This window comes from Ruditapes philippinarum, unplaced genomic scaffold (assembly GCF_026571515.1).
Source record: "Ruditapes philippinarum isolate M1 unplaced genomic scaffold, ASM2657151v2 ctg1558_1_1_1_1, whole genome shotgun sequence".
NCBI lineage: Eukaryota > Metazoa > Mollusca > Bivalvia > Venerida > Veneridae > Ruditapes > Ruditapes philippinarum.
In genome coordinates, this window is record NW_026866998.1 from 119,495 (window position 1) to 247,689 (window position 128,195).

At 33.0% G+C, this 128,195-nt stretch overlaps 1 protein-coding gene and 1 long non-coding RNA gene across 5 annotated transcripts; one reads left to right on the plus strand and one right to left on the minus strand.

The window, feature by feature from the left end:
* The first annotated feature begins 56,938 nt into the window (after positions 1-56,938).
* LOC132734432 (zinc finger protein 608-like) lies at positions 56,939-99,550 on the plus strand. Of its 4 annotated transcripts, none has more exons than XM_060721170.1 (6): positions 56,939-57,097; positions 57,493-58,141; positions 68,812-68,995; positions 70,142-70,229; positions 80,137-83,609; positions 98,050-99,550. In XM_060721170.1, exons 2-6 carry the CDS (start codon positions 57,662-57,664, stop codon positions 98,097-98,099), a joined length of 4,275 nt encoding a protein of 1,424 aa, XP_060577153.1. In that variant the 5' UTR covers positions 56,939-57,097; positions 57,493-57,661; the 3' UTR covers positions 98,100-99,550. The 4 variants fall into 4 exon arrangements, with proteins under 4 accessions (XP_060577153.1, XP_060577155.1, XP_060577154.1 ...); XM_060721172.1 differs by having other exon boundaries at positions 57,871-58,141; XM_060721171.1 differs by having other exon boundaries at positions 56,941-57,192.
* A 188-nt stretch (positions 99,551-99,738) lies between these two features.
* On the minus strand, positions 99,739-100,465 carry LOC132734433 (uncharacterized). The gene is made up of 2 exons (XR_009626316.1): positions 100,324-100,465; positions 99,739-99,970 (listed from the first exon to the last, which is right to left on the minus strand). It is a non-coding gene; the product is annotated as an uncharacterized LOC132734433 (long non-coding RNA).
* Positions 100,466-128,195: the final 27,730 nt, after the last annotated feature.

Here is a 128,195-nt window from a genome sequence, read left to right on the forward strand (position 1 = left end):
GTACTGGCGTCACTTTTTTTATTATTTATTCACATTTGAAGTGCTTGTCATTGCTAAATATTTACCAAGTCTCCCAAGCATGGCTTCGCCATTACACTCTTGGGCGATCACTATATTTTACTATGCTCTTTGATTGCGATAAAACAGAATTATGTATTGCTAAATTTATGTTCACCCTATTATAAAAAGATAAAATCAGAAAGTACATTGGTTTGCTACTCATGATGTGAATAGGACTGACATAAGCCAACATCAAGCTCAGATGGTATGCTATAGATTGCCACGTTAATGTCATATTGTGATGTCATACAAACGTTGTAAAATGTATTGTTTACAATTGGTTAGGGAAGGGGAAACAATTGGAAAACATGGCAGTGTGGTGTTTGAAATATTTGATATTTGCACAGGTAATAGAACTGACACACGATAGGATATTGCAGACACAATAAAAACATATGCACTGTAAAAATACACGTTCAAATGCAGCTGCAACTTTGTTACAATATTCAGTATATACAGTTGCAACGAGAAATTGATAATAATTTTCAAGAAATGGTAGATGGCAACAAAAACAATTTTTCACAAAAGAACAGTGGACTAATAAGTACCTGTCGTGGAACGTGCAAGACTTATCCTTAACCCCATGATCAATGTTATTTACAAATCTCTTTGAATGAAGACAAAATCATTTATTTTTAGGAACATTTCAAAATATACAGACATTGAATAGACGTTATGGCTTTTATGTGGTCTACACTAGTCGCATGAAAAGAATGAGTAGAACTAGATGTTACTAGCAGACTTACACTTAAATAGTTCTTGATTTCATTTTTAGTGATGACCTCCGAAACCGTTGCATAAACCTTTACAGGTGCATAGAGTCGTCCTTGTTCAGTGTTACTGGAATACAACAGATAGAAATTACGATATCAAGCCTAGTTAAAGTAATCTCATTCATTTTGTCTGTTACACTTAATACCTTATTTATTTGCTTTTTTATATACCAATACATTGCTGATATTAATGAATTATTGTTTTGCAAATTTATCCTTGTAAATGGAATTTTGATATAATATAAAAGGAACATCTCTCTTTAAGGCTTAAGTATGCTATTCATCATATGTTTTGTAAATTCCTCTTTCGCTGGATAGAATGAAAAAAAATATCGTTTTCAAATTTGACAATCACATTTGTTATACGACGGACTCATATTGTTGCATAATCTAAACATTTAAAGGTTTCATCGTATAAGTAAACAAGTATTTCTTTAAAAAAACATACGCCGAGCACGGATTTCAAACTTAACTCGAGATTGTTAATTACAAATCTCTTGTTGTGCTAACTGAGCAGGCTTTAATGAAAAGCTGCTTTGCAACTTAAAGGATATATCACGTCAGTTAGAACGATTTCAATTTCGTCGAATAACTTAAATATTTATGACAGAACATATGGATGATGCGAATCCTTCAAGATAAATGTCTTGTTTGTAGTATTATAATGCTTCGCTTTGACAGGTTATATGCCTATGTATAATATGTAACGTGATATTTTTAAGTTAACAACCATTTCCACGTCAGAATAATAAAAAATATATTACGGGCAAAGTATTCAGACATGGGGGTTTAAACTGTCTATTCTTAAACATAAAATAAAGCACAAAAGATATATTACACCCCGAAGAATTGAACTTGAACTATGCACTGATTAACTTTATATCAATTATTCTGATGTATGTTGAAAGTATGACATTTGACCACTTTTTAGATATTAATTATCTCGATTCAATAACTGTTATATTAATATCAATTCAGAAATAGTATTATGAAATATTTTCAGTTTTCAAAAGGGTAAAATTACCTTTTGAAAACGCTCATTTGATTTGTTCACAACTACCTTGTGTCCTTTGTAGATATGGAGGGTTATTAAAACTTTTCATCTTTCAACACCTGCTGTTTCATTAAAGTAATTGAATGCTGCATGTCAGCAATTAGAAGATTATTTACTGTTCAGTAGAGTTACTTGATACAAACAAATTGAAGGTACAATACCGAGCACAACTGTGTGAAGCATGCAAATGTATGTTAGACTTTGATGATAACATTTGTCAAATAATGAAGCTATTTAGGAGACACTTTAATTGCTCCGCCTAGTTTACGTATGCACACGATCAATCTATTTCTATGGCAATCATTCTGCAATTCCTAAATTTTACTTGCATAACCATCTTCCTTACTTTATAAATTATTCCCTTCTTCTTTAAATATCTTCAAACTTTATATCTAAAACATTAGAAAGCAACACTGTTTATTCTTATCAATATCGGTGTTTCCGTTACTGGAAAATACAGGAAATCAAAGCTGAATCTTATTTCAAAAACATTTGACATAACTATATCATTTTTTTGCTTTATCCTGGTTTTAATTTCGTTATTCTATAATTACCACTTTTTCCTCCAACTTAAAATTACAGTTAAATAGCTATAAAATGTGGAAAGAGTTTATGGTTTTTGGATTGATACACATCTGCGATATATCTTTACCGATGATTTTGCCGGAAAAGAATAAAAATGTTTGGGAAGTACCGATAGAATAAAATTATCACATAACTGTTTAAAATATTTAAAAAACGGTCACTCTTCCTCGAAAAGACTCTATTTGCATTTATTTGAAACGTTGTTGGCATACATCAATGGCAAGTTCACTTATCAAGGAATCCTATTTTGTTTGAGAAATTGTCATGTTTATTGAATATGTTACCGTTTATATGAGTAAACAAGTAAAGTTACCTTGTCAATAACGTGTTTGCGCTTCAGGAAGTATAAGTTTATTCAATGTTGATATGATATAGAGATAGATGGATTTTGTCCAGTGTTGTTTTTTGTAAAGTCGTTTTTTCTGTATATTTTGTTGTTGGTTTTTTTTCTGGTGTTTACGGTTTATTTTGGCATTCCGTTTATTCGGGCTCTCCTCATTTGAATATCAATGAAAGCATAGTATTAAATGAATTCAATCAGCAATTATTACAGGCTGTGCTTTCAAAGGAATTGAAAACAGTGACATATGCGAGGAGCGAATGGCGCGTATTAACTGCTTTTAAACAAATGCAATTGCCTTTATCATGGCTCATTAAAATATCACAATAAGCATCACATCATCATTTCACCAAACAAGATTCCTATTATGTAAATGAAACTGTAATCGTGTTCGTTCGATTTGACCAATCAGTTGATTGCTATGTTCAATACAAACATTGAAGAGTGTTCTGAGACTTAAACATTACAAACTTATACATATTGTTATGTCTTTTATTTATCAATTTAGCATGTGACCACTTGAAAAACAGTTGCATGTCAAAATACAATGTTATTTAAGTGAACTTATATCTCGTGTTCACTGTAAAATTGGTCTTGATGGAATAGCTGAAATACATATTTGATTAAATCATGCAATATTGAAAAAACAGACAAACAGACAAATGCACATTTTATTTCACTATTGTAAATTGTAGAACATGATATGTTTTGTGCAACATCAATTTATTATTAAACCGTAGGAGGAGAATTAATGTATTGTTTTCTTAAAGAAACATTTTATCAAATTCATCGAATAACATTGATATTGGATAATAAAGGGAATAAGAAATATTCTTTAAAACATACTTCTTTGAGACAAGTTATTTCTAACTCTTCAACTAGATCAACAATTTTTAAGAACTATTGCAAACTTGCATTGATTTTGATGACTGCACACCCTCTTAGCAAAACGTTCAGAAAATAATTTTCTTAATTGTAAGAAAGTAGTGAGCACATAATCAGAAATTTGTTAATTTTTTATATTTATTTCAATATCACAACATTATTTCTGCTGGACATTTCCTAGGCACAATGCGGACAAAAGTAAAATGCAAAATCGCGCAATAGTAAAACAATGTAGTCTGTTTTAATGCTATAGTTTTCTTTCAGTGTCAATCTTTTCTGCCAATCTATTCGGTTGACTGTGGTTTCATTTTCCCTCAGTTTATGCCGTAACATGTTTTCCAATAATTTGTACTGTGAATAATTCATGAATAACAGTATTCAGGAAATAAGTTAATGTGATTTCTTTACTGAAAACATATCTATATCATGCATTAAATGCATCTATATCATTCATAATTGTAAGAAAAAGCTTTCACGCAATTGTCTCGTGTTTATTTATTAGATAAAAGGTATACAATTTATGTTTTAAATTCAATATTTTAATAGCAACTGAATACCCAAAAGAGATAATGATATCGTTTTACAAAGCGACACATTCATTTCATACTTGGTTCATTAAATAAAGAGGAATTATTATGTTAGACTTATCGATATATATTTTATTAATTTCATTTTCCAATGCGAAGTATGAAGTATATGTGTTGGCATAAAATTATGCATAAGCATATACTAAGTTGCAGCAAAACATTACAAGTCCTGAAGAAAATTAATATACAAGTTACAAATAAGAAAGATCGTCTGCAATTTCAATCTTTTACTAATAAAGCAGAACACTTTATACAATCAATTATTCACTTATCACATCTTATATTACATAAAATTGATTTTCAATAATCTTTTAATTGAATATGATAGCCATATTCTGATATTACAAATGGAAGCAACCCGTATATATGTCGAATCAACGCATGCACTGGCAAAACAATAAAAATAATTGTCCGACTCATATTATTTGACAAACGAATTTCTAACCTTTTCTTGGCACTAAGATAAACTTTAAGCTGCATTTTATGTTATATTTTATTTATCCAATATAAGAATTGTTCTCGTTTGTTCTTCATCTTCAAGCATTAATATCTACTGTTTACAAAATAAGTTTCTAAGCATAAGACCGAATTCGGTATCTGTTTTGTGTATTCTTACTATTGTGTTTGATCCGAAGTTTGACGGAAAGGTCCGAGAAGATGCTGGTCAGATTTTATGGCATGGCTCTATATTTGTGGCAAAGGCTTATCACTTGCAGTTTCAGCAGATTATACGCTGATAGTAAATGAGCCAGTAGACTCATACTTGACGCAACATGAACAAGTGCGTATCTATGAAAAACAGCTGCATGAATTATAAATTGGTATTGATAAAGTGCCGTTTATTTGTTATTTATTAGAAACATAGATGGTTTTATATTGTGCATTTATTTGATTAACGACAAATATGATGTAATCAATGTAATGACAAAAGGTAGACAGCATCCGATGTATTCTTATTACGAGAATAGTTTTGAAGTGAAGTTAATTGGGCATAATTGATAAGCAATTGGTTTGCTATAATTCATCATTTAAACTCAAAGCTTTTAACTTTCAACTTATCTACTTTGAATACAACAGAACTTTTAGATAGATGTAAAATCAAAAATAAGATTGTCAGAACGTAGAAAAAACAATCTAGAATTAATTGTTTTGTATGTAAGCTGTTTCATCAACGTTCGCCGTTTAATTCTCATTAATGTTTGTCACTTTACAAATGTATGATGATGTCACATACATATCGATATCTACAGTCTAGTAAGGAATGCAATGTTGCAAGATTTGTCTTAGCCCAGAAATGAGTACAAATCTCATGTCTAAGTTCATTGTTTGCTAATTTCAAATTGAAAACGTTTTTTCCTCACTTTTAGTGCATGCATTCATTCAGTTCTGTGTTTGGTCTATCAATTCTCGTTCCATCATTTGTTCCGTCCTCACAAGAATTTATTTGCCATACATTTAGCTGGCACTAATATAACACGCAATCTCAAACAAATTGCAATCTGCATACGCTGCAATCTATCAATCTCATTTATTCAGTTACCATGGTAACTGAAGATGCTCTTTATTTAACAAATTATTCTTTACGTTTTGTTTAGATATTGAAATTGGTTGTTATTCCAGGGAGACAAGTTAACAGATTGTTATGTAAAATATCAACATTGCTGGGATTTAGAAAACAACAAAAATTATGATAGGAAAGAAATTGCAAAGAAGCTTATTTAAGGGATACTTCTAAAAAAAAACATTATTTATATTATTTCTATGAATATTTTACTAAAATAGTGGTTATAACCATAAAATATGTTTTAAACATGAATATAAAAAGTACTACGCCTGCTGGGCTCCTTGCCGATGGTCCTGCGTTGCTGGGTCGTGTGGGTTGTGTTCATTGAACACCGCCCTTCCTTGATGACCTAACTCAAAAGAACGTTCAAGTATTTAATGGCTTTATGTTCATTATACGAATATAACAATGACAACGTATGCCAAAAGAGCCGACAGAGAATACAATAACATCAATAAGTTTAATAAAATTCTATTGCAGTTCCTTACGCTTCCTATACGACGAGTGCACACCAAGATCAATCGCCTGAACATGGCCTGCACAGTTTGCTATTCAGTTAGAACATAATTCGAAACTTTGTCTAAAAATGTTAAATGGTTTTAATCAGGCTGAAAGGTGAATAGGTTTATTTAAAATATTTAGCATGGTAGGCTTAGGAATTGAAACAGATAATCATGCATCGAACTCGTATCATTTCGTTTCTCACATCGTCCGATATCATATAAAAATATTAGATAACTAAACGTTTGGCATTGTCATCCATATTACGACACGATCTTGGTCAAATATGTTTACTGCTCCCAGTTCATTTCCTAATTTACTTTTGGGAAATAAACAACGAGACAGTTTGATTTGAATATGATTTGCTTTGGTGTACATTTGTTTTATTTATTCACTTTGGAAATGCTAGTCATTGCTTAATATTTACCATAACTCCCAACAATGACTTCGTGATAACACTCCAGGGCGATCACATATGATTGCTCTACAATTAAATCGCCCATTTGAAATTCAGGCATTTACATAAAAATTATCAACTTGGATAAAATGTAATAATAATTCATACAGTTATAATGTAGAAATTGTAGTTCTTGTAATTCCTGAAAGGTCTCTCCATTGTTAATTGATAGGCAAATACCCGTAGGTATTCATTATGTTGCACCATCGGATCTTGACAAAGAAAGAAAAAAGTTTGTTCAAAAGTAAATTAAAACACAAAATTGAAATTTGTTCACCTTATTACATAAACTGTAGAAAAGAAATGCCAAAATCAGACATCAAACTCAAATCTATATTATAAATTGCCACGTTAATGATTTAAATAAATTAACAAACCACACTAGTCGTAAATGTTTGTTTTATTTTAAGACTCATGACGGGTTGTTACTAACTCCATTAATATTCATATTGCGATAACATTACATCGTTCAAATGTATTGTTCACAGTTGGTTTGGTGACGAGAATACTATTGGAAAACGTGGCGGTGGCGTTTGAAGTATTTGCACAGGTAACTGATTTTACACACAATAAAAATGTTAGATATTGCAAACACTTAAACCAGCATATGCACTGTAAAACAGGCGTATTTAATTCAGCTTAGCTGCAAATTTTGTTTCAACAAAAACATGTGTAATGGAAATTATTTTCAGATTTAAATACAACTTAAGGCTCATTCATATTTCTAAAAATAAAATGGTAGATGGTAACAGAAACATTTTTCTCACAACAGAACAAACATGTAATTATCCTTAATATCTAACCCTTGCCAAGAATAATATCGTAAATGGGATTCGTCATTTTTAATGTGAACAAAGCAATTTCAGGGAAATTTTCAAAATATATACTGGCTGAATAGCCGAATGTGATTTTAGTCTACACTGGTCGCATGTGTAGAATCCGATGACACCAGCAGTCTAACGGTTAAGTAGTTCTTGATTAAGTTCCCGTGATTTAGAAATCCTTTAGCCTTGGGAACTGTGGAACTAACATTTTCCGATTCTAGTAGGCATCGCTGGTCAGAGTTAATGGAATACAACAGACGAAAGTAATGGGGTCAACCTCATTAATGATAGTTATCCAATTCACTTTGTCTCTAACACTCAGACCTTTATATCCTCTTGATATAACAGTCCATTACTAATAATAAGTGAGTTATTGTTTTGTTTTGTGGCGTTTGTTTCGAAACTTAGTCTCGCACCTTTGCGTTACTTTTACTGATTAAAACATAACAAAACATTTATGGAAATGAGTACCGCTAAATCATCGCTATGCAGACTTTATTAATTGAGCAATTGGATTTTTGTTTTTGATTTTTTTTATATTAATAATCATCAGTAATAATCATTCCAATATAAACAGAGCCACTCTCTGCTAGAACTTTGTTGCGGAATGAAACATGACGATTTCTTAATTTTGAATATTTTGCTGTATATATGCAAATCTAACTGATTGAGAAACTAAAACGACTTTTTGGAAGCCAGAACGGAAAATGTCAATCATTTTTGTTCTAAAAATTAGTCAAAAACTGTTATCTATGTAGAGTGTGTTACACCACAGAACAGAACAGAATACTGTGTTGACAGTTACGGCAAAGGTATTTTCTCTTGACCGTATGCGTCCAGTACAATTTGTTTTTCAAAACAATATATCCGTAACAATGAAAAAACTTCATTAACACATCTAGGAATGTTTTTGTCACTTTTATGAGTGGAAATATTTGTGACATCATATTTGGGCTCTGATATTCACGACTTTTAAACTTTCAAACTATCAAATCAACACAATGGAAAAAAAAACACAATGAAATTTTCAAGAAAGCATAATGCATTTATTTTAACCTTAAACCAAAATGTCAATAGAAATATTCATGCAATTTGATAGATTATAACCTGGTTATATCCATTCAATTCACATCACCTGCATTACAGTGAGTTCCAAAAACGCAAGGGCATGACTTTGATTTTTTCATATAAGGAACTATCCAGTTGAGCCCGAATCTGCTCAAGTTCCCTTTTGTGCATGAAAATGACTCATGGATAGACACATGCCTATTGTGATTGCAAAGTCGCAAAGTGACCTTTACAGGGTCGATGTAACTTATAAAGCAATAAATGATAGAAACTTTTTAACATATAGAACTGGTTTAGTATCTAGTATCACAAGAGAAAACAAGGAAATCATGAAATACAGAGCATAGTTATAACTCCATTTGGAGACCTGTGTGAACTGAAATAAATGTTGTAATTTCCTTGGATGTTTTATACTGCAATGACTCTTAGCAAACATCTCATTCCGCCGGAAATTTATTTTTCGCCTTGGGAAATATTATTAAGAAGCGTATTCCTAAGAGACAACGATTGTACCATTTTTGCAAGTTTGCATCGTTTTAAATAAATGTTAAGCCTCAGAAATGAACACGATGTTGTTCCCCTGAAGGCAAACCTGTGTTTTATATTGTTTTTATAATGGATTTAGAGCATGTAAAATGGTAATCACGTATCGAAAGTAGCATTGAATGTGTAATATATCATGAAATAAAAGTAACAAAACGTAAAAGTAATGTAGCGCCTTGTCTTCCATACAAAATACTAAATCACTACAACTACTAATGGCCAGAAAGAAAAATGGTGGTCCAGCTAAATGTTTATGGTAAATGAGTACGGTTTCGGAATTTGTATCATAACACCAAAAAATAAAAAGCTTTTAAGAAATAAAATTCTTAATATTTATTGGCCGAATGGCTTTTAAATAATAGAACGATACGAATAATAAAATTGACACTTCGTAAAACATTAATGGTTTTTGCCGACTACCTCTTAGCAGAAATTACATTTTAGAATACGCTAAATACGTGTGTAAAGGTAATTCAACCTTCTACGAGCGGTATACAATGTCATTGAGTCTTGTATAATCATCACGACATTTGTTTTATTGAAATAAGTAACAACAAGAGATGTGTGTGCATAGTGTATTAGCAATTTACGAACATTGAATTAGTAGCTTTATTTAGAACACCGATGTGAGGGTAAAACAATACATCACAATAGGTGGCATAGCATATGAAAGAAATGAAAGCATTGTAAAATGAAATTGATTTAAAGTTGATTCTACTTGTCAATACTTTGACACAATCCATATAGGAAGATTAAATCAGTAAAACAAATAAAATATCCAATCATATTTCAACAATCCGCAAGGAAAATAAATTATGTCAACATAGCAATCGTTAATTATCCTGGTGGTTAAGATGTTACTTATTAATTAGAAGATTTGATATTCGAAATATTGACCAACATGAAATATTTTATCAAATAAATACCCTGAAGTTAGACATATATTGGAATGGTATACTCGTAATTTCAATTTGTCAAATAAAATGTTATCATTTCCTCAATTTTCAGTGACAATATGAACATTTATAATCAGTAGCCATTTAACATTCGAAACTCTTCTCCCCATGTAATCTTCGTCCTCAAGGATTTTTGGAGAATTTTGTTTTCGTCTAGGATGTCTCTAACTATTTTAGAACATTTACATGGTACCAGAGTACAATATCGCATGGCTCATAAACCAATATTCTCAATGATATAAATGATTTATCTCCTACTTTATTTCATTGTTGCTATTGTTTGTTTATATCACCTGTTATCAAACATGTGTTCTAAGCTATTTTGTTAAATGAAATAAACAGGCAAATAGGTGACATGTAAGAACAAGATGACACATATCATTATAAAAGTCTTTTGCGATGAAATAATTCTTTTCGAGTTTTGGTAGAAAGATAAGCAAAGTTAATCATAATTTCTGATGACTACTGTTAGGTAGTATCGAAATGCATAAAGGATTTAATTTGCTTATTCATACGTTTAGTAAACTAATACATTTAAACGAACGCAATAATTTTCTGGCAATAATTCATTCCATGTAGCGATAACTGCTTAACCAAAATGGGGTCAATACAATTTCATGTACGTAACATTCATACCATACTTTTATTCAAATAGGGTTTATATACATTTTTTTCCAGGAAAACGTTCTTGCTAAAGCTTAGAAATTTTGTTGTTTTGTAATCTTGACATTACTAAATGCCAAGCAATTTCAATAATTGAAATGAACGTAAGGCATATTCTATTAAATAAGGACAACATTCGGTTTCCGTGGCAACTGAGTAAATGGAATTAATATATTGTAGCGTATGCAAATTGCAATTTGTTTTAGACTATATGTTGCCGGTGATATGATCTCTATTTAAAGAGTAATATAATAATGTGTGTGTTAGAAAAATGATTTTGCTAAATTAGTATATAAATGTCACTCATCAAGTCTGAAACATAAGTGAACACGGCATAACCCGGCGGCATTGCATTGCATCGTCTTTTTTTCAAAACGTAAGCAAATCCGATTAGTTCAATGAAGAAAAAATATTAAGTTCTAAAGACATCGGGTTCATAGTTTGAAAAGCAAGCGATATACATTTTTCATCGGAGCGAACATAGTGCACACAATTTGTCCAGGACATTTCTTATTTCCATCACCAATCTATATAAAACTCTCTCAGACGTTTGAAGTAGCTTGCCGTTAAAAGCCAAGTGATGGCAAATAAATCCCGGAATATCTTCCCGTCGATAGATGCTGTTACAAACTGAACGGAAGAAAAGAAGTATATTTGTTCTTGGTCTTTGTAACCAATTTCAAATACCATAAACCCTAACAATGTCAAGAAGTAAGTGATTTAAGCACCCAAATGAAATGAACGTTAAAAATATCAAGACTTTATTAGATATTTAAATGGGAAAATATCATCAAAAAAAAAAAAATATGAAAAGCTCTTGTGAGCAATAAAAGCAAAAACAAATAATTGAAAATCACAGAAACCGTTTAAATGAGTTTTTTCATAATAGATCTGCCTAACTCTGTCAGATTGGTTTTCATTTAAAATAATACAACACAAGCATTGATGCAAAGCATCAAAGGGCGTCCAGGCAAGAAATGCAGCAAGTGAAGATGAACTAGTAGACATCTGATGACCGGATCTTCTTATAAACTTTTCTATGGTTAATTGGTTTTTACCAGAATTTTATAATATTTATGAATGGGCGGACGAAAGACATTGTTCATTATGAACTGGTAGGCATGCTAGTGATTAGAATATTATTTATTTTCCACAGGAACTTGAAATTCTATCAATATTAACGATAATATCCAAAACAATACAGGTCTATAATATCCAAAGTGCAATTAGTTGTTTGAAAATGTTTCATTTTTCATATTTCATTTCCTGCAAAATTCTCCAATTCGTTATTTATAACCATAGCTACACGAATGACCGTTTCGTTAAACTAAAACTACTTCTATAAATAGATTTTCGGATTTTCACAATGTTAAGGTCATCATTCTATTTATAGATACAGCAATACACAATAACCCACTATGTACACTACAAAATGATTAATAAAAAAAAAAACCAAAAAAGCGCGATTAATTGACGGATAAGATAATTTCATTTGAATATGCTTGCATTGCGAAATTCTTCAGTTCGCTAATCATTGTTCGCGAAATTACACTTTTGATAATCAAACCCACTCATACCAATCGGAATGATCGGCTATAATGACCGACGAAAAGGCCCGAGAAGTCGCTGTCGCCCTTGCACAAAATCTGATTTCATCCCATAAGGGGCGTCGCGCTTCGGCGCGGACGCCAAAAATCCGATTAGCGCATTGGAAAAATAGTAAGCTCTATAGACCTTCGGTTACATGAATTAGGCGCAATAAATTTTTTCATCAGAACGAACAAAGTGTACACAATTTGTCTAGGACATTTCTTATTTCCATCACCAATCTAAATAAATCACTCTGAGACGGTGTAAGTAGCTTGTGGTTAATAGTCAAGTGATGGCAAATAAATTCCCGGAATATCTCCCCGCCGATAGTAGCTGTTACAAAAGGAACGCAAGAAAAGACGTATATTTGTTATGTGTGTTTATTTCCATATTTCAAATTAAATGACTCCTTAGAGTGTCAACAAATAAGTGATTTAAGTACATAAATAAACGCTAAACTATCAAAACAGTATATGATGTTTAAGTGCAAAACTACCATCAAAGTGTACATAAACATAGAGAGCCATCGTGAGCGATAAAAGCAAGTCAAATAATGGAAAATCAAAGAAACCGTTTAAATGATACTTTTTATAACAGTTAAGGACATGCACACAATCTCTCCATCTGCTTAACCCCGTCAGGGAGCAGTATTTAATCAACGCAATATTGGTGTTTTAAATGGACAAATGAAGAGCATCTTTCAATGTTAAAAATATTTTTGTGTTATATAAATGTGTCTATTTTTCCTTTTTGTTAAGACAAATTTGCGTACAACTGGACTAGTTAACAGACAAGAATAAAGATCAACAAGGCAAGGCAACGTTCACAAGACGCAGCCCCCGACACACTAAAGAAGGGCACCCAGAAGGCACAAAACCAAAACCTGGAGTGGACATAAGGGCGGTGAAAGGAGAGCGACATGTAATGTGTGAAATAAAACAATATAAACTTGACTAAACTATTGTCCAAACATTGTTATATACATGTATATCTGTTTATTTCTTGACTAATCAATAATACTATGTTAAAAGGAAATACATTGATATTTAGTAACAATTTCTTTGTATCATATTCGTTTTTTTATTCAGAATGATTATTACATGTAAGTATTAAATACCTTATTTAACACCACGTGTATTGAAATGAATGCCTCATATTTTAAAAAGTGTTTTTGTTCCAACTAGCATGGCCTTTTGAAATTTATTAAAAATTCCGAAAGGGGAAATTAATCGAGAGCAATGCAAAACAGAAACTTATATCACAGACTCGACTTAAACAAATTGGCGTTTCTCAAAGGTTATCTCCCCGCCTGGAGCACAACGTTATTTTTAGAACTGCATAGTTTTTATAAGTTTCTTTTAATATGCATTGAATTAAATAAACTGACATGATTCGAAAAATAATCAAAGCACAGAAGGCGCTGAATTTGTTTGGGTCTCAGAATGTAAGAAAGGTGCAGGTTGTGAGATTATATGTTTATTGCCACCAATGCTTTCCAGCGTTTTAATTGTAGTAAATTGGCTATTAGACTAATTGCAACACTGATATTCAATCCAATATTTATTTGACTTTAACAATTTAAAAAAATGAGTAACCTTTACTGGGATTTGAACTCCAGACCTCTCGCTTCCTAAGCGAGCCCGAAAACCCTTCAGCCACGGTGAATTTATATGTGAACGGCCTGAAGAAAACCATATTATTCTAAATTAGGGCTTGTAACGAATTTAACTGTTGTTTAACACAGATGTAAATAATCCTGGAGCTTACTATAAGCATGTATATTTATAAAGAATCAAACGGCTGCAAGTTCTGTGGTATTTTCTGATCTTTGCAATCTAAATCGTACTGTATATCTGTATGCATTTCCCTGTATAAGTTTATTTTTATGTATTTACTATTATAATTCCTTTTGTAAGGCACCAGAGTTTGATACATACGGAATTCTGCATAACTAGAGTTGCATCAAAAAATCATTTATGTTCTTTTTTTACGACAGCCACACTTTATCTTTGTATATCATGGCTACTTCCTTAACAAAAACACTTAAAAAAAAGAATTTAACAAAAAAAAAAGTTTCCTCGTCTCGGATTCGAACTCGAGACCTCTCACTCACGAGGCGAGCGCGTTACCACTGTACCACGGAGAATTTATACACAGTGTGTCTGAATAATATCAAGTCATTCTAAATTTAGAACTTCCATTGCAGTTCGGGTTTGTAATCCTTATTAATTTCGTGGTATTTTGTTCAGGGTAAACCTGTTGTTTATAATTGAAGTGTAAATATATTATAGCAAAAGTCCTCTCGCCCAAACGGTCCGGCATGTAGAATCTATATATTCCACTACTCGGTTTGTGTAGTATTCGGTAATCAACATGGCTAAAAATAGTATTTTCATTGATAAAATCATATTCATCCGCGTAATTTGTGATTGTGCATTTATTGACAATTCTATAAGCCAACGCTATTGTTTAACTTTAAATGCGTTGTAATTTGTTGGATACTTGTAACAAAATAAAATATTTCTTTCTTTTAAATCGCTAGTTTTTAGCTGTTTTGAGAACTACTTGTTGTTAGGTTTGTAGTATACTTCTGTGTCAGATATTGAATGTCCGCTTTGTATTTAGTTATTTTCGATCAGAAAATACAATAAAACAATATTAGAAATCTTTGACCATTCGGGAATTACTTTGCTTGAAAATTGATGCGCCTGTCTTTAACCATCTTTACGCAGTGATCTCCCCTGAATTTTTCGGCTTTAGTGTACATACAAAAGGGAAGTAACCGCTCCAAAAAAGTGGACTACTTTCGGCATTTGCAATTAACAACATTAGACTCTGAAATTTCGCTACCATTATTTGTTTGGTCTGACGACCCAAACAAATAAAAACCAGTTTGAAGTTCCTATTGCTTTTATAATATACCACTGCAATGTAAAACATGTGTTGCATGTGTTGTTGTTTGAATTGGCAATTCTAATTGTTTTCGAAACATGTCACCGTAACATCATTTGTCAACAGACGTCTAGTTTACAACTGCATTAACGCAGCACACCGATGGCAAACAATACGTCTGACTGATATGGCATCTAGTTTCTGAATGCTTTTACGAAGTATATTAATGGCAACGATACGTGTGACGGGTATGACATTCTAGCAATGTGTGAAGTATTCATATTAGTAAAACAAAAGCATGCATGTATACTTATCGTAAATATTTAATGTTAATTGCAGTGTATAGCCTTATAGATAGCTGTGGTATTACTTTTATGGTTCTAGTAATGTAACGCATTAATAAATAGCCAAATATTGTAAAAGTGACTTACTTATCTTTGTTTTAAGACGGCACTTGCTTAAATCAATGCCAACCACAATCGGAAATGTCATCTGTGTCATCACTGCTCGCTTTTCAGTCAGTAGACTGATGTTTTCTTAACATTTCTATAAAGTTTATGAATGGTTTTCACCAGATTATGACAAGTTATAGGTTAATTACCAAATGAATAAGACATGACCACGACATTACAAATGTATTGTTTAACAGTAAGACAATGTTATCTTTCATTCCACCTCACAAAGCTGAACGAACTATTACGGGCTATTTGATTAACGTATTATTATATAAAGTACACCACTTCTGATCTTGACTTGACAATGACATTAAATCAGTTGCGTCCCTCGTCTAGACTGTCTAAGTAACAAAGATGGAATGCCATTTTTATTTAATGACACAGGCTTTTTCAATAATTCATGGCATTAAGGAAAATTGGATGATTACACATCACACATTACATACGTATTTTTTGTTGTTCTAACTACATAACATACGTAGATAAAATCGACAGAAATATATACTATACTCTTTCTCCTAACGATATCTTTTTCACATTGAGTATATTTTAATTGTTTATTAAGCGGATATGGATTCATTGTCACTGAAAAGTGAAATTTTATTATAACAGGATAAACTCCAGTCATTTTCACCAGGTGAAAAACAAATGCTAGTGACAGCTTGTAAATCGAAAATGCAAATCCATTTTTCTTGGCAACTGATTAATGATATTAAAAATTTGAAATTTGCAAGCAGGTCGTTATTTGTTTTCCCAGAGCGTGTTATTTTTTTGAAATCTATGGCTAGTAAAATATTGCTGGATTGATAGTTCAGTTGATTTTGTTACTTAGTTTGCTGTGGTAACATACTTTTCCCATGTAACTAGTGCAGACCAAGACCCATGCCGCCTGATCACAGTTTGCACTGCTAAGCTTTGTCAATACAGTAAATATTTTGAAATTGTCTCTTAAGTGATGAATAGCCTTAGGTGTTCAGATTGGCTGATGAATACCCGTTTGTGGCTGAAATAATTACATATGAGCGCCGGAGGTCTTCCTCCACAACAAAAGCAGGAAAGTTGTAGGTGTTTGAATATCATTCAGCAAAACTGGCTTTCTCTCTACCCATTTGCCTTCGGAGTTTATCTGCGCTATATGTGGTATAACAGAGCTATTTTCAGGAGACCATAGCCTGTAGAAACTTTTGAATAAAGATAAACCATAGCAAATCATTCCTGTAAGCAATGTCCAACGCACTTTGGGGTCAAAATCGAAAAATTTAACCCCAAAGTGCGTCAATATGTTACATATCAACGCACTTTGGGGTCAAAATCGAAAAATTTAACCCCAAAGTGCGTTACATATCAACGCACTTTGGGTTCCAAAGTTCTGGAGGTGTCAACCTAACCCATTGGAATAATACCAAAAATTTAACATCATTTTGCATTAAAGACGTAAAAGTGGCAAGCCTCCTGAGAGGTTAAATCGGAGTCGTTTCGCTCCTTTTTCAATTATCGTAATCAATATACAATACCTTCAAGCATAATTTCAATGTCAACACAACGATTGTGCTCGTAGGAAATGACACGTTGTTTTAGAACATGCATTCTTTGCCGATTATTTCATATTGCAAATACAATAAACTCGTTGCCAAAAGCAATTTTTGATTATTTGCAATTATTATAATATAACTACTACTTAAACATCACGCATTTTCAGTTAATGAACAAAACCTTAAATGAAATTTTGTACATGGAAACTGAATAAATCAGATAAATAGTTTGAATTGCAGATTGTATTTTATTGTTGTTGTTTTATTTCATTTGCGTGTGATATGTTTCATTAGCTCAAACGATATCTCATGTAAATTTATGTAAATTGCTACTTTATTGGAAAAAATGATTATTATAGAATACATACGGTTATGTCGGCAAATAACAGATGGAATTCTTATGGTCAGGCCGAAAAATGACAGATCAGAAATTAAATGGTCAGGTCGAAAAAAACAGATCCGAATAAATATGGTCTGGCTGAAAATGACACTTCAGAATACTGTACGGTCAGGCAAAAATAAGTAAACAGAAAGCATTCGTTTAGGCAGAAAATGACAAATCAATATATACAAACGGTCAAGCCGAACAATCGAAATTATGTACTAACTACTATGTATAAGTTACATGTAAAACATCAGCGCATGATTTATGGTATCAGCTATTAATTTGTTTTTAATTACTAAATTCAAATTCAAAAATCAAAATTGTTGAATTGTAGGAAAACAATGACTAGCGTATTTTGCCAAGTCATTTTCCTCCCGAAAAAATTTTGATTATGTTGATCGGGCCATGATCATGTTAGTATGGCAGATTATACCAACGTCATCGTGTTTACAATTTAATTATTCAAATGAAATATGCACAAACATAAATGGTTTTGCTGACTATTTCTTAACAGTTATTACACTTATTGTTATTCAATATGGAATATGTTAAAATAACTACCATGGCATAGTTTCTATAGAAAATCTATTTGATACGCTTGTTTCATATCGCATATAAAATGTTTGTTTCAATGTTTCTGGTTGTCGTCAGCAATTTTTAAAAATTACACGTACAAATACAAAATGATTTGGAGAAAACACAAGGGTAATTGCAATTTCACCATCTACAAACGGTAAACAATGCAATTGAGTCGTGTACAATCGCCTTAATATTTGTTTAATTGAAATAAGTAACAACAGGGCATGTGTGTGCATAGTGTATTTGCAATTAGCGAACATTCGAACATCGATGTGAGGGTAAAACAATACATGACAATAAGCGACATATGATGTGGAACAAATGAATGGATTGTAAAATGGAATCGATTCAAAACAGATTTGTGTCAATACTTTGACACAATCCATAGAGGAAGAATATATCAAATATAATAGAAAAACAAGAAGCGCCGCAATGCGACGAAAACCAGGTTTTCAACGACCAAGTTTTGATGTGACAGCAATCAATAGGTCAAAGTGCACTGAAGTTATTGAGTAGATACTGAATATTCTATTGTAAGCAAATTACCTTGACCTTGCTCCCAGATATCTAAGTGGCAATCCAAAGCTGCCACTCAGCAAGTTCGGTGACAAAAGGTCAAAGCAAACTCAAGTTATAACATGAAAACTAAATGCATTAACCTTGATCACAGACACCTGGGTAGCAATCCCAAGCTGCCTCTTGATATAAGCTACCATTCATCAAGTTTGGCGTCAATAGGCCAAAGCAAACTCAAGTTATTGAGCAGAAACTGAATTTCTATTTTTAGTAACAGTGACCTTGACCTAGATCACAGACACCTGGGTAGCAATCCCAAGCTGCCTCTTGATATAAGCTATCCATACACCAAGTTTGGAGTCAATAGGCCAAAGCAAACTCAAGTTATTGAGCAGAAACTGAATTTCTATTTTTAGTACCAGTGACCTTGACCTTGATCACAGACACCTAGGTAGCAATCCCAAGCTGCCTCTTGATATAAGCTATCCATACACCAAGTTTGGTGTGAATAGGCCAAAGCAAACTCAAGTTATTGAGCAGAAACTGAATTTCTATTTTTAGTAACAGTGACCTTGACCTTGATCACAGACACCTCGGTAGCAATCCCAAGCTGCCTCTTGATATTACCTATCGATACACCAAGTTTGGTGTCAATAGGCCAAAGCAAACTCAAGGTCTCAAACACCACCTTAAACCAAAACCAAAACAAACAAACAGTTTTGCGTTGACGAGGCGCATTTATTTAGGTAACATGGAAACAGATTTATGCAGTAATACAAAATCTTTTAATTTTATTTTTGTTTAACAAAATGCATTGATATTGCAATAAAACTAAATTCATTCGTAATGGTAATATATTATGTTATCTGCTACTTGTGAACTATACATGTATATATAAACTTGAATTAACTGTGGGAAAACATGTCCCATACAAGAGTAAAAGAGTAATGTCATATAGATATACATGTATCAGCTATTACCTTTTGAAATACACGTCACAATCAATAGTTATTGTAGCTTGTAAACATTCTAGATAACAGAATTAACGTAAATATCATCGACTGTATATTTGTCATCGGAATACTGGCCGCCCACGAAAAACCCCGTCGCCGTTTTTTTTTTTTTTTTTTTTTTTTTGGCGAGAGGAAACGTGTATCCGTAGCATGCACGAAATATACCGGTGATCGGCACATTTCTCAGACTATTCCTCGAAATATTGGACTTAACGGAATTCTGTCCAGACGTGCTATCTCTATTTTTTCAAAGAAAAAACTTAGAAATATAAACTTTCACAAAATATATAATTGAATTAGAATGTAAGATGTTACCCGTAAGAGAAACCTCGTAGAAGTGACCAATATATCACATAACTAGTTATTTATAGACCTAATAACGGACAAAACCGGTTTTGGTCTCGCTATGTTGAGACAATATTTCTCCGCTATACGATGTAACGCGGAGAACTATATGTCTCAAACACCACCTTAAACCAAAACCAAAACAAACAAACAGTTTTGCGTTGACGAGGCGCATTTATAGAAAATTACAAAGCATAGAAAAGAAACATTCTAATTCAATTTGCTAATAATATCGAAATATGGCTGTTCATTATTCATTAATAAATTGCAAGATGTATCATTTGAAAAACTGAGCTCTTTTTTTTTTTTTTTTTTTTTTTAAACAAAGATGCAAAAACCTTATAACCCTAAATGCTTTGAAATAAAAAGCCTTTCTTCAAGTGAATCTTGAACATAACCATCTTTTGCTTGGTCTGACTTCCAACGACCATGTCTCTTAATGCAACGCTCAGATACCTTGCCAAAATTAACTGCAGCGGAAGCACCGCTGGCTCTAAGAGAATGTGTACCGAGTTTCAAGCCCGGAGCTACTAATCTAAGTTTAGCAACAATACACTCTTTGGCTCTAGTATAGCTCAGCTGTTTGTTTACTTTAACCAATGAGTATGTACCTTTTGTTTTCAACAATGGTCTGAATAGATATTGTTCTGATTCAACAGTCAAATCTGCCTTAGACATATACTTTTGTAACATCTTGTATGGACAGGCAATAGTATCACCCTTAGCTACATTGTATTAGAACTTCGTTTCCCTTTCTGTAAATATCAGTTTTGCTAACCCTTATTTTTATAACAATATGATTCTCATTAAAAATGACATCATTACAGCAAAGAGAACTTAATTCATTAAATCTTAAAAAACCTGCATAACAAATTAGAATCATAGACAAGTCTTCGTAAATTCACAAGTGTCATATTGTGTTTTCAAACAAGGCACATAAAGATTTTAACATATTTGGAATCTACAATGTCTTTCTTTACAACCGGTTTTGATCGAAGTCTTTTAGAGGCTTCTAATAAATTCCTTACCACAGAATTGTCCGTAGGATCCGGGAAGTCATGAATAGAATGCATCCACTTAATGGCGTACACAGATGAACTCACGACGCTGTTTGATTTATTTTCGTCTAGAAGAGAAGTTAGAAATAATGCCACAGTCATGTAATTAGCTGGTCTTGCTGATAAACCTTTAGATTCACAAAACGCTTTAAAGAGCTTGAAATAACCATTGTATTTTTTAACTGTATTATCTGCCCTTGAATGCAAAATATATGTAGCCATGTGTTCCGCCAGATTTCCTTGATTATTGATTCCTGCCTCTGGCCAACTTGCTCTCCATTGCTGATTTTTAAGTCAACACCTATTAAACAGAAATATTCATATATTATATGTACAAAAAAAGCATGCTTTCTTATTTAAGTACGAAAACAAATCCTAAAAGCTATCATGTTGAAAGACAACGGATCCCTATCGAAAATACCATTATTTCCCCTGCCTATACATATGGTTCCCTGCCTCGGCAAAATTTTTAACATCTACTATGAAGCTTTTAAGTTTTAACTTGCTTTCAAAAAGCTTTGGCCAATATGCTGCAGACTGCCACATTTGGTACTACTAAAGTACATGTTGCTTTTTCGTTTTCTATTTTATTTAGCAATCCGTCACTAACCTAGGCGGTGGAACGATCCAGTTATTTTCACCGGCCCAAAACTGATCAAAAGCGTTTACAGCCTCAGTTCTAGGGACCCACCATTTGGAATTAAATCTTTCACAATGATTATTGTAAGAAGAAGAAAATCTATCTACTGTATGAGTACCCCATAAAATGTCTAAACGTTTAAATTGACTATCTGATATAGACCAATCGTCGCTATCTTTGCACCGACTTAAATAATCAGCCAAATGATTTTCAGAACGTGGAATCCATTCGGGACAAATCGTAATACTATTTTTCACACAAAAATCATTTATGCAAGTTGAAATACAATGCAGAGAAAAGTTTCTACTTCCGTTCAATAAAATAGATTTAACGTTTTTGTTGTCAGAATAAATTTTTACAGAAGTGTTTTTCAATATATAAGCATGACTCTTAATGACCCTATTTACTGCCTCAATCTCTCTCCAAGTAGAACTACGCCCGACTTCCTCGGGATCCCATGTACCGATAACGTGGCTAACGTCTTGAAATTTGTAACCATGATTAGAATTGCCCTCGCAACAAAAATCACTAGGATTCGACATCTAGCTATAATCTACATATGAAAAATCTGTCAAGCTATCTACTTCCGGAGATCGCTCCGCAAATTTACTGCTCACTTCCGGGAGCGCTGTTCGTTTCTTGCAAATGAAAACCTCGTCAAACGAGGAGCTCACTTCCGGGAGCATATAAAAAAACGGCTCCTGTACCGTTGGAATACCAAAATCCGGTGGCAATGTAATATGCGCTAAGTCCCCTGCCTCTCGGGGATAACAAACTGATATATATTTTTCAGTACATACCCCCCATAACCCTCACCACTTGCATCGCAGAACAGTGTATACTCGCAAGGGGGTGCCCTTTTTATTGACTTACCGTTAGTATTTTTAACTGTACTACGTTATTTTTCCAAAATAATAATTCTTCTATTGCCCTGCCTGTTACAACTACAGGAGAATTCCAACTAGCCCTAACCAGAATGCAATTGTACATTTCTCTGGTTTTAATCCTAACTTTATGCTCTAATACAGAATGTAAGGAAATAATCTGACCAACAATGGATGCCAAATTCCTAACTGGTAATAAATTGAATTTGTCAAGATAAATAGCTTTTAAGCGCAGATTCTATTGCATTTTAAAAAGCCTAGAAATTCTACCTTCCGTAATAAAAATACGATTGCTATTTAAAATCTAAAACTTGACCTAAACCAGGTTTCACTTTGTGAAGGTTTTCCATGAAAAATTTTTTTTCCCGCCCAAAGGGGAAAACCAAAACCTGCCCGTGATGATTTAAAGAAATGACCCAGATTTTTAAAAAATTCTGCTAAAACATGATGCCCGCCCAAATTCCCTCATCTAAAAAACTGATGACCTTATGACCCTTTTTCTCTAATATCGAGGGCTAAATACCCTAAGTACTTTTTTAAAAAAATGAAACCCCAGTGGGTATTCCAAACCCGGGAGAGAATTTCACATTAAAAAAGTAAAAAATATCAAATTTTTTACCCAAGGAAAAACCCCAAAAGGTTCTATTTTATCAGGAAAAAAATTAATTTTTGGTGATACCAAATCTTTAAAATCAAAAAATAAAAAACATAGGGTCCAGGGGTGAAAAAAAACCCTTTTTGCTACAAAAATGTCCTTCAAATTTGACTTTGAAACAAATGTAAATGTGGATTAATATGTCTACAATCTAGCACAAGTCTGGGTTTCCCTACCCGATTTGTATGCAACTGTCAATGGATTTACAAAAAAAAGAAGTGTTTTGAACCTCAGATATTACGCCTTTCTTTAAAAGACTTCTCAATTTCCGACATAACAAACATCGGATTGTCTCTCGCAGATTTTGTTGTTTTCAAAACAGTTTTAGAAGGCAAACTCTTCAAAGGAAGTCTATATCCTGACTTTATGACTTCTACAATATAAGACTCACCTGCGACTGACCGCCACTTCTCAAAGCTTTGTTTTAACCTTCCTACTGGTTGACAACACTAGACTAGAAGTGTTGCTTGGTTTAAAATTACCTTGAGTATATTGAAACTGCACGTGCTCCAGCATCACGTGCAGTGTCAACAGACTTTGATGCATTCAGTACAGTGATATCAATTTAACATTAAATTTTCATAAATACTCATCTTAATATTTGGTGCTTATTCCCGGGCACTCTTTCTTTCCAGTGACCAATTTTTTTCCACACTGGAAACTAAAGACCTGGTCGACCTGTTTTAGGCGTTACATGATCCGTTGTTGATGTGGACGTAGTAGCCACGGTCGTCTGTAGGGGCGCAGGACGTCCCGACTTAGACTTTCTTTGCTCGCTCGGCTTTTAACTTCCGGTTAGCCCGCTGCCTCGGCTTTATACATGCGTCGTTCGTCCTCAGAATCGTCTGCGAGTGGATTTGTCTCATACTCGTGCACCACGCGCCAGCTAATTCGCTCGAATCCGCAAGCTGAATTTAGCTTCTGTCTGTGTCCAATTATCTCTTTAGCTGAAAACGCATAACAGCACGAGATATGAGATTATATCAATTATATAAGTTGTTTACAAGTATGCTGAATAGCAACAATAAAAATATCACTCAGTTCAATAAAAAATATAATTATGTGCTTTAAAATTGTAAGAATAACATATATTGTTCATTATAAACCAATGAATACTAGTATCCGTTACATAAGCGAAATAACGAAAAGTGTGTATTTTTAACTTAGTGAACGACATGTTTATATAACGGCAGTACTTTTATATATGATTATCACCGTTATCATAAATGTTTATATTTCAGGTGCTTTCTGATATCATTAAAAATCATTAAAAATATCCGAATAAACGAAAATAAGATATCAATTAACTGTTGTACAGCGAAATTAGAAATAAATACCTTCAACGATTTTGGCTTTACACTGAACGGGGTCTGTGCTAACTAACTGCTCGGCTTCATTTAATTTCATGTTTACTTTTACGTTGTGCTTATACTGCTCTTCATTGCTTTTTCCTTTGAATTTTGGAAAGTCACATGCTATGATATTACTAATTTTTGCTTAACTGTGAATTATTAGTATTTTCACTTATCTTTTTCGAATAATGATCCAATCTCCTTGAGCATGTCGTTCTTATGCGTCTCCAGGGACTGTCGAATTTTTACTATCCACCATTCTTTCCAATTTCTGGCTATCTTCCCCGCCCGAATTCATGTCGGTGTCACTCATTTTAGAATGTAAGATGTTACCCGTAAGAGAAACCTCGTAGAAGTGACCAATATATCACATAACTAGTTATTTATAGACCTAATAACGGACAAAACCGGTTTTGGTCACGCTATGTTGAGACAATATTTCTCCGCTATACGATGTAACGCGGAGAACTATATTTATTGAGCGGAAACTGAATTTCTATTTTTAGTAACAGTGACCTTGACCTTGATCACAGACACCTGGGTAGCAATCCCAAGCTGCCCCTTGATGTAAGCTATCCATACACCAAGTTTGGTGTGAATAGGCCAAAGCAAACTCAAGTTATTTAGCGGAAACTGAATTTCTATTTTAAATAACAGTGACCTTGACCTTGATCACAGACACCTGGGTAGCAATCCCAAGCTGCCTCTTGATATTACCTATCCATATACCAAGTTTGGTGTCAATAGGCCAAAGCAAACTCAAGTTATTGAGCGGAAACTGGATTTCTATTTTTAGTAACAGTGACCTTGACCTTTATCACAGACACCTGGGTAGCAATCCCAAGCTGCCTCTTGATATAAGCTACCTACACACCAAGTTTGGTGTCAATAGGACAAAGCAAACTAAAGTTATTGAGCAGAAACCAAAAGTTGACGCCCGCCCGCCCGCCTGCCCGCCCGCCCGCCGACTTCGGCATTACAATAACCCGGTTTTCGTTGAAAACCTGGTTAATAAATGTTCGCTCATATTTTTAACAATCCGCACGGGAAATATATTATGTCAAGATCGAAATATATAAAATATAAAAGGAATCGCCTAATAGTTAAGATATGTTTGAAAGGTATACTCATAATTTGTCAAAAGAATATCGAGTTAAATTCTATGGCAAGTGCATAAATGGGAGATTTGCAATTTGTATTTACCATTGTTATATAATGTTGTAATTGTATTTGTATGTATTTCATGTAAGTATCAAATGCCTTATTACACACCACATATGTATTATGATTGTTTATCAGTGGTAATAAATACCAATGTATAATGCGTTTTTTATGTTATCAATTCCTCTATTTTTCAGTGAAAATATGAACCTTTATATTTAGTAGTAAGTTAACCGTCTTAACTACTCCCCCCCCCCCCCCACACACACACACACAGACACACAAGAACTTGTCTTCCCCCAATGGATTTATAAAGACTTTTACGTCTAGGATGTCGGTAACTATATAACAACATTAACAGCTTTATCAATGGTACCAGAGTACAATATTGCATGGCTCATAAACCAATATTTCCAATGATATAAATGATTCATCTCTTACTTTATTTCATTGTTGCTTTTGTTATGTTTATACCACACGGCATCAAACATATGTTCTAAGTAACATTATTCAAAGAAATAAACAGGCAAAAAGGTTATGAAATATGACATGTAAGACAAAGCTGACAAGTGTCATTATTGTCTTATGGCTTTGGCGATGGATATTTTTACTTTCGAGTAGATAGGGTAAAAAGCAGGCCAAGTTAGTTGTTATTTCTGATGACTCCTGTCAAATAATATCAAGCTGCAAAAAGGATTTAATTTGCTTATTAATACGTTTAGTAAACTAATACATTAAAACGATAATGTCTGTGAATGAATTCATTTCCTTGCAAAAAATTATTGTCTGTAGGGATTACTGTTTAACCAAAATGGCGTCAATACAATTTCATGCATATAATATTCATAAGATTTTTAAAGCAAATATGGTTTAGATAACTTTCACTTCAGGCAAAACATTTTTCTAAAGCTTAGAATTTATGTTGTTTCGTAATCTTAACATTACGAAATACCAAGCAATTTCATTAATTTACAAAACGTAAGACATGTTCTATTAAATAGGGACATAATTCGGTTTCTATGGCTACTTAGTAAATGAAATTTATAGATTGCAGCGTATGCAAATTGCAATTTGTTTTAGACTACATGTTATCGGTTCTTTCAGTGCCGGTGATATGATCTGTATTTCAAGAGTACCAAAATAATGTTTGTGTTAGAAAAATACTTTCGATAAATTGGTATATAAATGTCACTCATCAAATGAGGAACATTAGTGAACACGGCATGACCCGGCGGCATTGCATTTCATCGTCTTTTCCCAAGACGTGTGCAAATCGAATTAGTGCAATGAAAAAAAAATATAAAGCTCTATAGACATCAGATTCATAAGTTTGAATAATAAGCGCTATAAATCTTTCATCGGAGCTAATACATTGTACACAATTTGCTTATTTCCATCACCAATCTAAATAAATCACTCTGAGACGGTGGAAGTAGCTTGTCTATAATAGCCAAATGATGGCAAATAAATCCACAAAATATCTTCCCGCCGATAGTTGTTGTTACAAACTAAATCTAGACAAACGCAAGAAAAGAAAAATATTTGTTTTGTGTCTTTGGTACGTTTTTCCAATACCATAAACCCAATCAGTGTCAACATATAAGTGATTTAAGAACACAATTAGACGCTAAAAAATGTGTGATGTTTATATGCAAAACTGCCATCAAAGTATATACAAAAACGTGGACAGCTCTCATGAGCAAAATCAAACAAAAACAAATATTTGATAGATACAGAAACCCTATAATTGAGTCTTTTCATAACAGATCTGCCTAACTCTGTCAGGGAGCAGTATTCAATGAATACTGTATTGGTGCTTTAAATTGACAAATGAAGAGCATATTACAAAGTTCAAGAATTATTTGTGAAGAATAGTAGATAAGACAAACATACGTACATTGAACTAGGAGAAACTCCACAGAACCCTAATTCCATTAGAAGCGACGCATTCCTAATAGAAAATTAATAACTATATTTTTTCAAGCATTGTTATATTTTCGTTTATTTTGTACATTTGCTAATTAATCGACTAATCAATAATATTATGCAAAACGGAAATGCATTGATATTTACTACATTAAAAAAATGAAAACTTTGTTGGTTAATCTTTATATTCGTTGTTGTGTTTGTGTTACAGCTCAGAAATACCGCTTCAATAAGAGGTACTCCATTATGTCAATAAAATTTCAGTACAATTTTCTTTTGGCTTGGAAAGTGAAATGAAGAAAATGTATGTAGGGTAATAGATAGAATGTCTTTTTAACTTTTTTGCTCAATGTATGTTAGTATTACATGCCTTTTATTATACACCACGTGTAATGGAATGAATGTATCGCTCTAAAACAAAGTTACATCTATTCAACTTTTTGTAATTAATTTAAAACAGAAATATATATCCTGTAACGGGGAAATAAGTCAAGAGCAATGCAAAAAGCAGTTCGACTAAAATTCTTAAAAGTGCCAATTCTTAAACGTCGGCATATACAGAATCTGCAATGTTGTTTTTAATTCTGCCAATTGGTACCACATATCCAGTGTCTAGAGCACAACGTAAGTTTTCTTACTATATGGTTTCTTTTAATTTCCTTATTTGCATTGAATAAAAAAAAGCGCATAAGCTGTCATGATTCGAAAAATGTTCCTATTGCTTTTATAACATACCACTGCAATTTAAAACATGTGTTGCATGTGTTGATGTTTGAATTGGCAATTCTAATTGTTTTTCGAGACATGTCACCGTAACATCATTTGTATACAGAAGCCTAGTTTCCAACTGCATTAACGCAGCTCACCGATGGCAAACTTCTGACTGATATGGCATCTAGTTTCTGAATGCATTTACGAAGTATATTAATGGCAAACGATACGTGTGACGGGTATGACATCCTGGCAATGTGTGATGTATTCATCATAGTAAGACAAAAGCGTGCATGTATATTTATCGTGAATATTTAATGTTTATTGCAGTGTGTAGCCTTATAGATAACAGTGATGTTACTTTTATGTTTCTAGTAATGTAACACATTCGTAAAGAGCCAAATATTGTAAAAGTGAATTACTTATCCTTGTTTTTAATCTTAGCTTGCTGACAGAGCTTGCTTAAACCAAATGACGACCACAATCGCGAATGTCACCATTGCCATCACTGTTCAGTCAGTAGACTTGTGTTTTAAACATTTCTATAAAGTTTATGAATGGTTTTCACCAGATTATGACAAGTTATAGGTTAATTACCAAATGAATGAGACGTAACCACGACATTACAAATGTATTGTTTAACAGTAAGACAATGTTATCTTTCATTCCACCTCACAAAGCTGAACGAACTATTAGGGCTATTTGATTAACGTGTTATTATATAAAGTACACCACTTCTGATCTTGACTTGACAATGACATTAAATCAGTTGCGTCCCTCGTCTGGACTGTCTAGTAACAAAGATGGAATGCCATTTTTATTTAATGACACAGGCTTTTTCAGTAATTCATGGCATTAAGGAAAATTGGATGATTACACATTACATATGTACATTTTGTTGTTCTAACTACATAACATACGTAGATAAAATCGACAGAAATGTACACTATACTTTTTTACCTAACGATTTCTTTTTTACATTGAATATATTTTAATTGTGTATGTAGCGGATATGGATTCATTATCACTGAAAAGTGAAATTTTATTATAACAGGCTTAATACCAGTCATTTTCACCAGCTGAAAAACAAATGCTAGTGACAGCTGTAAATTAATAATGCAAATCCATCTTTTTGTTTTGCAACTGATTAATGATATTAAAAGTTTGAATTGCAAGCAGGTCGTTATTTGTTTTCGCAGAGCGTGTTATATTTTTGATATAAATGGCTGGTAAAATATTGCTGGATTGAAACATAAAGCTGAGAAGTTCAGTTGATTTTGTTACTTAGTCTGCTGTGGTTACATATTCTTCCCATGTAACTAATGCAGACCAAGACCCATGCCGCCTGATCACGGCTTACACTGCTAAGCTTTTGTCAATACAGTAAATATTTTGAAATTTCTCTTAAGTGATAAACGGAGGTGTTCAGATTGAATGATGCATACCCGTTTGTGGCTGAAATAGTTACAAATGAGCATCTGAGGTCTTCCTCCACAACAAAAGCAGGAAAGTTGCAATATGACCTATACTGTTTTGGTGCGATCCAACCAAAAAAAACACAAGAAATGAAGATGAACAAGTTCATTAAAGATATACGCAGTGGTTGGTGTTTGAATATCATTCAGCAAAACTTGCTTTCTCTCTACCCCTTTTGCCTTCGGAGTTTTTCTGCGCTGTATGTGGTATAACAGAGCTATTTTCAGCAGGCCATAGCCTGCAATGTGCGACACACTAAAGAAGTCAACCATCGAAAAATTTAACCTGTAAGCAATGTGCGACGCACTAAGAAGTCAATATCGAAAAATTTAACCCCAAAGTGCGTCAATATGTTACATATCAACACACTTCGGGTTCCAGTGTTCTAGAGGTGTCAACCTAATCCATTGGAATAATACCAAAAATTTAAGTGGCAAGCCTCCTGAGAGGTTAAATCGTTTCGCTCCTTTTTCAATTATCGTAATCAAAATACAATACCTTCAAGCATAATTTCAATGTCAACACAACGATTGTGCTCGTATGAAATGACACGTTGTTTTAGAACATGCATTCTTTGCTGATTATTTCATATTGCAATTACAATAAACTCGTTGTCAAAAGAAATGTTTGATTCTTTGCAATTATTATATCATTACTACTTAACATCACGCATGTTCAGTAAATGAACAAAACTAAAGTGAAATTTTGTAAATTAAAAAGCAAACTCAGAATCCATGGCAACTGAATAAATGAGATAAATAGTTTGAATTGCAGATTGTATTCTTTGTTGTTTTTTTGTTTGTTTTTTTGTTTTTGTTTTGTTTTTTTCATTTATGTCAGGTCGAGAAAAAACAGATCCGAATAAATATGGTCAGGCCGGAAATGACACTTCAGAATACTGTGCGGTCAGGCAAAAAAAGTAAAACAGAAAGCATTCGGTTAGGCAGAAAATGACAAATCACTGTATACAAACGGTCAAGCCGAACAATGTTCAAAAATCAATATTGTATCTGATATAAGATATTACCAATGTGAATTACTGATATTTGTTGAATTGTAGGAAATCAATGACTAGCGTATTTTGCTAAGTGATTTTACTCCCGATAAAATTTGATTATGTTGATCGGGCCATGGACATGTTAGTATGGCAGATTATACCAACGTCATCGTGTTAACAATTAAATTATTCAAATGAAATATGCTCTACATACGATAAATCATTCAATAATCCAGTGCATTTATTTCGGCGCTATTAATTATGCTTTGAATGAATGAAAACGCCGTACATTTTGTTTGACTAATTTCAATGAATACAACCTGAGTTTGATCATGTAAAGTGGCAGAAAGTATGACAATTAAAGGAAAAAACATTACCATTGTATCAGTGCTAGTAGTTTTATTGTTCATATAATTTGATAACCTAAAATGTTCAACAAAAGATAATTTCATAAAAAAATTTTTTAAAATAAAGTAAAATGATTTTGACACCTTGCAAAATATCGATGGTTTTGCTGACTATTTCTCAACAGTAATTACACTTGGAATACGTTTAGATAACTACCATGTCATAGTTTCTATAGAAGATCAATTTTATACTCTTGTTTCATATCGTATATAAAATTGCTGTTTCAATGTTTCTGGTTGTCGTTAGCATTTTGTAAATTTCAGATACAAAATGTTTTGGAGAAAACATATGCGTAATTCTACAAACGGTAAACAATGTCATTGAGTCATGTACAATCACCGCTATATTTGTTTAATTAAAATAAGTAACAACAAGGCATGTGTTTGCATAGTGTATGAACATTTGTAGATTCATTTAGAACATCGATGTGAGGGTAAAACAATACATCACAATAAACGACATGTTATGTGGAACAAATGAATGCATTGTAAAATGGAATCGATTCAAAACAGATTCGTGTCAATACTTTGACATAGAGGAAGCCATAAAATATAAAAATAATATGTAATAATAATTATTAATGATTTAATAAATTAATAATTATATAAAATCTTAAATGAAATATGTTTTAGATAGCTTGCCTTCATGCGAAAACTTAGCAATTAGTCTGCTTTTGTAATCATGATATCCTAACTTGACATTATTAAATACCAAGCAATTTCAATAATTGAACAAAACGTAAGACATTTTCTATTAAATAATGGCAGCAATCGGTTTTTATGGCAACTGAGTAAATGAAATTTATAGATTGCATCGTATGCAAATTACAATTTGTTTTAGAGCACATTTTATCTGTTCTTTCAATGTCGGTGAATTATGATCTCTATTTAAAGACTAACAGAATAATGTATGTGTTAGAAATGACTTTGCTAGATTGGTATATAAATGTCACTAACCAAATGCGACACATTAGTGAACACGGCTTGACCCAGCGGCATTGCATTTCATCAAGATTCGAGTAAATCCGATTAGTGCTATGGAGAAAAATATTAAGCTCTGTAGACATCGGGTTCATGAAGTTGAATAGCAGGCGTTATAATTTTTTCACGACGGGAACATATTGCACAAAATTTGTCTAGGACATTTCTTATTTCCATCACCAATCTAAATAAATCACTCTGAGACGGTGGAAGTAGCTTGTGGTTAATAGCCAAGTGATGGCAAATAAATCCACAAACTATCTTCCCGTCGATAGTTGTTGTTACGAACTGAATCTAGACAAACGCAAAAAAGAAATATATTTGTTGTGTGTTTGTTACCAAGATCAAATGAAATAAATGAATGATGACAATGTCAAGAAATAAGTGATTTAAGTACAAAAATGAACGCTAAAAATATTACAATATATGATGTTTAAGTGCAAAAATACCATCAAAATTTACAAAGAAATGGAGAGCCATCGTGAAAAATAAAAGCAAAATCAAATAATTGAAAACCACCGAAACCGTTGACATAAGTCTTTTCATAACAGATAATGTAATGTGCATCATTTTGTATTTCTTCTTGTGCACCACTACGGCATAGAGGTATTTCATAAGTCAATACATGAATTTTCAGTACAATTATGTTTTGTCTTGGAAAATGTAATGACGAAATGCATGTAGGATAATATAGAGAATTTTTGTTTAACGTATTTATCTTTTATTGCTTCTAAGTTTACAATCCTTTTATTATACATCACGTGTAATGAAATGAATGCTCTTTAAAAAGTGATTTTGTTTCAACTAGCTTGACCTTTTTGAAATTAATTTAAAACATAAATATAATGTACATTCTGAAAGGGGAAATCATTCAAGTGTAATGCAAAACCACAGCTTATATCACAGACTCGACTAAAACAGTTTAAAATGCTGTTCTTTTTTCAAAGAGACCGCCCCCTGCCCAGCACCGACATATGTATAATCTGCAATGTTGTTTTCATTTCAGCTTTTTGTAACCACAGCAAATATCCAGTGCCTGGAGCACAACGTAAGTTTTCGAAATGCATGGTTTCTTTTTAAGTTTCTTTTAATATGCGTTGAATTAAAATAATAAGCGTATAAGCTGTCATGATTCAAAAAGAAAACCCGGATTGAAGTTCCTATGGCTTTTATAACATAACAATTTAAAACATGTGTTGCATATGTTCCTTATTGTATTGGCAAGTGTAACTGTTATTTGAAACATGTCACCGTTAAAATCATTTGCATACAGACGCCTAGTTTACAACTGCACCGATGGTAAATAATACGTCTGATTAGTATAATATCATGGCAATGTATGATGTATTCAAGTTAGTAAAACAAAAGCGTGCGTGTGAATTTATCATGAATATTTAATGATCATTGCAGTACAGTGATGTTACTTTTATGTTTCTAGTTATGTCACACATTCCTAAAAAGCCAAATATTGTAAAAGTGACTGCCTAATGATTGTTTTAGCTTCCTGAAGGCACTTGATTAAACCTATGCAGACCACGATCGGCAGTGTTATCTGATCTTTGTCAAACCTTCTCGCTTTTCAGTACGTACGATACGGATTTACAACATTTCTATAAAATCATTAATAGTTTAGTAGTTATTGGTTAATAACCAAATGATAACCACGTGACCATGACATTACAAATGCATTGTTTAACAGTATAGCAATAATATCTTTCTGTCCACCTTACAAAGCTTATATTGAATATTATATTCATTTAATTAGATAGAGTACAATACTTTTCTTGTCTTGGCAATGGGATTATGTTAGTATCTCGTCGTCTTGTCTAGTAGCAAATATGGGACGCCGTTTTAATACAATCACACAAGCTTTTTTAATAGTTTATCATGACATTATGCAACATGATGATTGCACATTACATACGTACATTTTGTTGATCGAACTATATAACGTATATAAAATCAACTGAAATGTATGTTACTCTTCTTCCTAACGATATGTAACTCATATTGAATATTTATTTTTAATGTGTATTTAGCTGATATGGATTAATTGTCACTGAAAAGTGACAGTTTGTTAAAACAGGCTTAATACCAACCATTTCCAGCAAATGAAAGACAAATGCTTGTGACATCTTGTAAATAAAAAATGCAAATCTATTTTTCGTGGCAACTAATTTAATGATATTCAAAGTTTAAATTGCAAGCAGGTCGTTATTTGTTTTCCGAGAGCTTATTACATTTTCGATATCTATGGCGAGTAAAATATTGTTGGATTGAAACAGAAAGCTGAGTGGTTTAGTTTATTTTGTATCTTAGCCTGCTATGGTAATATATGCTATCCATGTAACTAGTGCAGACCAAGACCCACGCCGACAGTTCTCGGTCTGTACTGATAAGTGAATTATGTAAATCTTTTGAAACGTTCTCTTACAATGATGAATGGAATTGTCCTGATTGAAAGGTGAACAAGTCCATTAAGATATGAGGAGTGGTAGGTGTTTGAATATCAGTCAGCAAATCTGCTTTTCCGTCTTTTGTGTTCATAACTAACTGTAAGACGTTTAATGTGCTGTATTTTCGCAATAATTTTTGTTTTGAATATGGAATAGTTCGCTCCAAGTACAAGGAATTCCAATATCAAATTACAGCTTGCGTCATTCTGATTGCAAACGCTTATCAATGCTGTTGTACATATTGTTGTTGGTACTTGTGTTGGTGATGGTTGTGGGTCACTTATCTAATTTACATGATATTTGAAGTGTTATTAAAATCAAAGAAAAAAGTTACTGTGGTTAATATGTAAAAGGTAAAGGTAAAGGTCTTGTTTTATTATAGTGTCACCCCTACTGAAAGGGCCAGCCATTTTGACTTATGAGACACCTTTTGCTTGCATACCATGTACCTCCCAATTCCTATCACTATGTCAGGCGCCAGGCGGATAGAAATCGGTAACCATTCATTTTAACTACCTCGCGGCTCACGAAGCGGCCATTTCGGAACGAGTCCCACGAGAAACATTCATCCTTCAATTAACGCTCCCCGTGGGGCTCGAACCTTCGACCTCCCGATCCGAAGGCGGACGCCTTAACCACTAGGCCAACGGTACCGGTTTGTATATAACATATAGCAATTCATAAAATGCATAAAAGTGTCTAAAATGTTAGTTTACTGATCTTAACAAAAATACTTTGTGATTTTGGTCTAGCATACAATTAGTCAATATCAATCATTATTAATTACAATAGATAGAATTATTTTTGCAAACTATGTCTGTAAAATTTTCTGTTCCTTTGGGACAGGAAAATATAATGGTAGTGAAACGTGTTATTATGACAAATGCAATTAGCTAATTGAAATTATGTTACCAGAGCCTTAAGAGGTAGAGTGCAGTGCTCTTTAGATTTGGCATAATTATCTATCTATTTTATGATGTTTTGTTTAGTTTTGACGATTTAACGTTTACATTTAATGTTGTAAAAACTATTAGCTAAAGTCATTTTAAGTATTTCTCATCAACGAAAAAAGCCTAAAACGACATTTTTTGATTTAGTCAAGTCAGTTTAAAAGTGAAGCATCGTATCCCATATAAATTGTCTTCTCGATATCTTTCTTAACCTAACCCATTGGTATAATAGCTTAAGTATGATATCATTGGCATTAATGACGTAATTAAAGTGGCAAGCCTCCTGAGAAGTTAAATCGAAGTCGTTTTCTCATTTTTTTTTTCAATTATCGCTATCAAAATGCAATGTCTTAAAGCATAATTATAAGGTTAAATTATGCGATTTCAGTCAATTCGGTTTGTTCGTATGGAAGGCACATTATTTTGAAACTATATTGCTATGCTTCCTTTGCAGTTTCATTCATAATGCAATTACAACAAACTCGTTGCCAAAAGCAATCTTTGCTTATTTACAATTATTACATCATACCTTATTTTATATCAAGCATTGTCAGTAAAGTGTACATTAAAGTGAAATTTTGTAAATCGAAAAGCAAACCCAGATTACATGGTAACTGAATACATGATATAAATATGTTTTGCAGATTGCATTTTCTTTTTGTTGTTTTTTTAATTGTTTGTGATATGTTTTATCAGCACAAATGATATATCGGGTAAGTTAATGTAAATTGCTACTTTATATGAGCCAATAATGATAAAAATGCATATCATATCTGACCGTATGGTCAAACCGAAAAAAGACCGATTAGAATACATACGGTTATGATGACAACGGATAGAAATACATACGGTCATGCCGGAAAATGAAAGACCAGAAATAATATAGTTGGGCCGAACATAAACTAGATCAGAAATCAAACGGTTATGCCGAAAATAGCAAATCAGAATATACATACGTTCAGGCCATAATGACACATCAGAATACATATGGTCAGGGCTAAAAAAATTGCAAATCAGAATATACTTACGATCAGGCCATAATGAAACATCAGAAAACATCGGAGCGAAAATTGCAAATCAGAAAAAACGTACGGTCAGGCCAGAATGACACATTAGAAAACATACGGTTAGGCCGAAAATTGCAAATCAGAATATACATACGGACAGGCCATAATAACACATTAGAATTCATATGGTCAGGGCGAAAAATGACTGATCAGAAAACACGGTTAGGCCGAAAATGCCAAATCAGAATATGCATACGATCAAGCCGAAACAAATCGAAATAAGGTACTACTAACTACATGTACTTTAACTACTATGTATACTTTACATGTAAACATCAGCTCATGTTATATGGTATCAGGTTTAAATTTGAATTTTAATTCCTTACTTAATTCAAATTCAGAAATCAGAATTGTATTTGATATCAGATATTGCCAATATAAAAACTGATATTTGTTGAATAGTCGCAAAACAATGACTAGTGTATTTTGCAAAATTCTCGTTTACTCTCGATAGAATTTTAATGATGTTAAGGGCTATGAACAAGTTATTATTGCCATAATTATTGTACCAACGTCATCGTCTTTACAAATTAATAATTTAAATGAAATATGTTTTACAAGTGATAAATCACTCAATTATCCAGTTCATTTCCTCATTAATAATAATTCTTTCAACGAATGCAGAAGTTGTACATTTTTTCATGTTTGCTGATGAAATGTTGGCCAATTGCAATGACTGTAACCCCAGTTTGCTCATTTATGACGGCAAAAGTATGACGACTAAAAAGTGCTAGTTTTATTGATGACATAATTTGATAATCTTACTTATTCAATTTTAAAAAACTTCATAAATAAAATAAGTTTTTGAAACTTTGGAAAACATTAACGGTTTCTGTCGACTTCTTACTTCTCAACATTGTTATTTAATATAGAATACGTTAAATAACTACCATGTCAGAGTTTCAATAGAAAATCCATTTGATACGCATGTTTCATTTCTAGTATACAGTCGTCTGTTCGTATCAATCCTTTGAACAAAACACATGGGTAATTGCAATTTCACCATCTACAAACGGTACAATGCCTTTGAGACATGTAAAATCGTCGCAATATTTGTTCAATTGAAATAAGTACCAACAAAACATATGTGTGCATAGTGCATTATCAATTAGCGAACATTCGTAGTTTTATTTAGAACATGGATGTGCGTCTCAATAAGCGCCATATGATGTGGAAAAATAAACTGATTCTTGTCAATAGTTTGACACAAAACCACAGAGTAAGATTATATCAGTTAAAATGTAAAAAGTTCACTCATGTTTCAACAATCTGCATGGGGAAATTACTTTCGTCAAAATAACAATTGTTTAAAATCTTATAAATTTCATTTATGGGCAACTCGTCGATGGCAATGTCTCATTATTTACCGTTTCTAATTAAATAGAATGTTTCACATTCTAAATGTTGACTAAAAGTTTGAAGCAAAATTCTATGAAACATTAAATAGTTTATCAAATAAGTACCCTGAAGTTAAAAATATGTTGGAAGCGTTTAACTCGAAAAATACGGAGATTAATTCTATTGCAGCTGCATATATGGGCTTTTTGCAAATACATCCATTCTTTTATATTTACCATAGTATGTTAGTGTTATCGAGCATGATTTTGTTTGTAAAGCACTACCTGGAAGTATTAAATGTCTTTTATGACACAACAAATTTGCCACCATGATTGTTTATCATTAGTAATTAATATAAATGTATAATATTATACTCGTACCAAGATGCTGTATTGATGTACATATTATGCACATCATAAAGTTGAACTTGAAAGTGTTGAAAGTCTGTTCAGTGTTTAATATTTATATATTTTTCTGTTGTTTATCGTTTAATTTAATTTTATTTTGTGTTATTTTATCATTTATTATTTCCATCATTTTTAAGTGACAAAAATGAACTTTCATATTCAGCAATCAGTAATCCCTCGAAACTCTTCTCCGTCCATAAGGATTTTTTGGAGATATATTTTATACGTCTGGAATGTCTGTAACTATATTAGAACATTTACATAATAAGAAAACATCTTTATCAATGATAGCAGAGTACTCTATTGCATGGCTCATAAACCAATATTTCCAATGATTAAATGATACATACGTTTATACTTTATTTCATTGATTTCATTGATGCAATTCTTATGTCCATACCACACGACATCAAACATTATTAAAACATATTATGACTTTGGCGATGATCTTATTCTTTTCGAGTATATGTGTTAAAAGGTAAGCCAAGTTAATTATAATTTTTGATGACTCCTGTCATGTAATGTCAAGATGCATAAAGGATTTAATTTGCTATTAATGAATTAAAACGATGATGAATGTGAATGAATCTTAAATTCTTGCAATTATCCATTCTTTGTTGCGATAACTGTATAACAAAAATGAGGTCAATACAATCTCATGCAAAAAAACAATCATACCATATTTTTGAATGAAATATGTTTTAGATAGCTTTTACTTTAGCCAAAACGTTCTTGCGAAAACTTAGAAATTATTCTGTTTTTGTAATCTTGCTATCCTAACTTGACATTATTAAAGACCAAGCAATTTCAATAATTGAACAAAACGTAAGACATGTTCTATTAAATAAGGACAGTATTCGGTTTCTATGGCAACCGAGTAAATGAAATTTATAGATTGCAGCGTATGCAAATTACAATTTGTTTTAGAGCACGTGTTATCTGTTCTTTCGATGTCGGTGAATTATGGTCTCTATTTAAAGAGTAACAGAATAGTGAATGTGTAAGAAAAAGATTTTGTTAAATTGGTATACAAATGTGAAACATTAGTGCACACTTCATGACCCGGTGGCATTGCATACCATCGTCTCTTCTCAAGACGCGAGCAAATACGATTAGTGCAATAGTGAAAAATATTGAGCTGTATAGACATCGGGTTCATGAAGTTGAATAGCAAGCGCTATAAATTTTTTCATCAGAACGAACATTTTGTACACAATTTGTCTAGGACATTTCTTATTTCCATCACCAATCTAAATAAATCACTCTGGGACGGTGTAAGAAGCTTAGCCAAGTGATGGCAAATAAATCCACGAAATATCTTCCGGTCCAAAGATGCTGTTACAAACTGAATTCGACAAACACTAGAAAAGAAATATATTAAGATTTTGTTGTGTAACTTTGTAACAATATTTCAATAAACAAGAACTCAGCAATGTCAATAAATAATGATTTAATTGTACCAAAGAGCGCGAACAATATTGAATTAAAACAATATGTGTGTTTAATTGTTAAAATGAACGCTAACATTTTCAGAAACAATAAATATATTTAAAATGTAAAATGACGGTCATCAGTGTGAAAAGGGAGATCACTCATGAGCAATTAAAAGCAAAAACCACAGATACCGTTTAAGTCGGTCTTTTCTTAAACGAAAAATCTCTACCTCTCCCTCGCACAGGTTAAGAGCCGTATTCTGTAAATACAATATTAGTGTTTTTAATGACAAAACTGATCCAAGTTTTTTGAGGATAAAGCAATGTCGAGTTGTATGCTAGACAAACATTCGAATGTTATACTTGGAGAAATTTGAGAAAAACTTAACTCCAGTAGAAACGAACAATCTAATGATTTGAAACTATTGATTTAAACTTATTTTAATTCAAGATCGAAAGGCACCAAAGCACCGACACAGGCAGTAATATATTTTCTATATCTGCACTATTTATAATATGTATTTACTTAGAAGAAATAAGCATATAATAAGATTTCATGATTTGAAAAAAAAAACATATTGAAGTTCTTTTGACATAATTGTTGCTGGTATAAAACGGCATATGTTCATTACTGTATTGACAAGTCTATTTGTTACTTCAAATATTTCAACGTTCACATAAATTGTATACAGACATCTAATTGCATTAACGTAGTGCACTGACGGTAAACAATGCGCCAGACTGGTATAATATCATTGCAGTTTATCTTGTAGTCAAATAAGTAAAACAAAAGCGTGTGTGTGCATATACATGTATCATTAACATTTAATTATTATTGCGGTTTGTGGTCATGTAAACAACATCGATGTTACTATCATGTTACGGGTTTTGTAATAAAATTCGTCACATATATATAATTCGATATATGTCACAATTCGACATATATTATAAGACAATTGAATTAAAATGATACTTAATTGATTTGTAATATTCAATAGACATTCATCAATTTTGTATGATAAGATATTAGTTTATATTACATGTTTTGTAATGTCGTTAATACGTCATATCTATTTGTTAATTAACACATAACCTACAAAATATCTTTATTTCAAAATTGTATTTGTCTGTGAAAAATACTCAGACATTTTGTTATGACCGGAAATGCTATTATTAAGATTTCTAAAGGATACTTTGACAAAGTTAGGACCCAAATTTGTTTTAAATTATATACATTGTATTTAAAGATTAGGATTTTATTTGAGCTGCACAAACTAAAATTGGAAGGTCTTTTCTGCCAGTAGAGTGCTAAATATTCTAATACTGGCAGCCTAATGTTTGTTTTTAAGCTCTAGCATGCAGGCGGCAACTTATTATGATTATTATTGTATTATTATTTATATGAGACCAGTGCAAATCAAGACCTGCGAGTGACGCCGAGCCATATGATCACGGTCTCGACTGTTCTCTATTCAGTCAGTACATGTTTTTGAACATTTGTATGAAACGGATAAATGGTTTTGTCCAGATTATAAGACGAATACGTCCAATGAAAATATTTTGCATGTTATGGGTAAATTAACAAATTGATATGACGTTTTCGCGACATTTACGACATTACAATATAAAAAATGTATTGTATTACGGTAAGGCAGTGATATCTTTTCTGCCAATATTACAATGCTGAAACTTTATTAGATTTATTTTATTAGGTTACAGCACACCACTTCTGATCTTGTCTTGACAATGACATTATGTCAGTTGCTCTCCTCGTCTAGACTGTCTAAGTAACAAAGATGGGACGCTGTGTGGACACCGTGTCACAAGTTTTATCAATAATTTATCATGGTATTTGGAACAATTGATTATTGTAGAATGCAAACGTACATTCTGTAACTTGAGCTACATAATGTAGAGGAACTAAACAGAAATGTATGTAATGCTTTCTCCTAATGATATCTAATGATTTATTGTACTAAGCAGTTATGGAGTCATTGTCACCGAGAAGTTATTTTATTTTAGATTTGTAAAAACTGGCTAAATATATATCATTTCCAGTAACTGAAGTTTGTGACTAAGTGAATTTCTGTAATATAATGTTGTTTAAGGAAAGTTCACTCGAAATCAATTTAAAAAACAATGTGAGCAACCAAACGTATGTATGGTCTGCTAGACTTTACTAATATGCAGGCTGGTGGCTCTAGACTGGTGTCAAAAGCTAATCACTTTGGCTTGAATAAAACGTTACATCATAATGTTACGTTAATATTTGCCTTCAAATGTATGGTTGGTTAAATTGTTAGATGTATGACTTTCTAAACGCTAACTAAATATTTCGTCATACTAAATGTCTACCAGATCCATTTGAGTTTTTTTTTATAAATCAGTGCTAAGTAGCAAAGAAGCTGTTTGTTGTTCCTTGAAAGTGTTGTTATTGCTGCTGTTACGGCGGCGGCGACGGCTGCTGCTGCTGCTGCTGAATTAAAATGTGATTTTTGGTTTAATATAGAATTACACAGAATTAATCAATATTGATTACAATAGATAGTATTATATTTGCAAACTAGTTATGTTACCATTTTCCATTCCTTTGGGACAACAGAAAATCGTGATGTAGTGAAACGTGTTATTATGATAAATGCAATTAACTAATTGGAATATTTCCATTACCTGACCTTTTTAGAGGGACAGTGTAGTGCTCTTTAGATTTGACATTGATATCTTTTTCGAACGGGCTGTGAATTTGACGTTTACAATTTAATGTTGAAAAAACATTAGAAATAAAGTAATTAAATATATTCCTTATCTACGAAAAACCTAAACGAGCTTCTTTTTTCTCAACTTTATCAAACCAGTTTATATCGTATCATATACAGTTGTCCTCTCGGTTAATTGCTCAACCTTACCCGTTGGTATTATAGTAAAACAATAAAATCATTTTGCATTAATGACGCAATTAAAGTGGCAAGTCTCCTGGGAGGTTTAATAGAAGTCGTTTCCCTCTGTTTGTTTTTTGCAATTATCCTTAAAGTTATCAAAATGCATTGCCTTTAAGCATAATGTTAACGTCAATGCAACGATTTCAGTTCACTTTTTGTTCGTATGAAATGACACACTGTGCCGTTCTTTCTTTACAGTTTATTTTAAACCTCACTTACAACAAACTCGTTACTAAAAGCCATCTATGATTATTTGCAATTATAATGTCATAACTTGCTAAAGACCATTTTCAATAAATGAACATATTTTATGTGACATTTTGTTTATTGAAAAGCAAATTCAGTAACCATGGCAACTCAATAAATGAGATTAATAGTTTGAATTGCATATTGCAATTTGTTATTGGGCTGTTGTTGTTACAGGTCATTATATGATTAGGCCGAAAAAGTGAGTGATTAGAATACATGAGGTCAAGAAATATCTGATCAGTTTTTGAATTTGAATTTAATTCCTGAAGAAGAAAAAATCATATTTGATATAAGTTTCCATAATGCCAATAGAATTTATAGACATTTATTGAATTGATGCAAAATAATTGCTTGAGTATTCTACAAATGTCATTTTACTCCCGGTAGAATTTTAATAATGTTTCTGACTCTGAATATGTTATTATTGCCAATTTATACCAAATGCATCGTGTATACATTTTAATTATGCAAATACACGTGATAAATCACTCAATTATACCATGCATTTCGTCAATATTAATTATACATTCAATAAGGATGAAAAAGCCTCGTGGTTGCAGATGAAATGTTGGGTTAGCTTCAATGAATGCAACACATGTTGTCTCATTTACAGTGACAAAAAATATGATGATTTAAGGGCGAAAATTTGCCATTTTATTAGTGCTAATTTTATTGATGTTATAATTGTTAATCTTTCACTTCCAACTTTATAACACTTCACAAAACCTTGGCATTATTCGCACTGCCAATGTTTCAAATAATCATTACCATTTCTAAAATATTCAAGGCAAAGAATAAATTTAATATTTTACTGAACATATCTACGGAAATATCATTTTTGTCATTAACATGATTCAAATTAATGTCATTTTTGCATCGAAAATATTTTTTGTAATATTTTTCGTCTCCGGACTTTTTGAACATTTACTAAAGGTTATCCAAATGCGGATTAAATTTACCAAAATATCCCTGAATGTACACAATTCCTTTTCCTTTAAGTAAAACTATGCAGGTATGAATTTGTGTGGGAACACCCTTCCCAGGCATCATAGTTTGGCGATTTTTCTTTTCTTTTTAATACACTCAAAGTGAGATAGTGTTTAATATTTATGCCATAACTGGCATGACATAAGCTTGGTTTGCTGATTGCTATTTTCAGACAGTTTGTCTTGGTGTGATCTCAATGATCATGCAGACACTTTCAGTACTGGATCAGTGCAGACATGGAACACAACATCCCGTCTCATTTGATTTATGACAAAATGTGGAAAGGTACCTCAAAAGCTCCCAAATGATCAGAACATTTCCCTGTAGGGAATGATTAATGTGAATATCATTCTATACTGATTTTTTAAATACATTACAAATTAGGCTCATACTCGTACGGCCAATGAAGAAGCGAAAACGGTTTGCAAATAGAATTGCGATGTGATTAACCTAGTTATTAAAATACCCGCCGTTCCGTCAAGGGATCTTGGGTTCGACCTTCCTGAAGCATTGACTTTTAATATTGCACCGGTAACGGTTATTCCAAGAACAGAGCTTAAATTGGATCAAACACGCTTCAAGCTTTAATATTATTCCAGTTACTTTAGTTTATACAAATTTACTTTAGTTCGATAGTGTTGGAAGTTAATTATTGAAAGTGCCGATTCAGTATTTTAATTAATGAATTAGTTCTTAACAATTCACAGAGCCATGTTTTACACAATTATGTAGAACATCCACCGCCATATGGTGTAACAGCGGGCAGGGACATGGACAATTATACTTCAACAATTTTACACTGATGAATTTCCGGTATTTGACGAGCAATCTGTAAACGATTCGTAATTCATCCTGTGGGGAAGTGCCATAAACTGTATCGATTCCTGTAAATCATCTGACTGAAGTCAAGCAAATAGCCGTTTTGATAAAGTAGAAGGCATTCATGTCATTGATACACTCTCTTTTCTCCTCGGAACATGCTCGTCGTTGAGAGGCACAGCACATTGGCAGACGATTGAACAAGAAAGAAAACCGAAACTTGTATTCTCTGGACGAACTGTCGGTACCCTGACTAAAGCCGCTAGTAGTGACCCTACGAAATAGGCAAGGAAGACGAGGAAGGTGAACTATAGTGCGTGAACTATAGTAGGTAGCGGTGGCTTCCAAGCACCAAAATCCAGGTTACTGTACGTTAACTGCTAATTCCCCGACGTATAGTGAAATACTTACGGCACAAACTTCAATTTTTTGGCTCATACTCTATGGAAACTACACGGGGATAAATTATCACCATTTCGTTCTTAGAATTTAAACCTTAAATAGCATGAATGATGGCACGTCCGGGGTCCGGACTCAATAGAGAAAGCTACTTTTCATGCTTTAACTGATGGACCCTAATTTTATAGACGACAGACAAAAAATTCTATCATACATTTATTAAAATTGCAAGAAAAAATAAGGATGAAACTAACTCATGCGAACATTTTATTTTTAGATTGTGACTATCTATAGCATCATGTCATATTTCCTTATCAACATTCTCATCTCAAAACTCAACAGTATTTAATTATGTTTGTACAGCGAAGCTCGCACTCTTATCTGTCAGTCCCTATGGTAATGTTATTGTGCTGCGAGTCATTATCTTAGCACGATTTTAAATCCTTAATGCGTTATATTGACATACAATCATACGTCATTCGATTTCCAGCGTTTCAAACCCACGTGCTACCCGTTTGATGACGTTTGCATTGAAATATTGCTGTCGTCTGCTACCAGAGAGTGTGTTTTTTTCCAAATGGAACAAAGGGGAGCTGAATGTGAAAATACACTGTATACTAAACGAATCAATACCGCAAATTATTTATAAAGCAGCACTGCATAATGATGAAGCATACTGCAGTAGACCGTCTTTTTAAAATCAAATCAGTAATAGCTGGATTCAACTGTCCTGTATGCTTAACAAAATCGATACAGCTAAATATTTATAATGCAACTCTACCTATAAACGTAAAACAAATATTACCCTTTTTCCTGACTGGTGTATAATAGATCGTTATGTTTCCCGAGTATTTGTGGTATTTTAATATTTCATGAGTTTCTCTACCGTCCATTAACTACTGTGATAATTCAATTGTAACGAGTAGATTAGATTTCACAGATAACGCGCTCCGATTGCCGATTGCCTTTCAAGATGGTAACATGCGCAAAGACCAAATGTCTCATGTATTGCCCGCGGTTTATGACACTCTCGTCCCATTAGATTGTTAAAAACTTGATAATTTCCCAGTGCGTTTGACCTCCGTGTGACAGTAATTAATTAGACCGGTCCTTTTGTCAGCTACAAAGTTACTGAACAACTTTTAACAGCAGTGCTTTTAAAGAAAATGCCCCTATTTCACAGTGTGTTTTGTCGCGTGAAAGTGTCGCCGAATGATTCATTTTAATTTGTTTTGTTTGTTTGGTAAGATGTAATGTAAATACTAAAAGGTCAGTTTTATTGACACTTTACTGGTGTAGAAACATGGTGTTTTGACTATTAATAACTACTCTTTTAAAATGCTTTTAATTTATACCTCCGCATTAGCATATATAACGCTACGTCAAATCTATATAATCATCATGCAATGGTCTCATATTACCATAAATTATGCAAATTACTTCAATCGAATGATATCAGACCGACTTAAGCGGCTAAAATGCTGTTAAAACAAGGTTTCCAATTTCTTCCTGTCATTTGATTCATCTATAAAAATGAAACTGCAGGTCAGCTGTTGAGTTTTGTTGTAGTAACAATGTTTCAGTGTGAGAAACATCAATGGTAAACAAATGAAACATCACAAGATTGCTCGGATAGATTAGACTAGAAGGTCTTTTTTTACAAAGGACAAAGAAAAACGTGGAAAGTTTGACACTATAGATAAAATGCCGGGAAATGAAGTCACAGTTTTGTGTTAAACGAAAAGGTGTGCAAAGAAAGTTGCTAAAATCATTGTTAATAAATAAAAACCAAGTACGTGTATATGCCAACGAGAGAATTAAACTACTTAAATGTATCACAAACAACCTTGTCAACTTCACAATAACTCTCCACAAACTATCAAAGGATAATTATGGTAATAAAAAGTAATTAGGCCAATCCAGAGGAAATATATTATTTTCTTCAACACAAAAGAAGGACCAATTTTTTTGTATCCTGAAGGTCATGGTGAAATAGTTATGTTCACGATTTGGAAAATAAAAAAAATGATTCGGGTCACGTCATTTTGTATTGATCTGCACAATTCTTATTGGATTTCAAACCAATGTTTTTTTGGGGGGGTTTGTTTCTTTTTTTCTCAGTTGTTTCCCCATTGGTCCAATCTTTAATCTATGATACATTTTGTAGGTTGAGGACAATAAAACATTACTTTGCCTTAAGGGCCTAATACTTTTCATTACTAAACTAATTTTGTTTAAATGTTTTAAGTGCAGATTCATGTTTTTAATAACTGTTTATATAAAGATGCACGATTCTTATAGAAGACACATTAAAGATTACAATAGTTAGATTTTAATAACGAAAGAATGTTCAAAGTATGTTTTTAGAAGCATCTGTTTTAAATATGTTTCGATATTCAGACATATGAAAGTAATATAGATACATAATAATTATTCAAATCGACCTTTTGTTCTTAAAAGTAATTCTGTCGGATACTGATGGCCATTCGGTTAACCTTTTACCAGAATAACAATACCTCAGCGAGAAGCTGTCTTCTATAAGAATCGTGCATCTTTATATAAACAGTTATTAAAAACATGAATCTGCACTTAAAACATTTAAACAAAATTAGTTTAGTAATGAAAAGTATTAGGCCCTTAGGGCAAAGTAATGTTTTATTGTCCTCAACCTACAAAATGTATCATATTCTAATGTCAATAAACCAATAAAATTCGCCCCAAACAATGACCTAAACCAACACAATTAAACAATGTTTGTTTATTAGCAAACGGCAGACATTTCAGCTATTTGTCTCTATTCGAAATAAACAACTTAATGAAGCGAAACATATATCTTTCTATGTGGGTGGTATAATAATGCAACCCTTCATTATTTACCGGCATTAAATGTTTCTTTTCTTTGCATAAAATGTGGAGAAACTACCTATTCTAAAGCACTACAACTTTTTGACGCTGTCAGACGCTGCATTATAACATAAACACGGAGATCCGCTCAATCAACTGTCGGTATTACAATAAACCGATAAAGCCGTCAAGCGGAGCCAATGAAATCGCACCATTTGTGTTTCTTACTCGCTGATTGGTCGAATTACCGTTTTGCTGCGGTATTGATTGCAGTGTAGTGCCCGAAGCTATAATCAAGTTTAGAAGAGAGATTAGATTTCTCGTCTAGCTGATAAAACGACTTTTGTTCGCAAAGATCTTTTCAATGACAAGAGAGTTTTTGTTGCCTTTATAATACCATACCATGTGTGCGCGATGAATTAAATCTTTGGCAAGAGGGATTTTCAATGCATTGTAGTTAATAGGGATTATTTTTACACTTAAATGATAATTCTAGTTGCAGATTTTTTTTGTAGAGCTTGTGGGAAAGATTTTCCATTAAACTGCGAAAAAAAAAATTAAGCAACAAAGAAAAGAAAGGGCTTATGAATAAAACTTTTGATGCATGTCTTAAGTAGGTAATCAATGCGGTTTTAGATAAATTTGTTTAATAAAAATCTCTTTAACATTTTAGATATAAAATGTCATTTTATAAGCATGAAATAGTTGTTTTACTCAGCCGGCATAGATATTTCAAATGTTATCTTAAAACCAGGTGTTAGATGACGGAATTGTAAATATGTACATTTCATTGTGGTAATTTATTTATATTTTTGTCTGCGAAGAGGGGATTAACTTGGTTTACTCGGGATAAATAAGATGTATTATATATTTTTCTTCTTTTTTTCCGCATCAAAAACAGATCTATACGAATAACACACACATTCAAACAAACACAACCCTGAGCTTTGATATTGTAACTTAACTGTTCAAGTTTATTAAGTTTGTCTAAAAAAATCTATCAATTAATAGATGTCTACATTCACGTCGTGACTATATGCGGTATCAGCTCCTTGATACGATTATTATTTTACTTTGTTATATATATAATCTGTTATATATAATCGTTTGATTTCTTACTTTGAACTCTTGTTCCATTGATACCATTTTAAATCAAATAGATTTTATTGTTTACTTGATAACCTATAATTGTGATGTCTTGACCACTTATGCTCAAAGAAATAAGCTGCAATTCAAATGGCTTGTACTAACGTTGCTGTAGCCTTTGTATGATGCTGTAGCTTGTATCATATGACTGTTGTCGTCATTAGTGTTTTCCTTGACGTTTTCCTTGACGTTGTTTCTGCTATTTTGCCTTTGTTACTTTTGTTAAAACATAAACTAATTCCACGGATTGGTTGATGTAAGAGATTGGTGGTAATACTTTAAAAGAAAGGCGCACACGGGATTAGCATTTGATATCTCGCGGCGTTCGTTAATGTTAACAAGAACAAAGCAATAAAACGCGGATAAAAACACACAAACACGTATGCAAGCGTCTTCTCACGAGCGTCTGGCTAATTGATATAAATTAATGATCAATATGTAGATGAAACAAATGATTTAACTCCAGGTATTGATTACGGACTGCCGCTAATTAGTTCTGTTCATCGCATTTTTTAAGGTAACATATGCTTAGCTTGAAAGCCGCTTATTCAATACAGTGGTGATATGATTATGATTGTTTCAATATTGATGTACAAAAAATATCGTCCGCTGTCGAGACAGATTAAATACAATGGTTTATTTTGATCGACTAGATATTGAACGCTTTCTCTTTCTCTGACTCTTAGTGGTCAATATGTAATGTTATTGCTCCAATATTCTTTGATAGGTTTCAATATGATCTGCTGTTAGATAGTCTTACGAATATATTGACATATAAATATTTATACAATCGCATACCCGGTGTTAACCAACCAATACCGGTTTTGCTTTAGTCGGATTAGAAGCGGTCCGTGTCGACGAAACTGGTGAATTTAGTAAAAGCAGTGACATTTGTTTGATCACAATAAAACTAAAATTTTGAAGTAACAGTCACGATATATCAGAGACATGATATATTTGTGGTATTTTAAAATTAGGTGTAAAGATTTTGAGATTAAATATAATAATATAGTAATTATAACGCGAATAGTGAATTACCTAGAAGTATGATTGATTGTGAGACTGACACAGATCCGTATAACAAAACAATATGTGTAAAAAGTATCGTTTATTTATTTTATATACACAGTGAAACAGGACGTCCCTAAGTGAAAAGAGTTAAATATTTACGAACGAAACAGTTTAATACATTATTATGTCGAGTCATATTCAACCACTTGAGTAAATTCGTTTTACAGATTAGATATTGCATTCACATCATCAAAATTATTAATAACACCCTTTAAAATAATCTTTAATATTCCGGTTGCGTTCTGTATTTAATTCGACTTTTTAACGTTCTTCAGTTGAATTTTAATCTCCGATAGCTTGTCACAAGGGCTTTATCTGTGTTGTCTTACGGCAAATATTTGTTTTCCTAAGGGCAAAGGCGATTTATTTTGATAGTATTCTGTTATCACAAAGGCGCTCCGATTCGCACCCCTTAAGCGCCTCCGTACACCATTAAGGAGATTGTATGATCGTTTGTATTAATTTTTCTATAGCTATTTCATTTTATCGCTGTAATTTATGTAATCACCAAGGCATAACAAGATTAATTTTGTATCTATCACTTAACCTGGCGATCCGTGACTTTTGTCTGACGGCGCTTAAATGTTATTTGATTTAAATAAAGACTTTGAAAAAAGTTTGATTTAATGAAAGGCATTTGAAATCTATAAAGTTTTTATGTCGCTTTTATTTCTTGTCATAATATTTGATGTTATAATATTGACGTGGTGTATTACAAGTTTATCTTAATCGCTGGTGACAAAATTTACCATACAATGTGGAAATTTCCCCTACTAATATATTACACGAACCTTGTGTAGCTGACTCAATTCATATTTAACTGTTAATTTTCTTCTTGTATTTAAAGTGAAATATAATTAATTACGTATTAATCATTATTGATAGTCATGTACTCTTCTGTAAACCATGTTCTCCTTTGTATGCTAAAAACATTGTAAAATCTTTAATGCTGAATAACCTATTATTGTATTGTATTGTATATTAACTGTTAAAAAAAAACAATGTAAAAAAACCTATGATAGAGCGACAGAACGGATTGACAGGATTAATGGACGGACGGACGAACCGGCATTAGAAGCGATATTTGAAATATTAAATCATAAAGTCATTCACTTTGTAAGTTCCATTTCAACAAATAAAGAAATAAGAAATTTCAGCTCCCGGGGGATCTTCGTTTTTCGACAGAATAGATGTGTCAGCTTGCACCAACGATTGTGTCAATTAATAGTAATTGTTTAAATCTTATTACATTAACATCAATTGTATCAAAGCATATGATTAATTAGTCGATAAGCTATATACGTCGATGTCGTTACTTTTTTCACCTCCTTTTCGATAATGTATTCAAAACGTTTTCGTTAAATACCATCAACAGGTAAAAAGAACCGAAAAGAAATACATTAAACCCAACTACATGCGTTTGCTATTTCTTCCAGTTGGCCGGTTATCAATTTCACGCATACCGCGCCGAACGCAAGTATTACCGACCTTCTTCTAATAAAAGGTCAGGTCGGGGTTTAGCTTTTGTTTGATTTTCAGGCACGTGGGATTATGACAGCAATGGGATTAATTTACTTTGTCAATGTATTAAAGGAAGAAACAACTACACGGAATACATCAAATTATACGAGGGGCCATTCTGTCGTGTTGTCTTACACAATCAGCCTTTGTTTTGTCAAATCTAAGGTTATAGGTGTCTAATTCTAGGAACTGCTATTAAATTTCTTTTCTTGGGGTCATATACATGTACGTGTATATGTTGAATAAAGTACTTGTGTACACACTGACAATACTTTGTATAAGAGAAGATTAAGTTTAGATAATATTTTATATCACATAGTGAGATTCGATACTGTGATTATTGGCATTATTATCATATCAGTGACGATAATTATGCCCAGTTATCATACTGATAAAATTGATAAAGAAATTATCATAATTATATAATTCATAGAAAAATCAAATGACTCCTTTTCTGATTAATTATTTGCATTATAATATACACAGCAAAGCAATTTCCATTTACTTTTTATCAACGTGTTTTTTGTACGTTAAGACTTCAGAACAAAACTGCTAACAGCTGCATCGAGGAAACTGCATGTTTTAATGAGTCGTTTCTGTTGATAATCATAGTCACGTGGTTTTCAGTTTAACGTTTAGGCTGTACATTGATTTCTGTATTAAAGAAAGACCTGTTAAACTCGTACAGAATATTCTAAGCGAGAGTTTAACAGGGCATTGCGTGTGATGAAACAGCGCGCTTTCTTAAAAGAACGCGTGTTATGCTCAATTCTTTTTTTTTAAGTAGGAGAAAAATAGAATGACTCTTTGAAGCTGTCTTTATCTGGCTCCCTGCGTCGTGATGAGACCCAGAATATTTTATTTCCGGTTTGCACAGCGTTAACAATCTGGCTTATTTGCGCTGACATGCGTCTCTGTTTCGAGTGACAGCTATCCAATGCATGGTTTTGAATTTCATACACCATGGAGCAAACAGTAGCCTGCCTATTTTACTGAAGAGCAGCTTCCACACAAAAAGTAGTACCCTCCATCGATCAGAATCCATTCGCTCTATCCTTGTGTATACATGTGTGCCAATTAAACATTTCGCAGACTAAATTATAACGTGCTCCCTATAATTTGGTTTGTCCAATAAAAAGAATGTTTGAACTATCCCTCTTAGTTCCAATCAAGTAAATATTTTAACTATCCTTCTTAATAATGTCATGACCGAGCAAAAAAATAAACATTTTTTTTTCATTAAAACTCAAAGAAAGCTAATAACAAGTTTTCTCTTTTGTTGAGAGAAGAAGAAGAAAAACATTAATGCCCTAAAAACCTTTGTACTGGATGTGATTACGTCAAGAGAAAGAGGCGTAAAATAGTTTCAGTAGTGCTAAAAAAAATACCCTAGTCAAGTGATAAATGATTTTATGTTTCATTATCTATTTTTGCACCATGTTCTCTGTAATATATGTTATACATTGTATAATTTTTTGCATCAGAGGACGACAGCGATAATTATTATTTATTATTCGTTCGTGGTTATATCTCGCGTTGATGAACGAGATGTAAATGAGCTACCAAGAGACAGATTTAGTTTCTTAAATATTTATGAGATTGTATAATCTGGAAATTTTATTTCGTATACAGACAGTCATAATATCTCACGTATTTAGTTTAAAATGCTACAAATAACCATGGAGCCTGTTATTTATTTAAACGCCTAAACGGAGACATGGGGCTTTAATTACTGCAGGATTCCCATTAGGCCAAATACTTACTGTAATTATTCATATAATATGGCAAATATAATTAAGGAAAACCAAATTTGTTTTAACAGCTAACGAGTACAGCTTTCTCGGCATCGTTGCCATATTAGCATGACAATCGTAACTTTCCGGGCCATTTCCGTTATGCTTCGGTATAAGGACTGATTTTGCGTAATGGGCAAGGCGTTCCGAATTTGGGGCCAATGTCGTCATCAAGATCAAATCCTGGTTGATTACCAGGCTTTGAAAAGCAGATCTAACAGAGTTCACCTCTTCTCTTTATTTTTAAATACATTCACTCAGTCACTTAGTTCGTGATGTTTTATTCTCGGTCTTTTAAAAATGTGATACTTAAGCATAGTTTTAAGATCTTCAAACCGTCATTTTTGCATTATCTACAACCGTATATCATTCCACTGATCTCTATATGTATTTACAACATGTCTTATGTTTTGTTGCATACCTTTTCTATGTTTTTTTTTCTTTCGCGACACAAATTTTTTCAGGTATATCAGTGTCGTCTAAACGCTTAGTAGTTAACTTAAAGACGCGCATTAGCCTTTAACCTAGTACGGAAGTTAGTCATTTGTGTAGCTGAATAATTTGAACAAATAAAATACAGCTGTCGGTAACTAAGAGAGCTTTATGGCAACTCGAGCGTATTTTTATCGCATTTCACCAGCGCTATTCTCCGCTTTCTCAACCACCCTCTGGGCTATATTGTAATTATGATATAAACAAGCCATTTCTCTTCGTCTCTGTACAAAACCAACGACTTTCCTTTGATAGCATTTCATGGTGACATAGACATTACAGTGATAAACTTTAATACGTCTCTCTTATCGAAGTAGAATATATTCCCCTCTCCGGGCTGTTTATTGAGCAAATAGAATCAATAATTGTTCAACCGCTTAAAAACAGATATAATAAAATCTCCGCGTTCGGTAATGTAGCAAATTTTCTCTAGCAATGGCGATGGTATTTAATTGTGCGCATAAAAAGACCATAAAAAGGGGTTTATGCGCGTTAATTGAGCTGACAGCCGTCATATCCGAGAATGAGACTCGGGATCAATTAATAACTAACTATGAAATGGGTTGTCAATTTTAATACTTTCTTGATATTGAAATGGAGATGTAACATGATTTGAGCCGCGTCATGACAAAACCAACATAATGCGTTTGCGACCAGCATGGATCCAGACCAGCCTGTGCATCCGCGCAGTCTGATCAGGATCCATGCTGTTCGCTATCAGTTTCACTACTTGTAATAGAATTGGTAAGCGAACAGCATGGATCCTGATCAGACTGCGCGGATGCGCAGGCTGGTCTGGATCCATGCTAGTCGCAAACCCATTATGTTGGTTTTGTCGTGACACGGCTCATTTCTTGTTCATTTCAAGCTTGTCCCTTGTGTTATACATGTACAGACAAACCAGTGCCGACGAGGAGTCCGAAAATGGCCTTTTTTTATACAATAGGCCTTAATTTGAAGGTTTATCTATACTTTTTAATCTATAGAGGGCTGTCAAAGAGTGGAATTTTTTACAGAATGGTTCTTGTTGGGAGGTGGTATTTAAACACAGGTTTACACCTGTATATGTTAAGTCTGATTGAGTGCACTATGGGTTATAAATGTATGTGAAGGAAGAGTGGGACAGGGTTAAGCTAGAGTACTTCTAATCTTGGGAGGTCTTATTTTCGAATTCCACCGGAAGTGGGGGTTATTTCGGCGTTCTTAATCCACACTGGTGGGATTAAGCATTTAACTTTTTTTTTGTTGAACAACATTCAACAGTTGATAAAACAATTGATCCTAACTTATAAAGACGAAATAAACAGAAAACCAACAAAAAGAGATAAATATGCCTACATGTATCTCACCGATTCAGCCGTTTAAATGATAGCACTTATATCTTACTATTCATCCTCTCTCTAAATGATAGCACTTATATCTAACTACTCATCCTCTCTCTAAATGATAGCACTTATATCTAACTACTCATCCTCTATCTAAATGATAGCACTTATATCTAACTACTCATCCTCTCTCTAAATGATAGCACTTATATCTAACTACTCATCCTCTCTCTAAATGATAGCACTTATATCTAACTACTCATCCTCTCTCTAAATGAAAGCACTTATATCTAACTACTCACCCCCTCTCTTCCCGTCGGTACATGTATGCACGTCGTTGGTGGAATCTTTAGCTCGGGGTTACATTTAAGGCGGCACAACTTAGTTTACATAAAGTTTTCTGTCGATGTCCTGACTGAAGCCGATGAGAGTGGCCCTAAAATGGGACCATGATGACGAAGAAGTTGTGTCAGGGTGCGTGAGCTTGAAAGGCTTTTTGCTGGCTACTGTACATTTAGATTCTCATTGGACGCCGTACAGTGTTCTATTTTTTGGCTAAAAATTCATGAACATGAAGAATATAATGTAGTATTATTTTATATTTCCATTGTGACTTATAAGTCATAATTTATAAATGTGTGTACTATTTAGATCTACATGAATATGTATAATTATGGAGTATTTAACCTTTTGTGCAACAAATATCAAATGCATTTTTTCTTGTTCTGTTCTATGAGAGAATTAGTGTTTTTACTGTTCTGTTATTGTTTTACGTTTCTTCTTCTTTCATTTTTAAATTACACAATCCTTGACTATGCAAATTGACGGTGGAGAAAATAATTTACAGAGTTAGCTACTGTAATATTATGGTGTACATGTAAATAAGAAATTTCCGCTCAGTCGATTATATCAGTTAATAATAACTGGATGACAAAGGTAACTTCTATTCACATGTTCTCGTGTATCGCATTATTGTAAAGTTATATACAAGATAACAAAGATTATCAACAATTTTTCTAATGCGGTTTTAAAACATATTATTTGTTATGATAAAGTTTTTATAATGTTTGAGCATATTTGTGGCCACCTACGTACGTGGCTAAATTAAATGGTAATTTATATTGTTCACGTTATCAATTATTTACTTCGTCTATGAAAGGCTGCTATCCATGCATGATATTGGTAAAATCCGAGCGCACGCTAGAGAAGTTATACGGTATATTTGCCCAAACTGTAGCTCGAGTAAAACGAGCATTTTGATTGGCTCAGCAGCGATTCGCCCTTGGCAATCATTGGTCACAAGTAGTTCTCTGTGAAAATTGACCTGTTCGTCTTGTGAAAAGTCGAACAAAGAAAGCGAGGATTGTGTGCAGTTTTCGTGCAAGGAAACTACATAATGGACACAGTTATTGTTTATGCAAGAGACATACTAACAGGATTTTAATCGTGAGTTTTTTTTGTTCTTTTAATCATTGTGCAAAATCGGTAGTAAACGTGGGAACGTTTGCGTGTTAACAGCACGACGTGAGGAATGTAATATGGTGGGATATATATATATTTTACATTTCTTACAGTAATCTTAAATGAGTCTACACGTTATGTGTTAAAAGTTTGCTGTTTATAAGTGGTTATTAGAAAAAAATGGGGAAATTATATGTGTTGATTTATTTTATGTAAAATTGCTATTGGATTTGATGTTTTTATCATGCATAATTACGATTTAATTGGATTTTAATTAGATTTTTTTTACTCCCAAGTCCGTATTATTTTATTATCAGATTATATCCAAGAAGAACAAGATTCGCTAATCTTTTAGATGAAATTATTTTGAAATGTTTCAGTGAGCAGAACAAAGCCTCTCTAGGGTTAGTGTAACTAGACGAGGGATTATATTGATCAAAGTGGTTACGGATTTGTATTGACTTATGATAAGAAATCATTTGATACCGGCAAATTTCCGTTTTAATAAGGAAATTTGCTTCGTTCAAGCACCGAATATTTTACATAATCATGAGTTCATTTGAACATCATGCTACTGTAGACAAAGGTTTAAAAATGAAAATAAAGCGTAAGAACTTGGGTTCGGACAAAACTGAAAAATCTAAAAAGGAACAAAATAAATCGGAAACTTTGAAAAGTGATTCAAAACAACAAGGTGAGAGCTCTCAGAGCACAAATGGAATGCTAACAGATAAATCTAGTAAATTATCTTTGTACAGTGATAAAGACAAGTCTCCGAAATCCAAGTCGACATTAGGAAAAAAGGATAAAGGAAAGGACTTGGTCAAAGGTGAAACTGCTGGGGCCACAAACAATTCTAGTGTAAATGGTGTAGAGAATCTGTTTAACCAGTCAAGTTCAATGGAGCCGAAATTGGGTGAAACGGCTACAGGGAAAAAGGAATGTATTCCGGACCCATACGAGTTTAACGCCAAGGTCGAGGACGGTATCTCCATGCCAATGAAGAAAATGAAAATAGAAAAAGAAAAGGTCAGTATTTTTTTACATCTTTATATATTAACTAAGTTTAAATTGATACAGTTCAGGATTAAGTGCAAAACATTTGTCTATTTATTGTGTATTTACCCTATTTTCTTTGTTCAATTTTAAATATATCAAAATGAATGCCAGTATTGGTTTTAAAAAAAAACTGTATTTAATTACAAGTTACAATGATTTATGACATTAACAGAGATCCATCTTCTTTAATACAGGAATATAGATTTATAATATAACTCTGTCTAGGTATTGGGATTTTATTGGATTTATATATATCTAAATAACAGTTTCTCTTAATTTATTGCTTTCTCTTCATGAATTACTCAAGTAAAAAAAAGAAAAGGAAATGAAAGGGGATAAATATGCAAAATCATGATTTTTGTATCTGACACATTAGATGTTGATCACACAGCTTTCATTTGGTAAGAATAGCTGAATGGTATTTCATTTTGATACTACCTGGCATGTTGCCAGCCTAATTTATTATCCATTATCAAATTTATGACAACTATGTTATAGCTAGGGCAGACTTGTTACAGATGAGATATATATATATATATACATACGAAAATATCTCTAAATATCTCTCCTTTACTCACTTATCCGAGGTGTACATAAATGCTCAAATGGTTTAATTAACAGGTACAAATGTTGTGCAAATTGACTGTTATAGTAAATCTGCCTAACAAAAGGCCTCTGGGCAACAAATACAGTGACTAAGTACAGACACCTTAATGATTATGAATTTTTTTTTTATATTATCCTCAAAAAGGGAGATTCTCTGGTTATTTTGAGTATCTTGATTAAAATTTTAAAAAAAGTAGAAAAGTAAGATTCAAGATTTAAAAAGGGTGGTTTAAATGTTTATATATAAATATACTGAAGAATATTATATTACAATTTGTTAGCTTTACCTGAAAAAAAATATTTGTAGAAGAATTAAGTTATATTGAATTGATATGAAAAGGCACTTGTTATTGGAAATCGATTGACAGGTTTTTAACCCTTTCCCCCATGAGCATATTGTGAAAAATGGCCATTTTCACTGAAAAGCCTCCTCTCACAAGTTCAAACTGCTATGAAACTATGAAAAATGCTTCAATACTAATCAAACTTGACACAAATGTTGACTGGACCATTGCCTTTGTAACGACATGCTCAGTCTTAAATTTCCTGTTACCATGGCAACGAGGGGACATCTCAAAATTGCCAAAAATCACTTTTTTGCCTCGATTTTTTCCATCAAAATTTATTTCAAAGTGCTGCAACTTCTCAAGGGATTGAGATAGAGTCAAAGGCTTTTCAGCGTTGGTTACACGTTATCTTATGATCGACCTGGGGTCATTTTAAGCCTCTCACAAGTCCAAAATTTTCTTGGCGATGAGGGGGACTCCGCCCCCCTTCAAACCCCCCAAACAGAAGGGGGCACATCCCCCTTCTGGCAACCCCCTGATGTAATATTTGGATGGGGGACGGCGCCGAAAAAATGGTCAATTTTTTTAAACAACATTTCTCAAACGAAAAACAGTGTTTGGGGCCTAAATAGGGCATTTTTTCACTGTCTGAGGCCTCAAAAAGGGGGGGGGGGCAAAAAGCCGTCGAAACACGCTTATATAAGGGAAAAGGTTAACAAAAAATGATGATAACCTTGGAACCACCCAAAATCTAGTTTTTCCATGTTAACATTTGGTCTTTTACCTAATTTTGGTGAAAAATTGTTGTTTTGTAACATTTATAATTTTTTTAGTTAACCCTTTCCCCCATGAGCATATTGTGAAAAATGGCCATTTTCACTGAAAAGCCTCCTCTCACAAGTTCAAACTGCTATGAAACTATGAAAAATGCTTCAATACTAATCAAACTTGGCACAAATGTTGACTGGACCATTGCCTTTGTAACAACATGCTCAGTCTTAAATTTCCTGTTACCATGGCAACGAGGGGACATCTCAAAATTGCCAAAAATCACTTTTTTGCCTCGATTTTTTCCATCAAAATTTATTTCAAAGTGCTGCAACTTCTCAAAGGATTGAGATAGAGTCAAAGGCTTTTCAGCGTTGGTTACACTTTACCTTATGATCGACCTGGGGTCATTTTAAGCCTCTCACAAGTCCAAAATTTTCTTGGCGATGAGGGGGACACCGCCCCCCTTCATACCCCCAAACAGAAGGGGGCACATCCCCCTTCTGAAAACCCCCTGATGTGATATTTGGATTGGGGACGGCGCCGAAAAAGTGGTCAATTTTTTTAACAACATTTCTCAAACGAAAAACAGTGTTTGGGGCCTAAATAGGGTATTTTTTCACTGTTTGAGGCTTCAAAAAGGGGGGGGGTCAAAACACGCTTATATAAGGGAAAAGGCTAACAAAAAATGATGAAAAACCTTGGAATTACCCAAAATCTAGTTTTTCCATGTAAACTTCAAATCTAGTTTTTCCATGTAAACTTCACCTAATTTTAGTGATAAATTGTTGTTTTGTAACATTTTATAATTTTTTTGGTTAACCCTTTCCCTCATATTGTGAAAAATGGCCGTTTTCATTGAAAAGCCTCGTGTTACAAGTTCAAACTGCTATATAACTATGAAAAATGCTTCAATACTAATCAAACTTGGCACAAATGTTGACTGGACCATTGCCTTTGTAACGACATGCTCAGTCTTAAATTTCCTGTTACCATGGCAACGAGGGGACATCTCAAAATTGCCAAAAATCACTTTTTTGCCTCGATTTTTTCCATCAAAATTTATTTCAAAGTGCTGCAACTTCTCAAGGGATTGAGATAGAGTCAAAGGCTTTTCAGCGTTGGTTACACGTTATCTTATGATCGACCTGGGGTCATTTAAAGCCTCTCACAAGTCCAAAATTTTCTTGGCGATGAGGGGGACTCCGCCCCCCTTCAAACCCCCCAAACAGAAGGGGGCACATCCCCCTTCTGGCAACCCCCTGATGTAATATTTGGATGGGGGACGGCGCCGAAAAAATGGTCAATTTTTTTAACAACATTTCTCAAACGAAAAACAGTGTTTGGGGCCTAAATAGGGCATTTTTTCACTGTTTGAGGCCTCAAAAAGGGGGGGGGGCAAAAAGCCGTCGAAACACGCTTATATAAGGGAAAAGGTTAACAAAAAATGATGAAAAACCTTGGAACCACCCAAAATCTAGTTTTTCCATGTTAACATTTGGTCTTTTACCTAATTTTGGTGAAAAATCATTGTTTTGTAACATTTATAATTTTTTTAGTTAACCCTTTCCCCCATGAGCATATTGTGAAAAATGGCCATTTTCACTGAAAAGCCTCCTCTCACAAGTTCAAACTGCTATGAAACTATGAAAAATGCTTCAATACTAATCAAACTTGGCACAAATGTTGACTGGACCATTGCCTTTGTAACGACATGCTCAGTCTTAAATTTCCTGTTACCATGGCAACGAGGGGACATCTCAAAATTGCCAAAAATCACTTTTTTGCCTCGAATTTTTCCATCAAAATTTATTTCAAAGTGCTGCAACTTCTCAAGGGATTGAGATAGAGTCAAAGGCTTTTCAGCGTTGGTTACACGTTACCTTATGATCGACCTGGGGTCATTTTAAGCCTCTCACAAGTCCAAAATTTTCTTGGCGATGAGGGGGACTCCGTCCCCCTTCAAACCCCCCAAACAGAAGGGGGCACATCCCCCTTCTGGCAACCCCCTGATGTAATATTTGGATGGGGGACGGCGCCGAAAAAATGGTCAATTTTTTAAACAACATCTTTCAAACGAAAAACAGTGTTTGGGGCCTAAATAGGGCATTTTTTCACTGTTTGAGGCCTCAAAAGGGGGGGGGGGCAAAAAGCCGTCGAAACACGCTTATATAAGGGAAAAGGTTAACAAAAAATGATGAAAAACCTTGGAACCACCCAAAATCTAGTTTTTCCATGTTAACATTTGGTCTTTTACCTAATTTTGGTGAAAAATTGTTGTTTTGTAACATTTATAATTTTTTTAGTTAACCCTTTCCCCCATGAGCATATTGTGAAAAATGGCCATTTTCACTGAAAAGCCTCCTCTCACAAGTTCAAACTGCTATGAAACTATGAAAAATGCTTCAATACTAATCAAACTTGGCACAAATGTTGACTGGACCATTGCCTTTGTAACGACATGCTCAGTCTTAAATTTCCTGTTACCATGGCAACGAGGGGACATCTCAAAATTGCCAAAAATCACTTTTTTGCCTCGAATTTTTCCATCAAAATTTATTTCAAAGTGCTGCAACTTCTCAAGGGATTGAGATAGAGTCAAAGGCTTTTCAGCGTTGGTTACACGTTACCTTATGATCGACCTGGGGTCATTTTAAGCCTCTCACAAGTCCAAAATTTTCTTGGCGATGAGGGGGACTCCGCCCCCCTTCAAACCCCCCAAACAGAAGGGGGCACATCCCCCTTCTGGCAACCCCCTGATGTAATATTTGGATGGGGGACGGCGCCGAAAAAATGGTCAATTTTTTTAAACAACATTTCTCAAACGAAAAACAGTGTTTGGGGCCTAAATAGGGCATTTTTTCACTGTTTGAGGCCTCAAAAAGGGGGGGGGGGCAAAAAGCCGTCGAAACACGCTTATATAAGGGAAAAGGTTAACAAAAAATGATGAAAAACCTTGGAACCACCCAAAATCTAGTTTTTCCATGTTAACATTTGGTCTTTTACCTAATTTTGGTGAAAAATCATTGTTTTGTAACATTTATAATTTTTTTAGTTAACCCTTTCCCCCATGAGCATATTGTGAAAAATGGCCATTTTCACTGAAAAGCCTCCTCTCACAAGTTCAAACTGCTATGAAACTATGAAAAATGCTTCAATACTAATCAAACTTGACACAAATGTTGACTGGACCATTGCCTTTGTAACAACATGCTCAGTCTTAAATTTCCTGTTACCATGGCAACGAGGGGACATCTCAAAATTGCCAAAAATCACTTTTTTGCCTCGATTTTTTCCATCAAAATTTATTTCAAAGTGCTGCAACTTCTCAAAGGATTGAGATAGAGTCAAAGGCTTTTCAGCGTTGGTTACACTTTACCTTATGATCGACCTGGGGTCATTTTAAGCCTCTCACAAGTCCAAAATTTTCTTGGCGATGAGGGGGACTCCGCCCCCCTTCAAACCCCCCAAACAGAAGGGGGCACATCCCCCTTCTGGCAACCCCCTGATGTAATATTTGGATGGGGGACGGCGCCGAAAAAATGGTCAATTTTTTTAAACAACATTTCTCAAACGAAAAACAGTGTTTGGGGCCTAAATAGGGCATTTTTTCACTGTCTGAGGCCTCAAAAAGGGGGGGGGGGCAAAAAGCCGTCGAAACACGCTTATATAAGGGAAAAGGTTAACAAAAAATGAAAAAACCTTGGAACCACCCAAAATCTAGTTTTTCCATGTTAACATTTGGTCTTTTACCTAATTTTGGTGAAAAATTGTTGTTTTTGTAACATTTATAATTTTTTTAGTTAACCCTTTCCCCCATGAGCATATTGTGAAAAATGGCCATTTTCACTGAAAAGCCTCCTCTCACAAGTTCAAACTGCTATGAAACTATGAAAAATGCTTCAATACTAATCAAACTTGGCACAAATGTTGACTGGACCATTGCCTTTGTAACGACATGCTCAGTCTTAAATTTCCTGTTACCATGGCAACGAGGGGACATCTCAAAATTGCCAAAAATCACTTTTTTGCCTCGATTTTTTCCATCAAAATTTATTTCAAAGTGCTGCAACTTCTCAAGGGATTGAGATAGAGTCAAAGGCTTTTCAGCGTTGGTTCACGTTATCTTATGATCGACCTGGGGTCATTTAAAGCCTCTCACAAGTCCAAAATTTTCTTGGCGATGAGGGGGACTCCGCCCCCCTTCAAACCCCCCAAACAGAAGGGGGCACATCCCCCTTCTGGCAACCCCCTGATGTAATATTTGGATGGGGGACGGCGCCGAAAAAATGGTCAATTTTTTTAACAACATTTCTCAAACGAAAAAGGGGGGGGGGGGGTCAAAAAGCCGTCGAAACACGCTTATATAAGGGAAAAGGTTAATTGAATATTTACATGTTGTTAAAAGCTTAACTTAAGTTTGCCAGAAATGTTTTTGAGAGAAACACAATTATTAATGAATGTTAACATGCTACTTTTAACACAATGGTTAAATTAATTTCATGTGGCATAGCGGTTGTTTTTCAAGTGCAAAGATCCTGTTTGACACGTAACAAGTACTAATTATTATGCTGAAAAAAAAATTCCCCCTGTGGAGGGCCCCATAATTGTGTAGTGGTACTCTTCAGTGAAAAATCAGTGAAATATTCAACAACACTGTCATTTGAGCATGTATAATGTTATCTGAGTAGGGGACAGATAAAGTTTGTTACAATATAAAGACTTAAAATGTCAGGTTCTACACTCTGGAAAAGCTCAGTTATTAATATTGTTTGGTTTCAAACTATTATACTTAAATAGAAAATATCTATAGTATATAATCAAGAATTCGCTTTGTTGAAAAATACAGATTAAATTATAATCTCTTTATCTGAGAGTACAGGTAAAGCTTTCAACGTGGCACGAAGTCAGTTTGATTTTAATAAAAACGGGATCAAAGTTTGTTTTTTGCACATTGATTATTTTGATAGGTAGAATTTCAGTTAATTGCTTGTTTAAGTTAAGCTTTTTAAGGTTGACTGGTCGGGCGTATGATTTGGCAACAATAAAAGAACAGTTTTACATCAGTCAGGAACAGTTTGAGGTAGCTTTTGATGTAATATTTCATAATTGATTCAGCGATTCTCTTGTGTATTGTCAGACTGTGTTACTACATTTGATTATATAGCCACAGACACCCACTTGTATATATATATATACTGAAAGTTAATTATATATACAAACTTTTACATCTTTTTACTAGGATATTTAGTGTATTGTTTCAGGAAATGTGTTTCCTGTTTCTAATAAATTTACAGTGTGTTTTTTCACTGATTTTTTTTTTTTTTTTTAGAGAAGATTCACATTATACCCCAATTGATAAAAATTATTATTAAAAAAAAAAAAAAAAATATCCCAGAACTTGTGAGTACTTAATTTTATTTCTTATCAAAACATCCGGCATTGCAGGTTTTAATATTTAATGAGTTTGTTACAAACTGAATAAATATAATTGTTTTACCGCACTAAATATAAAATGAAGACATAGGCTTTGTGAAATAAAGTAAAAAAAAAATCAATGGGGTTAAATTTTAAAAAATGACATTGGTTCCCATTTTGTGTAACCATGGTAACCATTGGGGGGGGGATCAAGTTTAGGTCAAGACATCATGGGCATGAAAGCTAATTTTTTTAATTTATAATGGTGTTGTATGAGCCATTTATTCAAACTAGCGTAGTCTTAGAAAGTTTAGGAAGCTTTTGGATGTAAAGTTAAGTCTCATTTTGTTTTCTTTCGTTATTTACAAAGCCAAAAACTTTTTTTGTAATTACCTTAAATTGCTAGTTTATCAAAGTTTGTGTGTGTGTAGAATTAACTAACCTCACAGGAGCTCAATTCATGTTTAAATTCAATGCTATTACGCAGGGCATTTATGTTTCATTATTTGGTTCTTCTTACACCGGCTCTGTTTTAAAACCTTCGTGATTAATAAATGGGAAAAAAATGTCAGACAAATTTCTAATTTAGTCCCCCTGGTATGTAGACCATTGAATCAATTTTAGGAACATTTTGAGTAAAGACGTATGGTATTTGGTGAGTGTCTATTGAACATTTTAATAAGATAAACTTCGGATTTAAGAGATTTGATTTTATCGCCCCAGTGCAATAAGCCATAAATTCCTACCTGTTAGATGATTGGAGATGAGGTATTTTACAGCTGACTTTAATTCATTGTTAATAGCACTTGATACGGTATAAAATCTTGTTTAAGTCTTGACTTGCAAGTAAATGGAGGTTTTACGTTAATAATAAAAATAAAAATTGTAAGCGTTATGGCATAGAATAAAAACTCGATTCATGATATTGCATAAATTTTTATAAGGTTGATCTTTAATATTTATGAATTTCATATTGATATTGTGTTAAGTTTATAAAAAAGATATCGCACAGTTGTTTAGCGAAAGGGTTATATGCTAATCCAGTGAAATATTTTGTAAGGGGAAAAAATGTAAAGTTTTTGACATGTCACTTTTGCATTACAAATATGATGAAAGTTGTTATTTGACTTTGTCTGATATATGAAGTGGAGGCCAGGGTTAGATGTGTGGGGAGCACGTCAAGGTCACGCAATCAATGTCATGGCAATTTTATACAAAGAGAGTGAAGAAAAAAAGTGCACCTCCTTGCGTAACTCATGATTCAGAGCATTAAAAAACCTTTGACTTCAATTTGTGGTACCTAAGAGTTAGGGACGTTTGACCTTTAGCTTGTGTGACCCAGTTCAGTATTCAGCAGCGATTTTCTTAACAAAAAATTTACCCTTAAGACATAGTGCAGATCAATTTTTAGTCATTACTCTTTTTTAAAATTTCTTTAAAAATAATGAACAATCTTGTCCAGATTGAGGGACAGAAAAGTCCATCTAAAATATTTAGCATGGTAATTTAGAGTTTTAAAAAAAATTCTTGCTTATTGGGATTCAAACTTAACACCTGTGAAAGTTTATTTCTTAAGTGATAAAGTTGGCACTCAGTAATGTTTTAGATTAATGTAACAGTTTCTGGAAAGAAAAGTATAATGTAATCAAATCAATATTTTGTTGAGGGAAATGCTAAATCCAATTACAGGAAAAGATATTTTACAGACATCAGTAAATTTGTGTACAAACTCTTTGACTTGATTCCTCCTGATTAATATAGTTTTTTTTTTTCCTAGCTATAAAGCGGGGAAAGAAAACTCACTTTGCAGGTGTAATGTTATACTGTTGCTACATTATTAAATTATAGCACATTTTTTTTTTTACTATGGTTTTGCATGGTATGCCAGTATTATTGAAATAAAAAGTATTTCTAGTGATGAAATAACCTCTGGTATTTTTTTACATTTAACTAATATTTTCACAGGCTGAAAAAATATTTCACTGCAGCATTATAGGCTGAATGATATACAAACCATATTTAATAAAGACAAACAAAAAATATCATTTTAAATTTATAATGACAACTGGTTAAAACAGGTTTTCACTGAACCGTGAAGCGTTAGTGTTTGATTGTTTAACTATTTTCGCTACTTTAAATAATACCTTATCTATATATTTATCTTATCAGATATAATCAGTAAATAGGCTTAATTGGTCATTCATCATGGCACTCCAGTCTTGACCATTAAACATGGCCCATTGTCATATCTCGAATTAAAATCGTGTGAAATGTAAATGTCCCCCAGGATATACTATACACCACAGCATGTTTGCTGTATTGTAAAGAAGTCGATACTTAGACCTAGCCTGTCCTTTTTCCTTTAGCCTTTATTCAAGCGATAGGCTATAGACAGTGTTTATTTGCCTAGTGTGATTACAAACTGTGAAATCTAAATTGATTGTAAAAGGCACTACACTTAACAGATTTTTCTCATTTTTACAAACTGTTTACTTTACCTTGAGTCACTCAAGGAGATGGTTGGACAAACTTATTTGTTAGAGATTTGATATTGTGATTTAGGAAATATGAGGAAAAAGGTGTGTGTATGTGTATTGTGTAGTTACAATATACAAAAGTTTTGTGCTCGCGATTGTAATGGAAATTTAACACATATGTCACTGTGTGTAGTGTCATTTCTGCATATATAATTACTCTCGACATGTGGTGAAATGATTAACAGATTTTCACATGGTTTAAAGAGCCGTTTAAATGTTCAAGCAATTGTTGAATTCGAGTAAAATATGAAGTGTTATGATTATGAACATGGTTTAAAGACTTTTTAAAAGCAAATGTTTTTGAAGGTTTCAATTAAGTGTAAAATATATAGTTAAGATCTGATTTTTCTGTACAGAAAGATAAGTTTTCACTGACGGTTGAATGTTCTAATTGTTGCTTATAAAAGACTAAAGTTTTTAAGTAAACAAGTTCTTCTCTTCTTTATATTAAATAAGCTCTCTTTTTAATCTAAACTAGATTTACCTGTAGTCAGTAGCCAAAATCTTTTTCCTATATCTTTATTTTGTATGTAAAGTAAATCTATATTTAAGTATTTTGATTCAGTAGCGCTTTGTGACTTATACAGTTTAAGAAATTTGTTACAAACAATGAACAGCTTGTGTGTCAAAAAGGTCGATGAAAACGAGTTGAGTTTTTTTACAATAAAAGGAAAGGTTATAAATTTTACAAAAGTATGGTTATTTCTGACAATAAATAAACATGACATTATAAATAGCTGCAGGCAAAAACAAGGATATTCATGTATTAATTTTTTAAACAAGTAGACCAGTTAATATATTGATTTCATGTCAATACCCGATTAAAGATAAATCTTAACTTTAATCAACTGATTCCATTTAAATAAATGATGCTTACTTTAGTGGACAAAATAATGTACTAACAACTAATCTTTCTATGTCAGTAATCCTAGTTAGCGAGGTTGCCAGTAAAAAGAGATAAATGAATTTAAAAAAAAAAAGAGATTTTTTTTTTTAACGCCATTCTATGTTCGTTTATTATCAGGTTGAATCATCGGGAAACTTGGCCACCTCTGCTGCACCTTCCAGTTCTACGTCACAAGGATCGCAAGATGCTGCGACTGATACTCGCGATGTTGCCATAGTAACAGATCCAGATTGCCTAGGTCCATGTGAACCTGGTACGCAGGTGACGTTGGAGGGTATAGTCTGGCACGAGTCGGAAAATGGTGAGCTTTTTAAACTGACTTATTCCGATTTTAAAAAATCAATTCTTAATCTCCTTAAAAGGTTATTTTTTAAAATGATTTATGTGTCGTTAATACACAACGAAATGGTTTTTAATGGGGATTAAGCGGTCTTTCATGATGTATAAATGCCTAAAAGGTGAAAAGGCATTTCGCCGATAATCTGCATATTTTTATGTAACTGATTAAAAATGGATTAATCCAAGACCCTATTTTAATTCCCTAGATTAGGATATTTGATCCCCATCTCTTGTGTAAGAAAATAAAAATGGATCTGGTATAAATGATTAGCACATAATTAATTCTTACAAGAGATTATTTCCCTACTATGCTAATTATCTAAAGGTATTACTAATTCCTGCTAACAAATGGCTGTCAACAGGGAAAATGTCATACGTACTTGACTATGTTTGACATTGGAATGTGTAATATCACCCCAGTCAGATTTATGCCCTGACATGATGTATGAAATGTTCCCTTTGATTTGTGGTTTTATGTGCCCTTCATATATTTATATTATGATTAAATAACCTCCTGAAATTAAGTGGCAGGTTTTAAGATTGGGATTTTTGCTCTCCTTAAGTATGTATATGGGATTGAATGTTTAAATGAGTGTGAAATTTTTGTCGAACCTGCTAATCTATGATGGCAATTTTTTGTGGTATTGCATATTTATATATCTATGTTATGGAGTTGATTTAGCATAGATACATGATATGAAAATTGCACATTTTTAGCAAATTATTGAAACGAAGTCGACATGAATGGCTCCAAACATGATTCAGAAGGAAATCGATGATACAATTGTCAATATAGTCAGGTTTTTATAAGATACCATTTTATGTTTAAGTACATTGAAGAAAAAAACAACACCGTCCCTGATCACAATTGAAAACCATAGAAAAACAGTTGGCAGGCTTGTAATTACTATGAAATCTGAGAAGTAATTTATGTTGGAAACATGCATTCATATGGCCACAGCTTTTGCCTGTCTGTTTTATGATAATTTAAAACAATGAGTTCATGCTGGAACATATGTGTGCATTGTGTTACGGCTTCTATTGAAGTTTAAAATGTCACGAGGGATGCTGTGATTGGGTAGTAATTACACGTACATTATAAATCTAGGTGTTCTGGTGGTCAATGTAACATGGCGTGGGAAGACCTATGTTGGAACCCTGCTTGATGCTACAAGGCACGACTGGGCACCACCAAGGTGAGATATTTTAATTGTTGTCATGGCAACCAGGATTGGTCTGTCCTTAAATTGTACAGGTTCCCATTGGACCATCCGATAATTGGAATGGTTCCCATTATGTCTACATATTGGAATAGCCAACTTGCTGCCTGGGCTGCTTTAATCTTCCTTTATATACCTGAGAAATTGCTGAAGGAGTAGCCAAAATGAATTACATGTAGTTAAATTGTAACTACCTTTGAAATTTATAAATCATATATATTAAAAAGATTTACTTTATTATTATGAAAGTGGCTTAAGGATTCTAAACACGTATTTCTGTTTTTGTACACTAATTTAGCTAAAAAGACAAAGGAAACGAAAATAATGATTTAATGGTTATTTAATCATAGGCAAATCATAAAAATTTTTTTTGCTAATATGTTTTGTTTTTTGAGAAGTATAGAATAAACAGCGATATGTCTGCCCGTTTGTATTATTAAAAGCATTCTTTCACTTCAGTAACAAATACCAGAAGGAATTATAATGGGCAGTCGTTTTGTCTGAGGAAAATAAACAGCAAACAATTAAGTGTCTGTATTATTTATTCTCTAAGTTTTCTTTGCGAACAAATAGAATATGAGCGCTATGAGCGCACACACAGGGAAAACAATATTATTGTGATAGATAATTGTACATCATGAGGTTTCTCTATCAACCTATCAAAGAAAGCAATCAGTCAAAAATAGATCATAGATGATAAGAAATTTGATAACGCTGTTTTAACGCAGTATTTTTTTTCGCCTTGCCGTGTATTGCAAACAGTGGTAATGATATAATTACAAAAGATTTAGAGTTAACGTTTTCTCTTTTAATATATAATACTGGATGTTATGTATGTATTTATGAGTTAGAAATATACGTCAGTTAAGGAAAATAAAAAAAACAACAAAGAAGTCATTATTAAGTACAATGCAAGGGCTTGGTGTGAACTTTCATGTCATTAAATAATTATGCAAGTTAAGAGCATTTCAAACTTTTCACACATTTCACAGTAAGCACTCAATTTATGATATTCGTTTAATTAATTCCATTATGCTGTTTCTAATGCAGTTAACACAATAGTGGATTATTTGTTTTTATGTTATTTAGGAAACAAGACGAGAGATGTACATGACAAACATAATTTTAAAAACGCACATGTTATAAATGAATTACTTACTGTACAAATGTGCTGTAAGGCAATCAATTACATAATGTTTGTTTGCAGTTACGCTGCGCAAACTTGTAACAGTGGTGGCTGGTTTTCTACTAAGTCTAGGTCGTAATCACATTAAAATATAAATAAAATAAAAAAGAAGAAAAAAAAAAGTCAAAATGGCAGTTCAGAATGACTTATTCAACAGTTAATTTAGTGAAGAATTAAAACTGTTCTTTTAAAGCATTGAGTAAGGGAACGGTTTTATTTTCCTAGACATTTTAAAGTGAGACACTCGAAACTGTTTTTTTATTCATAATCATGTAACGTTCATTGTGAATTTTAGGAAAGAAGGAAAATAAAAGTTTTGAGTAGAAGTCCTTTCCGTATCTGAAGTAATTGAATCATACTGAATTGTCCAACAGTCAGTCTTTATTTAGTTTCGCCTCTTCTGAAAAAGGGGAAGTGTGGCGAGAGGGTGATTTTGATACGCTGGTATAATCCCCTTATGTTTTGATAAGAAATTGTCTTTGTATGTAACTTAAGTCTCTTAACTCGCAGCTTAAAAAGAAACAATAACTCGTGTATCAGTCTATATCAGTCGTGTGATATGAAAGAGATAGGAGAATAAAAGTAATTGAGATTTTATAGTTGCTACGAATATTGTCCCGATTTTGAAATATGCTCCCGTGAATAGCTTACTGGTGACACTATGTGGTCGCATTTCACATCGCGTTAAAGTTGAATGTTATTTGATTAAGAGTGTAAACTTTAAAATGGTATTTATTGCATTAGATACCAGTTTGATTTAGATGTATTTACCTAAAATCTGCTAAATATTTTAAATCGACTTGTTCAATCTAAACCAAACCATACATAAATTTTAGGCAGATTTTCAAAATGTGTACTGATTGAGTAGTGGACATTACAGATCATGAAAAAAACAACACACATACAAAGGTGTGTAAATGTGTATCCATCTATTATTGCCGGCATATGCGGCTGATCTAGGTCTGCACTAGATGCATAGGTAGAACCAGATGCTGGCAGCAGTCTGCATGTCTACCAGTTAATAAGTAAAATGTTAATTCAAAAATCAAAAAAGATTTTCATTTAATCCAGTTTAACACAATCTTAACGCTATAAAGTGTATAAAATTTTAATTATTATTCTGAAATGAATTTTCAACTAACTAAGAAAAACAGATTTACTGTTCCCATATTGTTACCATTTTCCTATAATCAAACCAATTATGTTTGTCAAACATTTAATACATGGCTGGTTAGATGCCTAATTCATACCATCATAATATTTTTTCCACGACGTGTACATTTTGATAATTATTCGTAAAAACCGAGGGAAATGAGATTCTCTGTTTGTTCGTAAATATGTATCAAATTTAAGTTGACAAGTTTAGCGTGCCATTAAGAGTGTCTATTGATCGTGCCCAGTGTAGCGTACACCACAGATAATACAGTGTCTGCCTATTGGGGAAACGCATTCTGTATATTGGGCCTGTAACGTAGACCGATCAATAGGCAGTCCTCTCGGCAATAATTGTCTAAATCAATTTTTTCTACTCATGATAGTGGCCGTTGTGTCCCGAGATGTGACAAGTTTCTCATTGGGAGACGTATTATTTTTGTTATGAGATTTGAATTAAGAATTAAGAAAAAGGCGAATTTCTATAATTAAGAAAAGAATGATGTATGCGTTGAAGAAATTAGAGGGAGAATGGTAGGGTAATTTGCATGCCACAGAAAATGCTTGCTTCTAATTGCTAGCTGAGAGCTTTATAATTTCATAGAACAGATATAGCTTAATACAATGTAAATTGTACATGTAATTTCAATAGTTAACGCTGAAAAGTCTTAAATATTTCAAATGTGATATAAAGTGTTAATATCTTTATAAAAAACAAAAAAACAACGATTTATGATTGGTCAAGTTAATTATTCTGGGTCTTGTGTTAAAAGTTATAAAACTTTGTCAGAGTTTGAGGTCTTTGTTTAAAAATACTGAAAAGGGAGAAAATTTTACCCAGGAAACTTGATATAAATGAGGTTAAGTAGTTTTTTTTTCTGCTTTATAAACGAGAGAAAGTTTTCAATTGTTCATCTCCAGAAAACAAAGCCAATAGCGTTGTAAATTAAGTATTTGATTTATTTAAACATTAGGCTCGTCAGCCGTATATTTCAATTAAAAAGCTGGTTGAATGATTTATCCTTTAATTTCATTACCCCCTTTTTCCATGGGAAACTTCGGAAATATTAGACAATACAATATTAGACAATACAAAACAGTTGCAATGCTGGACTCGCAAGAAGTTTCATGATGCATAATGCTTAAACTGAAAGAGATGTCGCAAAAAATAGACTTATCCCTTCTTGGTATATGGAACAGTTTATTTCCATTTTTTAAGGGATGATAAGCTTAACCTTAAATGCCATAATGTTGGGCCAATAAGATCGAAATACTGAAATTTAATAGCCAACATGAGAGAGCAATAAAAGTACATGCTGGCATGACTAGGTTAGACAAAAAGGCCAGCTTTCGGTGTAAATAAAAATTCGTTAGCCTAATACTATATGGGATCCAGATCATCTTAAATGAGATTTTTTTTTCAGCCATGAAATTGAGTAAATTTGAGAAAAAAGATGGCTGTGACATAAGGTCATCGAGAATTGTTGAAGAAAATTTCAGGATAGTAGGAAAAGTAGGCATTTTTTTGTGATTTGGAATGGGACCCTTTACTAGGCCTGTCTAAAGAAGGGAAAATTACTTGAGCTCTATTTGCCTTTAGTTCAGACAATTGAATCATAAAAGATGTCAAAAATTAGCCCTTTGCATCGCATATAATTGTACAGCGTTTGGTGATCACTAGTGCATCCAAGCTATAATTCACGGTTTTTTGTTTGATTGGTTGGGTTTTATTGTTTGACTGGTTTGCTTTGCCTTCAAGCTTCGAGAATTTATTTAAATGGCCTAGCTGAATCCCGGTTACCTCCTTTATCCACAGGAGGACATTTAATTCTTTCATGTGCGGAAGTTATTAAGTCAGCGTGTTTGATTATTTAGCAAGTCATATTAATTCAAGATTATTCGATATACAGTCTATTAACCATACACTCTCGGGATTTTCTTGTGCGTTAATAATGTATTGAAAACATTATGATATTTCAACGTAAATTTTCGTTTTTTTCAAATCTTGATAAAAATTTTGTTACCACCATTAAATTTTGTTTTAATTGATAATTGTTCAAGATTCAATAAGGATAAAAATAGCTCATTTTAAATGTACGAGGTATCGGATAATTTTAAAGATTTATGATTGAAAATTGATATAATGCGTGTAAAGTAGTGAAGATAACTTAATTAAAAAAAAGATATATGATCAAAATTTGATATAACACATGATTGTGGAAAGGTGAATATAATTTAATTGGGAAAAAAAACCCATCAAATGTTGTTTTAGTGGAAAATGTATCTCTTGCAAAATGATAGATTTGACATTGATGCTTTTAGTAACAATTATGTGTCCTGCTGAAAATTGTTTCAAAAAAAAGGGGTTAAATATTTAAGCTTTATATAGTTTATAATATTGACAATATTATGTATTTCACACCAGTATCAGACCAAGAATTTTAAATTTCAGGCCAGGAATTATGAAAGTCAGGCTTGGAAATGTGTCGGTGTAATTGGTTAAAATTTAACACATTCGGCTTTAATTTTTTCCGACATTATTAAACAATTTTAATAATAAAATAAATTGAAGGGTGAAAAAATGAATTGTACATAAATGTGGTCCTATTGAGTGTTACTAAGTACAGTGGCAAAAAAAGAATTTAATTTAATTTCAGGCTTCATTTTCAAAACAAGATCATTTTTGTCGAGGAGTTGAACTAACCTCTACATTACAAAGTTGTGTATATACAATACAGGAGTTTATTGAAGATAATTTACCATTATAATGTAACTTTATCTCTGTGGTATTATACTGTATACAGAGGAAATGAGATTACATTGTTAACAATCAACAAAAGGCCGATTGCCGTAGGCTAGTATGATAAGTGTTCCCCCACACAATAGCATTAATTAAGTAGTGTGCGAAATAAATCAATTTGATAATATTATTGTTTTTGATAGCGCGCACATGATCTGCACTAAACATTATTCCGTTTTTTGTTTTTTTTTCCACTATATTTTTTTTTAATTTTTAGTTCGAACATTACATAATTATAGTCATTTATTTGATATGATAGCTAGCTTTTTAATATTCATTATATAAGGAACAGTATAAATATTTAGTTCGAGCGTAATTCCATGTAATTTTCTGCGGAAAAGATTGTTAATATGTTTCAATAGTAAGTACTTTAAACCAGCCACTTAAATCCCCCAAGAAAAGATTGCACGTAAATTAAACAAGTTGTATATTAAATTGTATGTCATTATATTCTTCATAAATGCGGTTTATTTTTTGCTCGGCACATTTGTTTAGAAATTGCCTTGCATTAAGTTAACGTTAAAAGACATGGCTCTCACAGATCTCTTTAATTGAAACAATTAATTAAACATCTTCACGCTGAAGTGCATAATTAACATAAATATATAAATCACCCAACAAATTTGTCCCATCATTGTGTTAGTAATAATTAATTATGTGACATGGAAGTTAATACAAACTATGCTTATAGTAATATACTGTATAAATATTAATTAAAGTAAAAGAAAAAAAAATTCAGGTTTGTACATTAAGTGTAATAAATTGTTAAACAAGAGCCTTATAAAAGTAATGATTTATTTAAAACATTCCCGATTGCTTTAAGGCGTTAATGCTTAAGTAATTTATTAATGCGCTGCTCCAGTGCACAGAGTCACGATTTTGATAATGTGGTTCGTAATTTGCGTTTTACGTAGATGTTTTGTATGAGTGTGAACGGATAATGTTACATGAATACAGGGTTGGTTTGATTCCGTTTGAAGTTGTATGTTAACATAAAGATCGCGATCTCTTAGATAGATTAGTAAAACATGGCTATATAGTCGAGTCAAGGTTACAGTCGAGGTTACGAGCGTTGATATTTATACATGATGCCAATGACTTTCAATGGAGGAAGGCATTAAGTGATAATGCAGCGTGAAAGGAAATGACTTTTTTATTCATTGAGGACAAATATGAATCAATATTATAAAAGGAAGCACTTGAATGTAATGTTTAACCCATTATATAACCTGATAAAATAGAAAGTTACAGGTGAGCCTTTACAGTATACTACAAGTATAGAGTCTGAGGCTAGTCTGCGCAGACCATACCCTATTGGCTGACAGTATAACTTACTTTAATTTTTAATCTTGATGTTCCCAAGTATTAGGGTTCTTAAAATAATAATTTTAAGCTCGATTTTAAAGAACGTTCATACAACAATAATCTCCTCACCCATGCACACCACACACACACCCACACACACTCCATTCTATCCCATAATTTTTAAGTTCATTAATTCAGTGCATAATTATCAATAAAAAATTAGTCTTAATAATGATCTAAGCAAGAAAACAGATTAATCATTAATTATGTAACACCATTAATTTTGATATATTTTAATTTTAATGCTTTTTGTATTATATAGGAAATCATATAGGAAATCATTAAGTTCATTAATAAATCTGGAATTGTGACGATCCATGGAGAGCAATAAAAAAGAAGCACACATGAATATTATATTTTAATGTAGATCTTTTTATTATTGGAAAATGTTTTATACATCAATAATTAATGTGTAGAGTATGGTAATTTTTCGAACACCATTTTAATTTGACGTAGATACATATAGTTACATGTTCCTACGTGCACATTCGGTGAAAGATAAATTATTTCATAAACCTTGGTAATGTAAGTATGGACATACTGGTGAACTGTCAAGCTGTTAGCGATTTAGATAGGGCAAGTTTTTCATTCCCGCATTTGTAAAATTTAGCATGAATCATTATTTATTCAAGCATATTTTTATCTTGTTTATCTGCCACATCAAGGCAGAGATTAATTTCTGTTTTACAAGTGCAAAAAAAAATCCACTGTAATAAAGTTTATGTGAAGAATTTCGTCTGGTTTGCTTTGTTAGAGAAATTTGTTAAGAGCGAGTTTTCGTATAATCTTAAGTTAAACAGCTTGCCTAGTGTTTTGTAAATGCGAAATGTGTTTTATGTAAATTAAGGCAGGCGCTGCATTTAGATGCAGATTTGTGGATAAAAAGGAGAGAGAGTGTGTGTAGGGAGAATGTCTCTATGCTAGATTGATATCTTGATATTCATAAAACCAAAAAAGAAAATTAAACAAAAATGTTTTTGATATTCATAAAACCAAAATGAAAAATCTCATTTGTATATTTAATGTAATAATGTTTATTTTGACATTGTATACATTAATTTGGATCATTTTTTTAAGATACAAAATTTAAAGCTCACAATTATAAATGTGTCACATGGCTGTAGATTGACAAGTTTAAATGCCATTATACATGTATAATATTGTAGCGGTCTAAGTAGTTTTGAAACCCTTTAACCCCCAGCTTTTAAAGGCGTTAATAGCATTATTAAGGTTCTGGGCTCAGATTTTAATCATCTAAAATAAGAGTTGTATTTTTATCAGTCATTAAAATACTTTCTAAAGCGCGAGATGAAATTAATCTTTTATTTGAGAATTTATTATTCTGGCAAATATGAACTCCACCCCAATTTCTATTACCAATTTAGTTGTAGATTCATATTTAACATTATCTATAAAAGATTGGCTTTTTTTTCCCTCAAATTTTGACAAACTTCTGGAGTATTCTGCGATGATGATATGTATTTTCATTCTTTAGACTGCACGCAGGAAAGAAAACATCAATTTCCTTGACATGATATAAGTTGTTATAGATAAAATAAATTGTTTGCAGACAGTAATGTGTCTGTCATGAAGTGTTTTTAGGTAGGGAGATATAGAAAACAGAGTGTCTGGTGTGGCGTATTATAAATATATTGAAAACTCCTTAATTTGATACACTTGTCTGGTCTTTTATTATGATTCGAACATGCGATGTGTTTCTAGCACGAAATATTGCGAAACGCTGCACACGCAAAAAAGAGTCGAAGTGCATTATTTAGATTTCATGTAACAAATTGGAAAAAGTATCTGGTTGGAAATGATATCTATGGAAATATAGCTTTTAGCCGAACATAATGATTAATTACATTTAGATGAATAATGAAACTGAAATTATGATATGATATGTGCCAAGGAATTCTTTACAAATTGAATGAAAGTTCTATTAATAGTAATCTTATTATCCTTGGCAATTAAGTTATTTTGCATGTTCGCTGTTAGTTAATTGATGAAATATAATTAAGTCCACATTTACAATGTAACGTTCAAATTAAGGAAATTGAGGAATTATTACCTTCTCCGTGTGGTATTTATTCAGTTAAATGCAAAAAAAAAATTGATATGAATAATGGATTCGCTGATATAATTTAAACATTATAGCACATATTATAGATAAATTGACATTATAAATACGGTATGCTATGTAAGTATGATAAGTATCAGTGCAGAATAAACCTAAGCCAAAAAAAATTATGCTAACCATACTAGTACTGGGTGTAGTTATCTAAAATAGATCATGACTGTCCCGTACATTGAGAAAACTCTGATTTTGATAACCAAAATTCAAAGTCGTTTTAAATTAATTCATTGTTAAAAACATATAACATAACCGCTTTTGTAACTGAACAGAAATTTAAGATTCAAAGCATTTCTTCATTTAAAGTTGTACTCTTGCTTGTATTCTATAACCTTTTCTCATGGAGAAAACCTGCTTTATCTAAAGCTGGTACTTAAAACATGGTATATTAAATCTTGAATGACTTCTGCAGCTCTCATAAATCAATGATTTATGTAAAAAGCTGTTGTAATGAAATGGTGGCAAAAAAAGTCCATTTTGTTTTACATTTTTCCAGTTGATATTTTTTTCTTGGTGAAAAAACCTAGCTTTTTGAAAGCTTCTGTCCCAGGCTGCAGCATGTCTCAAGTCATATCTTTTATGTTAAGCCAATAATAATTGACATTGATACTTAGATTCTGGTTCAGACATTTGTCTGCAGTATGTGTAGACACTTATATTGGTTATTTTAATTGCAATCTAGATAGAATATTTCCCCTGAAAGATGCATAAATGCAATCACCATGTCTGGACAATATGCGAAAAAGATTTGTAATTCATTTTATCTGGGTTTTTTTCTTGTTTTTTTCCCTGCTTTTTTTTCATTGTCAATCTGTCTCCAAACTGGTGGGAAAATAGAAGAAAAAAATATCAAGAAGGAACTAAAGAGACAGTGTGACTGTTTAGTTCACTCTGTAGATGACCTTTCCATTAACATTCTGAGAAAAGTTTTTTTTCGTTAGTGACATAACCATGTGGATAATTATATTGAATTGGTCAACTTGTCAGATGAACAGTTGCAGTATTAGAAATGTGTCTGCTTCCTATAATAGTAACAGTTATCTAAATGATTTCATATTTCTATAGAAGCTTTCAGCCAGATGAAAAAAAAAATTAATTTTGCATTATGAAATATTTGTTCATTTTAGGAAAATAATGTCTAAATTAGTATACGTTATGTGATAAGACTTATTGATGTTATGGTTGATTACTGTCTCAGATCATGTGGCTTAAGTTTGTAACCAGTTGGTTCTCTATATATTTCCAGGTTCAACTGTGATTCACCGACAATCGAGTTTGAATCAAGGACTCCTAAAGGTCGAGGTAAAAGGCGCGGGGCAGCTAATACCCCAGTTCAGGACACAAGAACATTGAGAAAAGGTAGAAGAGGCAGTAATGTACAGACATTCACTGCACCACCAAGTCCGGCAAAGTCGGATATATCAGTGGGCGGAGTTAAGAGAAAGGGCCGCCCACAAGACATTGACTTATCCGCTGCTGAGCAGCGATGTTCGAAAAGAAGTAGGTCAGGCTCTCAGGCACCTACGCCAAATATTGAAACACCCCCAGCAGATACACAGGGCTATTTGGAGTGTCCCGAGGCCAACTGCAATAAAAAATATAAAAATGCTAATGGACTCCGTTATCATCAGTCACATGCTCACTCTGGGTTTAACTCAAGCAATTCAGTAGATGATATCAAAGAGGAAATGGACACTGAAGATATACCACTTAGTGTTGTTAAAAACTCTGTAAGAAAAGAGAAAGAGGCTAAGAAGGAAAATAATGCAAGCAAGAAGGAAACAAATAAAGAAAATGGACAAGTTTCAGATAAAACAAAGTCTGATAAAGTGGAAAACGCGGTGAAAAAAGGTGAAAAAGAAGAGAGTAATGTTGACAATAAGGATACAGGAAATAAAAGTGATTCTAAATGTGATAACTCAAATAATAACTCAAAGAAGAAAGAGAACAATTCAAATAATAAAGTACCAGTGACCCAAAGTAATGGTAAAACTTCTGGTCCACAGAGTAGTATTTCTAAATCGAACAGTAGTAGTAATATAACGGCTAATGTTACAGTTTCTAGTCAAGTAACGTCTAACTCAGTGCAAGCTATACCTAGTCAAACATCAGCTTTATCTCCGACAGCATCCACTATGACCACATCAGTCGTTCAGTCTGTGTCTCAGGGCGAGAAAAATGACTCGAAACTTGTAGATATCAAACCGAAAATAGCGCCCGATACTCGTGTAACTAAAGCAAATAGGCCTATTGTTCCAGCACCAAGTCATACCGTGCTGTCAAATGTTCAAGTGACTCATTCAAACATGTCACCAGTGATGTCACATACGCAGGTGTCACCTCAGTTGAAACCTATTCAGCCTAAGCCGACGATTATGGGAGAACCACAAAACATCAATCCAGTTCTTGCCGATTTGAATAAAGATAGAAAAAAGTTACAAAAGAAGAAAAATAAAGAAGGTTCAGGAAATGGTAATAGTCAAAGTAAACCTGAACAGCCTACTATTAAAATTGAACGAACTGGCGTTATAAAAACAAATCCCATGCCAAATAATAGGCAGCAGTCTGATCAAGGTAAACGAGAGGGCGGTGGACATAAAGATCATTCGCGACCTGGCATGGGAGACATACCTAGATCTCATTCTCTAACACCACATCAGCATAAAGGTGTTGATCTCACACATTCCAGAGGTGGTCAGAACCCCAACCTTCTGAAAGTTGGTTCACCACTTCAAGTGAACACTCCAGATAATCATAAAGGTGCATTGAACGATGACGTCCAAAGTCCGGCATATTCTGATATATCTGATGCAAACGAGTCCGCTTCACCAGCAGCTCCTTCTGACACAAGTCCACAGAAACATAAGGAAGACTCTAGTAATGCCAACAAGAAAGAGGAAAAGCGAGAGGCAACCCCACCTCAGCAAACAGAGGGTCAGATGGTACCTCCCTATGGGATGTACTCGTACTATGCCCATTCTCCATACAGAATGAATGAAATGTCACCAGGTCAGAAAAGCACTGGCTCAAATAGTGGAACCCCAGCACAGGGAAGTCAGGCGAATCAAGACATGAATAAAAATCCTCAAAATACTGAAAAGAAAATTCCAGAAAATCAGCCTAAAGTTGAAAAGAAGCCTGAAGAAAAAGAAGGAAATGGACCAAGACCGAAAGGCCCCATGCCTCCAATGTCTGGTCCCCCTCCTAATAATCTTTCATCACAGCAGTACCATGAATACCAGATGCACCAAATGTATTTATTTCAGTCTTTACCCCAGCATGTGCAATATCAGTACATGGTAAATGGCATGTACCCTATGGACTCTGGTAATTACATGAGGCAAATGATGGAAGATCCCCAGCGTAGGGCACAAGGAGGTGATCCATGCAGGCCAGACAGAGAAGGTGGACCGGGACCAGATAGAGACTTTAACAGGGGACCAGATGCAAAAGGGTCATCTAATGTGGGGCCTATGTTAAGTAAAAAGGATGACAATAGTTTGCAGAAATCTATGATTTCACCTGTACAAAATCAGAATGCTGAAAGAAATGAAAATATAAAAAGTGAAGAAAAAGTTTCAGGTATGAAATCAGATCAGTCATTCAGAGATAAGCAGAATGAAACGCATCAGATTCTGAAAGAGAATATTGACTTGAAGAATGAAATGGATAAGAATAGGCATGATTATGAAAGGTTCAAAAAGCAGCAGGATGAGGAGAGAAGAAGGCATCAAATGTATCAAGAACAAAAAATGATAGAGGAAAGAAAGAAAATGGAATTAGCAAGAAAAAGTGCAGGTAGGCCAGAAAATTTAACGTCGAAGGCTCCCGGCACTAAACCGATTATTGAACATAACCCAAGGAGTATGTCGTCGGGTCTCCGTGCTAGTGTGGAATTACAAAGTGCAAATATGAGGGATAGAGATAATAGTGTTAAACGTGATTCGAACGGTAATGAATCTAAGTTGAGAGAGGTTAGGGATACACATGTGAGGGATTTAAGTGCTAATAAGTATTCTGATTCAGGGAAATCTGTAGATGAGAAGTCTCGGACACCTATACCAGACAAACACCGGTCTGAAACTCCGACTAGGAACCCAGAAACGCCTAAACAAAGGCCTGGTGGAAGTAGTTCGAAATCAGGCAGTCCGATGACCTCGTCTAGTTCAAGTTTACCAGGTTCTCCGTCATATAATCAGTATGTGAACACCTATCCATATATGCAGCATCCCAATTATATTGGAATGGACCCATCTCATCCAATGTATAGAAATCATAGTGTTAATCCAGCGCTTGTAAGTGCATATCCGGGCAATTCATATATTCATCCCTCACAAATGGGATATAGACCCCCTGGGGACGATGAAAAAGAAAAAGTAAGTGCTCAAAAGTCAGGTCCTGTTTCAAGTGAAAGTGACCTGAAAAAAGGTGATAGTGGCCATGGACCATATTATAGTAATGTGCATAAAATCCATGAACTGTCAGAAAAAGGGCAGCCCAAGTCTCGGAATTCTTCTCCGGGACCGGTCAAACCGACAGATATTTCTACAAGTACATATGATAAACATAGGGATTTTACGAATTCACCGCCACCTCAGAGACATGTGCATACACACCATCACACTCATGTGCTGCAGCCAGGCCCGGGCCTTCCAGTTCAGGCAGGGCCTCCTTTACAAGGACCACCAGGGTTCTCCCCAGTTTATGATACATATAGTGGTAAGTAAATGATATGTAGCGGTTGTTTTTTAAATGATTCCTGATATGAGGCTGTTAAATGCAATTTATAAATAATGTTTCGACCCATAATGTTTTCTTTGTAAAATGTCATTATCATTAAATTTGTTTAAGCCTAACGTAAATGTTAGAAAAACTCATTTAAATGGAAGCAAGAACAATTAAATTAGTGAAAATGGATAAGAAACATTTTTATTTGTTTCTAAATTTGTGAGTTTTGATTTCATTTAGCTTAATGATGTTATAAAATTTAAATAGATTGTGTATTATGCAAACAATTAGGTGAAAGCAAAAATTAAGAACAAAAAAAGCATTTGTTATACCAGCAATGATTGATAACATAGTAATAAGGTTTGTTGGGGATTTATGTATCAAATCTGTTGTATTAAGCCGAAAGTGATATGTCTTTGACACAAGTATAGAGCCAAGTTAGCCTGCACATCCTTGCAGTCTTACTAGGCACTATACTTTTGGTACGTCAATTTTGTATTTTGAAATTGGAAGTTTCGAACATAGCTGATCAAGGGGTAATGGTTGAATCGTTTAAGTTTTTCTTTAAATGTATTTGCTTTTATGTTTAGTTTGTTCGATATTGGAATGGAAAAGTATTGTAATAATGTAAATGCCTATTTGATTATATTGGAATATGTTAAAAGTGCTTCAGTCAAGTTTTATTATGAATAATAAGAACTGTTTCTCTGAATAGCGAGGCTTTAAAAGCTGCTTTTAAGAGTATTTTATGTAGCGTATTCTCAAAATTTATCATTGTTACAACTGTATAATATTTCAATTTATATTGAACCAATTCATAATCTCTTGTCAGAAAATGTAGAAGAGAGAAATAATCAATAGATTGCAGCGGGACTGAAATGGGCTTTTTATGAGAAAATTTGTAGTTCGCCTCATATTTAATATTAATTTTCTGCCGTTCATTTTGTGTTTACAGAATGGCAGGTTTGACATTTTAGCCAAATCTGTTGTGATATGCATTCTTTTGTCGGCAAAATATTTTGTCGTTTTGTGATATTTAAATAAAACTTGCTACATGCTAGTTTATTCTGGTTTTGAATTTTGCTTTATAAAATAACCATGTAAAGAAGACCATTCTTAAAGTAGGCGACTTCATTTTTATTGTTGGTCGTTTTTTTTTATTTGAGAAAGTTTCATTGAATTGAAAACATCTTTGCCGAGGTTACATTGATTTGGTTAACGATATCATGAAAAAGCGAGTTCAACGTGACTCATTATTTTGTCAAAGCTTCGCTCGCTTTTAACCGCAACATGAATATAATTTTGATAAAAATCTCGTTACCACTTTAAAAGGTTGACATTCATTTCGAAAACTCGGTTTTCAATATCGAGGACTTGTAATTTACGCAAAACACCTTCTCGAATTCAATGACATTTGAAGATAAGCTTTTCAAATTTGTATGTAAGGATATCCCTTTCATATTTCGGATATTAGCGTCAAGACTTCATTTGATTGTTTAGACGTAAATCGAGAGCAGATAGTAATTAATTTGAAAATTTATGGAGCGTCTCGTGTTCAATTATATTGTAATATTACGCTTTATCATTTACTGTCTTATTTCAATTAATTTTTCATGAAGCAAAACTCCTATTATGATTGACTTATAAATAACAAATCTTTATTAAATGATCTATAGTTATAAAGTTTAATGGAATGCACTTGGCAGTTAAAGCTTTCATTGTAAATGATATCATGTAAGAGATTGAAGTGAATGAAATAATTAACAACAGCCTTTTCATGGGTCATTATAAGTGAGGTAAAATGTATTGCATTGCAATGAAGTAATTTGATTTTTGTTCATTTCAAAATTTTGATTTCAAACAGATTTTAAAAGCTGGCATATAAAAAAAATACTTCGATGAAACAACATAATTTTATTTATGCTATATAAGATTATGTATAATATATAAGGTATATATACTGACGTATATGTATTTATGTGATCATATATGACTATTGTTTATAAATATAAAGTCCCAGAGATATATTGATTGCTGATACATTTACAAATTACATGGGCTGTCTACTGTATTAAATACATCTTGTTACCGAAGTCCATATGGAATTTTATAAAGGATTTGTTTTGGAGTTGAAGAAGTACGTTTTTGTAATGCATTCTCTTCGTAAAAAGCACCACTTGTTATAAAATTGTATTACACAATTGTATGTATCTTTACGGGCCAACGGAAAAATAAATCATGTAATTGTATATGTAATAAAATAGAGTGGCATTTATTTGGCAGTTAAATTGGGTCCTTTTCATCTAGTGTTGTCATACTTTCCTAGAGTGATTTCTTTAGTAGGCAATCATTTATCATCGTTGGTGTGGGGCATAGATTTACATGTACCCTGTGAACTAAATGTTATTTTTTGCGTATTGATTTACAGTTGACACTCTTCGTCTACAGTAACGCATTTATATACATACTATGTAAACGATGCAAAAAATGTAAATTTTGCGTTTTATTTTGGCGTGTGATTGAATTGATGTTGTATCACTTTTATTCGGAAATAAATTTTGAGCGTTTTTTTTTTTTTTGCTTATCCCATTTTAAGTTGTTGCTTTTTTATGTCCTAATATATTTAATGTGACACTTTATCATTGACAACATTGTTGACATAAACGATGCAAATAATGCATTTTGCGATAAAAGCTTGTATTGATTATGACAGAAATAAATTAAATATCATCAACACTTGATTCTTTGTTAATGAATGGCTATTAGGACCAAGTAATTATTTGTATTGTTTGCTGGCCAGAAATCATTTTGTTTGCTGCGGACCGTTTAACACCCAGCATAGGGATGGAGGGTCATTTGTAATATTTATGGCTGACAGATGATGAATTATAATCTTGACAGACACAATATTCACACAAGGACAGTTGACTGTTGATCTCATGGGGTCGCCAGGCGACAGAAGGTCACACTGTTACTAAAGGGAATTAATCAGACACTTGCCAATAGAAAGCAGCTAATCTGTTGACTAATCACATTGTATGAATTAAGGAGGTGAACCTTGTATTAGATTAGGGTGTTGTGTCCTCTGGTGTTTCATGGAATCATGCATTCAAATTTTATATTAATGCAAGCTAGGGGCATAAATTGTATTGATCATGAATTTTAACTATTACTGGGTGAAAGAGAAACTTTAAACAGCCCGATTAAATGTTTTATAATTAATGATAAAGTACTAAATTTAGACTGACAATTAAGAGCGTAAAGTTTCAAACGACTATACTCGGTCTGTATTTAAGTACATTTTGTTAGGGTACATTTGTTATTCTATTTTCTTGTTGAAATCCCTTACAAGTTTTGAATGGTCTCTTCCAAATTTCTTGGCGAATCCATTACACAATATTCAGCAGGTTAAGTGTTAGAATATGTAACAGCACTCACTGCAAATTAGGTACTGCAGATCTGCAATGAATATTTTTATATGTTTAATGGGAGGAAAATGTTGAAAGTGTGTTAAGTGTTTTAAGATTTAGGAAGAGTCTTTATAAATATACTCTTTTGGGTGATAAGGGCCCTAAAACACCCAGCAATAATTGCTGTTCTTAATGCTGGAATTAAATCAGAAACTTCAAAGCTTAGGGGTCAGTTTCATGGATGATAAAAAGTGACTTGTAATGAAGATTTGTAATATTGTTTTTAAACAGGAAGTGGGAGTGTCAAATAGTGTTGCATTATGGGTCAGAGGGTCAGATGGGATAATTTAAGGCAGTATGATTTTCCTTTCATTCTGTTTCATGAAAATCCTCAATCAGAGCAATTTTGTGATGAAAAGTGATATGTACTGAGAAAACATAAAACCGGAGAAAACATAAAACCGATTCAGAAGGAAACTTGGCAGGAAATGAGTGTAATGATTTATACAAAGAATGAAGGTTCCCCATTGGCTTGAGTTTCTGAAATTCATTAAATACATTTATATATAATAATCATTCTGTATATTGTAATTTAATTCGCTGCGGAAATAAAATGGTTGTCGTTAAAAGATAATTATCACCATAAACTTAAGTTTAGATTACTTTAATGTAAAAAAAACTCCGGCATTTCTTTTAAACCTCCCCTCGTTTCTTTCATATTTGATTTCTAGAAGAGGGGGAAAAAAAAGCAAGACTTTTTTTCTTCCCTGCATCGTAAATCACTTATGATAAAGCGTTATGAATAGAGTTACAAAAAAATTGTACCAAAAAACCATACATGTGTTTTTGTAATGCTTTGTGAAGGAAGCGAGTAAATAGAAACATATATGTGAATTAAACTGCCAGTCAAGTTTTTTTGCTTGCACGCATTTCAAAGATTTTTTTTTTTTCGTATTCACTATTTCAGAAACCTGTCAGCCATATTAATGCGGTTTATTTTGAAATTTTATTATCACCCATGATCTTTTTAATACAAAAGTTTTCTCTGTATTCTAAATAAGTAGGCAGGACTTGAGCATCTCTTTTTATCTTTTAATAAGAAATTGATTTAACCCAGTTGTCATTATATAGCCAACAGCAGATATTCTTTTTTCTCTCTCTACGCTGTTTGATGTTTGTGTCTTTAAAGTCAATGTGCGATATTGAATTTTTCCCCATGAGGAATTAGGCTCGGTGACTGTTGAACAGACTGATTTTTTTTTTCCGAGGAAGTACACAATAAAACCTGTCTGTATATAACAACTAAGATTAATATACTCTTTACATGACATCTTTATTGAGTAGGCAACAGAATGAAGAAGTCTAATAAAAAGAATGGTTAAAATGGAAAAGATGTAAATTTCATGGTTCGGAAAAACTGAAAACGATAATTGCATTATTTTCATAACTCCAACACCATGGCTGTATAAATATAACAATGTTAATAATAATTAATTGGTTATTTACCATATCATTTGATGGCCGTCATGGGACATGTACAATGTACTATAAAACACATTCCATTGAATGGCAGGGTCATTTATATTGACCAGGACCGGTTTACTGTACTGCTGCTTTTTAAGAAGCTTATGGTAAAATCTTGACATTCTCCAGTTTATTTCATTTCTACTCTTGATGTTATCGGTTTGGTAAATTTATGTTAGAGGCGGAAAAAAACTAAACTTCAAGATGATTCAGTTGGGCTGTAATCGGAGAATAGCTGTTTTTCGAAAGATATCTAGGGTTTTGATACTCAAGATAATAACACTCGGAAAAAATTTTAAATCAAAAGGGAACTAGACTACTTCTGACTATTCAATTCCGCTCCAGTTTAAAATATACCGCTATGATAGGACACGAATTTCTTAAAGTTGCAAAAAAGTTATAGCTGGACAGATGCCATGACACTTTGATCGAAGCCTAGCAGTGTCGGTATATAACTTCAAAACCTAGGCAGGAGAAATGAGAGAAAGGTTTATATTGATTGACAATATAGTGAAATGGATTAGCTGTAGAGATGATAGCCATTTGCATTATTGATGGATATTGCTTCTCGGGGATCAATTGTTCTTTGGCAAACAGAATTTTCTGTCATTCCCCTTGTACATTTGATTATGAATCTCCATGCATATCTCCTTATGGTGTTGCGTTTGATAAGGATATATTATATTATGATATTGATAACAGACTTTGGAGGCTTGAAGATCTCAAGCTGATTGATATATTTTGATATTTAATATAAGCAAAATTCGCCTTAATACGCCTTTATCAAAATATCACAAATTTTTGTAAAATATCAAATTCCTATAAAACCACATTCTGTCATTCTTAGATTTATTAAATATCACATCAATCATGTTTTGGCTGGTACAGTGGTACTGAGGTAATGATTAAGAACTTTGGGGAATGATTTAGCATTTAAAGTTTAAATCCCTATGGATGATAAAAAATTGACGCAGTCATGTATGAAATCTGGCAATTATGGCCAAACGCACAGCCAGAAAGCACTACTTATATGCAGATGGCCTGCCAAATTCAGCATCTCTGAACTTCTCAATGAACATTTCTAAAACTATAAATGGCTTAAATGCAGGTACAAATTGTCCTCTACACCAACTTCGGACTAGAATTTTCTTATTTCGAAATACATTTCTTTCTCAGTTTCGATTGATCATATATATTGATATTTACTGAAATCATACTACTTTGAATCTCTTTAGTCACTATGTTTGATATCTCGCTTAAGCTACTTTTGTTTTTTGTTTTTGATAAAACAGATCTCGAAATAAAGATTGAAATTTAATGACATAATAAATAATGTTTTTGCATGATCTATCGCTTCTTGAGTAAGGGATGCCAAGTTTCTTTCCTCTGAAATGTTGATAATCATCGGGCAACAGAAGAGAACAATCTCGATATGAGCCGCGTCATGACAAAACCAACGTAATGCGTTTGCGACCAGCATGGATCCAGACCAGCCTGCGCATCCGCGCAGTCTGATCAGGATCCATGCTGATCGCTTACAAACACTATTACAAGTAGAAAAACTAATAGCGAACAGCATGGATCCTGATCAGACTGCGCGGATGCGCAGGCTGGTCTGGATCCATGCTGGTCGCAAACCCATTTTGTTGGTTTTGTCATGACACGGCTTATATGATGAACATGGTATATATAAACATAAACATGGTATATATAAACAGTTAACCATGTTATATACCATTCCTTGAATTGTTTTGTACACTGTGTTCGTATCTTTAAATAGTATTTCACCGGAAATTCTTATTTTCTAGCCGGATCATATGGATCATTCGGAGAAACCGAAATGATGCAGTGAAGTTTCCAATGTCTAAATTTTTCTCCGAGACTTTCTTATTTTCTCCTTGGATCTCTTACTGTGTTGTTAAGATTAGGCTCTTGTTTACCTAAGCTATAATCATTAACTTGGAGTGTTAATCATGGTGATACTGAGGTTGCACGAAATCTACAGGGCCCTGGCATCGATTCAAGTCTATGGTAGATGCGATTCTGGCAAGTTAGAGAATTCTTGAAGAATACCAGATATTGTAATGTTAACAGGAGTTAACCTTTTGCCTATCAGCCTGTTTGACAGAAACAATTTTCCCCGAGTACAAGATTGAAGAGTAGTGCGGTTAACAAATCAATTTAGAGTTATGAACATTAAGATGCCAGCGTTAGTTTGATAAAGGTTTTTTTCCCTCATATCCTCTGCCATACACTGATCTCTTTATTTGTATTATTTTTTCTAGAGAAAACATTTGTTGAATTTGTTAATGTATTGGAACACTGACAATTTGCTGGTAATCTTTCATTTAGCGTGTTTTTATGTCATTGTTGTATTGAACTCCTCGGAATATAATTATAATTTTTTACACTCTCAGAAACGATGAGCTGTCATTTTGTTGCTGTTAGAAATAGACATATACCAATTTAATGCTGCAGAAAAATTACGTTGAACAAGATTGATATAACGCATAAGGAATGGGATAAATCAATACGTTAGAAAGTAAAAATATTAATAAAAGTCTGAAAGACTAGAGTTTTTATAACACTAGGTCTCATGTTTATTCATTACCACCTACTTACTTGAAGTATTTTTGTCTCATTTGTAACATACATGGGCGTGGTAGTGATAAAACTGTACTTTGGTTGGTCTCTGTGGCGAAATTGTTAACGTTCCTGTCTTCAAATCACTTGTCCTTGAGCGATGTGGGTTTGAATCTTAACTGAATTTTTTCATGTGAGAAAGCTTGCAAGCTAGGTAAAGGAAGGTCGCTGGTTATTCTCAGGTGCCTGCTCATGCCCGACGGGCACCTGAGGTTTTCCTCGACCAGTTAAGCTTTAAAGTCACTATATGACCGTCACAGTGTTGGTGTAACTTAAAAGACCAACAAAACACTATGACCATTCCAACGGAGAGTTTTCTACTTGCCCCAGGATCAAACCAGCGACCTCTGGATGACAAATTTGTTGCGCACTAGGCACATAATTATGTGTTTAATAATAACAACTATAATAAAAAACAAGTGATTTAATCTGATAATAACATGATAAATTATTTTTTCTCATTATGTCAACAATGTCATAATATTGACATATTGATATTGAGAGGAAATTATGGAGACTGCAAAAAAAAAATGTTAATATTTCAAATATTATAGTACCCTGTCTGAGAATAGATTATTTTGTGTTTCTCTGTGTTTATAGTTATTTGTCGTATAAAACTTGTTTTATTATCTATCCATTAAGGAAACAATGACAGATTTCAAAATACTGTAAAAAAAATTAAATTAGTAGAGATTCTGATATGTAAATATATATATTAGATTGCAATAATTCTGTTTTAACATGAGATACCCGAAGGTGCTATTACAAAAGCAGTGTCAAAAGCAGTCTCTGCGGCTTAAAGAGCGATAGCAAAATATGCAGGTGTACTATATTATCTTTTATCTGATGATTGACAGTTAATTCTGTGGCATTTCAAAGCTATATCAGTATCTTGTATCAAATTCTTTACCTGAGTGAAGAAATTATATTTATGTGGTCGACTTTAGACTTGTTTCTTGATATTTTGCTATTTAGCTCTCATTCTTTCTGTGTATTTGAATATTTCGCTCCCTGTACGTTTAAATAGTGTTTAATATTTGGCGGAAAAATGTTTACACTGTATTTGCATTGTTTGGTTGTCATTGAATGAAAAGTTTATGATAGTAAGATAAATATTGCTATATCAAACATTGCTTACTTTAACTTCGGCAATAATAGAAAGTTCATTTCAAAAGCCTCTTATAAGTACAATAGATGATAAAACGGCACTATTGAAGGAATAGATATGCTTTATTGATTGATATCGAATAATGACTGTGCTCAGATTCTATTTATATGATATCATGCTTTTTTCTTTTCATCGTTTATAAGAGCAGAAACTTGCACATTGTTTCATGCTCTACAGGTTCTGTGTGTTTTTTTGCCCCGTTTTTTGTTGTAAACAGAGTTTTAGCGTAACATCAATGCATTAGCGGTGTGTTTACAATGTCTCCCATATACAATGTCATGAGACAGATTTCTTCATCATTTATTGAGAAAGTGAAACATTCTTTGACAGGAAAGTGCTTACAGTCATGTGAACAATGAAATTTTTATGAAGCTCGGAATAATTCCACTTCACAATACAGCCGGAGATTTCTCTGGAAACACTCCATCAGTGTAGCTATCTAATCTGTAGAATTCACATTATGTCAAAACTACCGTGCTGGTGTCTCGGTAGAGTTCTAAAAACCAGTGTCATTATAGTGAAGGGTCCCAGGAGAAATTGTCTGAGGTTCATACATAATTCACTTTTTGAATAGTTTCTTGCCGATTCCTTTTGCTATTCATTGCCTTTGTACAGTACCAATAGAACTGTTTTCGATATCTTTACGAGAAAGACAAACGAAAATGTTTTGAAGAAGTCTTAATTGATTTGTATCATTCCTTTTCTTGAGAGCGATTACGGATTCTTTTTGTATGGCTTTGAAGTTTTACATTGTGCTTTATATGATACGGTTGTAAGTACTTGGTTGTAAGGTCCTTATTTGTAAGTTACCTCGTGCCTGAAGCACAACATCATTTGAGCCGCGTCATGACAAAACAAACATAGTGCGTTTGCGACCAGCATGGATCCAGACCAGCCTGCACATCCGCGCAGTCTGATCAGAATCCATGCTGTTTGCTTACAAACCCTATAACAAGTAGAGAAACGGATAGCGAACAGCATGGATCCTGATCAGACTGCGCGGATGCGCAGGCTGGTCTAGATCCATGCTGGTCGCAAACGCACTACGTTGGTTTTGTCATGACGCGGCTCATTTATTAAATGAAGGAATGAAACAGCCTGTAACTAGTTATATACTTCCTGTAGATTTTTAGACATTTTCTTTTGAAGCCTAATGAGGCAAATTTATGAAATCTGAAATATGCTGACTGTACCAAAGTCTCCCAGTTGATAAGGCAAACATTTTTTGCCACAAAAGTTCTTTACAGGATGAATAAATGTATAAGTTGTCTTAAAATTGTTGAAGAAATTACACAAATACTTAGTAACTTACAAGTAAAAGTACAGGTCAACACTGAGGTTAGATTTTGGCTATATTAGTTTTATAACCTTCATTAGGATTAAAAAACCAGGAGGTGTCAAAAAGCAATGTTTCATAGGTTCAATATGTAGCAATAGCACATTAAACTTTACATCAGGAATTGAAAGAACCTTTTAAAAGTGTTTACTGAAAATGTAATTTCTATTGTTTACAGAAAATGTAATTTCTATAAAATTCGAAGAAAATCTATTAATATTTTGATAAATTCATTACGAGAGAATTGATTCGGTTCATTTTTTATTGCTTTCTTTATTTGATCAGGCATTGTTTCCGAATGGTGAAATATTTGCGGAAGTTAATGATCACCTTGCATGTCATGCATCTTTAATGCTGCTTGTAATTACGTTAATGAGTCCAAATTGCCAGGTTTGCTGAAAGTGTTGAGGCATAATCAAGTTAGAGGCGGCGTTACAACTGCAGCGAAAAATCTGCCGTAAATTCTGCGAGTCATCATTTCGTTCTATTATTGGCATAATTTTCACTTAACATAATAACAAATTTATGGTTTACAGATAATTTTTTCGCACACAGTTACTTGTTAGGTCGGCATGCGTTTCTTGTGTTTGTGAATTTATTCTTTGAAATTGATATTTGTCATCATTACTAGACTTTAATGATTTTCGTAACTTTGTTTATAATATTGCTATGTTGAAACTGTTTGGCATATGTTGAAAAAAAAAATAGAGGTATTTTTCGCTCCAGTTTTGAAAGTGTAGATTAATGGCACAAGTATTTAAATAATTACCTCTTGGTACTTTGAGGATTTCTGGGCTACTTCCCATATGGGTAAACCCCTCCAGCTAGTTGGTTTGAAAGCCCCCCCCCCCCCCTTCACCTTCCACCTCCCTTTAGCACCAGCTCTATTTATACTTTAAACTTGTTTAAACTTGATAAAGAGATTGATGAAATAAAGACAAACTTTATCTTGAAAACACAACTCTGGTATTTATTTGCACTTAACCAAAGCAGATTTGATATTTTGGAAATTTAATGCTTTACAAGAAATACGGTATGGCGAATGTTTTTATTTCCTCCCCGGAATTGTGTGATAACCATCAGGCTGATGTTGCTGGTAATTACCAATTTACTGATAAAGTAATTATACAGTCAGAGCCAGCTTTGCCTCTGTTTATTTGAACAAGAATCGAGAACAGTTGCAGAAGAATATCAGAAAAATATGGGGAGAATTGGTAAAGGATATTTCATCAATGCTTTCGGGGCAACAATCCTTGCAAGAAAAATCCTCCTAGCCTAGAATCTTGTTGATCAGAATATCGATTCAGTTTATTCATTCTACTTTCTTTTATTAACATATGAGACTGGGAGACTTAATGCACCTCCTTGCAAGAGAGTAGAGTACTCTTCACTGGTGTCATAATTAAATTTTTTGCCGGGTTTTTCCTTGGTGATTTTTCATCAAAACATGTTTCTTTTCTGACAAGTCAGTTGTAATGCTTCTTTTCATAGTCGGTCTTTTTATAGCTTCGAAAAAAAAAAAGGATGCAATATATATTTTAGAAGGAAAGATATATCCCTATGTTGTTCGAATTTTGATTTTATAGGTGTTTGAATTTTGATTCAATTCGTTTTCGCATTTTGATTTAATTAAAGTTCACTATTTTCAGTTAAATTTTCCGTTGGAATTAAAGTGCGTCTGAAGTACTTTTATCATCACTTATATAGCCATTAAAGGAACTCAGAGGTCAAAATCTTACAACTAAAATTTTGAATATCTTAATTACAAAGTTCAGCTTGGACACTTAACACAGAAAAATATGCAAAAAAGAAAATTAACTTATTGTTTTAAAAAAAAAAATGAAAATCGTATTTTGTGCTTTCTTTTCGCCTGATTTGAGCAATTTTTGGTCTTTTTTTTCACAATGAGAATAATTATTCTGGAAATATGGAGTGAGCGAATGATCAGAAATTTGGCACACAAATTATTGGTCTAGACCTACAGCTAATGAAACAATAATCTTGAAAAATTATTTCCAGTCCTGCCATGTCAAAAACCCACTGTGGAGTCCCTTTAAAATATAGCATATATTTTATATAATTTTCTAACTCTTAAATTGCTTTCCCGCAGTTAGACAAAAAAAAGAAGAAAAAAATTGGACCAAATTGTTCAGTCAAAGCGAAGTTTATATAAAATGATTTCTAAACATAGCAAGGATCAAAGTACAATTTTTGTAAGGTATCTCCATCACATGTTATTTTTATGATAACTTTTGATAACAAAGCTGTCGTTGAAGAGCGAAATCACGTTTTATCTGCATTGTATTTGATTATCAACTGTAAGATTTTCTTCCACTAAAGTATTACATGTTTCATATTTTTTATTACCGGAAGATTATATTACGGAGAGACAAACAAAGCAACGTAGTCGGAGAGCGAAATCTCCTGTTCTCTTTCTCTATTGCTTTTGGTTTAGAGCCATTGGAAATCAGTGCTGATGTTGAAGCATTGATTACAAAGCTCTCAGCCGAGATAAAAAGAATTGTTTCAATATGACTGGTGCGAGATATAAATCACTACAGCTCACGGCAAATGGATGAGGAGTAATTTGAAGGCTCTACTCCATTTCTAGCCCGATGTTAAGACTTCTATAATTATATTCTCTCATGTCTGTCTGATTTGTTTAGAGAAAATTTGGCTTCAGCAAACTTTCGCCTCACTACTAATGTTGGTGTGTGTGTGTTTATCTGTTTTTGCTTTCTTCTGATACACTGCAGATGTTGCCCTGGCACAAAACTACAGAACATATTCTTTGTTACAATTTTAGTCTAACCAAGCATGTCTACATCAGAGCTGCTTGATACACTCCCTGGAACGTTCATGGGAATATTAGCATGTCAAAATCCAATCTGGTTTATGCTTTTGTGTTCTTTATGACAATTTCTTACAGCATAATTTCCCAGATGAAAGCAAAACCCATCTTGCAAAACTTTGAAATATGATTACATTTATATGACTTTTATATATTTTTATAATAGCTATTTCTGGAAGGCACATTTCTAACTCGACATTACACTTTATTGTTAACAGGTTTGGTTTATAACTTAAATCTGGCGAATTATAATTTTCTTCTGGCATTAATAACGAGTCTCTTTGTTCCCTGAAAGAAAATATGTGATTTAATTTAAGAAGAGGATTGAAATTCAGTTGATATCAACATAATACAGGTTATGAAAACGCATATGTCACGGTAATTTGACCCTGACAGACTAGGAAATTTGTTTGTATATAATTGTATTAAATGACAAGGTTATATGATTATATAAGCTCATAAGTTATTTCCACTGTAATCTTCAATTATTCTCCATCAATATGAAACATTAAGATTAAAGATTGTCTGGATGTAATGTGGTAGTAAATAATAATCTTTTGTTGGAGCTTTGCCAAAAACGTTTGTGAAAACTTAACTATATTGCTATTATAGTGATTTCTACATTCTAAAATTTGACTTTACGGTCTTGTTAAGTTTTATCAAGGTAGAGAATTTCGTATTCAACAAAGAACACTATCGTTTTATGCATAAAAAGCCTTTTCTGACAACTGAAAACAAACAGTGAACATTAGTTTTCAGGGTTACACTTGATTCATGTTTAGATACGAATAGAGGCCTGTATGATTGAAATATCTGATAAGAACAATATTCCTGACAGGCATGACACTGCAGCTGTGGGAGTAGTTTTGAAGTGATGAAGTTTGGGATATGTGTTTTTACCTTGCTGATCTTTTTTTGTTCTTCCTTAGCTCTTGGTTTTCAAATTATTCCTGTTTACAAAACACAGCAAAGAGTTCCGATGATAAAGCTTCCAAAGTTTTTGTAAAGAGATTTGATGAGATGCAAGTAATGAAAGAGAAATGTTTTTTTGCCCAGTAATAGCAATTCATGGTTTCCTTTAATTTAATGGAATGAAAATGTATTTTTCATGGAAATGAACTGTAATGATCTTGTTAATATGATTTCAACAATTATTCATATTGTACACTCAGGATCTGGCATTTGTGAAAAATAATAAACAATATAAGTCATATTATATAATAAGTGAAAGTTCCAGTATAACAGTTTTTGTTTGTTTGTTTTTGTTTGTTTGTTTATTGTTGTTTTTTTGTGTGTGTTATATTATCTGGTTTGATTAAGGATTTATTATGTGCTCTGATATGAAATATCCTAGATTTTTTACTTCAAATTGCATGATACAGCCTAATTTATTTCAAAGCTTGCTTCCACCCATTGACTTATACAGAGTTTGAAGAATCATTTGTTCTGTTTATTATAATAAATTAGGTTAATGTATTTTTTTGCTTTTCTCTTTTCAGCTTTGTTTGCAAGCCAAGCCCAGTCGCCGCACCCATTCCCACCCAAGTGAAAGAACAATACTGTGAAAGACATTGTGTACTTGTGCAATGAAATTGTATGACAGAGTAACACTGAACAATGGAATGTGTTAATAATGTCATGGCTGAGGTTAAAGTGCGTAACCTTGACATTGTGTTGCTGGCAAGGTCAGTAGAGCAGTGTCAAGGTCAGAAAAATTGCCGTCATGGCAACAAGTGGAAAATAAGTGTTCCCCCATGGACAAGAGAATGAAACTCTGCCATTAAAATGGGTTGAAAAGTGACCAAAGGTAGTAATACCTTGGCATTTTGTTGGAGGAAATGTGTATGATAGTATCAGTTTCAATTTGAACGGAATTTACCGAAGAAAGTGCTTTTGAAAGGAATTTACAGGAAAAAGTGCTGTCCGGGAAATAAAATGAATGGACCTACCATAAGTGGTTATATGTGTGTGTGTTGTAAACAAGAGAAAATTACTCTTACAGCAGTCATGGAATTACAAGGAATTACATTCAGTAAATGAGTGATCTGGTGAGGGAAAACTGAATTGAATTGGGGGAAACTAAAGTGAAAAAAATGAAGACGGATTGTTGTCTGTGTCAGCCAGTTATTGTCACTGCCTAGGGACATAAATTGTGATATATGTTTAAGATATTTAATCTGCGTGTAAATATGGCTATCATTTTGTTATATCAGATAGTTTTTGTCTGGAGCCTAAAAAAACCCCAAAAAAACAACATTCTTGTTTGCTCAGCAGTATTCAAAAACAACAACAACAATAATAATTGAATGTGACACGGTGAAGTGTGCAAACACAAAAATAAATATCAAATACAGTTATCAGTATTATGAATATTAAAATTGTGAAAAAAGTGGAGCGAGAATAAAAGAAAATGTGTGTATATGTGCAAAAAAAAACGTTGAGAAAGCCTGAAACTGTGGAGCAAAATAAAAATGGCCTTTGGAATTTACTATTTAAATAATCAAAGGATTATAAAATTCTGGGAATATACATGTAGTAAACAATCTGCAAACGATTTTCATATTGAAAGTAGTAGTATTAAAATAGTGAGATGTGACGTGTTTTGAAACTTTGTGTGTTTGTAGAAATATATGATAAATACATTATAAATGTCTTATATTCACATAGATATTATGGATATATATATAAATATAGTTCAATTTCACAGCAGCAGCTTGGATGTACATGTAATAGGATTATGAGTTTACCTTAGCATTTACATAATTATATATGTGTGATTATTTTTAACAAAGCCTTAATTAAGCATGGCTAATACATTATGACAAATGTTATCTGACGAGAAACAATAAGGAAGAAAAATATTTGACCTTCGTAGCAGACACCGTATTATAATTATAAACACTTCAGAATTAAAAGATTTTTATTGGTCATAGTTATCATTATCATCAACTTTTGACTTCTAATTCAGGATAAAAATAAAATTTTGTAAAATGAAAAAAAGTCTTATGATGATTCTTTATTATTATCATTAATTTTATATGAAATAGAAGAACTTAGCAGTGGCATAATTTGTCTTTTGTAGCGGAGCGTTATTTTCCAAATGATGTCAAACGACTGAAAGTGAATGAGGCAGTAAAATATCTGCTGAGTCAGCAATTTTAAATTGAGGTTATTGTTTTGCAATAAACAATAAAGATGAAGGTCTGATGCTGATTGCATTGTTTTAAGTACATAATGTAGGTCATGTGATCTAATAAGAGGTTTAATTGATGCAAAAAAAAAAACCCACTAACTAGGAAACATCAATACCGAAACAAAAAATACTGCTCCTGATTTTTGAAAGTTTTTAGGACATGAAAATGCCTTTTTAAATTATTATTGAATTCAGAACACAGTCTTATTAAAATCAGTCCCAACTCCCTTAAAGTGACATTATGCCCGTACAAGGGTATATTGTGAATGAACAGATTTAAGTCAGAACAAGTTTACATTTTGTCAGAATTCCTTTCAATTTCATAATTTTATTTCGCATGAGCTATAAATAACACACATGGCCCAAAGAAATTTCTCAAAATATCTATCAGAATTTACCTGAAACAGTCAATTTATAAAAAGAGTGGGGCAGTCTTCTGATATTTTAGGCATGATATATATTCTAACCAAAACGTTTTCAAATATAGACTGTTGGTAAATCACCATTACAACAGGCAGTCTTTTGAAATATGTTGTCAATTTAGTTAAGCTTGATGATGAAAATATGAGCATAATGTCACTTTAAGTGTATTGTATAATTAATTTCAGGAGTTTTTCTATATAATTTTCGGCAAAATTGAGAGAAAACGTACTAAATATTTTTTAAAACCATGCTGTTAAACAAACAAAGAACACATTTTATGCAAGTTTGTTTGTATTTTCTTTAAAACATTCATGTTAATTTTAAAGTATATCAAAGATGTTTTAAAAGTAAAATATTGTGAAAGGAACAAAGAAAATAATTTACACATTTCTGCAATGCAAATGGCACTTACAATCAACCTAAACTACCAAAAAGTGGTCAAAATATGCCAAAATAGCCCTTAATGTGTCAGTCACGCAGTAGAAATATGGTGATAAAATTCTACAAAATCTGTCAATAATGCAAATTATAATATTACTTAAATCTTAATTCTTTTTTTAAATTTTTCATATAAATCTTGGTACATTTTGCTCAAGTTAAATCATTGCTTGAAATATTTTGTTTCATCTGGAGGTATGCAGCTTTAAAAACAATACAGATTGTTAAACAAAGTACACATTTTATGCAAATTTATTTTTATTTTCCTTAATAAAAGAATCGGAAATTGTTTGTTTTACATTTACAAATTAACAATTTATTTTAAAATCAGTGCTATTTTGTTGGTAAACACAATGTTTCTAATTATAATTCAGAACAGCAGAACATAAACCTACAAGTATCTAATTACTTGGTGATTATTTTGGATTAGGTGACTTAAGTGTTTAAAGCTGGGTAGCCCTGAATACCAATGATTGTAGGGAGCAAAGGTACACTTCACTACAACTGGTACCAGATTAGCAAGATAACATTGAAAGAGCTTAGTAGGGGGAGATAAGAATTTAGTGTTAAAGATTATCCTAGGTTTATCAAATTTTATAGGGAGAGGGGTGGAACAAGATAAAAATTATTTTGTACTGGTAGTTAAAAAAAAAAATTAATGCAAGGCTGTTGTATGTCCTTCACTTTCTATTTATTTATATACGCTTGTTTTGCAATAAGTGCTGAAATTATAGAAGAGATAGTCATCTGGTGACAATAAGTGATAATGAAATGTGATATGATTGGTCATAAATGTGGGAGTTAGATGATGTTTATGGATTTTGCTGTAGGCCTGTACAAAGTGACATTTTAACTCGAGATATCTGAGTAGGGGCCATGTATGTCAGAATTACCACACAATCTTGTTTATAAAATTATATCTTTGCTTAAGGGGGTCATAAACTTTATTGGTTTTGCAGTTATCTACATATTTGTAATAATAAATGAAATGTCTGGTGTACAAAATGACAGTTAGGGACCTTCGTTAATTTGTTTTTGGTTTTTAACAAATTGGTCACCTTCTGTGCAGTGTACATGCCACTTTAAAGGTGTTTTTTTTTTTACTTTACTTAAAGCAAGGAAAATAGCCATAAAAAGTCCTTTATATCATATTTTGTTTAAATTGATTTATCGTTTTGGTAGATAATATAATACAAAAAATACATGCTTAATCTTAAAGGGGTTAAATTAAAATAGATGATGTAGCATTACTGCTTCAGTAAAATGAAGATTTTAACATTGATATAATCTGACCCACTGTACTTTCTGATTAAAGATTGATTTTGTATTTAGGAACAAGATTAATTCTTTCATTAATCATCTCTGTACGTTCGGCTAGCGACTCCTTATTATTAAAGTGAAAGGTAGGGAGGTCAATTTGATACTTTTCCTATTGTTACGCTGTAAATCAAGACGTTATTAATTTTAAATTTTTCAGCTCGTTGGTGCGTGTAACAAAAATAGTGTAGTACGTAATGTGAACTAATGTGAGCGGTAGAATAGTAAAAAAAGAAAATGTTCACGCAACGGCAATCCCTTGATAAAAGTGTTATTTTAGTGTTATGTTATACAGAAGTTATGTGTCGGAAATAATTTACGAGGTTTAACGTTGGCATGTAGGCTATGTAAAAAAAAACGTTTTCTTTCGGGGATTGTAACATATGCCAAGACTATTTTTACGAGCAACTTGATATTTTGATAGAAGTTAAGGAAAACATTTTATTGTTCCTTTCTTGCTCTTTGGGGAAACAGCTTGGCGAGAATAATAAGTTTTAAGATAACGGTTGCTCATTCATAACATCGTCAGATTGATCGCAGTTCTTTAAAGTCAATTAAAATTCTAATATCTCGAGATGGAATCTCATTAAAGCTAAGATGCATCAGTTGAAATAAATTGCTTTTTTTCTGAACGATGAGACTCATAGGGGCATTTTCTGCAGACGTCTTCACCGATAAATTAGTCGTCAAATGGTTCTTTGTTCGAGATAGATTGACGTTATTATACCGTCTCGGATTGATTCAGAATTTATTATTTGTTCGCAAGAGTTTTTTCTTCTCTTAAAGATGCATTATGTTCGGGTTAGTTTGAATAGAAATGAGTTTTTGGTTCTAATACACTTCATATCCTCTTGCGATCTCCTCCAGTGAATCATGTAGGGAAGTTGTTACTTTCTTGTGGATCAAATTGGCTAATACTGTTGGAAATCTACAAAGATTGCTTAATAGAAATATATTAGTGCATAGGTGATAACCGAGATATTATTCACTAATCCAAACCATATAGATATCTCTTATTTTACACAAACATTTGTTCTGTGTAAAAAGATCATAAATATGATGTAATGAATTGTCGATAAGATGTAATGAAAATCTGACTGAACAAAATGGAAAAGGCCTTGAAAAATTCAATCATTTAATCAATTACCCAGAAAATTGAAGCCACAAGTCCAAAACTGCTTTCAAGATCAAATTAGCCGGGGAGAGGTTGGGGGACCTAATAATCGAAAGTTTGTTAAAAGGGGAAAAAAAATCGTCATCACAGGACTTAAATAGCATTCACGAAGTCTGTCGCCAGGAAATTGTTTCTTTGTGCGATAAAATGCGCAGTGGCCTAGTGATTATCGAAAATGCACTGAAAAATAAGCTTCCATGATTAAATTGTCTCCTGTTGAATTTTCAATAGGTTATATTGCCCTGGGTTGAAAGCATATTGAACATTTTCTTCAGGGGATAATTCAAGCATGCACATGTCATTTACAATTTACAATTAATGGTTTACTAGTGGCCTACAGGGGTAGATTTAAATCAAAATTAATGATACAGCATGGTTTCTTTTCAATATTGAAATAGGAGAAATCTTGAAAGATGGTAGTTTTAGGATGTTTTATGTAAAAAAAAGATTAATTCTTTTATGTCTTGAGAATATTTTTTTTATTGGGAAATGGGGAGAAAATGCACATTTGTTAAACACATCTGTGTTAATATAATTAAAAAGTGATCAAATTAAAAAAAATCTCAATTTAGATAATTTTAATTATTTTGAGTTTAATTATTTAAAGGTTGTAATTTGTGAAAGATTTAAAGAAGAAAAAGCTGTTATACAAATAATCTGTGTTGATTAAGAATGAAACATTATGCTCTAGGCATTCTTAAAGGTCTTCTGATGTTGGAAAAGATACCTTGCTATAAAGAATTTAGGAGGAGAGGGTAGGTGGGGGTATTTAATAATACTGCTCTCACATTTGATAAGATTTTAAAACATAAGTAAAAGCATTTTTTGAAAGATTTTTTGAAAGAAAAAAACATCATTCTTCGCATTACACTATTTCAGCTTAATATGTTGGGAAAAAAAATCAAGATTTTAAAAGTAACTAAACAGTTTGGCTTACAGGCAATTATATAAAAGGAAAAATGCTAAATATTTCTTGTTTGTTTTTTTCTCTCCCCCATTAGATTAATCTTCAAAAGTGTAAAAACAAGCTATATATCTTTAAACAAACATATTGATGTCTGAGTCATCACAAAAAACCAACACATAACAGATAGCTCTATATAAAAGGTTTTGATCCCTGAATGGCCTGATCAAAGGCAATGTGTTAGTCTTTTTTTTCCTATAAATATTTGATTATAAATTTTTTCAAAAAGTAACAAATACAGAAGGTTTTTCTCTGACTTGATATTTGATGATATAACTTATAAGTGGCCTGATATGTATAATGTATGAGATATATATAGGAAAATACCTGGTCTGAGATAAGGCTCGGTTGATAGAGGAATTTTTACAGGAGTTACTTGTTTGTATTATATGAATGTGCTTGTAGAGATTAGAGCTATGTAAACTCTCAAAGGTTAATATCAACATAGACTGGCTTGTTTGTATAAACAGAAAAATGTGCTATAACTCTCAACGTAGCCTCAGTGCAAGACTGATTTATCTACCTATTTTACAAATAGGTGGCTACACCAAGAGCAACACAGGCTAGGGGTGATGAATATTTTGTATATATATATTATATATATACATCGTATGTGCTGCTATCTGATAAATTGAAGGTTTTTAAATGTTTTTCATTAGACATTTTCACCTAGGACTTGTTATAAATCAGTGTTTTGAGCACTTGATACAGTTGTGAAATGATTTGTTTGTTATTCGCTTTAATATTGTCCTGTGGGGTGAGATAATATACAATTTATATAAAGCATTCACACAAAATGACACAAAAGACAAGACTCTCGACATAAGGTCAACAAAGGTTCAGTGTTAACTTGTTACCTGTTATGTATTAAAATGTAGCTTTAAAAAAGCTTGCCTCCAGATTTATGTCAAGTTTTACAAAAAATTTGATAAAAATGTTATCAAGAGAAACTACGTCAAATTTTAAGCAACTTAACCTAGCCTGTGGTCACAGATATTAATTTAACTTTAAATAAAAATGCAGAAATTTCTCTTTTTCTCAGACACAGGAGACTTGTTGAAAATAGTAAATTTTGTCATAATTTGCATAATTAATATTCAAATTTTCACTTAAAATGTGAATATTCATTCATTTCTTAAACTTTAATATAGATTTTGTTAAGTTGGAATTCTTTTAATTTTTATGCTGCTGATATGGAGGCATGTTCCTTTAAGGCTTTTAGATTTAAAGAAAGGAAAATTTGATTTATATATTTTTTTTTTGAAGTATAACTGCTTTGAAATCAATTTGGTTACTAAACATTACAACAACAACAAACAAAGATTGTGCAATGTCAGTGTAAGAATGTTATAAATGTTTTATTGTGTACATGAAATAAACACTAGTATGATATTGTTAAATCATGTAATTCTGATGGGGGAACAAAATTCTTGATAAAGTATGAATGTGTTTTATTTTACTTTCTTGCTTGTGCGAGATATTGTAAAGGCTTGGATTTTTAAGATATACATATTTGGACTATTTTAATTTCTGTATTGAATGAGCGATACAAAATGACAGTATTTCACTTGAGACAGACGGAATGGATTTCCTGCTATTGCAAGAGGCATTATCTATAGTGAGATGGCAATATCTCATTTTATTTGTAAATATGAAAAGCTCAGGGCACATACATAAAAAATTTAATTGGCATAAAAGTGGAATGTTTCAATTTAAACAAGTAATTAAAATCATTGAAAGAGTGTTGAGGGGTGCTTTTTTTCTTAAGAGATTCAATACACTATATATTTCTGACATTGTTATATTAATAATGTTAGAAATTAAAGGGTGAGAGAGTGTGAGAGATAGTTTTTATTGCTTCAAAAAGAAACCCCATGACACTTGTAACAACTCACTGGCTTAAATTAAACTTCTTGCAATTATTCAATTATTGTAATGAAATATGGGAGATGTTTTTTTTTAGTTTCTATGTAACAGTGTAACTATAGAATAGTTTTATCATATGAAAATATAGAATTTGTAATTCAATAATTAATTGACTACCATGTATGTTGCTTAAAGTGTATCCTTTTGAAGCAAATATAGTTACTCTTCAGCTATATATTGTGTGGTTGAAAATTCATTTGTATATTTTATACAGAATTTGTGACCATGAATAAATTTTTAAAGATTAAATGACTTTGTTGAAACTTGATCAAAGTTAAGATCAGTAAGCATTTTATTTCATGTCTTGTTCAACTTTAACATATTTTCATTCCATGTTACTATTCTCTCATATGAAATACAGACAAATGTATTACATACTAGTTTATGATTTTATAATTTTTCCCCCCAAAACATAGGACATTTTTAGTTTAGTTATTGTATGCAAGTTAATCAACCATTATTATAATTATATTGTACAGCCCACCACCTAGTGCATTGTTTTCACTGAAATTATGTTTTTTCTCTCTTTTTTTGCCATGTTATTATGCAGAACACGATATAAATAGTTAATTTGTTCAAGATGAGTTCTTTGTCTTCATTTTCACCCTGGTTAGAAATATCTTTAAAAATATGGACTATTTTACGATTTTACATGCCCTCCACTAGTGCTTTTTATGAAGTTTTATATTCTTATATGTATGTCCACTCTATAGTTTTCCACTGTATTTATAGAGTATGATATGCCCATATCCCACTACTTTTATAAAGTATTATATGCCCATATCAACCTCAGGGATACAGTTTATGCCCATCATCTTACCTGTTCATATACTAGTAACTTGCATCTAGGTACCACTCCCCAATGCTGCAATTGATCACCCACACCATTGCTGTGACAATATATGTGCACCACACAACTGCCCCTATCTGTTGCTTGTAAATGTCAAAGGAGTGACTATTAATATTACATTTATATTCTTTTAAATCTGTGAAAGAAAATGTTTGGTCTCTGGTGTTAGAAGAGTACTCTACATTTCTGTACTGATCAAGTACTCGGGTTGCTTACTTGTCTGAAATAGTGCTTATATGTGCACCTTATGTCTATAATCTCTACAAGTGAAATATTGACCATAACTTGCTAGAGCCAAAAATAATGAGCCTTTGGCTGCAACAAGTGGTGAGCCAGCTGCATATCCGTGCAAATCGAGCAGATTATATATTGTTGACAGACGGACTTCAAATTTTCATCTTCCCGTGTGGAAGCTGGACAAGTCCTTCTGAGATATTCAGCAAGTTTAATTAAAAGATCACAGTTTTGATGGGACTGAAACCAAACACGAAATGTACTTGAATATCTGATATTTACTCCGCACAGCTGTGCTCTAAGATAGATCGAGACATTGGGAATTTTGTGGAAATCATCATGATGTTTATACAACTTGGCGAGGAGTAGTAAATAGACTTTTTGCTGAACGGTTAAATTAATAAATCTGAAGTGCTCCCTCTCTGTTAGTAATTGAATGTTGGTTATAAATTAAGTATATCTCTGTGAGGAAAGACATCAGATGAATTAGATAAATTATAGCGTTAGTGTTTGAAACTTCCAGGAGAAGTTGTACATCTCTTTTTGGATAAACATTAAAATGAGTGAAGGGTTTAACTCGACAAATATTTACATGTATCTCATTCGTACATAAAATATGAAAATGAAAAGATGCTATTTTCTACGTTGCTTCTTCTCTAATCAGATTTATTAGACGGCTAAGGTTAATACGAAAGATAATAAGATAATTATGCCAAACCTTTCACTGTTATTTGACCAGACGCCAGCTGTCAATCAAATCGAGAAAACAATAACACTTTAGCCAATCAGCGGTTACGATTCACGCACATCTCAAAGCGGTGTTACCTTAGAAATTACCCCTGGACTTTGCTGTTCCAAAAATAACGGTACCGTACATAAATCTAACAATGTAATCAGTAAACCTTACATCATGAAGCTTTATATTACATGTAGAGGAAACTAGTACTGCATACACTTTAAATCTGTATCAGCAATTTCATAATCCCGCAAGTTCACATTATCGAATCCCGACGGACTTTGGATTCTTTCATGTGAGGATGTTATCCAGCTTGAGAAACATTGGTGGTTCTACTCATGTACCTGTTCGTGCCTGAAATAATGCATGGAAGGGCACTTGAGATCGTCCCCCACTCGTAATGCTGAAAAGTCGCCATATGACCTGAACTGTGTTGGTCATGTTAAATCGGTCCACCCAGGACTACAATAGGTCAACACCTAAACTGTGTTGTCAAACTCAACAAAAATACTACTTCTAGAACGATGTGAATTTCTGAATTTATAATATAATCATCCATTATTGAGGGTTTTTAATCTTAATGTTAGAAGTATTTAATCGCATAAATCAGAGGATTTTGTTACTTCTCGCGTGACATCGAAAAGGTAATATTGCATTAACATCAACCCGGGAATTAATTCTGATCCACTTGATTAAAATCAGTAAATTGGAGGGGATTCGACGCATTATTAAACGATACGTTGGCCGGACGCTGAATACAGAAATAATCGAAACGATGCAATATATATCGATTAGCAAAACCCGAAACAAATTACTGTTTTAATATTCAATCTCCAACCTAGTCGCTGATGCTACATGAGTAGTATAAGTGTGTAAAGTTAATTAGTTCATTTATAGATTTCTAAATATACGTACTTCTGTGAGACGTATAAATATTTTTTACAGATGATACATTAACACTTGTGCGATATTATACTTTATTACACGAAGATAGATAGTGTTCAGATGTAATAATATCAATTTCATGTTTTCAAACTGGAACAAAAACATTTTTTGTTCCAGTTTCAACCGGCCAACTTTTCGACTTAAAGTTTATGTTTCTGAGAGTTCTAAATGTATCTCTGAGGTTTATCATTAAAATTAATTGTCATGCATTTATCTCCAATGTATAGATTAGTAGATATACAGAACTTAAAACAGGACAATCGCCAAAATAAAACGCGTTCACGAATCATTCTTAAATTTCTTTTTTAAAACATAATGTTATATAACCTATTCGGCTAGTATAAAAAACTTCGTCATGATTTAATTACATGGCCGTTGAGACATTATAGAGATTCATAATTAAATTCAGGCACGAAAGGCTCGATAATTGCTTTATTACATAAAATCTTTCACAGCAATTTAGTGTGCTTCGTTCAAAGAGCCAACATAAATTTGAAACAATAGCTGACGGATGTCCATCGCAACTTTTCGGCCCTTTCCACCAGTCTTCAGATAAGAATAGGGTTATTATTAATAATAGCCGAGATGTTTCGATTGCCGATGACGTGTGTAACAGCGGTAAGAGCATTTATTCTGTAAGACGTGCCGTGCCGCATTAAGTGTGTTAATGTTTTTATTTCCGGTTAAAAGATTTTTACAAAGATGCTTTGATGTTTACAAGTCTGTGAATGTTCATGGTTAGTTCTATACCATATGCTGTCAGATATACGTGGGAGACATCATGATTCACACTGCTTATTATAGAAATAGATATGTATGTTCTTGTTAGTCCATTCATGAAGTATAAGCATTTCAAGTGACCTATGAGGTCTGGCGTCCTAAGCAACCGGTGCACACCTATGCAGTCTCACCGTATCGACTGTTTAAAAGCATATTTTCCATTATAATTCCCTTGAATTGAAAGACGTAAAATACAATTGTGTCAAATTGTACACTTCGTCGAGTCACACCCAGTCATGGCCGCGAGTTTACGGTAAATTTGGTCAAGAATTCCAGAAATGAGGTTGCATTTCACTGGCTTTTATAATTCATTGGTGAAATGGCCAAACTTGAATGTTTCTAATATTTTGAACGACAATGTCATTGCAGAGAAATAATCGAGGGAATATAAAGATAAATATGGCACTATAAAAATTTCATTTTCTGGTTGTAAAGGAATATGATAATCACAGAGCGTTATCCGATCTGCTTTTGTGAGAAAACTACTGTATTGATATACTCTGCACGTATGTTGTCTTCTATTCATCGTCTTCCGACAGAAGCTCTTCTTTTGTTGAGCTGAATGTATTGATAAAAATCTTTAGCAGATTTCCATAGTATGTAACTGGATACTTGTTTCACTGATAAATTATCTACAACTGGCGCCATGTTGTTTTGCCGCCGAGCGTCATGTATGGTATTGATTTGCTAGTAAAATGCATAATTATTCTGCAATTATTCTGTAAGAAATTAAAGGCAAGAATAATAGAGACACCCTTTAGCACAATGTGATAAATTAATGTATGATTAATTACTTCCGTAACAAACATCGCTTATAACATGAGCTATATGGGAACAAATATTGTTTATTAGTTGATAGGTGCAATTATTGCAACATATAATAATAACATAATTATATTTATTTCTTTATTTCAGTCTCAGCAATGTACATGCAACAAAACATGAAAATGTTAGTATACACAATATAAATGCTACAGTGAGTCTCCTATGATGAATTATAAAAGACATACTGTACATTTAAATGTTTCCTACATAGTAAATTTATTGGCAACAAAAAAAACCCAAAAGAAACAAAAACAAAACAAATTATTTGCATAATGCCAAAGCTTAAAATAAGATGCCAATGGTTATAATTAAAATGATGTTAACAAATTGAGTCTTAAATCAATCATTGAAAATATGAAAAAAAAACACAATAGTGCACCAGAAAAAGAAAGAAGTCAGTAAAATGAAAAATAAAATAAAATAAATAAATTACCGCCTCGATCAGACGGACATGTAAATTGGGTATCCCGTGGGGTCATTGATATCACTCCCGTAAACTCAGTGTTCATTATCTTATCAATATATTTATCACTTGCCATCCCATTGCAATGGTCAACAGGGCCTTGAATTGTTTGGCTTCGTTCAGCTGTAGCGGTTTCAGCCGTATCGGTTACACGGCGGTGCCTACCTATAACGAAAAGGGCACCTGGTAACGCCATTCACCACAAAAGCTAGAGAAATATTGCCACAGGTTCTATTCCTTTCTGAGGGATTACATTTGTCTTGCTTCTGTGATATCGATTTTCAAATCAACCGTAAGGTAAATGTAGTTTACTTTATAATAATCATATAGCAGTATAGACAAAAAGTCATTTTCCAACAAAAAACAGAAACAATTCCATTCATTTTTGCAGAAGATGAAACCTCAGTGTATGTTTGTTGAAAGTAATATAAAACTGTCTAGAGCAATAAATCTAATATTAAGCAGGAAACATTTTAACACTAAAGGTTTTGCCTGAAATACAACTTTTTGCACGCTTTTATGTTCCCGCCATTTTTGCAAGCCAATTGATTACAAACTAAGGTTGCTTTAAGTGCACTACAAATTATCCATTTAACTTTATGTCACTTAACTAATATACCTATTAACTTGTACAATTATTATCATTTGGTCATATTGACATTTGTATTAAGTTACTTGATTTCGGCATGTACTAAAGGCATATAAAGGACATGGTGTGCAACAGTTGAATTCTCAATAGAAGGCCAAAGCCGCAGCATTTTAATACGATCTTTATTATTATTAGATGAATAACCGTATTAGCGAAGAAAATGTATAAATTCTAGGAATGATAAAGAAATAACCCCCAGTGTCACTCAATAGCTTGCAGATAAGATAAATTTACATACCTCAAATAAAATTGTATCTTATCCTATGATGAGATGATAAAAAGATGCGAATCAGTTTAATAATACTAATAATGATAATGATGATAATATGATTACGATGATACGATATCTTGTAGGGTTAAACGTCCACCAACACAGAAGAGGTCATATGACAACTTTTCCTACTGTACTGGTGGGGGAAGATCTCAGATGCCAAATTCGTGCATTATTTCAGAGCCACTGTCGTTCCGTAAGCTTGCTGGATGGCTTCCTTACATGAAAGAATGTAAATTCCCTCTTGGAATTCGAACCCGCAGCGGTGAGGGTGATAATAATAAGAAAAGTATCAGTGTACATTTGATAGCTAAAATCTAAAATAAAACTAGACACGCAATTAAATAGCAGACTAGCCTTCAGCACAAGAAGACATGACGTTGACGAGCTCATTTAAATTTTAATGTAAAGAATTCAAAACCAGACGAAAGAAGTTTATTGCCGATAAAATACACAGGACTGTTGACATAAAGCCCAAAGAATTTCACCAGCACATTAAGAAATTAAACAAACATTACGACCGAAAGACCTTTGGTGTAATAAATGTGCAGAACGACGGGCATTTATTGTAATGTTTATCAACAACTGTCTTGTTTTCATACATGAACGGCCAAAATAGCTCGTAAAGAGAATACAGATTGCTATGATTTTTTTCTTTCTTACTAAACACACATTGTGTTCGTTGTTATTGCATGAATACGAAGTGAATTTAGCACAATATGTAGTGGATTTTTTGCAACAAAATAGCTTCTTGTACAATACTCACACTTAACAAAAATATCGTCATGGCAACAAAATGTTTATATAGGAACGTTTATCATTTACATTTCAAAAATTGTCAATTAATATTATTATTATCGGTTTATTAGAGAAATCGTTCAAAATGTTAATTGTCGCTACATAATTAATGTATGTTTGTATACATGCGAATAAAATAATTAAAGCAGAACAAACGGACAAAAACTAAATAGAAATAAATTGAAAAGCTTTAAAGAAATGTAGCATTTATTTTTTATGATCCTTTAAGTAAATGTTTATTTTGAAAAGAAAATTATTGTTGGATTTCACATTCGCTTCTCGTTAAATAATGGAAATTTTGTCGTGTATTAAATGTCTATTTATTTATATTTGTACATTTTATGACAAATATTAAAAACATTTACATACACTTTTGCCGTTATAACGCATCAAAGCGCATACTATTTTCACTCAGTTGTATTTGCTGTCTTTTAAACACGTGCACAGTGGATAAAGGAAAATATAAGTAAATATGCTGTATTTACCGAAGGTAACTCAATAAGGTTCATATCCTATCTTCCTTGAGGCTTTAAGAAACATTTACCCATACATTTTATACAAACAAAAACTCAAACAAAATCAAACCAAACTTAGCAGAACAGAACATTTAGCAAAAAGGTAATCGATTTTTAAAAATAAGCACAATTATAATGTAAAAAGAAAGTTTTTTTGTAAAAAGTCAAAATTGTAAAAAGCAAATAGACAATTTCTAAAACGGTACGGAAATAACAAAACAGAACAGAAACATTTAAGAAAAAGATATAAAATGACCCTATAGTTGAGTGATAAAATAATACAACTGTTTTATCGGACAAATGGAGCAGCAAGTCTAAACATTATTGGCACAAATCAGTCTGTTTGTCTTCGTTGTAATGTACACAGGAATCATTGTAATTTCCGTGAGCAAGAAACTTTACACCCATTGTTTAGTTACTAGTTGGCTCCAGGAACGGATTCGAGCGTGTTTCAATAAGCCTATAGCTTCCAACACAATCAAACTAAAATAAATATAAATATACATTTGTAGTATAAACTAACTAATTTCAAATCTATAAAGTTCTGAAATTTTGAACGTTTGACTGAAGGCACCCTCCTTTAATTTCAATGTGACAACGGTGTAATACAAACAAAACAGTATACATGACAAAAAAACAGTTACTTCTCTTGATAATGCAATTCTTTCCGAGGATGGTCAAGTGTCATTGACTGCTAGAGCTATCGCTCCTTTTCCTAAACAAAAACCAACAAAAACAACAACACAACAACAACCCCTACATTTTATGATTTTCACATCATTAAATTAAGTGCTTTCTACACACATTTACTTATGCCATCTTACAAAACGATATCGCTTTTAATAAGATTGTCTAATTAATAAAAAATGACAGAATAATAAATTGATATATTGTATTTACATATATTAACAGAAAAAGATATCAATTTCAAGAGGCAATTATCCTTCTGATGTAATTACGATAACGCTTTGATGTATACAGTACCTGATAAATAAACGCTTCTACCTGATTCGTTATCTATTACGTTGAAAAAAAGATATAAACTTGTTAAATGATCAATGATAAACATTAAGATCCATATCGTCTCAGATAACAGACTGTTATTTCCCTATTTCCTGGCGTATATTGATCGCTGGGAGAAAGTTATTGTAGAACAAATGTCATTTGAAGTATCGCTTTCAAACGCATAAAGCTCTGTCGTAAAGATATCAGATTCAAAACAGACATTGAAGAGTTGCGTGATAGATTTTTTTCTCATTTTGTTACGTAAATCCTAGATTGGAACTAAATTAAACAGGTACACGCGTAGATAATATATCATCAAGAAATATATTCTGCATCATGAAACTGTCAAGTGACAGTGTCGGTGTGAACATTCTTAAGAATAGATGTAAAGTTTTCTTTACAAAAACTCTTTATCACTTAAATATCAAATGTTATGAAAGATATCTCAAAATTGACGAACATTGCTAATTAAGGCTATACAAATACCATGGGCGGATTTTTTCTATAACGAAATAACAATATGTCATCCTCAAAGTTGGTAATAAGGTATTGGGGGTTTCCTTGGACAATTTAAGCGTGTTTGTGTTGGCGTACGGGAGTTGTTGGTGCTTTAATCCGAACATATTGGCGTGAAATATTAGACAGACTGCTCGACAAGATAACTAAAACATCATCAAGTTGCCTGTCTAGATTTCCCGATGATAAATACAATGATATAATCAGTAATACATTGTAGTATCATGTAATCATTGGATGAAACAGAAAAATAACCGCACCACATGCAATATGTTAACAACATGATAATAGTGATTTAAAATAAAAAACACTTATGTATTATGTATTCCCAAAATATAGAGAAACATTTTAATAACGATATTTTTGCAGCAAGAAAAGAAAATGCATTATTAACTATCATAAATTTTGTTAAAACCACTTCATTTCTTCGGTTTACCACAAAAGCAGAGTTGAAAGGTCTTTGGGTTTCTTTGAGCAACATGTTTACAATGAAAGAATGGGGTGTAATTTATATAATTTTGGTAAAGCCCTGGGTTACATCGGTGTAACGGTGATTTCGGCGTGGCCTGCGTGTTTCTAACTAAAGGGCTATTTGCAATTCTGTCCCCTGTACTTGTCGGACAGGTAATCACTAACGGCTGAACCACGTTTACTTTGGCCGATTATCTTTTGCAAGAAAAAGTATTGTCTTTATTATGAAATACACGAACAAAAAGGAGATGAATGCGCTTACAATTGATGACAAATTTCGCCATCTGTAAGAATATTTACCTGTTAAAATCGTTAGCTTTTCATTATTTCTATGGAAATTAACATCGTTAATCAAACCAATTATTCACGTGCGACCGACGATCCTCTGAAAGACAAAGGACGATAATTCAACGGTTGTAACATTATCATTCTGAAACAAACATGACGTTAAATAGATTGACATATGCGGAATAGTTCGTATAATACCTATATCAAATGTTAACAAAGACAATGACATATCTCTTCACAGACAAACTTAATTAGACACACATATCATTCTTAATAAACACGCCTTACATACACTAATTTACCGCACATAAAACAACCATAAAAAACCTTTGCTAAAATAATAGAATATACGGATCAGCTATGCACTGTAGATATATACTTTCATGGTCTAAATTATATACATGACAGTGATATAAATTATATACAGGACAGGGTGAAGGTTTAATTGTGTACAAAGGCCCATGCAACGAATACCTATGTTCTTCTGAAGTGTTCCCCGTACGTCAGTAATTGAATGTTGGTTGTAAATCAAAAACATCTCATTTAAGAGAAACATCAGACAAATTAGATAAATGATATTATCAGTGTGTCTGAAACGTTTAAATGAAGTGTTGAACAGTAAATCGAATGAGGAATTCTGATGAACTAAACAGCCTAAAATATCTGAATAATTTCAGTATCAAAGGAATGTATAGAATGTCATAAAATTGTAAATACTTAAGATATATATTACATAATGACTACCTTAAGAAACCCTTTAGTCCCCTACCGGTTCACCTGGAGGGTTCAAAGAGTTGCCTTTTGTCTGTCCGTCTATCCCGGTAAACATCCATTGGTTCATAAATCCACATCTAAGTTGAAAAAGAGGAAAACCTCATAAACTATCGGCGTCCGCGGCAGAGTTGTTAAGGGGTTGGTTTACTGCAAACTACTTGCCTCTCGCCGCTGTAGGTTCAAGTCGCGCCAGCATCTTCGGATTCTTTCATGTGGAAATGCAATCTAGCTAGCTTACGGATAATCAGTGGTTCTACTCAGATGCCCGTTTGTGCCTGAAATAATGCATAAAAGGGTGTCCGATAGCCTGGGTTCCAGTCTGTCGATTTTTTATGTGTTTCTGTTCGGCAAATCGATTGATACTATCAAAACCAGAGATGTTGTGTTAATCTATGACGATTGAGTATGAAATAGCGCGTATGTTATGAATAAGCAAAAAATATCAATGCCTGAATCCCAGGCTAGGTATCCGAGTTCTGCCTCCACCAGTAAAGCTGGAAAGTCGCCGTGTGACCTATATAATGAGTCTGTGCACAAAAGAAATAAGAAAAATAAAGAAAAAAAATGAAATAAAAAAATGTTGTTTATTCTCTTGTTTATACTTCCCAATTTTTTCAAAGTCTTCCTGCACCCACAAAGCACATTTTTATTTGTGCACTCATCGATTCTATGTATTGAAAAATTAATGTGCCGATACTATACTTATGGAGTTACAGCATTTACTCTGATTTTAAATGCCAATGCCAGCTAATGTCTATAAATAACAATTATTGTCAATATTCAACAACTACAACAACAACAACAAACAAACAACAACAAAGTTTTGAGAGTTTAAGACCGGTAAGCAATAGTATTATAGCTGCCCTTTCTGTTTCAACTGTTTGCATGCACTGACATTAGTTTTTTATTAAGAAAAAGATCGATTTTTGTTCAAAATCGTCTACTTTCAGTTCGGTCAAGCGATGGCCGACCTAGACAAAAAAGTGCATTTTCGCTTTAAAATTCCATCTTTTGTCATACCAACTTGTCCAATATTGTACATGTTTCGAAAGAGAAATCATTTCTGCGTAGATTGCACTTTATTTGGTGAAAATTGATTGACAATTAACAAAGATCTGGGAGGTAACATAAGGCCTGGTGGTAGGTCCGCTGGCGAACCTTTCTACCTTTACTATATTTATAGTATATATGGATGAAATTTTTAAAAACAAATTTCCTTTGTTGATTTATTGAAAATAGGATATTTTAAAAACATTTTGAGTGAAAAAATATTTATTAGTGAAAAAAAAATATTTATAAAAAATAATTGGGCGTGGTCATGTACATGTATACTATCCAAGCCACGCACCGATTGCCTGTGGAGCGAAAGGGCGGAGCTATCGGTGATTTAGTGAAATGCCTTGTTTTTGGTTGAAAAAATAATGTTTAATAATATGCATTAACAAAAATAATTGGTCGCCTGCCTGCGGCAGGCTTGACCAATTATTTTTGTTAATACATATTATTAAACACTAACCTATACATATTTTTAATAAGCGTTCATTACTGACGGCATTAAATGTCAAGAATACTATTGAATGAATCGTTACAAGTTTTATTTGACTACACAATGAGTTTTTCTACCCTGCGTGACACCGAATAGATAATGTTACATTAACCTCAGCATGGGAATTCTTCAGCTTCGTTTGATTTTAATCAGCAGATTGGTTGATAATACGATCCGTTGGTTAGAATGTGGCTGTTCACAGAATATGTTCCGGTTGCGCCGCATCGAATACTCATTACGGAGTTTGTAATCTACTTTCAACAAATCGACATACTTTCAACAGATCGACTTGTCTTTCTTAGAGCATTATGTAGGACATAACAACAAAATATCAATTATTGAATACCGAATATTTTCATTGGGAGCTCTCCATTATAAAACACGCACATCAATCATTAGACGCTAATTTTCATTTCTCATATACTAATTAACAATACAAGCACACTTATAGATTATCTATAAGATACCATAAAAACCTGTTATTGTACACTGACATTACCGTGCGGACTTTATTTATGCACTTCGAAGATGGTAATGTTAAACGTTCTCACTGGAATGACTTATTTTGAGTGATGAGCTAACGGGCCAAAATATGTAATTACATACAATTTTATTGACATTTACCTTTTTCCAACCACTAGGCTATGGAGCACTGACGGGTCAAGTGCTGTCTCACAAGTCTAAATACATCTCAAACAAGATCTTCCCCATCTGTTTCTTTGATATTTTTAGCATTTTTTAGCATTTTCTTATCAGTTTAATCGTCCAAGTTAAAGAACTTAATAGTTCCTGAATCCTTAGAATTGACAATGGTCACTTCTAGACATTTGTAAGGAATAGTTCATTGCAAAGAATTAGCAGGGATTATGCTTCGGAAAGACCACGTCCGATGACATGGGGAAAGTTGTTTCCGTCCGACAATGATCGACAGTTGTTGTATTTCCTTTTTCACGTACATCAAATGAGTAATACTACTCGATACTTGTTAAATTTCATCCAGTATCATTGGACAAAAGCTTTACATTGTTAAGCTCAGTATATTGATACAATCTTAAGCAGATTTCTATAGCTTGTTATCCGATATTTTGTCACTGATAAATAGTTCAATGGCGCCATGTTGTTTGGCCGCCGAGTTCTTTGCATGCTATCGATTTATTTTCTGCTTTAGCCACTAATAAAGACTGTATAATTATTCAAGAAGTATTAAATGAGGAATAATAGAGACATTATTAACACAGTATGATATATTAACCAATGGTAATTACTTTCCATTACAGCTTAACAAACAACTCGTTGACGCTACGTCAATAACTACTATTTATTATATATTGCATATCTTCTTCCCTATATAGTGGAAAGTTCTGAAGCGTGACATTTGTTGACAGAGTTGTCAATTTTTTCACCATTTTTCCCGTTAAAATATTGAATACTGTTTAAGCCGGTGCTAGGGGGGGGGGGGGGGGGGGCGGGCTTGAAGGAACTTACCACTGTAGTCGACGACAAGGCTCGATCAATTTATCTGTTTTGCAGTTTGGAGCGTACTTTAAGGAATCCATGTCTGTATGTTATGAAGTGATTACAACTTATTACACTAGATTTTGAGGAATGGGAACATGGAGTGTGTCATTCGCCAAAGGCGCCATTTAATTATGTCTTGGAAATTTTCATAAAACTATTTGATAATTAATTTGTGCTTCCAGAGGTTCATTCAGCTAAGATAAGGAGGGTTGTAATCTTTATGAACCCTGGTAGGATGTTATACACTGACGGGTATCTGGCAAGTCGCCCAATGGTGTTTTATTGTTTCAATATGACATTAGACCATTTATTTGCATGCGTTAATGCAAAGTTAATATTCATTGGTTTCTCGCCTGCAATCTTACGCGTTGGTATTGCAGTCAAAAAACAAATCTCTGACGTAAACGGACACAATTTATTTCCTTTTTGTACAATTTGTAACTTCCTTTTAGATTCATTTAATGTAATATAAAACTGTCTAGAATTCTGGATTAAATTCATAACAGACTCGTCATTTTTAAGTATCATTTGGCAGAAACCAGACGCTAAACATTACAGACATTCACGCGGATTTATTTTCCCGCCACTTTTACGACATAAGATTGCTCTTAATATTGTCTGCCAACACATGAAGTCTATGATTATTATTTTTTATCTGATTTTAGCCATTTTATTTATCTGTCAAACAAATTATGGACTACATTGTCGACATGTAGTATTGTCACAAAAAATTTAAACAAAAGTGCATGAGATTAAAGAAATCACTGTAACAAAATTTAAAGATTTGGTGTACCTCAAAGGACATCGTCTTGACCTATGGTTTCTAAGATTCTGTGGAATTAAGTATGTACAACTTTAAGGAGAAATGAAATAGTTTATCAAAGCTAGCCTGGTCGATGAAAAACATATACATATCTATTATATATCTTTTAAACCAGGTTTTGTCGGGGGATGGAACGTGGGATGGAAAGAATTCAATAGTATAGGAACATATCAAGCTAAATAATGCGGGGGTTATGTTTGACCCAAAAACAAAATCCCAAACAAACCTGCAACTCACTTTACCAGAAACATGTTTAATTCAATCTTCAAATGAATTATAAAGAAACAGAAACAAAGGAAAATTCTAGATATTTCTGACATAGAAAAGAAAATGGTCACTTTAACTGCGTTTAAACGGCAAACCTAAAATAGTTAAAAGATTAAACGAGATGCAACAAGAGACAAAATTGGTTTTCAATACGAAATGCTTCAAAGACCATTTGAGCCTTGCAATGGCAAAATCAACATAATGGGTTTGCGACCAGCATGGATCCAGACCAGCCTGCGCATCCGCGCAGTCTGTTCAGGATCCATGCTGTTCGCTTACAAACCGTATAACAAGTAGAGAAACTGATAGCGAACAGCAGGGATCCTGATCAGACTGCGCGGATGCGCAGGCTGGTCTGGATCCATGCTGGTCGCAAACCCATTATGTTGGTTTTGTCATGGCGCGGCTCATTTAAACTTCGTTTCAAAATCATCTGTTTGGCACGGTATAACTTGGAAGGCGCATTTATATTTGTGTTTTCTCCAGTTACCGAAGCTTAGATATGTTATGAACATTAAAAGCTTATTTACAAAAGCATACTCGTAAAACATGTCTTTTAGCTATTAAAATGTTTTAATGCCTTAAACACATTGTAATATCGCATACAAATGACGTCAACTGTAAAAGCCATTTCAGCAATTTCTGAAGAGAAAATTATTCTGTTTACTAGTTACACTTCATTATATTCTAAGTTGCCTTACTTTGTTTTGCAGCAATTTTGAGTTTTAAAATAAAAACATATTTGATAGTTTGTGGAAAAAAAGGATGAAAACATGTTGTTGTTTTTCCAATTTGTCATTGAAATCAACATCGAAATTCAATGTGTCTATGCATGTGGTAAAACGTGCATTGTTGATATTATTCTTTGACATCAACTGCGGTCATTACTCCGACACATTCAGGCTGAACTAAATCGCCAGACAGATAGCAGCATTGTTATCTAATGTCTATGTGGCAGTAGGAGCAGTTCGAGGAAGGCTTGAATATGTTATGAAATAAAGACTATGTAAACACTAAATGAAAAGAATGCTTACATGGCATGAACGAACCTTATCAAGCACGCAAGTACGCACGAACACACACACTAACATGCACCTGTATGCGCACATATGTATACACATGCGAATCATCGTTCATTTTAGATATGTATTTTTGATTTTTCTGACAGGCTCATATCTTCTGTTTTTCAGCATTTTGATAAAATGTATTTTTTCGAATAAAATACAAAATAAACAAATTTGTTATTTGGATTTACTCCCCAGAAAATATGTTTAAATGGATGATATATTAAAACGTTTTTTTTAAATTCGTCGCTGATATGAAATAATTGCTTAACCGACTATCAATCTATCATACACTTTATAACACGCACATGTTTTGCCATTCCTCAAAAAAGGGGGTGCATTAAATTACATTTCACTTTGGTTGATTAAAGACTCTTAAAATGCAATAAAGAAAAATGAAGTCAGGCGAACGGTCATAAAAATGTAATAAAACACGAGTTAAACATCTTCCCTTAAGCTACTTAAAATGCAAATGATACCGAAAAACATAATTGTTTACAATTACTGATCTACGAGACAAACTTGCATTTACAATATAAATATCAAATGACTTGCCATAGTGTATGTTTTTTATAAATTAGATTTTCTTCAATTATATTAAATAGTTCTGCCTTGATAATAATCGCCTATTTACTTGTCTGAAATACTCCCTGCTTGACGTACGTAAGTGCATATTTATTATATTCAGGACTGATTTTGAGAATTTGGCTCCCTATAAGATGTTAGAGGCATTTTGTAGTACAAGTGATATCTTGGTATATTTTACCTATTTAAGGTATGCTGAATCCGATAAAGGTGGATACCAAATTGAAAAACTTGATCTTGACCATTGAAATGGCCATTTAAAATGACCACTAAAATGACCGCCAAATTTCTTTATCATAAATGGATGATAGATCAAATAAAACTTTTAAGGAAAGGAAAAGCCTGAAATTTGTCACAAAGCATGTTTAGTTAAAAACAAATTAGACACCAAAACAGAATTAAAAAAACAAAACAATCCAATATGGCCGAAAAATCTAAGATGGCAGACATTTTTCTATAACAGTAATATAGAAGTAATATTAAAGATAGTACTGAAAACTTTAAGGCATTTACGCAGCGAACACTACACTCTTTCCTGCCCTATCTTTCATGTATTTGATATGGCACTCTATGCAAGCATATAGAGTGGCTACTCAGATGACTACTTATATTTACACAGCGTATGTCTGAGGGGTTTAAAGACGTGTGCATGCAAAATATACACATTAATTAATTATGGTGTTTGTTTTTTCTGTTATCGGTCGTCGTCTTCGTTCTTCTGTTATCGGTTCTCGTCGCGTTTCTCTGCTGTCAGTCTTCTGTTATCGGTCGTGACTTTCGTTCTTCTGTTATTGGTCCTCGTCGCAGTTCTCTTGGTGTCAGTTCTTCTGTTATTGGTCGTGATCTTCGTTCATCTGTAATCGGTCCTAGTCTCAGTTCTTTTGTTGTTTTAAATGTTCTGTTATCGGTTCTCGCCTCGGTTTTTCTGTTATCGTTCGTCGTCTTCGTTCTTCTGTTATCGGTTCTCGTCTTCGTTCTTCTCCGTTCTTCTGTCATCCGTTCTCGTCTCTATTCTTCTGTAACCAGTCCTTGTCTCCGTTTTCTTGTTGTCAATTCTTGTCATCAGTCCTCGTCTCTATTTTTCTGTTATCAATCCTCGTCTCCGTTGTCTTGTTGTTCGTTCTTCTGTTATCGGCCCCTGTCTCTGTTCGCTTGTTGTCAGTTGTTCTGTTATCGGTCCCTGTCACTGTTTTACTGTTATCGGTCGTCGTCTTCGGTCTTGTATTTTAGGTACTTGTTTCCTATTCCGTTAAGGTCTTCTCTTGTATCTTTCGTTGCCGTCATTCTGTGTCTATGTCCTGGTTTTGTCAGTCTTGTAATCATTTATTCGTTCAGTGGAGTAGCGGGGGATCGAACTCACGACCCCTTGATTTGTAGGCAGACAGTGTTACCACTGCACCATAGCGCCCGCTCTGAATAATAACCATTTTTGAAAATCCTTTATACATAAAATACTATTTCAATGGCTAACAAAGGGTGTATTACAATTATTTTTTAACACCTCTACTATGTAGCCAACCCACGTGACTTTTATGTATGGTCAAAGAAAATATTACTCCATTTTTTACAAGTAATATTTTTATAGATAACTTTGCTGTTACTTTAAGATATCCTGGAAATTTATTGGAGGGTACCCGGAATTCTAATGTATATCAAATAATGTGACAATTTTCGATAGCTGCCATGGTATAGCAAGCACACGTAGCAATCTCCCGGTTTCAGACATTTTATGACTCGATGAAAATATGGTGTTGTTATTGTTGTTGTTGTTTTTAACTTTAACTTTAAATTTCAAATTAAATAGTCGCTTATTTTTAAATAAGATGGTAAACATTTGTTGTTTTCTGTATTTTTGTTAAGAATGTGATAAGTATACACTTCTAAGTTTAAGATGACTTTTTAATATTATCGATTATCCATCGTATACCTGAATGCAATTATAATTGAATCTAAAAAATGAATTATGCAGATATTATTTTCGGCAGAAAACAACAAATACAAACAAAACAACACACACAAAACCTACATGCAGCATACATGTGTAATGTTCACAATGTGCTGAAAAACGGCTCTTTATTAATTTCAACATTTCAGCAAGTGACACAATTTATAAAAGAATGGGACAGAAATGTTGTTGTAACCATTTAAAAAGTATGATTTGTAAATTTGTAAGTTGGATATTTTTTAACCTAGTTTGCTCAACACTGTGAAATTATCAAATATAATTTTCACGGATAAATCAGTAATCCACTGAAAAGCATAAAATAAAAAAGCTATAAACTAATGTTAGTGAAAGTCATATCTGCTAAAAATGTAAACATCATGATCGTACTTCCGCAGTAGCACAGTCGGTAAGTGATTGACTGATGTGTGAGAGGTCTATGGTTCGCTTCCTACTGTTGCCTTTTTAGCTCACCTGAGCTTGCTCAGGGTGAGCTTTTAGGATCGGTGAATGTCCGTCGTCCGTCGTCCGTCGTCCGTCCGGCCGTCCACAATTGCTTGTGAACACTCTAGCGGTCGCATTTTTGCCTCAATCATCATCAAACTTGGTCTGGATGCTTATCTAGTTGAAAGCTCGGATGAGTTCGAACATGGGTCATCTCGGATGAAAAAACTAGGTCACAAGAGCTAAAAATAGAAAAACCTTGTGAACACTCTAGAGGTCACATTTTTGACCCAATCATCATCAAACTTGGTCAGGATGTTTGTCTAGGTGATAGCTCGGATGAGTTCGAACATGGGTCATCTCGGATGAAAAAGTAGGTCACAGGAGCTATAAATAGAAAAACCTTGTGAACACTCTAGTGGTCACATTTTTGAACCAATCATCATCAAACTTGGTCAGAATGCTTGTCTAGTCAATTGCTTGGATGAGTTCGAACATGGGTCATCTTTGATGAAAAACTAGTCACAGGAGCTAAAAATAGAAAAACCTTGTGAACACTCTAGTGGTCACATTTTTGACCCAATCATCATCAAACTTTGTCAGGATGCTTGTTTAGATAATAGCTCGGATGAGTTCGAATATGGGTCATCTCGGATGAAAAACTAGGTCACCGGAGCTATAAATAGAAAAACCTTGTGAACACTCTAGTGGTCACATTTTTGCATCAATCATCATCAAACTTGGTCAGGATGCTTATCTAGTTGATAGCTTGGATGAGTTCGAACATGGGTCATCTCGGATGAAAAAGTAGGTCACCAGAGCTAAAAATAGAAAAACCTTGTTAACACTTTAGCGGTCACATTTTTGCATCAATCATCATCAAACTTGATCAAGATGCTTGTCTAGGTGATAGCTCGGATGAGTTCGAACATGGGTCATCTCTGATGAAAAACTAGGTCACAGGAGCTAAAAATAGAAAAACCTTGTGAACACTCTAGTGGTCACAATTTTGACTTAATTGTCATCAAACTTGGTCAGGAAACTTGTCTAGGTCATTGCTGGGAATAAATCGAAAACATGGGACATCTCGGATGAAAAACTAGGTCACAGGAGCTAAAAATAGAAAAATCTTGTTAACACTCTAGTGGCTACTGTTGTGATCCAAATATTCTGTTAATGGTCTGAAAGTTTGTTTTGATGATTTCTTAGTCAAGATCGAACATGGGTCATCTTGGATGAAAAAACTAGGTCACACCGCCCAAATATGGAAAAACCTTGTTAACATTCTAGTGGTCACATTTTCGACTCAATTATCATCAAACTTGGTCAGGATGCTTGTCTAGGTAATTGCTTGGATGAGTTCGAAATCGCATGTGAAACTAGGTCACCGGAGCTAAAAATAGAAAAATCTTGTTAACACTCTAGTTGCTACTGTTTTGATCCAAGTATCCTGGAAATTGGTCTGAAAGTTTGTTTTGATGATTTCTAGGTCAAGTTTGAATATGTGTCACCTGGGTAAAAAACTAGGTCGCACTGCTCAAATATGGATAATCCTTGTTAACACTGTAGTGGTCACATTTTTGACTCACCTGTCATAAGACTTGGTCAGAATGCTTGTCTAGGTAATTGTTTGGATGAGTTTGATAATTTCAGGTGAGCGATCTAGGGCCATCATGGCCTCTTGTTTTTAAGACCTGTCTTTTTTTTTTTTTTTTTTTTTTTTGGGGGGGGGGGAGCAGTATTTATTTTAAAACACTTTATGTCTCGGTTTGTGTTGTGTTTATGGCATTGAAATGACATTTTTTTGAACATTTCAAAATAAATTTTTAAACCATAAATACCATAATAAGTGCAAAATATATGAAAACAAAATGAACAAAATGAACAACTTAAAATTCTTAGCTACAAATAATGTTGAAAATTACGGAACACCTGAAGTGACATTTTCCACATTGTCTCCCTGAATTGAATTCCTTTTTAAAAGATAAAAATTCCCAATTTGTAATAGTATTTCGTTTTAACGAAATATAAAATCTTAATTACGAAATATTGATTCGTTATTACGAAATATTATTTCGTAATTACGAAATATTAATTCGTTATTACAAAATATTATTTCGTAATTACGAAATATTAATTTGTTTTTACGAAATATTTATTTTTTGGCAATATTTATAAACTAAGTTTATTGTTAAATATAAGTCAAGTAACAAAACATTAAAAGTATTTTTTTCAATCTTTAGTCTTATACCTTAACGCGCTAGTAAAACAGTACTGTATATACTGTTTTATTGAGCCATTTGGCTTATAATCGCTATATTTGGGGTGGGCCAATCTCATTAAAATCTGATCATATTGAATAATCATTTGATTTTGACAAGAATAATTAATTGCATCATATTGTATCATAGTTTTAATGACCTATTTTAGTATTTTTAAGCGGCCATTTTGAATTGACCTTTTGAAGGTCAAGGTCAATTTTATTTTCTTGGTATCCACCCTCATAGTCTTCAGCATACCCATATTAGGTTAAAGTGACATTATGCTCATATTTTCATAGTGAAGTTGTGCAGAAACTGACTTTATATTTCAAAAGATTGACTGTCAAAATGGTGTTTGACCAAATAGTTGATATTGGAAAATGTTTAGGATAAAATTATAAATCTGCCAAAAATTAAAAAAACTGCCCCACTCTTTTTTTAAAACTAAGCGTTTACTAAAATTCTAATGGAAGTTTTCTGAAATTTCATTCGGATCTGTATGTTATTTATTGTTTATGCGAACTAAATTATTTAAATTAAAAGGGATTAATGGCAAAATGAAAACATTTTTTGATCTTTCACCCGGTTCACTCACTATATACGCTTGGATGGGCAATAATGACGCTTTAAAACACTCAAGATATTACTTGTACTATAAAATGCCTCTAGCATTCATATTTTCTTAAAATCAGTCCTGTCTATTACGATAATGATGATTAATAACAAAAATGGTGACGATGATGACAACAAAAGGCGGACGACAGCGATGATGATGAAGACGGCGAATGATGACGACGACGATGATGATGACGAACAGATGATGATGATGAATGATGGTGATAATGATGACGGCGATGATGATGATAACAATGAAACTAATGATCATAATGATAATGATGGTGATAATGTCGATGAATATTATTGTTGTTGTTTTTGTAGATGATGATGATTTCATGACTGGTACTTAAAACAACATCAAACCAAAACAACAAGAACATTAACATTAACAAAAAATAACAAAAACAAACAATTATAATAATTACATTTGTTGAAAGAGGCATTTAAACACGATCATACTTTTGTATTAGACAAGGCTTTAAGTAAAGAGAAAAATGTAATAAAAATAAATATTCAAATGATATATACACGTAGATCACGCGAATAAAAAAGTCATAAAGGTGACGGAGGAGTATTTTGCGATAACAATTTTTTTTCTCGATTCTCGTATGATCTTAAAACAATAATCGAGACATTAATTAGGGGTGAAATGTATGTTTCCAGAAACACTGCTGACAATCAGAAATAAAGAGAAAATGAGAATATAAAAAATCGACGCAAAGGAAAACTCATTCGTATAAATCCCCAGCTCTACAATTGTTTCCGATAACATTTTTTTTCCTCGTTCTTAAATAAATCAAGCTTGCCAACGCCAGGTTGGCTTTTTTGCAACCCTTGTGAATGTATGCAAACTAGCCTTCCATAATGCTAGAAAAAGCAGCGCAGGATTACAAAAGACTGGGGTTTTAATTATGTTACATTTTTTGGTCGATGGATAGTAATTTAATAATTTTTGGGGCGTCCCCCTGGCCTATGACATCAAACCACCTGTGCCCTTACCGAGCTGTAAGATTCGAATCCCA

Coding starts and splice junctions, on each gene's coding strand:
- LOC132734432 (XM_060721170.1), top strand. CDS start 57,662: ATGAGTTCATTTGAACATCATGCTACTGTAGACAAAGGTTTAAAAATG. Junction 58,142..68,811: donor TGAAAATAGAAAAAGAAAAG/GTCAGTATTTTT, acceptor GTTTATTATCAG/GTTGAATCATCGGGAAACTT. Junction 83,610..98,049: donor AGTTTATGATACATATAGTG/GTAAGTAAATGA, acceptor TTCTCTTTTCAG/CTTTGTTTGCAAGCCAAGCC.